General features: G+C 45.3%; 1 protein-coding gene across 3 annotated transcripts; it reads left to right on the plus strand.

Moving 5' to 3' along the window:
• The first annotated feature begins 30509 nt into the window (after nt 1-30509).
• RCAN1 (regulator of calcineurin 1) lies at nt 30510-116946 on the plus strand. Of its 3 annotated transcripts, none has more exons than XM_069472313.1 (4): nt 30510-30861; nt 110203-110376; nt 112171-112330; nt 115118-116946. In XM_069472313.1, the coding sequence occupies exons 1-4, from the start codon at nt 30619-30621 to the stop codon at nt 115288-115290; spliced, it is 750 nt and encodes a 249-aa protein (XP_069328414.1). In that variant the 5' UTR covers nt 30510-30618; the 3' UTR covers nt 115291-116946. The 3 variants fall into 3 exon arrangements, with proteins under 3 accessions (XP_069328414.1, XP_069328416.1, XP_069328415.1); XM_069472315.1 differs by lacking the exon at nt 30510-30861 and adding an exon at nt 31236-31404 and having other exon boundaries at nt 115118-116941; XM_069472314.1 differs by lacking the exon at nt 30510-30861 and adding an exon at nt 107467-107626.
• Nucleotides 116947-144179: the final 27233 nt, after the last annotated feature.

Here is a 144179-nt window from a genome sequence, read left to right on the forward strand (position 1 = left end):
TTGATAACTCTATTTTAATATAATCAACTTCCTTTGAGATCTTATGCATTTTTGATTTTTGCATTAAAAATGCTAATCAGAGAAGGGTTCACCAGACCCATAGCTCAGAAGAGGTTACAAATTCTTGAACTACAAGTTGTTTTTCAGTTGTATTTTAAATGAAATCTATATGTATATCTTGAGAGGAATGCAGATTACACAGGTATATTGATTGGTCAAAATAATATAGTTAGTGAACATAACCTAACTGTCTTAGAACTGGGGAACGGCTGAACGGTCTGTGGTGTGCCCGTGCAATGGGAGACTTCTCGGTAATAAAAAGGAAGCTACTGACACATGCAACAACATGGATGTATCTCAAGTGCATCAGGAAAAATGAAAGAAACCAGACTCAAAAGGCTACTTACTGTCTGATTCCATTTATAAGATACAATTTCCAAGTCAAAACCTTCATTGGTTGGCTGAGGGCTGAAAGTTTGGAACAAGGATTGCCAACAAAGGGGCACAGGGATTTTGGGGAGACAAGAAATTTTTGTATTTTAATACATATAAATTTTACCTGAAAATACTCTCAATGTAACTAACATGCCGTTTGCCTGAATATCCCTCATCTTCCAGCTCTCTCTAAAGATGTAAGTGGTCGGAAGATCCCTCCTGACAACAAGGGCAGCCCAGCACGTGTCCTGTTGCCTCTGCCCGGCCTCACCTGGTCCCCTCCGCTCTGACCACCTGTGCCTGCCCCACCCAGAACCCACCCTCCCTGCTGCTCTCTTCTCTCCGCCTCTTCTCAGCCTAAGTGAGCACAGCATCTTTTCCATGGTTTTCCTAACACATATTGGGCATAGTTAGGACATAATTCACAGTCCTGACAAACTAGGACACGCGGCTCCCTGGCACGGCAGATGTTTATGCAGCGTGTTGCATCTGCCCGGTGATGCGCAACGCCTTTGGGGTCGGTTACTTCAGAGCCGTGCAGGAAAACAGTAATACTCGAGTTGAATATTAGACATACACATTCTTAATGGCTCTAGGCCATTCCTGGCCGCAGGTATTTTCACTGATTATATCTTCTACTGTGACAGGGCTCCCACTGCCCCTCTCTACCTCTTCCCAAATCTCCCCTCTTGGCTTTCGCACTCTCAGCCCCCAAATTCCTCTTTATTTATTGCTTGAAGCAATTTAGCAACCCTCTGTTGACTTCATTCCTCACTCAACCTGCCTGTGCCGTGAGAGCCCTTGTTCCAAAACCAAAAAGGGTCTTTTGCTAATCGGTCCTCTCCCTGGTATGATCCTGCCATCTGCTCATGAACTCCAAGAGAGAGACAGTGACAGTGATAACTCATGGGTCACGAGTACTTAAGCAACAGTAACAGCTAATGGGTCATGAGCATGAAACATGCTGAGCTCTCCATGTAGATTCTCATTCCAGCCATTCAGACCCCTGTAAAGTAACTAAAATTACTATCCCCATTTTACGGATGAGCAGAGTGAGGCTCGGAGGTATCAAATAACTCTGGAAAGTGGCAGAGCCAGGAGCCCAACCCAGGTGTCTGGGACAGCAGGTGACCTGCAGAAACCCTACCTCAAGCCAACGTTGCCCTTGCCTTGACCGGAGCACCTAGCACAAATGTCAGCCAATGTTTGCTGTCTGCCTGCATGATTGAATTGTTTAAACAACCAAATGAACTCAACAGCTACCATTGCATTTGCAACTGTGTGAGCACAAATCGTCGGTGACGAGATCTGCAAAAGGTCGGTGCCAGCTTATGAACGCAGGCTCACGAACCACAGGCACATTCCTGTTCTTGGTTTCTCCTCAGCTCGTGACAACCTTGTTCAGGAGTTCGAAGTCATTTCCCCTGTGGACGTTAACACCCACACTTGACACCACCCCGGGCTACTTCTCTCTGACTCCAGACCTGTGAATAGAAACTGAAAATGTAAATGGAGAATCCAGCTATTAGTCTCCTATTCTGTGGCTAAATATGGAGAATTAGAAATGCTTCTCAGGCAGATTTAACTTTTCCATTTCAAATGAACCCTTGATAATCAGAGAAAGTGCCATGGTTTTATATAACTGACAATCCCCTTCTTTCCAGAGGATCGGCTGACGAGCTGTAAGGTAGGAACTTGAAGTGCATTGTTCTCAAGGAAACGAGGTCACAAACGGTGATCAGGTGCCCAGAGATGTTCACTCATGTGAGTCCTGGGAAGACAGGGCCGAATAGTAGAGGAATGAGAAAAAGAGTTTCATTCTTCTTTCTTGGACCCAAAATTAATCTATCAAATTTTTTACCAACTGAGTGAGTCTCTGGAATCTTCCCACCCACTTCTGCACTCTTCTCTGAGGGTGTAATGTTATTCTTGAGAATCCCAGGCTCGTGGTTTCCTCTTGGACTGACACGAGGATTCCCAGCCTGCCCAGTCGCCCTCCCTCATCATCCCAGTCACCCCCTCTCCCTCCTCAAATCAAACTCTTAGTGAGGGAAAGTTCTGTTACGTGTTTGGAAACTCTAACAGCAAACTCTTACATAGCGCCGACGGTTAAGCCAGGCATTGCTTTAAGCATGTAACTACATTAACTCATATGATTCTTATGATAACCCTTTCTGTGATACTAGAGATGAAAAGATGGGGAAAAGAGAGGTGAGCAATTTGCCCAAGGGCGCTCCGCTGGGAGCCAGCACAGCCCAGGACAGGACCTAGACAGGCTGGCTCCAGCCTGTGAACTTAACCCTATGAACCCAGCCCTTCCTGACATTGGAGACGCATGTGCCCTGTGCAGTGTGTGCGTGTATTTAGCAGATATGCACTGAGACCTGCCACTGTGCCGTCACTGTGCTGGCACTGGGGACACAGGGGTGACAAGGCCATATAGCCTATGTCTTCGTGGAGCCACAGTCCTGGGGGGCTTCAGACAGTTAGACAAGCAATTAAAACTGGGGGGAATTAAATGCTCTGGGTGTCCAGGAGTATGTAGGACGAGTGCCCCGCTGTGACCTGCGTCTGGGAAGGTGTGGAGAGAGGCTTGGTCGGCTCCGAGTACACCTGAAGGATGAATAGAGGCTTAGCTGGCCAAAAAGGGGCAGGAGGTGGCAGAGGCAAGAGCATGGGAAAAACAAAGCAAGAACTACACCAGGGAAAAAAGTCATCTGAGCATGGCTGGGTGCAGCGGGGCAGCTGGGGAAGGGCAGAGTGTCCCAGAGAGGTGGACAAGGACTGCACGGCGAAGGGCCCAAGAGCCCTGTCAGAAAGTCTCATCTTTGTCCAAAGACCATTGAGGCACTCCTCGGGGTGTCCACTGTGGGTGGTATTAACTGCTGTGTGTGCAGAACTTGCAGGAAATGAGCCAGGGCCATGAGGGTCGCCTGGATGGCACATGGGCCACCACTCTCCACTCGTCTAATGTAACTGCTTCCTGAAAAGTGCAGGGCTGCGCCTTGGAAGTCCAGGGCCTAACAGTTGTGCTGAGCTCAACATCAAAGAGTAATGGGGGTGGGAGTGGGGGCGTTCTGAAAAGGGCCCACCCAACTGTGGTGCTGTGACTTTCCACCAGCAGTTCTCAACCAGCAGCAGTTTGCCCACGTCTGGAGACATTTTTAGTTGTCACGGCGTGGGGTAGCATTATGGTATGCAGTGGTCTAGGCCAAGGATGCAACTCAGTATCCTGCAATGCCCAGAAAAGCCCCCGCAATAAAGAATTATGTGGCCCCAAACACCTACAGCGCCCATGCTGAGAGACCCTGCACTGAACAGACGCCCCAAAGACAGCAACTGGTGAACAATTCAGAACAGGCGTCCTGTGGGACAAAGGAGGAAGCACACGGCCCTCAGAAGTTGCTAAGGTCAAAAAGTAAAAGAAGTGAAACAATCTTTTCTTAAAAAAATCTCAAACAGAGAAATAAACAAAATGGAATGAAACAGCCTGTCCCCGTGCAGGCCTCCAGGTCTAGTCTGCAGAACCTCCTGGAGCAGGCGGGCGATGGGGTCACACGCTGCGCCAGCCCGTGGGGGCTGCGGGAGCCTCGGGGGCCTGATCTGATAAACGAGATAGTCCCTGTGTCCAGGATACAATGATCAGGTAGGATGTCGCCCAGATAGATGCCCAATAAACGTGAGTTCCTGCCCACCTCTGTCTCCCCACCCCACCCCCGCCCCATGTCTGGACCATGAGATGAAGGAATGTCTGAGAAGGTAAGTGTCCCATCCAACCTAGAGCCCCACTTCCCTGGAGCAGTGGTCCCCAAGGGGATGAGGGATGTGACACTCTAGAGGAAAGCAAATACCTGACACGTGCTGACACATCTTTTAACACTGACGTCCCTTAATACATTTTTTGTGTATGTTTCACAGCATAGGTGATACATGCGTGTGGTAACATTCTCTACTAATGTATAGAATTCATGAATAAAATATACACATAAATGTGTAGTTAAAATTTACTATATTTACCTGTATTGGGATATTAGGAGTATGTGCTCCAAAAATTTTTTTTTTTTTTTTTTTTTTGCTAATAGAGGTGCTTGACCAAGAGCTGTTGACTCTGGAATGTGGTGATTTGAGAGGACTGGATTTGGGGGAAAAGTTCTATTTATTCCAATCCTTTAAAAAATGTTTAGACCAAAGGTTTCTACTCTCCTAAAATGGAATGGAGACCTGGTTCCCCCCTTTGCTTAAGAACTGTTTTGGCTTCTGGCAAGTGTACAGTTGAAGCAATTGTGCGGCCATCACCAGGTGACTCCTAGCGTAGTCGTGGGCCTCCCTCCCCTTTGCTGGGAGGCTCCGCTCTGCCTGGCAGTGAGGGTGACATGGGCCAGGGTGGAAAGGAGCCTGCATTAAAGCTGCCATCGGGGCCAGGACTGGAAAGGAGAGCTCTGTCCCTGAAGCCTTTCTCCCCTTTCCTCTCCCACATTCCCGGGAGGCTACAGGGACTGGGCCAGAGCTGGCTGGCAACACAACTCGGGGAAATAACAGTACAAAATGAGTCATATTAACCTGAAGAAATGCCAGGAGAGTGAACAAGAAATTAACGCAAATGGCTACATGGGAGGGGTGAGGGTGGCAGGGACCCTTCTCTGTGAGTGCCTTTTTAGGAAGGTTTTGATTTTTGCATTCTGTGCCTTTATTACCAACTCCAAAATATTATTAAATTTTTTTTAAAAGAGGTTAGCCCTTCAGATTTCCAAATGTCTATCAGTTCTGAACTTTATTTGTAAACTCAGGATTTTCCTAATGACTTTTCTTCTTAATGAACCTGTAGCATCTTGATTAAAATGCCATAGTGGCTGTTTCATACACTTCTTGTTCTGTATTTAATATTTCACATGCTTCCTTGCAATTACACAGCTGACGTGCACCCAATTTCTTTAAAAAGGCTCAAACTTCCCTTCATATTTTTCTGAAGCCAACAATGGTCTGGTTTCAATGAACCTTGTTTTGTTCCAGAGCTCACCTGTGAAATGCGTTTATTCTACCAGGAACCTTTTGAATGAGTCAATCACCTGATCCCTCCCTGGGATCCATAGGCTCTGGGAGGTCAAAGCTCCTGTGTTCCTCCATTGCCACGGTCCCTTCCCGAGCCTGTTTAAGTGCTGGCCTGGCTCATTAGGAGGGTGGATTATATATCCAAGGCGTGCAAGCCCCCCTTTCAGGATGTATTCACCTGTGAAGGGGTTGTTGGCAAGTGATCAGCCCCTATGAATTTGAAACCTTGACTTGCTATCAAAATACCTAGATCATGAAGCCCAAATGCCCTGATTTTGGGGGTCAGCCCTTGCAATTTATGACGCACTTAATAGGCAGGCTGGTATGCTTCTACTGCGCTCAGATAAGTGGGATCAAAGTCCTCCCCGGGTTTCCAAGGGGCTGCCTTGGCCGGCTCTTTGGAGGTGATGTGAGGCAACCCGGATTCAGAACCCTGGCAATAAGCAAAGAGGGACCTTCACGCAGGAGGCAATTTCTGCCCTGTGCAGGAGGGGATCGTCCTTTTCTGCAGGATTTGAGGAACATGTAATGCCATCAGAGGACACTTTAGTACCACGATTCTTCCCCCTGGACACAGCATGAATTTTTTTCATTGCAATCATTTCAAAGTGCAATAGTTTTAATGATGCTGAAATAGCCAGCCATGAGGACACCTTGTAAGGTAGTTTAGTAGCCAGATTGGCTCGTTTTCACGCCCTGGTAAAGACTCTGTCTCGTGGACACGTTGAACAGAACTGGTAATAGGAACTAAAATCTGAGTCTGTCAATACAGTTTTTCTCTCGAGTGGGATGATATGCCAGTGAGTTATACATAAAGTTTCTGGTTTGACAGTGTGAGAGAAATAAATAAACAAACTGTGAATTGAATAGTGTTATACTATAAAGGGGGATTCGACATTACCAAGCAAAATTACATAAGATTTTGCCTTTCACTTAGCAATTCCACTTCTAGCAATCTTTCCCAAAGATATACTGGCAAAAATGCCAGGGAGATGTATGCACAAGGCTATGCACAGAAGCACTGTTTTGAAAAGCCAAAGTCAGGAAACAACCCAAATGTCCATCAACATTTGAACAAACCAGGGCACATGCGCACAGCGGAATGCAGAGATGAATGAGGAGTAGTTCCCTATGCCGCCACAGAATGGTTTCCAAGAGACAGTTTTAAGTGAAAATAGCAAGTGACAGAGAAGAGTAAAAGGGGTGGTGGGGGGGAGACACACACACAAGCACACGTTGTGTAGGACATGCAGGCCAGGGGCAGGGGTGAACAGAGGCCTCCGTAGCTCTGGTCCCCAGTGAATCCAGAGCAAGCAGCAGGGATGGTCTCTCTGAGCAGTGCTCTGGAGTTCCCTGAGAAGTTCCTCTTTTTCCTGGGCTGTTCCTACGTGCCCGAGTCCCTCAGTGGTGGTCTACTCTGACTGTCATCTCCAGGTTCTGACCTCAAAGGCAGCCATCTACCTATGTATATCATGGTGACATGATGTTCTCCTTCGAGTGTCATTAATACTCTTCCACCACAGAACCATGCTTCAGAGGAAAGGGTATGAACTATTAACCAGGCTTGTTTGCTGGGGTATTTCATGAGATCCTAAATGATGCTGGGAAAGGACTTGGAGGGTGAAAGAAATGAACGTAGGTACAACTCTTCTGTTACAACTTTTGAAACCTAAAATCGGCCTGAACCCCCTGACTTGCACCTGGAGAGTTCAATGTTCTCACTGACATCTCAGTAAAGTCCGGGTGGTGTGGGGGTAACATTCGTTCCCATGGTCATTGTGGTTGCCTCCTTGTCATGCAGCCGCACCAAAGCCAGGAGGTGTTGGAGGCTGGCCTCCGGCCTAGGGCTGAGTCTCGGTCCTCTCACCTGCTCATGGTGGTCCCAGCCCTCCACCCCCCAAGTCAGGGCTGGATTCAAGAACTCAAGCCTGAGTCGGTCTGCGGAGAGCATTCTTCCAGCCAGTGATGAGTCCAGTGACGGGCCACTGGGCTGATGGCCGAGCAAAGAGGTTTTGCTGGGAGAGCACTGGGAATATCCTTTCTTTGGAAAGAGCCACAAAAGGAAATGCCCTCTTGTTTCTCTAGATGTTGTTGTGCCTGGAGATGAGCGAAAATTGTCCCCATCTCATAAAAAGGCAGAGCCAAGGCAATCATGAGAAATGGGGCTGGAGTCGTTGGATTTAATCAGCTCTGAAGTTTGAGCTACCCAGAGACTTTCAGTTAGGTGAGTCCATACACGGGCCACTTGTTTGCACCTGTCCATGTTGGGCTTCCTTGTATTTCTGGCCCAAATCATCTAGACCCAGGGAACCTTGCTTCATATTCTTGTCCTCCCTGATGTCTTGAACTCACTCACATCTCACATTGGCAGCCCCTGTCCCCTGTCCTTGGCTGACCTGTGAAGAGCAGCAGCAGGTCAAGTTGCTGTGCTCCTGGGACTGTGGGTCTGGGTCCCGCCGTGCAGGTTACTGCAGTACTGTCAGCAAGAAGTCCAGAAGGAATGTTCCTGTCACTTGTTTTTTAGGAAGTCCTTCAGGTACATTTGCCGCTTCTCCCATACGTGGCCCGGGCCCCATCCCTTCTCTATGCCATCGGGACAGTGGTCACCTCGGCAGTGGGTGGGAGGATGTGAGCAGGGAGGGACACTGGAGCCCCCATGTTACCAGAAAGGTTCTATTTCTCAATGTGGGTGTTAGTTTTATTATTCATTGCTCTGGTACATATATATATATTTTATACTCTTGTATATCTACTGTGTACCTTACAATAAAAAAAGTTTAAGAGGCAGCTGGAGTATGAGGTCAGGAAAAAGTGACACGTGTTCTCCTTAAAGAAACCACAGCAAAACACTAGGGAGTCTCACTGCCCTGCCCACTCAGAGACATTTTACAACCCTCCTCTGCCTGCAGAAAAACCCAAAGCCTTCAGACTCGGGCCCCTGTTGTCCACCTGCCTTTCTAGACCTTCATCTTTCATTACTCGTTCTGAAAATCCTCCACTTACACTGCAGATCTCAGCCCAGAAGGGGTCCAAGGGTTCCCTCTCTCTCCATCCACCTTCAGCCGCTGTCTGAGCTCTGGTTGGGATGTCGTTGCACCATTTGCATTTCATTCACAGCCAACTATACCTACCCATTGGCTGTGGCACATGTGATGGGCAGCACCCAGCACCCAGAGCCAGGCAGGACCCACCCCTGGGGTCTCTCTCCCAGCTGGGAGACCAAGCCTGAGGCCGCAGGTTTGGGAGCCCCCTCAGGTTGCCGAGGGATCTGAACTCATCTGCACCAGCAGCCAAACAGCCATGGTTCAGGACAGTGGGGACAAGGGAGTGAGAACAGAGACAGATCCAGGGCCAGTGTGCCACCAGCAGGCTGTGGCTCTAGTGACCACCTCTAACTTGAAGGTCTTGCAGCTGAGACAGAAAGAATTTTGATTCTGTGGCTTTAATGCCAAGCTTAGCTCTGTAGGTCCTTGAAGTCAGCCCCAATTCAAGCCAAAGATTTGAGCCCTTTGGACATCGTGAGGAATGAAAATGTGACCAAATGCAGGGCGAGTGGGGACTTGAGTCTGCACACTGGAGGAAGGAAGCTGCCCAGAAAGGCATTGAGTGCGCAGGGAGGCTGGAATGGGCAGACAGGTGGCTGATGAGTTTGCGTTCCCGTCAGGGGGCCTTGCCCGCTGTGGCTGGGGACCGTGCTTTGCCGCGAGCCTGGCATCTGCTCTCGAGCCTCTCAGAGTGCAGTTTCATCCCTAATAGTTATCGGAGCAATGGACTTTTGTGACAGGTCCTGGGGCAGTCCGGGCCACCATCCAAGGCACTGCTTTTCTGCCATCCAGGTGCGTGGGAAGCCAATTAGCAATCAGCAGGCTGCTTGGAGAACATGGAGCCTGAGCACAGAGGCACTTACCACGCGTCGGAAGAGGAGTCTGAAAACACTGCGTTGGCCTCAGCAGCCCCCTGTGCCGAGACACTTGCACCTGTCACTTTCTGACCTTCTCCCTATTTTTCCCCTAGACTCCAGGCTGGTCACACTATCTTTCTTCAGCCGTCCTAAATATTCTTTTTTTTTTTTTTTTTTTGTTGAGACAGAGTCTCACTTTGTTGCCCAGGCTAGAGTGAGTGCCGTGGCGTCAGCCTAGCTCACAGCAACCTCAAACTCCTCGGCTTAAGCGATCCTACTGCCTCAGCCTCCTGAATAGCTGGGACTACAGGCATGCGCCACTATGCCCGGCTAATTTTTTCTGTATAGATTTTTAGTTGTCCATATAATGTCTTTCTATTTTTAGTAGAGACAGGGTCTCGCTCTTGCTCAGGCTGGTCTCGAACTCCTGACCTCGAGCGATCCACCCGCCTTGGCCTCCCAGAGTGCTAGGATTACAGGCGTGAGCCACCGCGCCCGGCCCAGCCATCCTAAATATTCTTGATGGAGCCACAGCTTTCTCTTCAGTTCAGCAGGTCTCCTGAGACTCTCTCGAGACCCGAGTTCACGTTGGTCTGGAGGGGGAAGCGATCCATCCCCTTAGAGACTTCTACAGACACTCGTCCCCACTGTGAGGTGACGATTTTACCCATGTAGCCCTCCCAGAGTGCATTGTCACCTGCAGCATCTGGGGCGTTTCTGGTGACCACTTTAGACAGACGTGCATGCAGAGTGCTGTCGGTGGCAGTGGCTCAGAAGAAAAACTGCCTCCAAAGCGAGAATGGGCAGGGCGGTGGAACCGATTGAATGTGAGTGAAAGACAAGCAAAAAGGAGGAATGGAAAGTGCTGGAGAATTTGAGCCCCGGCACACCAGGAGGTTGGTGATCTCCACTCACCAAAGTGGTGCTGGGAGATGCTGCTGTCGCCCTGAGGCAGGAGAAATTGATAAGTGTTAGAAAGGCGTGGGGGACAACCGTCATCTTTGCCATCCGGAATCAGGTCACCCTCTGGTAAGTCAGAGCCCTACATTTTCTCCAGTGATCTCACAGGGCCAATGAGGTGACCTTGAACAGTATGCTACATGCAATGAGCAGACACAGAAGGGCAAATACTGTATGATCTCACTTATATGCAGCACTTAGAATAGTCAAACTCACAGGGACAGAAAACAGAATAAGGTTACTACGGGCTGGGAGAGTGGCAGAGAGAGTTATTGTTTAATAGAAACAGACATTGGGGATAATGAAAAAGGTTTAATAAATCCTGCCTTAGACATTAGTTTCCTGATCTGGGGGATGGAAAAAAAACCTCTACTTTGTCAAAAGTTCAGATTTTCAAAGTTATGTCACAATATCAGGTTTGTCAACATCAATGCTATGATCACTATAGTGTTGGAAATATCGTGCTAGCCTCAAAAACCCTGGCAAATGGCCCTGTAACAAAACGCAGTGTTACGGGAGGTTATCCTTACCAATCGTTGGTAACCATAACCAGGGTCTCTTCCTTCTTGTACTCAGGGTTATTTGAGACTTATTGCAAACAAAACTGTGATATCTGGCCTGAGAACATCAAAGGGTGACAAAACTTCTAATCTTCATCAAGGGAACAATTAAGTCCACCTGGTGCAATGTGACTATTGTAACAGCTCTGGGTTGGTGCTGATGGGTTTGGAATGTTCCACTTCAGAATCCATTCCCTATGTCGCTGAACCTGCAGGTAGAGCCTGGTGAACTCTTCCAAGGTTCAGGGAGGGGTTGGTGCTATAGGCCTCTGGGAATTTCCCAGCTGTGTCTCTCAGAATGCAGGCTGCCAGCCACCAGATTCCACCAGGGTCACACTGTTCCCATTCAGCAGCTCCTGGGATTTGCAAAATCACAAAAACAACTTTGCAGCAACATTGCACCTGAACTCAGAGCAAATGCCACCAGGCCTCTCACTGAAACCTGAGGCCTCTGCCTGGCCCAGAGGGACACACAGGTACCCCGGGCTGCATTCTTACCCCTCATGCCTCTGACACAGCCATGCCTTATATTTCATTCCTACTTAGCCAACTTGCTCCCATGCAAGCCCCTGTCATCGTCTATCCTCTTAATGATCTCAGCCCCACACTGTTCTATCTTCCCTCTACTGCTTTATCCTACTCTTGCCTTTGGTCCACCATGTCGTCAGGAACCACACCACCTTGAAATCCACTCCCCTGGGCCATCCTTCCTTATCTTCCCTGGGCTCATACCCGATTCAAACACCAGCTGAGGCACTTACCACCTCAATGATCTTGAGTCACCATTCATTGTTTTCAGGTCCACATCTGTATGATGGGTTTGATGGTTTCATTCTTTTCAGGAAAGGTCCCTTTGCAGTTGCAAGAATGAGTCTAGCTGTTTGAAACAGAAGTTGATTTAATACAAGACTTATTTGCTTACAAAACCTCCAGGAAAGACTGAAGATGTGATACACTGGAGCTGACCTGCTCGGGGAGCCCTGGAATGAGGAAGTGGCACAGCCCCGGGTCCTCAGAATCGGTCTTTGTCTGCAGCGATGTAATACCTCAATTGCAAAGGGACCAGCGGCTGCCATGACGTCTGCCCCATGGCCCCCACACCTGCTAGATCTGCTCCAGAAAAAGTATAGGTGCCCCCTGACTGCTGCTCCCTTTGCACTTAATTCAGTTCCAGATTCAACTCTTTCATGGCTGCAACTGATCAGCAGTTTCCAAATCACGGTGGAGCCCTGTTTGCCAGGCAGGCTGGGAAATGCAGTTTCTATCTCCAGCCTCTGCAGAAAAGGAATTGCTGGTGGAAGAAGGTTGGAGCAAATGACTGAGCTCTGTCGTGCCTGCCACGCCACCTCATGGAGGGGCTGTGAGGAGTGCAGCCACCTCCTCTCACAGCCTCATTAGTGTATTCATTCATTTGTTTACTCTGCAAATGTTTATTGTCACTTATTGCACCAGGAGTTCAAGGATGAGCGAGGCACAGTCCCTGCCCTCATAGACTGCTTAGAGTCCATGCTGTGCACTAAATTGTCTCCCCATATTCATAGAGGCCTAATCCACCATGTGACCATATTTAGAGATATGGCTTCTAAGAGGTAAAGTTAAATGAGGGCATAAGGGTGGGATCCTAATTCAATGGGATCGGTGACCTTACAAGAAGAGGAAGAGACACCAGAGCTCCCCCTGGCTCTGGACACGCACGGTGGAAATGCCCTAGGATACCTCAAGGAGGCGGCCTTCTGCAGGCCAAGAAAAGAGCCCTCACCGGGGACCAAACCGTGCTGGCAAGAGCAGACTAAGACAGACTAGGAGGGTTCAGGCCAGTGAACAGGCAAGTCTCACACAGAGTGGGAAATGCCAGAGGACAAGGACCAAGGGCTTTGAGAACACACAAGAGGGACAACTGTGTCAGTCTTGGGGGGCTGAACAAGGCATTTGGGAATCTGAGGGAACAATATTTGCCAAGGTTCAGAGGGAAGAGAGACCCTGGCATGTTCCAGACATGGCAAGCAGTTCAACAGAGACCGGAATGCCCTATTTATAAGGCATTTGAGAAGTCTGAGGAGGGAGAGTGAGTGAACAGTGCATCATTTATGGGATGGAATCATTCAAAGGCCTCACAGGCGTACCCACAGGTGTACTCACCTATGGCTCTGGTAAGGGTGAGGACACGTACAACAGGAATAAAGAAAACAAAGGCAACCAAAGAGCGGTCAGAAAACTCCCAGGCACAGACTCCCACCATCCTTTCTCATTTGCACTTGGTCTTCAAGTCATTGTACAAACCATCAAATGTGTGCACGTTACCTCGATTGCAAGGGGGGTTGGCAAAAGTTTACAGCGGGGGCTCTTGGAGCCAGACTCGGCTGCATCGCTGGCTAAAGCAGACGTGTGCCATCAACCTGCACATCCCTAAACGGTGCAGACAAGCCAGCCCAGTGCCTCCGGGAGAACTGCAAACTTTAAACAGCACCTTACAAAGCACTGTCTGGCTCATCTCATCTTTGTCTCCTCCCGTAGTCACTGCCAGACAGGGTGACCCACCGCCCTGGTGTGCCTGGGACTGAGGTGTTACCAGAAGACAGGATTTTCAGTAAGAAAACCTGGAAAAATAGGGGAAACAGCCTTATCTCATGTGAGACGTAAGCATGCTCCGATCTAACGAGCCCTGTGAGCTGCACGTAGAGATGCTAGGGCGGGGGCGGGGGGGGGGCCATGAGAGCTGTGCAGTGAGCAACCCCCGCAAAGTCCTCGGTGAGAACGGAGGCCGCACGCTCGCCTCCTTACCCCTTAGGGTGGGCAACTCTCAAGCAGGATCACAAGTGTCCAAAGGGCCCCACCACGTTGAGCCACCGTCACATCCTGCCTCACTCCCCCACTCCCCCCCCCAGTGTTCCCTGAGGCTGCCTCCTTGCAGGAAATCCTTGACTTCAGGGTCACTCTGAGGCAACCCAGGCAAATGCGTGCTGCAGGGGACACTAGGCGCTACGTGGAGTTACGAAAGAGGATAAGTAGGGAAATGGCATCGTCGCATTTTTATTTTAGTAAGAATATAAACAAAAAGCCCTGCCTTCATGAAGCCTCCAACTGGGGTAGGAGGCTGTGCCAGGCAGGATAACGGCTCCCCAAAGATGTGCCAGCCGCAATTCCTGGAATTTGTGAATATGGGACATGCCAAAGGGGAATAAGATTCCAGGTAAATTAAGGCAGCTAATCAGCTAACTTTAAAATAAAGAGATAAATCTGGATCATCCAGGTAGAGCCAGTGTAATCGTAAGTGTCCTTAAGAGATGAAAACAGGAGGCAGCGGTGTTTCAGAGTCAGAGAAAGAGACAAGGAAAGCAGGTGTCGGAGTGACGTGATGGCTTTGAAGACGGAGGAGAGTCGCAAGTCAAAGAATACAGGAAGCTTCTAGAAGCTGGAAAAGGGAGGAAAATAGGTTCTGTCTCGGGAAAGGAACACAGCCTTGCCAACCCCTTGATTTTAGTGAGATCCAGTGAGAATCATTTTGGACTTTGAATTCCAGAATTGTAAATAAACAAATAAATCTATTGTTTTAAGCCACTAGGTTTGCAGTGATTTGTTACAGCAGCCATAGGAAACTAATATGGGAGAAAAGGCAAAAAACAAAATAATTTGAAAATATTCTGTAGTACTATAAATTAAAAATCTACTCTATAAAATGGTGATAAATGTTACGGAGAAAAATGAAGCAGCAAAGTGGGACAGGAGGAGGCGGGGTGGAGGGAGATGCAACGGACGCAGCTCATGGCTCCAAGTCCTGTTGCCAACATGCAGACGACCCATGGGACAGTGTAGCAGCACATTTGGGGATGTCCTCGATTCTCTCTTCCTTTGACTTCTCCGTCACAGCTCTCCATTTGATCCCACAGCCCAACACCTAGGGCATCTCTGGGACCATCATTTGGAGCTGGTGTTAAGTGTCGTGTTAACCTCCACTCAGGGTGATTGATTCCACGTGTGGCATGGGGCTAACAGCTGGGTTATACACATACGCACTTTCAATAGCCTCAGCATTTCCCAAGATGTTCTCGTGCACAACAAGAAATCTTTTATGCATTTGCTTGGAGTCCGCAAACTTTGATGGACACAGCCCATTCTCAGTTGGATACCTCTTTTCAATTTGCTTCAAGATCAAGCTATGAGGAAAGTTTCTCAGTGTGGAAGCCCTCAGGGGCAGCATGACTGCCGTCCACCTGTTCAACAGCAGAGAACCTGCTCACCTTCTGATGGGGAGAGCACGTTCAAATCTGTTACCAGGTGGGCACAGTGGTCCATGCCTGTAGTTGTAGCTATTGGGGAGGCTGAGGCAGAAGGATCGCTTGAGTTTAGGAGTTCAAGACCAGCGTGCGGCCGGGCGCGGTGGCTCACGCCTGTAATCCTAGCACTCTGGGAGGCCGAGGTGGGCGGATCGTTTGAGCTCAGGAGTTCGAGACCAGCCTGAGCAAGAGCGAGACCCCATCTCTACTAAAAATAGAAAGAAATGATATGGACAGCTAAAAATATATATAGAAAAAATTAGCCGGGCATGGTGGTGCATGCCTGTAGTCCCAGCTACTCGGGAGGCTGAGACAGGAGGATCGCTTGAGCTCAGGAGTTTGAGATTGCTGTGAGCTAGGCTGACGCCATGGCACTCACTCTAGCCTGGGCAACTGAGTGAGACTCTGTCTCAAAAAAAAAAAAAAAAAAAAAAAAAAAGACCAGCGTGGGCAACACAGTGAGGCCCTGTCTCTAAAAAAATAAAAATAAAAATTGTTACCAGCAGCTGAGGAGCTGCTTGGGTGGAACCTCAGTCCTCATCCTCCTGAGTCAATGCATTCAGCATTTGTGCGCAGATGACACCACCTGTTGTTTTCTTTTGGGGGGAATCCATTCTGGCTACCAACAAGATATTGGGGTAGCTGCAAACAGGCTGTAGATAAGCAGGCTTCCAACATATGGCCCTTTATTGGGGCTGAAACAGCTCAAAGGGGCCCAAACTCACAGACACCCTAAAGGGACAGAAAGGCCAGCACTGAACTCCTGTGTTTTCCCAGTGTGACATAATATACTAAATAAAGCGCGACTGTGGCTCACGGGGAAGGATGCAGTTCCTGCTGGGTTACTCTCTAAAGCAACGCAGGCACGGTGCTGTGGGCTGAATGGTGGTGCCCCAAAGTATGTTGAAGTACTAACTCCTGGCACCTGAGAAGGTGTCCTCATTTGGAAATACTGTCTTTGCAGATGTAATCAATTTAAATTGAGGTCCTACTGCACTAGGGTGGGTCCTAAATCCAAGGGCCGGTGTACTTATGGGGAGGGAGGTTTGGAGACAGAGACACAGAGAAGAGGAGAACCCATATGAAGACTAAGGCAGAGATTGGAGTGATGCGGCCACAGCCAAGGAACGCCAGGAGCCACCAAGAGCTGGAAGAGGCAAGGAAGGACACTCCTCAGAGCCTTCTGAGGGAGTGTGGTCCTGCTGATGCTTTGATTTCAGAGTCTGGCCTCCTGAACTACGAGACAGTAAATCTCCATCTTTCTAAGCCACCCAGTTGGCGGTACCTTATTACAGCAGCCCTAGGAAACTGATACGTGAGGTAATCCAGGTGTCCACAGCTCATTGGTGAGCAGCAGAGGCTGAAATCCTGCCTGTAGTTCCTTCAAAATCGGAATTTTCCTCTGTTGAGGCAAAGTGACCCAGCCACTTGTTAACCAGCTAAAACATTTCATCAGAGTCTGATGCCCAGTGGAAAATTTTCCTCTGTTGAGACAAAGTGACCTCGAACCAGCCACTCATTAACCAGATAAAATATTTCTTCAGAGACTGATGAATCTGCTGTCCACCATGCCCCGACTATCTCCTAGATTTTATAAAGGGATTTGGGCACAACCCCGATGTTAGTGATAGTATCAAGGAAAATGAATTGTGCAGAGTCTTAAGCCACGTTTTTTGAAAGTCTGTCTTCTACCACTAGGTGGTAGTGTTTCCACAGTTTGCGCTCCCTTACCTTGCACTTTGCCGGGAGTGGCCCCAGAGGACAAATGAGTTTTATTCTCTGCATATTTAAGGAGAGAAAAATTCTCACTATTGGCTGCTCTAAAAGTAAAATAATTATTTTGACATGTGTCCTCTAATATTATCCTGAAGAGGTACAATTTGCAACTAGTTTGGGCAGGTTTACTTCATTGCTTTAAATCAGGTGTTTTGTGGGTGGATTAAAAGACAATCTATTTAAATCAATAGACTAATTTTTAGAGCAGTTTCAGGTTTACATAAAAATTGAACAGAAAATACATTGATTTTCCAAATACTCCTTTGCCACCTCTATACAGTTTCCCCAATTGTGAACATCTTGCAGGGCAAGGTACACTTGTTACAATTGATGAGCCAATATTGATACACTGTTATTAATTAAAGTCCATAGTTTACATTAGGGTTCACTCTTTGTGTTGTACATTCTATGAGTTGTGACAAATGTTTAATGACATGTATCCATTATAGCAGTGGTTCCCAACTTTTTGACACCAGGGACCGGTTTCATAGAAGACAGTTTTTCCACAGGACCGGGTCGGGGGACGCATCACCGCCTCGACCCCACCTCAGACAGCAGGCGTCGGATTGTCATGCGGAGCACGCAACCTGTCTCCCTCGCATGCACAGTTTGCAGTGGGGTCCCGGCTCCTGTGAGGGTCTGACGTTGCCGCTGGTCTGAAGGGGCGGGGCTCGGGCAGCGATGCGGCTGTGGGTGCAGGGGGGACTTAGCTGGCTCGCCTGCCGCTGTGCAGCCCCGTTCCCGGGGGGCTGCAGTCGGGTGAGGTCCGCAGCCCGGGAGGTTGGGGACCGCTGCATTATAGTATCATATAGAGTAGTTTCATTCCCCTAAAAATCACCTGGGCCCACCTATTCTTCTCTTCCTCCCTCTCCCCACCATCAGTGGTTACTGATCTTGTCACCGTTGCCATTGTGTAGTTGAAATTATACACTATGTAGCCTTTACACAGATTGGCTTCTTTCACTGAGCAATGTGCATTTATGATTCCTCCTTGTCTTTTCATGGCTGGATAGCTCATTTCTTTTTGTCACTAAATAATATTCCATTGTATGGATGTAACACAATTCATTTATCCATTCATCTTGAAAGACATCTTGATTGCTTCCAAATTTTGGTAATTATGAATAAAGCTGGTGTAAACATTTTTGTGTGGACGTAACTTTTCCTTTCATTTGGGTAAATACCAAGGAATGCAATTGCTGGATAGTATGTTTATTAGGGAAATTTCATCCCAAGGGGTGGCTAATGGAAAGGAATACTTCTAACGTTTTCATCACAACACCATCTGCAGCACTGGGGCTCTAGCTGTTTTCTAAGGAAAGTCTTTCTTGTTCCTAACATAGAAGGGAGGTGGGCACAGGAATGCTGCAAAGTGACCTTCCATGGTAGAAAAAGAGGCCACCCCACTCTGCTCACTCGACTGACAGGGAAATGGACCTGCCTTCAACATGCCACATGAAGAGTCTACATTCAAAGTAGAAAATAACCTCCCACTCTCTCTTCTGGCCACAGCTAATAAACTCAGGTGGAATGCTTTTAGTAGAAGGAAAAACATTTATGTTTATAAAATAAAATGACAGTGTGCCCCCACATTGTAGGAGGGGGCTTGGTTTCTCAGGTGACTCGGAAGCACCCAAATAAGCCCTCAAGAGTATTTGCAGTGGGGAGACAGGAGGCTTTCGGGGCATAGCCTGTGTGTGGATTCAACCCACCCCAGACCCAGCTTACTAAAAGATATGAAACTCAAACAGCTAATGAACTAGTGTGGCTTTGGAGGGGGTGAGTATCTCCTCACAGATAAAATGTAGCTAAGAGAACCCAGAAGAGTTCCCCAGTGTTGGGCTAAGCAGGGGATTAGGGTTGAAATGATTACTTGAAGCTTGTGTATAGGGAATAACCTATACAAGTGCACCAGTTGATGCATGTGTGTGCAGGCAAATGCACACATGTGTGCATAGATGTGCACAGGCATACATGCATGCAGGCACATAAATGCATACACGTGCATACACATTCTCATGTACATGCTCATGTGCATACCTTCACACATGTATACATGCATACATATGTATACAGAGATGCATACTTATACACCTGCATGTGCAACACTAAACACACAAACACATATGTGTTACATGTGTCCATAGGTGCCTTGTGTTCCTATATACATGATACACATACACAAACATGCATGCCATGCATGTGCACACATGCACGTCATACACATATAAGCACACATACATATACATGTATATATACACACACAGACATTCACACATATATACATTCATACATATATACAGCAGACAGAATAGAGCAAAAACCCAGATGGCTCTTCCAATGAATGGAACAAACCATCTGGCAGAAACTAGGACTTTTCTTATTCACACAGACATCCCAAGTAAAGTCCTTTCCTTCAACCATTTTGGGGGTCCATGGGCTGACAGCTGGCTCACCCCTATACTGCAGTGGGACAGTTCCTTCACTTATCACCCCATCCCTCCTGCATAGAGCTGCCACTCACCTTGGGAAAACTGTCTTACTCAGCAGCAAAAGAAATGCATGCTAGCTGCTTAGTTCTTCTTAGGCAAATAAAGGCTACGAGAACAGTCATACAAGGAGAACAGCAAGCTAAAGAGAAAGACCAAGACAAATAAACAGATAAAACTGTTTTGGAGGCTACAGAGATAATTCAGTGGACACTCCCCAATATTTTTAATCAAATTAAAACTCCAGAGACATATAGATAATAAAGCAATACTTTAAGAACAGGAAATCTATGAAAAGAGAAGCTCTTAAAGATTAAATATATACTTGCTCAACTAATCGGCAGTGACAGGAAGTGGAAGAGTGGTAGCTTGGGAATGGAGGCAGGGGTGGGAGAGATTTCAAAGAAGGAGGAGGAAACTTTTGGGAGGAAGTATATGTTCACTCTCTCAAACCTCATCACATTGTGCAGTTCAAATATGTGTAGTTTGGTATATGTCAGTTACATCTCAATAAATTGGTTTAAAAAATATGCTTGCTCACCAAAATCATACAATAACTAGAAAATCCATGTGAATTTAAGGAAATTGATTAGAATGTAAAGCAAAGAGACCAACTTTGGAGTCTCTTTAGTACTCCCTAAGGCAGAGGAGAGGTGGATATCTCACTGGCACATTTAGTACTCATGGATGATTGCCTGAATACATACGATACAAGCATTATTGCAGAATTGTTTATTTATTCTGCAGGATAAATACAAATTTATTCCTGAATTAAGCCAGATTGAGGACTACACTGGCTGTTCCTGCATAGAATTGCTTTAATGCACCAACCAGTGCTTGGCAATGTGCACCCCCCACCCCGCCCCGCAACCAGCTAACATTGGTAGAAACTGAGAAGCAGCTTTAGAAAACTTGCTCTTCTGTTTATTGGAGGGATGTTATCAATCACCCATTCACTCCTTCATTCATCCCTTCATCCTTCTGCAGTCAGCTATCGGGTGCTTGGTGGTGGGAATGCCCGTGTAATTAATGCCTGCCCTCAAATCACACACAGACACAAATATCAAATGTCTGCTGTGTGCCTGGCATCATGCCAGGGACAAGGAGCCCGCCAGAGTTCCTGTTCCCTGGAGGCTCGCAGTTTGGTGGAGAAGAAAGACGATGAAGTGTTGTAATGAAGTAGGATTTGTATTTGAGAAACATAATAAAGAGGGCATTCTATAGGGGACCACAGACTTTGTTAGGGAATTTGATGATCCTACTTGGATGCCTGATGCTTAGAAAAGTTTCTGGTGATGAACTTGAGCATGGGATGGCGAAGGCTCCCAAGTCCTCAGCTCTGGTCCTGAGCGAAGGGTTGAGTCACGAAGCAGCTTAGGTGATCCACGTAAGAAATTATGCAGTCCTGAGCTAAGGAACTGGAGGTGGGAGTAGAGGAAAGGGGTAGACTCAGCCAATATGGTAAAGGGGACAGGACTTGGCAACTGGCTAGAGTGGGTCGGTAGGTGGGTAGGGGGTGTGTAAGATAGAGGGAGCAGTCTACAGGGCTCCTGGGTCCCCACCCCCACTCATGAGTGAGCAGATGCTGATACAAATGAGAACAGAGCAGAATGAGCAGGTTTGGTGGGAAAGATGACGGCTGTCATTTTGGCCTTTGGAATCTGATGTGTTCTTGGGAAACTTGCAGTGTTTCTGACCTGGGTGAAGCCCAGTAAGCTCCACAGACAGAAGTCACAGTCCAGGAGTCACAGAAAGATAGTCTGGGTGGAAGCAGCTGTCTTTGGTGGAGTCATGTCCATTCTATGTTTATTGGCTTTACTGGGTCAAGGTCTCCATGGTGGAAGGTGATGACCTACATTCAACAGGATGAGTGAAAAATACTAGGACTTCTGATTTATTGGACTTTGTCCAAATAAAGAAAGAGGAAAAGGAAAATAAAACAAAAGAAAAAAAATTATTCTCTTCTGCTTTGTTATGTGGGTTGACTCAGGTGCCCACTCTTGCTGCAGGAGTTGGACAAGAAGTTGACCTGGGAGTGCACTAGGCCTCCTGATGGGTACTGGGCTCCAGGTGGTGTGGGTTGACACAGCTCCACACACCTTTCTGCTTCCAGAATTTTGCTGTTATTGCAAATCCCAAATTTCCATGAAGAGGATTTGAGAATTTTAATATCTAGTTTTTAACAGAGCTAATCCTCCAGAAATAGACATGTGCCTTACAAAGACGCCTGCTGAGGAAAGGTAGGAAGGTATTTCTTTTTATTACTATTATTTATTTTTATTTTTTAGAGACAAGGTCTCACTCGGTCACCCAGCTGGAGTGCAGTGGCAAGATCATAGCTCACTGCAGCCTCAGTCTCCTGAGCTCAAGTGATCCTTCCGCTTCAGCCTCCCGAGTAGCTAAGACTGCAGGTGCACGCCACCATGCCAGGCTAATATTTTTAAAAAATTGTGTAGTGCTGAGATTGCACTATGTTGCTCAGGCTGGTCTTGAACTCCTGGCCTCAAATGATCCTCCTGCCTCAGCTTCTCAAGTGCTGGGATCATAGGCATGAGTCCCCATATCCAGCTGGAAGATATTTCTAAAGAAGCAAGCAGAGATGAATGACGAGAAAGGGACACAGGTGCACCTCTCCACTCTGGGTATGAGCAGCCGCCAGCCAGGTTATGAGGTTTGAGCCATGGCAGTAGTTTAAAATAAACAAATAAACTAACTTAAACCTGCTCCTGCAGGGTCCAGGTGACATTTAACAATGAGAAAGACAGTAACCACTTTCTCCCAGAAAACTGCACGGTAAGAATACTTTGAAAACAGAAGGTTGGAAGGATTTCTGTCATTAAATGATTTTATTGCCAAAAAACGATGTGCGACATCTATAAAAGGTCTCATATCTCACACTTTAAAACTTGGAAACAATTTTCTAAGCTGTTAAAAAGCTTCCAAGGGGTTCTGTGAGTTTTAAAATCCATTGGTGAAACATAAAAATGACAACTTCCACTTACTTTGTAAGAACTACTCATTGATACCAAGGAGCATGGACATTTGCGAACTGCAAGCACAGCACGTAACGCCACACGTGGTTTGCCAGGATTTTCCAAAAGGATGGAGCATGTTCAGTTACATTACTAAGACATTGTTAGTAATTGAGAATAACACAAGATTTTTTGGAAAACAAAATTCTTTTGATTCTAGATAAATAAAATATGTTTTCATTAATGCATTAAATAAATATTTATTGAAAGTTCCCTCTATACCCAGGACATTCTAGGCTGGACAGAGCAGTGATCAGGAGAAAGACCTTGCCCTCACTGAGCTTCCATCCTAGGGGAGGTAAGAATAAAAACTCAAGGCACTTTTAAATTTGTGTTTATGTCTCTTTTCTCATACTTTCAAAATTCCTGTTTCTATTTAAGTTTCATAACATGCATGGAATATATTATGAACGGAGGAGGGAGACAGATAATTCATAAATAAAGGTATTTTTAATTGTGCATCATATAATGTACACAATTTCATAATGTTATTACATATATTATCTGCCTATATTTCTACATTCATATATGCTGTATGAACATATATTTATATATATATTATATAGTATATAGTAGATACTATAGATTATAATTATGTTGCTGTAGGTATTATATTATACACATGACATGCAAACATATTTGTTTACATCTATTAACATGTATGCATATATTATAATTTTATGCAAATAGCATTGCATGCAAACATTTACATGTTATATATTTATGTGTTGTATGTGTATATTTACAAGTTATATACATATGTGATACTCATACTACATTCGTGTGTATATATAACCTTCCTATAGTTTTCTAGTCCATTTGCTTGCCCATTTCCCTAGATTACTTCACATTTTCTTCTCTTGCCTTAAACGCTCAATGTCGCCTTGCTCGTCCTCACGGCAGCTTCCTATTTCACTGGGATGATCTAAGCAACAACAGGGAGCTCTGCCCAGCCCTGCCCCCCATTACATCACCCACCCACCAGCACCCAGGTGGCGCTGCCTTCTCTCAGTGACGATGAGTGGATTCATTCTTCCACCTGGGCCCTCCTGTCCACTCACGCACCAGGTGCCCTCCATGCCCTTCTGCTCGGAGGTGGCTCCAGAAACTCCCTCCCACCTGGTCATCCAGCTTCCCTCTCTGCTGGATCACCCCATCTGCACACAGGCCCCGGCACCTTCTCCCCTCCATAAACAAAGCTCACCCTTCCCTCACTGCACTTTCCCAACATCTACGCTCCGTTTCTCTGTCCCCGCTATGACACAGCTTCTTGGGAGAGTTGCTGAGATCATCATCTCCAATTCTTCTTCTCCCGGTCAGGTTTTTACCTCCCACAATTTCTCCGGAATTTCTCTTACCAAGGTCAGTAATGACTTCCACACTTGGAAATCCAGACTCAGCTCCCCGTCCTCCTCAAAACTGACCTTTCAGCAGCCCTGGACACGGGAAGCCCTTTCTGGCCTTGGCTAGTGGTTCTCGGGCCTTTCTGCCCTCCCTCCCCAGGAGGCACTGCTGACTGATGTCTGAGCTCCACTGTGCCTGCAGTTCAGACCTCCCACTCTCCTCATCTATAGCCACACTCACTCCCTAGAAATCTCAATAGCCTGGTGGCTTCAGATGCCATCTAGCACCAAATCTGCCACATGCCTCACTCCAGCCTTCTCCTTTGAACTCAAGACCCTCTAGCCAGCTACCTTGTTGACAATGCCACTTGTACCTGTAAGGGGTCTCTCTAGCCTGAATTGCCTCAAGGTGAGCTAATGACAGCTGCCCCAACTTGCTCCTCTTGCAGTCCACCATATCCAGGTTAGCTCCTTCCCCATAGTGGCTCAGGCCAAAGCCTTGGAGTCAGTCTCGACACCTCTTTTTCTCTAAGTATGGAAGATAGAGTAATAGTTCTCCCAAAGATGTCCATATCCTCACCCCAGAACCTATAAATAAGTTACCTTTCACATATAGCAAAAGGGGCTTTGCAGATGGGATTAGATGAAGGCTCTGGAGATGGGGAGATGATTCTGGGTCATCCAGATGGACCCAGCATAATCACAAGAGTCCTCATCAGGGGAGGCGGGAGGGCCACAGTCAGGGGAGGTGTGACAGTGGAAGCAGAGGCCAATGGGTGACATGTGATGGTGAGCCAAGGATGCAGTAGATGCTAGACCCTCAACAAAGGCAAGGGAAGGGCCTCTCCTCAGTCTCCAAAGGGACACAGCTCTGCTGACCCATTTTGACTTGGGCCTTCTGGACATTTGTGTTGTTTTAGCTGCTAAGTCTGCGGGAATTTATTGCAGCATTCACAGGAAATTCATACACCAAGGAAATCCGCTCAGCTGAGCCTTCAACATATACAAAGAATCTTACCGCTTTCTTACCATCTCAGGTCTTCCATCCTAATCCAAGTTCCCACCATTTCTCACATGGATTATGGTAACAGCCTCCTGTCTGGTCTCTGGCTTCCACCCTAGTCCCCAGGCAGTGCACTGTGCACACAGCTCCTGAGTGGGTCTTCCCTACAGTCCTAAGAAAGTTTGATCATGTCAGTTACTTTCTGTTCAAACCCTCCACTAACTCCCTGTCCCAATGAGGGTGAAGGTCAAAGTCCTTGCTGTGCTCTGTGAAGCCCTGTATGATCTGACCCTATCGCATCCCTGACCTCAACACTACTCACTACCTTGATCACTCGCCCCAGCCCCAGAAGAAACCACTACAGCCCCTGCACTATTCCTTCAACAGGCTCAGCAGCTGCTGCCCCAGGGCCTTCACCCTTGCTGGGATGCTCTTTCCAGAAGTAGGCATTGCGCTCTCTCCTTTCCCCATGGTCTTCCCTGGTTGCCCTAGCTGAAATCTGCTCCCCACCCCACCCCTGCATTTCCAATCGCTCTTCTTTGCTTTATTTTTTGTTCCTTAATACTTACTACCATACACAGAATCAACACCTACGTGTTCTGTTTACCTATTTTATTTTTTGTCCATCTTTCCCCTCCCATCCGCGACCACCATTAGAAAGTACACTCCATGACGGCAGAGATTTTTGTCTGTTTTGTGTATTGTTATAGCTCCAGCACCTAGGCACTGCCCTGCACACAGCATCCCAAAGACAGTAGGGGTCCCCCAAGTCAAAGTCAGGATGAGATCAGGCCTGGACGAGGCTAGATTAGTGCTGTCACTTCAGCCCTACTCCTGGTGAGTACACAAGCACTAAGCCATCATTATGCAACATACCAGATGCTGTCAGATGTTATTAGCAACTAAGATGTGGCTCCTAGGCTATAGTGTGGAATCAAAGAAGGAACCCATCACAGCAGTAAAAAACAATCCCTGAGGAAGGACACAGGGAGAAGTACTAAGGCCGTCCTACCCCAACCTCTTAAAGGAAATCTCTCCTGTTGGAATAATGACATTTTGAACAATGAAAGCTCATTGAAAATGTGTGGGCATCTAACTTGCAGAGTGGGCACCCGTATGCTTATGTGCCCAGCCCCTATTTCTGATGGCCTTGAGATGGCCCAGAAAGACAGCCTGGCTTCTGGCCAACATCACGGTTCAGCTCCAAGGCCCTCCCAAAGGCCAGGCTGAACCCCTGCCTTTGGCTTCCCTGAGATGTTCTACATCCTTAATTCAAATTCTTTCCCATTTAAACTGGCTTCAGAGGTTTTGGTTACCTGCAACGAGAAGAATCCTAACTCACATAAAAGTCACACGAGTGTCAACACACTTAAAAGAGAACTTAGAGGAATGTCAAACTCAGTGAACTTCCTTTCCAAACTTGGAATGACAAAGTAACCAAATTCCAATATTTTACCCAAAACCAAATTTATAACTGGCTTTCTGAATTAAAAAGCATCAGATGACCATCAAAACTAGGAATTTTTAAGAGTTTGTTTTAAAAATGAACCTTGAGTAGAGAAAAAATGTTCCGTTCTCTAAAACAAACAAAACAAGAACAATAACATGATATTTTTATTCATTTTATAGGTGGTAACAAAATAGAAACTTTTGATTGAATTATTTAAGGGGTTTATTCATTTCAGCAGTCTTTGGAACTGTTCATTCTTTGTAAAAGCAAACACACACAGAAAGTCGGCAATTTGCCTTCTACCTTAAATAAATTTTTAAATGTCTATAATTTCTCAGAATGTGCAGAAATGCCTTTGGTTCAGTTAACAAGCTTCCAGCAAGTGCCTACTGCACGCAGCCCCCTTCAATTTCTGAACAAAATAGGAAGTAATTGAAAGTATCCTAGAGTCGAACTTTCCCACCTGCCAAATGAATAGGCTAGTGGTTTACCCACAGGCACATTTGCATAACTGGGCTGCAATTGATGTAAGAGACAGGTGCTGAGAACAAAAATAACCAAACGTGGCTTTCTGAGCACCTATTCTCCTTTTATATTTGGAAATTGCAATGGCTGACATGAAGGACGTGTAAGGAGAGGAAATGAATGGGCGGTGGTAGGATATAGAAATTAAAATGTGTGCCCCTTCCTCATTTTTTTTTTTAAGTACTGCTGTTCTTTAACTAAAATAGTATCTGAGGATCTGGATCAAATCAGCTCCTTTAAGCCAATGAGAAGGAAAGTCTCTCCAGTTCGACAGATGCCAAAGCAGGAGGCAGGAATAGATCTTAGGTTCTGTTGCCACAGTGGGTAAAAGAGACACCGTTAACAATCCCCAAGGAATTCTTGAGCACTTTGTACATGTTTTACGGTGGCACAGCTTTTCAAAAGATTGCCCCCAAGTTTAGTTGATTTCACCCTTAGAAATGTCTGCGATCTATTCAAGGAGTATGTTTTGCTTAGTTTCTGCCTGTGCTGTTGACAGCTCACAGATTCTCTTGTATTTTCCTCCTGGAGAGAGGCTGTTGATGGTGGTGTCAGTGTCAGTGAAAGTATAAGGCACAGCCGTCTGCCTTTTTTAAACTTAGAAGGCGTGGTGAAGGGGCAGTCACTATACAATTTTATTTGCTAAGTGGAAAGAGCAATGTGGCACTGTATTACCAAATATGTCACCTGCAGTAGGGCAAGAGTCCTAGGCACTCTGTTGTGGGCGGCATGATCATAATCCCATTTATGCAGAGCTTTCTGTCATTTTGCTCTGATATTTCGAGAGTTCGCTATCTCCCAAGCATCATGCCCAGTGCTGGCCCTGGTGTCTCAGAGTGTGCCCTGCACGGCTGTGCTGCGGAGGCCCAGTTCCCCTGCAGTTCCCCTGCAGAGGACCAGCATCTCTGCTCTTCGCTTTGAACCTCAAGCATCTCCACCTTCTGCTCTCAATCTCCTTACCTCTCTTTCTCCTTCTTGTCCCCTCCTCTCCTTTTCCTCTGCCTTATTTTCCCTCCTCTGTACTTTTTGCCACCACATTTCTTTGGTTCCTTCCCATGTTCCTGTTTCCTGCAGCCCCATGGGGCAGAGGCAGTGCTGGAATGAGATCCCAGTTGGGTCCTGCCTTGCCACTTGCTGCCTGTTTGCTTGTCATTCAATTCTATGAACCTCAGTCCTGAGAATCTGCAGTAATAACCCCTGTTAGTGAGGATGATGTGAGCTAGTTTACGTCTACACCTTATTACCTACTTAAGAAATACACAGAAGAAACCAGCATTATTTTGGAGGTCAAAAAGACAAGTAATAGGTCTGGTTGGTGAACTGAGAAACGTCACCCACTTTGCTGCCTGGGGGACAGGGAGGAGGGAGAGGAGAGACGTGGAATCTGCAGACACGGAGGGAACGTTTGACTTGGTGGTATCTGAGTAACGACCAGCTCCATTCCAGAGTCAATTACGGGTAACTTTTTGTCTTCACCACTTGCCAGCAGGTTGTACCTGCTGGCTCCTCTCTTAACACTGTGGAGAAAACCAGCTGTGAGGGTTTGCTCTGCCTGCATTCAGGTTTCTGTTTTGCTAGTGCTTTCTTTTCCCTTGAACGATGTGTCCATCAGGGCCACTTTGCATGCTGTAAGCGGCTTACAGTAAGCTGGCAATGAAAGAAAGAACCCAGAACAACACAGACCCACCCAGCAACGGGTTGGCTGGGCGTTGTTTTTCCAAAACTGGTGCCTCATGCCTTTGTTACCCTTTTCAGAGTGCCTGGCTGAGTTTACAGAGACCTTGCGACTCTGCAGTGTCATCCACTCTGCTGCATTTCATCCAACGTCTCTTCGCCTTTTTAAAAAATACCAGCCTTATTGAGATATAATTCGCCTACCATAAAATTCATCCTTTAAAGTACAATTCAGCGATTTCTAGTATATTCAAAATGTTGTGCAAACATCATCACAATTAAATTTTGAATGCTTTCTTCACTCCCAAAAGGAATCCTGTACCCTTTAGCAGTCACTCCGCATCCCCTCCTTTCACAGACACTAGCAACCACTAGTCTACTTTCTGTCTCTATAGATTTGTCTATTCTGTACATTTCAGGTAAATGGAATAATACGTGGCCTTTTGTGACTGACTGCTTTCTTCTTCTAGCAAGTTTTCAAAGTTCATCCATGTTGTGGCATGTATCAGCACTTCCTCCTTTTTGTGGCTGAATAATATTCCACTGGATAGATATATGTGTGGTTTATCCATTCATCAGTTGATGAACACTTGGGCTGTTTTCACTTTTTTGCTCTTATGAATAATGATGCTATGTGTACATATTTTTGTGTGGGCATACATTTTCATTTCTCTTGAAGAAGAATTAGTGGGTCATATGGTAACTGTACATTGAACTTTTTGAGGAACTACCAAATTGTTTTCCAAAGTGGCTGCACCATTTTACATTCCCACCAGCAATGTACTATGGTTCCAATTTCTCCACATTCTCACATCATATTCTATTTTATGAGTTATCTCTGCAGGTGTATTACTACTCCTGCTGGATTTAAGGTCCTTAAAAGCACAAACTGCCCTCAGATTGTCATAACAACCACCATAGAACCTTGCACATGGAAAGTTCTGAATAAATCTCAGCTATAGTTGGCTATAATTTTTATTATCATTAGTTGCACTTTCAAACTAGAGGGTAAATCTACTTTAGGAGAAAATACTAGTCTAATTTCACAACCTCCAAAGAATCTATCACATAAACAGGGTTATCATTTATTAAGTACTTACTTAATTCTTACCAGATATGACCTTGTTTTTTAGATGAGAAACCGAGATTCAGGTTTTTTGTCCAAGTAATTAATAGCAAAGCTGAAATTCAGACCTAAGTTTTCACTGTATCATACTGTCCTTCACAAAGAAGTCATTCTATTTTGCAGAGAGAGATATCTGCTCATTTGAAGTCCTCTGTTTTCCCTCTATAAACTCCCCAAAGGAAAGGACCAATGTCTTACTTTTGTTATCTCTGACTGTACATATTATGTAGTGGTAATTCAAAAAATTACTTGTTTATATGAATTTCGGACAATGGCATAATGACTAATAAGATAAAATATAAAAGTAAGGTATCGTTATCGTGGACTAGCTCAATCCTTAATTTGCGACTATATCTCATAATATACGGTAAGCATCTAACCATTTGCCAACGGCCACAGAACCATAGCCAGGACCAGATCTCGCTTAAATCCCCCAGAGTTGCCCCATGTGCCTCAAAACGTCACCTCATGGGAACCACAAAAGCGCTGCCTCTCCAGTTATCATCCCAAGGGCCCAAGGGCCCACGACCCAACCTGGCGCCCTTCAGCTGGGCACCAGCTGTCAGAAAAGCGGAACTGGCTTTAGAGGACTTTGCCCCTAACCAACATGGCCACTCTGAGGCTTCGGACTACGGGCGGCAGAGGGAGGATCACGTGAAGAGAATCCTGTTTCTTTATTGGCCTTTTCTCCTGGAAGGGCGGGGTACAATAACCCAACGAGGGCCGGCCTTAAAGGGACCACCGCTAGATCCACTGATGGTCGGCCCTGCGTGCTGGGTGGGCGGGGAGCCGAGCGGGGTTTCTGCCCCTCCCTCCCGGAGCGGAGGCGGGCGGGGCCAGCGCTCGGAGGCCGGGTCGCGGGGAGCTGTGTGGAGCGCCCGCCGCCGGCAGCCGAGCGATCGCGAGGAGGTTAACCGCGGAGCCGGCGGCCGCTGCGCGGGCTAAGGAGCGGGAGGCTCAGGCGCGCGATCCCGGCGCAGCCGGCGGGGGCGAACGGGGACGCGCGGGCGCGAGCGCGGGGATGGAGGACGGCGTGGCCGGGCCCCGGCTTGGGGCGGCGGCAGAGGCGGCCGAGGCGCTAGCTCGGCCCGGGGTGACGCTGCGGCCCTTCACGCCCCTCTCGGGGGCGGCAGAGGCGGACGAGGGCGGCGGCGACTGGAGCTTCATCGACTGCGAGATGGAGGAGGTGGACCTGCAGGACCTGCCCAGCGCCACCATCGCCTGCCACCTGGACCCGCGCGTGTTCGTGGACGGCCTGTGCCGGGTGAGGGCCGGGCCGGGCGGCCGTCGGGGCGGAGGGCGGACACTTGTTGCCCGTGGAGACGCGCGGGTCGCAGCTCCCGGGTCCGGGCCGCGGGCGGGGCGGGGAGGCGGGCGACGACTGGGGACGCCGCGACGCCCTGGGCCTCCGGGCTGCGCAGCCAAGCGGTGGCATGTGCCCGAAGGTCCCGTGTCCCAGAGCACCACCGGGACGCGCGCCGCTCACGATGGGTGTCCAGGGGCTCGACCTGGACCAGGGCTCGTAACCAGATCTCAGCGACGCCCCTGTCCCCCGGTGTCACTCGGGCGGGGGGCGACGAAGAACTAGACTATCCGGGGATGAATTAGCACCTGAAGCGGCTGGGGAGCTCGGACCATCCCTCTGGGCTTTCGCCATCGCCCTGAATTTACTCGCTAGAGGAGGGGGTCACCTCATTCATAGGGAGGAGGAAACAGACGTTGAGCGGCGACGTGACTCACTGTTCATAAATAGGGCGACGTTTCTGCATTCTCAATCTGCACTACTGGAAGAAAAGCCAATGTTTGGGTGAGGATCTGTGGTTGCTCATTACCCTGCAGTTGGCCAGTTTTGGTGGAATGGTGTTGGGGGGAAGGGGACCATCTTGTAGGCCTTTGGGATATTTAGTCAGGAATCTTGCTCCCTTGAAGGTGTGACATGCTACCATCGGGGATACTCAGTATGTATATATTTTTTCCGTCCCAAATCCACACAATTTAGACACTTTGGAGGGTGAAGGGGCAGGTATGAGTAATCAGTGATGATGGTGGGGAGGAGGAATTTATTTAAAATCTGTAATTATTGTGCAGAATAAAATTTGGACAATGTAGGCGTTGCAGAATGAAACCTGTTTTTGAGAGATGCCCCATTAGGAGAGCAGCTGTCAAAAAAAGCACTGCTTTCAGTGCTTGGCTCTGGGTCTACTTACACTGTCAAAGAACTGCAGTTGAAGGCTGCTGCCAATAGAACACCATTGTGGAACATAGAATGGTGTGCTTAAGTCTCATTTATTTATAATTTATATACCCATTTACTTTCAGAAAGGAATTACAATGACTGTATCTTTAGGTAAGCTTCCGGGCGTGCTTTCTAGAGCAACAATTGTCAGGAATTTAGGTCTTACAGCTCTTACTCTAAAACCTTTTCTTCTCCATGTAGGCTAAGTGCTAGCCAGCATTTCAGACCATTTTCCAAAGGTCCTATTGTCTGTCTTTCTGCTAGAGCAGGGTCAAGTCATGTAAAACTATACTTACTTGCTTGGGTATCTAGCAATTCATAGTTTTGTATTCTTTCCAGTGTTGGGGACAATCCCGAAATTGTGTTGTATGAAAATTTGCCCTCTTTGCTAGCTACTCATTTTAACAAATGTTTATTGAGACTCTGCTATGGGCCAGGCCTTGTTCCAGGCTCTGAAGCTACGTCAGTGAATAAAATAGCATTCTGCCTTCAGGGCTGACATTTTTGTTGGGGGAAAAACAAACAATAAACAAATAAATATCAAATATATCAGAAGGTGATGGGCTGTGGGAAGAAGTAAGACTTGGAGGGCTGCAGGAGGGACTGTGCAGATCTGGAAGGCGGGGGAGACTGCTGTTTTATATCAATGACCCGGGAAGGTCTTACTGATAAGGTAATATTTTGAGCGGAGACAATGGGCTAGCCCTGGGTCGGTGGGTCTTTCTTTCTTTCTTTCTTTGCTATTGATTGAATGCGTACGGTGTTCCAGGCACTGTTTTAGGCCCAGAGGATAGAGTGGTGAACATAACAAGCTCCTTGCTTCTAAGGAGCTTAGGTTATAATGGTTGAGGAGGAGACAGAAAATAGGAAAAAGCAAGGTAGCAAAGTTATTTCAGATTTTGATAAATGCAATGGAGAGAATAAAACAGGATAATGTGATAGAGAGTGACGGGGAGGGGGGCTGGGTGGGAGTGGTCAGGTCCCAACAGGGACACACACTGTGGGGTTCCAGAGGTTTTGTTGAAGAGCTGGTGACTTGGGGCAGGCCTAAGGGAATCAACAAAGGATGTCCAGGCCTGCAGCTGTGGGCAACAGCCAGAAGCTAGACGGGGGAGAGGAAGTCGCATATAGGGGACCCTACAGGAGGAGCCGCCTGGGGCTGCTGTAGACCTGTAGGTGTGGAGTTGAGATACTGGGCCTGGGAGAAGGTGGGGGAGAAATACCCAGGCCTCTGGTCTCATTGGCAGAGCTCAGCGGGCAGTCGGAAGGAGGCAGGGGAGCCCAAGCAGTGGAGTCCATAGGTAGAGTGAGCCTCCCAGGGCCCAGAGAGGGGTCTGGGGACTGTGTGGATGAAGAGGAGTCAGCGTGGAGCCACTTTAGGTGGAGTGGCCTGGGAAGGCTTCTGCAGAGCCTGGGCTGGGCCGGCAGGAGGAAGCTCCTTGGGGAGAGGTTTGTGTGGCTGGCATCCAGAGAGAAAGCAGATGCAAGAGTTCCAATGCGGGGTGGACTCAGTTTATTTAAAGGGCACAAAAGAGTTGGCCTGGCAGAGTGTTGACTGAGGGGGGGCAGTGTTAGGTGGGATGAGCAGCCGGGGAATGTGGGAATGGTACCATGGAGGGCCTGGGGGCTGGAGAATGGCGTGCAGAGGGAAGGTGGGTGGGCCAGAGAGGAAGCCAGGGGACCAGCTGGGAGGCCATTGCTATCATCCAGGGGGGGCGGGGAGGCAATGGGACTAGGACGGTGGTGCTGGAGAAAGGGACAGACTCACCTCTTCTCCATGTGGAGGATCAGGAGCTTCAAAATGGGGGCGGGGCAGGGATTGTGCAGTGGCTGCCCATTCCTAGGGTCCTGTAAGATGTACAGCAATAGGTGAAGACCCCAAAACCAGCTGGGCTAAGGGAGTCCCAGTCCCCGAAGGCAAATAGGTCCATGCAATAGGCAACATAAGAGCTAAAACCATGGCAGGTCGTTGGTAAGCCTTCCAGCAAGTAGATCATTCCTCATTTAGCTAAAGCCATCCCTCTGGGTGGGAGGATATGCCTTCTGAGGTTTCAACCTAACAGCCTTATTATTAAGTCTGGAGTGTCACCTTTGGGTGATATAATGAAAATGTGAGTCTACTGTATGTAGGTTGGGTATCCACCTTGAGTAGACAGATCATTAACTGCAGTTCTGACAAAAGCCCCTGTGGTCTGGCCATCCCCTCTCCTTAACCAATCTGTTGGAGGGACCCCTGGGAGTGATGGTGGAGGGAAAAGACTGGGTCAAGCTTCTTTACATATGTTCACATGATTCTGTAACCTTAGTCTTAAAGGAAAGAAAGAAATTTCCCTGAACCATTCATTCTTTTGAGAATTGACATTGGAAGCTGTTTTGTAATTAGAACAGCTTGGTCTGATATGTAAGATTTGTTTTTATTAGCTGGATCAGCATCAATGTTGTAAAGAATTTATAATGAATATCTTAATTAAATGTTTATCTAAAAAATGACAAACTGCATTATCATTAATTTAAAATAATATTAGAGAGATTCACGCTGTTACAAGTGAATGAAAACTTGTATTGAAATAATATTATTTTCTGTTTGCACAAATATTTGCTTAACATATTCCATTACGGTACTCTTTTTGTGAGCCTTTTTTCTTTTCTACTTAGAAAAGCAAAGTAGTGCTTCGAACCAGTAATTACATGTGCTTTGGACTGCTGGCAATGGTTAGTTGGTTCCCTAGAATAAGAGTTTATTCAGTCATCACCAGACTAACCAAGAATTTAGGAGTTCCCAAATAGTATTCTGTTAGTTTCCAAGCAGTAAATATAGTTGTATATAGTAATGGAAACTAAAACCCTTTTTTCAGTTTTCTGAAACATGAATGTATATTTGATTGATGGAGCTTTGCTCGAAGGCTAAGTCAAAATCATAGAAAAATTTACTCTCTTCTAGTGAATAAACCCACTTTTCTTTTAAAAAAAATGTTCACTTAAGATTTGTGATAGATGCTTTCATCATGACTTTCTTTTGATAGCAAAGTGTTCTGATCAGCCTCAGAGGAGTTTAAGTGACATCCTTCAATTCTTTATATCAGAGGAGTCCCCTGAGCAGTGCTTCCAACCTTAGTCATGCACTAGAATCTTTCAAAGGGATCTTTGAAAACTTCCCATGCCCCAGCCACTGCAGCCCGATTCCAGTCTCAGGGGCTGGGAATCGCCTGGAAAGCTCCCCGGGTGATTCTAATTGTGAGTTGAGGCTGAGAACCACCATCCTAGCTGGAAGGGGTTTTGCCTGACCAGGGGCATCGTTATATCCTGAAAGATAACTGAAAAATTGATAATCGGGTTCCAGTTCTAGCCAGATAACTTACCTTTCTGTGCCTTGATTCCTTCCAGTTTGAAGTGGGAGTCAGGCTCTTCATCTGGAGGCTTCTTTCTCCTCGAGCGTTGTTTGACCTTGTAGCCTGAAAGCAGGCTCACTGGCCGCCAGCCGGACACAGGAGATCAGAGCATTTTGCTGTAACACAGGGCTGCTCACTCCCTACCCAACGGGTAGATCATGGCCTCAGCCTCCCACACTTGTTTTTTGGGAGACAAGACATCATTCAACAGTAATTTGGTGATTGAAATGTTTTCAAGACCCAGGGTGGCACAGCTGATGTATTAATACATAGTTTCCGCTCCTAAGGTTGTATATACTTGGCTGCATTTCTGCCTGTTCCTATTCTAAGTCAGTCTGTCGTAGCATATTATAAAATGTGACATCGTAGCAGGAGAGTCACAGTTGCGTTCTATTACACTGGAAAATCCAGGCAGTTTTAGGCCGTTTTCACTTTTCACCCTGCTGTGAGGGTGAGGCATGCGGTTTTTCAGACTTAAATTATGAATAAAACTTTCCCTTAAATGATCTTCTCTCCAGTATGGTATGGTTAAATTTATTTGGGAATGTTCAGAATGTTGTATGTTAAAAAATTCTGCTTGTTACATATGTTCAGAGTTTATTTGAGAAGTTATTCACTATTTCTCTAATTTTAGAATTTCTGACTTTTAAAGAAATGTTTTTCACATCCGTAGGTTCTTTTAGTACCTCGTCACCACTCCCTCTGCTCTCTGACAAGTCTTTGGTTCCTTTTCAGCTCAATCCACCACCACCATACATTGCTCAAAGCAGTTTTTCTTCCGTAGCAATAGCATTAAGTGTTCCTGCCTGCAACTACAGACTTTTCCAGCCTCAGGACAATTACATAAGGGAACAAAGAAATAGGCTTTGTGCTAGAGCAGAACAGCTAAAGCAGAGGCTGTTGGTCCCAGTGTTCATATTTCAGGCTATATTCTTTGTCTTTGTTTCTTTCCTTTAAAAAAACATAATCTACTCTTTTTTGTAGGTATCACCGAGGGACCTGTTTGCCCAGGTCTGTGAACGCACAATTCCTGTTACGATAGTGGTAATTGTGCATACATCAGTGTGCGTGGTAGATAAACCCCTCGGTGTAAATATTCTGTGCAGAATCATTAGGACTCATTTCGAGGGCTGTGGGGGAGTGCCAGTCAATTGAAACACAGTTCAGTTGTGAGAGAGAATTTTTTCCTTTGTAAATACTAATCACTGTCAAAACGCAGGGATGCTGACAGTGAGACCATCAGTGACTCTGCTGTGTTCTCTGAGCATTAAGGGGCCATACCATGGCAATGGGAAGGAAAAATGGCTCTTCTGCCCTTCTTGGGAAAAACAGAAACATTTTCAAAATGTAACATCAGGAGAATACCAATTACCTTAACGCAAACTTTGACATTGGGGAAAGGATTGGCTTTATGTTGTGTAAATTTCAATCATTGTAGAAATCTTCTACTATATTTGATTTAGTTGGGGTAGGATGTTCTTATTTATTTCCACCTCTAAAGATTGAATTGGGTTTAATATGCTCATGGTCCCCAGTGGAGTCTGTACATGAAGAGGCAGTGAAGGGTGGTTAAGAGTATGGGTCTTAAGCCTTTCTTTGCCATTTACGCCGTGTTACTGGGAAGCTATTTTCCTGGCCTGTGCCTTAGTTTCTCTGCCTGTGAAATGGGCCCATTAATAGCACTTACACCTTATGATGCACATAAGATGCCTGTCAAAGTGATTAGGTCACAGTAAACATACAAGATAGGTTAGAGTAACTAACCCAACACTTAGTGGCTCAAAACAATACATGTTTATTATCTCACAGTTTCTGTGGGTCAGGAATCTGGGGACAGCTTAGCCTCATGCCTCTGCCTGGAAGTTTCCTCCAAGGCTGCAAGAAAGTGTCAGCTGTGGTCTCATCTGAAGGCTGGACTGAAGCAGAAGTATCTACTGCCAGGCTCACTCACGTGGCTGTGGCAGGATTGGATTTCTTGTGGTTTGTGGGACTGAGAACCTCAATTCTTTTGTGGCTGTTGGCTGGAGGCCTTCCTCAGTTTCTTGTCACGTGGGCCTCTCCATAGGGTGGCACAGAGCATGGCGGCTGACTTCCCTCTGAGCTGGCAAGACGGAATGGGATCCACAGTCTTGTTGTAACCTGGTCTCTTGCTGTGTTCTACTCATTGGGAGCCAGTGAATAAGTCAGATCACACTCAGCAACAGGGAGTTGCACGGGACATGAATCCCAGGAGGTGTGAGGCCCGAGGCCCATCTTACAGGCTATCTACCACTGTTAGGTATTTATTAGTACACATTTTTTTCCTTTGTAAACTTTTTGGACTTCTGTGAGCAGTTAAATGTTTAGAAATGTTCATTAAGATTTTTGTCTAAGTTGATTTTTTTCTTGTTAGCGTCAGCTCCATAAAATAATACAGTTTTTGCCTCCACGTTTTAACACGGAACACCCCATTGATAGGATTATAGCTAGGTCATTAAGTTTTTGAAGTATCAAAAGCTGTTACCCACTGCATTTCTGAAGGAAGAGCTTGGGAAACAGCGTTTTGTGTAACAACTTGGAAAGGCCCAGTACTTTTCCTTTCGTTGCTAATTTCAGCAGGTGCAGAATGAAATTCCCACGTGCATTCATAATTAACACCATAGAGAGAAGTACTTGAGGTTGGCCTGGATTCAAAATCAAAAGACAAAAATGTTATTTAATTCAGAAAGCTAATTTTGGATTTTTTTCCCTTGGCATAACAATAGCTTGTCTTACTTTACCGCTGTATTAATCTGCTCAGGCTGCGATAACAAAATACCAAAGACTAGGTGGCTGAAACAACAGAAATTTATCTCCTCACAGTCCTGGAGGCTGGGAGTCTGAGGTCAGGGTGGCAGCACGGTCAGGTTCTGGTGACACTGCCGTCCCCGCTTGCAGGCTGCTGCCTGTTGGCTGTGTCCCTCCTGGTTACTCAGTATGGAGAACGTTTTCAGGTGTCTCTTCTTGTAAGGACACTAATCCTGTTGGATTAGGGCCCCACCCTTATAGCCTCATTGAACCTAATTACTTCCTTAGGGGCCCCATCTCCAAATAAAGCCACGCAGGTGTTTAGGGGAGTGGTTCAGGCTTCAGCATTTGAATTTGGGGTAGACACAAACATTCAGTCTATAATAATCACCTTCATATTTTTTGTTAATCTTTGTGCTTTATTTTAACAATAATAAAAAGTTTCTATTCATTAACATGAAGTGCCTTATTTTGTATTATAAGTGCCCTATGTGTGTAATGCATATCACTTTACCTTTACAAGAACCTATATAATAGGTACTCTTGTCATACCCATTCTACAGAGGAGGAATCTGAGGCCAAATAACCCAACCCAGGCCACACAGCCAGTAAGTGTTGGTCCCAAGATTCAAAACCAGTTTCAGCTAACTCCAAAGCCCGTGCTACCCATCATCGTACAGTGCACCATTAATACACATGAATTTTTCATATACCTTTCACATCTCATTTAAATCCTAGGACAGCTCTTTGGAGAAAGTATTTTTACCCACAGGAAACTGAGGTTCACCCAAGTTACAACTCTTCATTATTCTTCCAGTCGTGTATTCATATTTAATGAACACCTGGTGTGACAGACACGGTGGCAGCCCTGGTGTGCAGGTAGAAGGCAGCGGCTGGACACTGGAGCCAAGTAGACTGGGATTTGAATCCTGGCACCATCACTTCACTCATTCATTCACTTCATTCATTCATTTATTCAACAAATATTTATTGGGTGCCAGCTGTGCTCTGAGCACTGTGCTGGTTGCAAGACCAGCTGTGGACCCCAGACTGGCAGTCAGCCTCCCCAGTGTAAGGAGGGCACAGCCCCAGACAGTCCTTGGCAAATGACAGACACCATCTCTCCCTGCGTGGAATTCATAGTCTAGCAGGGAAGACCCAAAATTAATTTTGTTGGTATTGTTTGTGTCATGTAAATGTAACTAAAGGGCTCAATAGACCAATAACTAGCTGTACGTCCTTGGGCAAATTATCCAACCTTTCCGGACCTCAGTTACTTCATCTGTAAGTTGGGCAGGTTGAGTTAGATAATTTCTGTGAGGCCGTTTCTGGCTCTCAGAACTGTAAAGCCTCGTTCTCTTCTGTCAGTGGGACACAGCCCATTTGCCCCTTGTTTCAAACACCCCTACTGGTTAAATCAGACTTTTCCAAGTAGGAATTTGCCCCCAAAGCATTTCTCCGGTGTAATTCCAGTTCCCTCCCACCCAGCTTCTCTGGCATCCCACCCATCCCCTGCCCGTCCTGCATTGGTCAGTGGGAGGCTTGTGGCCAGAGGAGATAAGTTTCAGTCATTCAAACCCTGTACCTTTAATTGATCTCAGAAATTTACATAGGACTGATCAGAGATGACCCCTGTGTCAGAGGGGGTTCAAATGACCCCAGCTCCTGGGAACCCTTCCCACCAGCCCTCTGGTTTCTACACCACTCATTCAATCGTGTGTCAAATAATCTCCTCCGCTGTCCCAGCCCCATCCAAATAAGAAGGACATCTAGAGTGGAAGACACAGGAACGGGGATGGCTGGTAACAGCGCATGGGGAAGGCTGTCCCGGGCTGCTGTTAGGGGGCTGCCCAAGAGCTGCTCCGGCTTGAGCAGGGGACAGGGACAGAACTGTGCTCGGAGAGCTAGACTGATGCTGTTCACAGAGCAGCAGTCGCCACCAGGGGGAAGTAACTTCATGTATGATCTGGGAGGTAGCCTGCTTTATTTCAGGCAAAGACTGAAAGTGCACTTTGAGAAGGGAGAAGTCGCGCCTTGTGCTGCAAAGAAGTTATTATAAAGACAGGTTTGTAATTGAAACTTTTAAGTGGAGCGACACCCCCCCCCACACACAGCAGAAAACCATGCAAGTGAGGAAGCCACTTTCCCAGCGGACCTTTTCCCTGCTGTGGGGCAAAGCTGAGACCTTTTCCCTGCTGTGGGGCAAAGCTGGGACCTTTTCCCTGCTGTGGGGCGACGCTGCCCTTCTTGGTCGGACTCTTACAAAGTAGGGGAGCCGTGCTTACTTAAAGGGGAAGCTTTTTAAAGCAAAGACCCTCTGCTCCAACTCTGCCTTGGTACAAGTTTGTAAAATTTTCTGCCACATACTCAGGTTTGTTGCAACTTATTTGGAATATGACTCAAATTATCAGTGTAAAGAAATACAAAGAGAGAACTCACTCCGATGAAAACGAACACTTTATTTCAGAAATAATGGGAATTTTCTGACTAAGCTTCAGATATTAGGTTACTAAGCAGATTACTTTGAAAAGGAAAAGCTTGTGCTGGCAGACAGGTCCCCAGACCTGTGTGGTGGGAATTGTTCTCTCTCCTGGGAGCGCCTGCCCTCAGATGATTCCGGAATTACCACCGCTCGGGTCATGTGGTGACAACGTTCTGGGCTGGAGCCAAGATGCTGGGAAACTCGTACAGATCTTGGCTTCCCTTGAGCTTCCTAACCTGTGGGTCTCAGATGGTCCAGGTCAGCAGTCTGTGAAACTCCTCTGCAGCCCCCCAAAAACAGCACTCATCAAAAAAACTTCACTGGGTTACAGTTCATGAACAGCCTGGAAACACTTGCAGGTGTTTGGAAAATATTCGTACTCTTTCTAGAATAGCTGGATCCAGGATGTAGCTTTCAAAGTAGATCCAGGGCGAGGTGGGGTGGGGGTGGAGAGCTTGGATGGTGGGGGTGGCAAGCTTGGATGGTGGGGGTGGCTTCCTGTATTCAGTGGCAGCACGGAGCATCAGTGGCTTGGACCAAAGCTGACCCAGCTGCCGCCTGGACAGCTGTGCCTGAGATTCTGAGCAGCTTTATCTTTGTATCTGTAAAGGAGGACTAGATGGTGCCTTTACCTTACTAGGATGCTGTGAGAATTAAATATAGCATGGTTATGTTTGTGATGGTATCTGAAGACAGGAGATACTCAGAAGATATTTATTAGGTCTTTATCAGGGATCTTATTTTAATGTCTATGAGCATATTGTTAGAAGTTTTATATTGGGTCACCATTTAATTTTTGCTTATTTGTTCATGTGCTTCCTGTTCATTTATTTTCTTTTCCTCCTTTATTTTCTTAACTGGCTGGCACCAGGGATTGCCTTGGCAGGATTACCTACCTGCAGGTTTCCTTGCTGCTGGTTATTAATCTTCCCAATTTTCATGGCTCAGCTGAAAGCACAGACATGTGTGAAGGTCTATACACCTGCGACTGTGATCCTTCTTATCTCTGAATGCTGAATGTGCCCACCCTTCTTTATGGACAAATAGCTACCTCAGTTTAGAGATGCACCTGTTGATACAACAACAGCGGTTAGGAGGGTGGGCCCGAAAGCCAGTCAGCCGGGATTCAAATCCCAGCTCTGCCAGCAACCAGGTCTGTAATCTTGGGCAAGTAACTTAACTTCTCTGTACTTAGGTCTCCTAGTTTGTAAAGCAGGATAGTAAAAGAACCTACTTCATGGGATTGTTGGGAGGAGGAAAGGACATAATACAAATAAAGGGCTTAGAATAATACCAGGCTCCCAGTAAGTGTTTAATATGAGTTAGTGATTTTATTAAAATGCAAAATTACAGTGTCTATGTTGCTAAATGCTGTTTATCCTGTGCCTGGAACAGTGCCTGCCACATAGTAGGCACTTAATAAATATTTGTGGAGCAGTAAAAGTAAAACACTACCACAAACATGAAAATATTGCTCTTTTAAGTCCATTAAATAGTAGGCCTTATTTTCCCAGGAGTAACGTAGACACTTTCAGAAATTGGATACATTATTTTAGACCAGTAGGGTTTGTGGCTTTAAAATTATTGCAGTGGTGTGTGTGTGCGCACACACGCATTTGTGCACACATTTGTGCACACATGTGCATGTGTGTGTGAAATGAGCAGACTTAGATTTGCCGAATATTCAGAATACAATAGGAAGGTACATACTGTGCCAACAGACCAGCGTGGCTTATTGTCACTTGTAAATGCTTAGAAAAAGCTGTAATTTCACGATAATATGTTGGGATTATTAAAATAGTATGTTGGGACTATTTATTAAAAGGGTTTTTTAACATGAAATGAGCTTTTCTATAAAATTAAAAACAACTTAAGAACCTAAATACCTTTTAGAAAATGAATCTCAAAAAACATAATGAATATGAAAAGCAGACAATCATTATTTTGATGACAGAAAATCCTGGGCTTCTTACCACAATTTAAAAAAATCTTGTAATTTAAAAATAAATGCTAAAACCTGATAGTGAGGTTCCTCCTCGCCCCCTTCCTGCTGTCTTCCTTTCTTCCTTTCCTCTGTCTCCTGCACTTCCCTCCCTCCCCTCCCTCCCTTCTCTCTCATTGTTCTTAGAATACCTTTTAGGGCACAAACAGATCTTTTCAAAAACACATTGTCATCTGCTAAATCTGCACCTACTACACCAGCCAGCCCTAGCACCCTGCTAGAAGGTGGCTGCTCACTCATTCTCTGCCGTATCTCACCTTAAAAGGATAAAATCAACTTGTGACCATTCTTATCTCTGAATGCTGCCTGGTTTCCATTAGATTGTGCTAGGGAAGATGACCTTTCTTAATGAAATGCATGCTGCCTGCTTAGTACACAGCACCCTGCCGTGCTGTTAATTAAATGAACCAATTTTTAAAAACTGGATTCTTAGCCCTGCAGCGGCATGCCACCCTGCAGTCTGTCCCCAGTGACAGTACTGAGCTGACTGTCACAGGGAGGTATGGGGGGTGGAGGGGATGAAGATTGGAGTGAGGGGCTTTAGCATAGTGTCATCTGGACTCATAGCTCTTGGGGCCAGCTCTCTGTGCTTTAGGTTCCGGACAACTCATCCTTTGTCTATCCTTCTAGCCAGAGAACACAGCCACTGCAAACTGACTTTAGCAAAAAGTTAGTCACCACTCGTGTTAGGTCTACACCGTGCTGGTTGTGAGACCATTTAATGGCATTAGGGAGAAATGTCTGAAGAACACGACTCATAATTAGTATCATTTGCTGAGCACCAACTATAGATTTTTACATGTATTTAGATTGCTCTATGATTTGAAGAGTAATTAATTATAAAAGTAATAGTTGGTCATAACAGTACAAATAAAAGCATTTGCTAAAAGTCCCTGGTCTGCTCTCAACCTTTTCCTTAGAGATAGCCCTATCAAGTTTCACGTGTTGCCTTTCACACACATGTATAGACATATGCGGAGTATATAAAGAGAGATAAATGCATTTAAATATGTACCATGTATGTAGGTTCACAATATTACATGTATTGTACTAAATATTATTATTTTGCTACTTGCCTTTTTAAAATGTTGTGGCGGTCTTTCTCATAGATCCAATGCATTTCATTTTTGACTGCCTGCTGTTTCATTATTAGAACATAACAGGATTCAGCCAGCCATTCCCATTGATTGTCATTTAGATTGTTTCCTGTTTTTCCCCCATTATAAACAGTGTTGCAAGCAGCATTCTTTTATATATATATTTGTTTACTTATGTAAATATGTTTGTAAGATACATTTTTAGAAGTGTAATTTCTGAGTCAGAGAGTGTGGTTATTTTACATTTTGATAGGAACTGTCAGTTTGCTCTCTAAAGTGTTTATACTAATTTATATCACCACCAGCATTGCATAAGAGTTCCTCTCTCCCCACATTCTTGCCAATACTGGAGATTATAAATCATTTTGGATCATTGCCAGGATCTTGGATGGCTGGAAAAATAGTATCTCCTTGTTTTAATTTGCTTTTCTTAATTACGAACGAGGTTGACCATCTTAATATATATGCTTATTTGTCATTTGTTGCTTTTTACCCCTCTGTAAACTGATTGTTTATATCTTTTGCTACTTTTCTGGTGAGTTTTTGGTCTCTACTTAGGAATGTGTAAGAGTTTTTTTGTTGTTTACTAAAGAAATCAGTACCTTGTCACATATATTACAGACATTTTATCCAGTTTGCCATTTGATCTTATAATGTTTTTACTCCATAGAAATTTTTATTCTTTTTATTTGGGATTCAAATGCAGAAGCTTTGCTCTCCTGTCCTCTGCATTTGTCTCATACCTAGGCCAAGACATACAGGAGTACACTTTTTCCTAGTGCTTGTACATTTTTGTTTTTGATGTTTACATTTAATTCATTGGATACTTTGGTATAAAGAGTGAGTGAGGTTTCTGGTTTCCTGTTTGCATGTTACCTGTGAGTCGTTCCAATGTTGTTTACTAAGCAGTCCTTCTTTCTTTGCAAATTTGAAATACCACCTAAATAGTAAAATATTCTTGTATCAGGACTCTTCTGTTGATCTTTTTGTCCATTTCTGAACCAGTTTCATACTATTTTCATGACTGCAGCTTTACATTTTATTTTTTTTTTTCTTTCATGCTTTTATTTCATTTTTTATTTCAGGATATTATGAGGGTACAAACATTTTGGTTACATTTTATGTCTTTGCCTCACCCAAGTGAGGATTAGAGGCTTGCCCTTCCCCTCTACAATGCTCACCGCATCCATTAGTTGTGAGTTTACTCCACCCAACCCTCTAATCCCTGGAGAATATTACTACCATGTGAGCACCATAGTGTTGATCAGTCAGTGCCAATTTGATGGCGAGTACATGTGGAGCCTGTTCTTCTGATCTTGTGATACCTCATTTCGGATAATGGGCTCAAGCTCTATCCAGGAAAATAGAAGAGGTGCTAGATCACTGTCATTTCTTATAATTGAGTAAGATTCCATTGTATACATATACCAAATTTTAATAATCCACTCATGAATCGACAGGCACTTGGGCTGTTTCCACATTTTTGCAATAGTGAATTGTGCTGCCATAAACATTCGGGTGCAGATGTCTTTATTATAGAATGTCTTTTGCTCTTTTGGGTAGATGCCTGATAGTGCTATTGCTGGATCGAATGGGATTTCTATTTTTAGCTCTTTGAGGTATCTCCAAATTCTTTTCCACAGAGGTTGCACTAATTTGCGGTCCCACCAGCAGTGTTAGAGTGTTCCCATCTCTGCACATCCTCACCAGCATTTGTTGTTTTGGGATTTTTTGATAGAGGCCAATCTGACTGGGGTTAGGTGATATCTCATTGTGGTTTTGATTTGCATTTCTCTAATGATTAGAGATGTTGAACATTTTTTGATAGGTTTGCTGGCCATTATTCTGTCTTCTTTTGAAAAGTTTCTGTTCATTTCCTTTGCCTATTTGTTGATAGGGTTGTTTGATTTTTTCTTGTAGATTTTTTTAAGTTCTAGGTAGATTCTTATTATCAGCCCTTTATCAGATGTGTAGAGAGCAAATATTTTCTCCCATTCTGTAGGCTGTCTATTTGCTCTAATGATAGTTTCCTCGGCTGTGCAAAAGCTTTTTAATTTGATCAGATCCCATTTATTTATTTTTGTTGCTGCTGTGATTGCTTTGGGGATCTTCTCCAAAAATTCTTTGCCTAGGCCAATGTCTGAAAGGGTCTTCCCAACATCTTCTTCTAGAATTCTTAAAGTTTCATGCCTTATAATTAAATCTGTTATCCATCTTGAATTTATTTTTGTGAGAGATGAGAGGTGGGGATCCAGTTTCAATCTTCTGCATGTAGCTATCCAGTTTTCCCAGCATCATTTATTGAAAAGAGATTCTTTTCCCCAGTATATATTTTTGTCTGTTTTGTCAAAGATTAGATTACCATATACGGATGGTTTCATCTTTGGATTCTCAGTCCTGTTCCAAAGGTCTATGTCTCTGTTCTTGTGCTGCAGCCTTATATTTTAGCCTGTTTAACAATTAATAAGACTAATTCTCCCCCATTATTCTTCTCTTTCAGTATTTATTTTCCTGGCCATGTCATTTGTTTATTCTTCACTGGGAACTTTGGAAACATTCTGTCACTTTTAAACTATCCTCTGTTCTCCTACAAGAAAGAAAACAAAAACAGAACAACCAAACCAGATCTCAAACTGGTATTTTGAGATTGCTTTGGGTTTATAGAATTACTTAGGGAGAATTGACATCTTTACATCTTAGGTTTCTGTAGAGTTGTTCTACTTATGTAAGCTATCTTTCATGCCAGTTCAGTATGGGGTTGAAATTTTCTTTGTTTAGATCCTATCTCTTTTTTTGTTAGTTTGTATTTATGTTTTAGATTCTTTAATATGAATATTTTTATGTAAACTTAAATATATTAAAATATAATATTTTTCCCATTATACTTAATTTTACTTTTATATAGAGGAAATTATTGTTTCTATGTATTAACTTTGTAACCAACCACTCATCCTAAAGCTTCTTACTATTTCTAATAGTTGATTCTTTTGCATTTTCCAGGTATAAAATTATATCCCTTGTAAATAACGATGATTTTGCCATCTTCTTTGTAACATTTGTGTTTTATTCTCTTGTCCAAATGGCACTTCAGCATTAAATTATAGAGGCAACAGTTGATGATCCTTGTCTTGTGGAAATGTGCTAGTGTTTGACCATTGACCAGAACCTGAGTGTGGCGATATGGTATTTTAATCCACCTTCAGGAATCTTTTTTTTTTTTTTTTGAGACAAGGTCTAGCTTTGTTGCCTGGGCTAGAATGCAGTGGCGCTGTCATAGCTCTCTACAACCTCTAACTCCTAGGCCCAAGCAATTCTCTTGCCTCATCCTCCTGAGTAGCTGGGGCTACATGCACATTCCACCACACCCAGCTAATTTTTAAATTTTTTGTAGAAATGGGGTCTTACTATGTTGTTCAGGCTGATCTCAAACTCCTGGCCTCAAGCAATCCTCCCACTTCAGACTCCTAAATTGCTGGGATTACAGGTGTGAGCCACTGTGCCTGGCCCACCTTCAGGTACCTTCCGTGAACCACATCTCCATCTGCACAGTCTCGATGCTGCCCAGTGGGACTCCCTAGATTTCTGTGCTGGAAATGTTCTGAGTCTGTGCTCTTTGGCACAGTAATCGCCAGCCACAAGCGCCACTGAGCATTTCAAATGTGGTGAATGTGACCGAGGAACCAGCTTTTCATTTTTCTTCATTTTAATTAATTTTAATTTAAATCACATGCTATTGAGCACGTGATTTAAAATGGAGCTAGGCTACTGAGGAACTGGCTTTCTAAGGGTAATTAATTTTCATTGAAATAGTCACGTGTGGCAGGGCAGCATGGGTTTCTCATGCATATCATGGAAGGCAGGATGTCAGTGCTAGAAAGGCCCTGGGGCCACTCTGGGTGCCCGGAGAGGGTGAGATGGGGCCCTCATCACACAGCAAGTTCATAACTAAGCTGAACGAGGAGCCCAGGCTTCTTGTGCTCAGTCTTGAGCTGTTCTCACACTGCCTGACCCCACCCTGCTCCCGTTTCCCTGCTGTAACTATTAGTATCATGATAACCACCGTCCCGGTGTGCGCAGACCAGGCAACAGCACCCATGTGCTCGCCTGAGCCTCACTGACCTCTCCACTGAGGCGGGTCGCCTGAGTGGTCCCGCAGCTACTGAGTTTTCAGCCGAGTTACTTCACTAGATGTGCCAAGGTTCTCGAGAGACAAAGGCGGGGGCAAAGTCCCCTGGCTGTTTAGCAGGGGCGAGAGCGCCCTCGGCTCTGCGTTTGTGTTCTAGCATCATCAGGAAATGTCACTGCCAGGCCTTTTTGGTCTGAGTGTACTTCCTAGCTGTTTTAACAAAAGATTTTCCACATCTGTGCTTCCAGCCCGGCGGCAGGGCCTGGCTGCTGGCCCTGTGACTGCGCCAAACCTTACAAGCCCTCGGCGCAGGCTGCGGTGGGGAAGTGGATGTCTCAGTCATGGGGAAGCACAGCCCTGCTCAGGAGCCACTCTGAGTTCTTCCTGCTGCAGCCAGGCCTTTCTCTCCTCCCCAGAGGGGTGTCACCCTGTGTCATCACTGGGACCCTGTGGCTCTGCTCAGCTTGCCTTTCCCATCAGTCATTCAAAGGAAGCAGGAAGAAACCTTCGCTCCAGCGGTGCATCCTGAAGGTCATTGTCGGAACTCAGAGGCTACAAATCCCGGACACCCGGGCGTCGCCCCAGCACTGCTGCTCCCTGGCCGCATGGCTTTGGGCGCCTTAGCTTGCCCAGCTGTAAGACTGGGGGGTCACAACAACCACCTCACAGAACTCCAGTGACAATGACATGAGTCCATAGATGGACCAAAGTGCCCAGAGAGGGTCTGGTGCACCCAGACACGCTCCACAGATGTCAACACTGAGGTGCCTGCTCTCCCTGCTCCAAGGGCAGGTGACCTCCAGGCTGGGTCCCCTTGGCATAGGCATACTTGGGGAGCATTGCCTGTGTGTGTGCAGACGGGCTACGTCCCCTCTCATGGCTGGACCACAGGCATATCCTAGCTCTACAGAGCAGTGGCCAGTTTATGTGACACAACAGGGTCCCCAGCTCCTTGGGGAAGCCTGCCCAGCCCTGGTGGCCTCTGTGGAGCTGTCCAGACAGCTTGTGAGGGGCACTGGGATCAGTGCCCCTCCTGTGGCTGGCGAAGGCAGCGAGTGTGTCAGAATCTGCTTGCCAGTGAAGAAGTCAGCCCCTCAGGTGGGACACAGGCCCTGCTCCTGGGAACCCGAGCAAATCCCACAGTGTCCCTTTCTCCCCTCGGGCTTCTGCGCTTGCTTATATAACAGCAGCCACCTACAGAGCCTGGGCTCCGGGACTCATTCCCCAGACACTGAAATTTGTGATGAATAGATGGGTTGTGTACACTCTTAGCAGAGAGTCAGTAATTTGCTAAAAGGTCAAACTCAGCTTGATCAGAACACAAAATTACTAGGATTCTATTCTCTCTCCAGGTGTTGTTCCATTTTTCCCCCCATGGTCATGGAAAAGCCTTGAAGAACTTCCTTAGAGCTTAAAAACTAGGTAATTTTTCCTCCCTTTCTGATGATTCTCTTTTCCTGCCTCCCAACACACCCCCAGAAGGGAAAAGGCTGTGATGAATTCTCCAACCATTTATTCTGCACCTACTATGTGCCAGTCACTAGAGCACCTGGTTTCCAGGTGTGTGCTTAAGTAGACGCTTCTGTAGTGTTTGTTCTGCACTGGTGTCAGGCACTGTTTGTTGTAAATGCTTAGAATGCATTTCATGCTCCCAGAAGCCCTGCGAAGGAGATACTGTTTTTGTCCCCATTTTATGGACGGAGTAACTGAGGCATCTGGAGGTGAAGTACCTGCTCAGGGTTGCACAGCTAAGTAGAGCAAGGGGGCAGGATTTGACCCAGGCTGTCTGGTTCCAGAGTCGAGGTGCTAACTACTGCCCTCCACTGCCCCTCCAGCCTGTCCCTGTGAGGCGTGCACTTGTTATTACTTCTGTTTTACAGCAAGGACACTGAGGCCTGGAGAGGTGGTGTGTAGGCCGTACCTGCCTGGGACTCAAGTGAGCACCTGCAGGTCTGACTGCAAACACTTCTTCCCTGAGCACCTGGCTGCCTGTTGGTCATTGTCGTCTCTGAGCACCCGGGACTGTGCCTCACCCCATGTTCCTCATATTATACCCCTTAATCGCAATGAACTGACTTTAGGGGACTCGGCACTCCCCTAAAGGGACACCTCTCCACCCCTCTTCCATGAAGCCTTCTCATTTCAGCTGTGTCTCCAACTACAGATTGTGAGAGCTTCCTATGTGCTTATTTACTAGTTCTGTTTCCACTTGTGAGTTGACTGTTCATATCCTTTGCCTGTTCTGCCCTCAGACTGTTTATTTTACGTAGGTCCATTTTCCAACTCAAGGTTCAAGACTGAAATTCCTCTAATATCATCAGTCAACATATAACGTTTTTGTTCCCTTTCTGTTTTGCAATAACTCTAAAAATAATTGCTTGCCTATAATGCTGAATACAATTTTACCCATCCCCCACCCCTCCAGCCCCAGAATAAAAAAACAAGTGTGAATTAGCAATTTTTTCTTACACATATTATCGAATTCTAGGTCTGTCTAAAGCAGCAGGCACTTGGGCATAGACCACTGCTCTAGACCAGCAGTCCCCGATCTTTTCAATACCAGGGACCATTTTCATGGAAGACAATTTTTCCACAGACCAGAGAGGAGGGGGATGGTTTCAGGATGACTCAAGCACATTACAGTTATTGTGCACTTTATTTCTATTATTTTACATTGTAATATATAATGAAATAATTATACAATTCACCATGGGTTGGGGACCCCTGCTCTAGACTGAACACCTGCCCCTTGAGGGCAGGGACTGCATCTGGTTCACTTTTGCAAATGTTTTTCCATTTGTTTATTTTCTGTTCTGAAAAATGTGCACACCCCTTCCCCATGCAGCAGTTGGCTCAGAGCCAGAGCCTCAGCCCCGCCTCGTGGCGCAGTGAGGTCCAGCTCCCCAGCCTGGGACTGGCTCTTGCTCTGCAGGGCAGGCCCAGGTGCCCGAGTCAGGCTGCCTGTCCCCTGCCCCACTGAGACAGGCCAAGTGGGCTCTGAATAAGAGCTCTTTGAGTTCTTAGTGAACGCAGAGGTGGCAGGTATGCCTGCCTCGCTTGTCATCCCTTCGTAACTTCCCCGGGAGGCAGGTTGGGTTCAGAATGGCACCTCTGCCCATGTCATATAGCCAAATCTTGCTCAGGAAGATTCAATTCTTTGATGATTTGTGATGATGTATTGAGAGGGTCAGTCAAGAATGAGCTTTGCACGTGATGAAAATAATTGTGCCTATTCCAGCAGTTACAGGCACTCTGTACTGTGGTGGTTGGGTGAAGGCACATGAAATTGCCATTATTTGAGCATTTTTGACCAAAAACTATGGGCACTTCACTATTGTGCCTCCCTCTGTGATCAGGTTTTTCATATGACACCATCTCATAATGAGCTTCTTCCTAATTACAGCAAGACTGAGAGCATCATGAGGCATACTAGCCCGTGGAGACTAGGGGTCACATTATATTAGAATCTAGGTGAGGGAAAATTCAGCTGATTCCAGAGTGAAGGCGGACAAATGGTCATTTCCAACGCCACGCAGCCTGGGCGTGTAGCCACTGTGCTCAGGGGCCGTCTCTGCACGGAAGCCGTCTCGAGTGCCCGGCGCCCAGGTCCCTGTCCTCTGTCCTTCCGTATCCATGTGCACTCAGGAGAACCGGCGCTATGTCCTTTCCCACATCCTCCTGGGGCTCCAATTAAGTCAAGCCAAGGACGTTTTCCTGCAGTTGTAGATAATTTGACATCTCCAAATTAATCACTAGAGGACACAGACATTGTATAGCAAAGTCTGGTCAGGGACTAGACAGGCTCAGCTAAGAAGTGTTTTTTCTTGTTATCGGGAAACACAGGAAACAGATGATCGGTTCTTTCACTTTTGAAGGGAACATAAATCAGTGTGGGTTTGTTGGGAAATGATTCTCTTCTTGTAGACGTGCAGTCCTGGTGGAGATGATGGCGGGCGTCTGGACAGCTTCAGGACAGGGGTTGGGTGAGAAAGGAGCCCCGGGATTTGTGTGGGTGTGTGATGGTACAGATCGCCCCATCACTTTCTGTCTCACCCTAGTGCTGGAAATGGGACTTTCTCCCCCTGCCGGAACCGCAATCCCCTCCTGACCAGTGTCGATATTCAGAACAGCAGCGGCCGGCACTGATCCTTGGGTTTTGTGAATCCTGATTTAGCCCAGTCAATCAGAGGACAGTGCCCCAGGGGGCGTGGGCACACGGTTGGGTTCCACCTCGGGGACTAACCAGAGCCCTGCAGCTTGTGGGAATGTGCCTGACCCCAGCAGGAGCACCGTGTGCTCACGTGGGGGGATTGGGGGGATTGGGGGGATGGGGGCGGTGCGGTCCTGATGCCCAGGTGCCCAGGCACTATGTGGACAGGGAGCTGCCCCGCTTCAAGCAGATCTTCTCTCCAGAATGAAGTTCAGACATTTGGGTGAATTTCTCAGGTTTTCTGGCTCTTCACCATCTTTCATTCACCTGTCTAAACCCAAACAGAAGAAAGTCTGATCAAGACAGATCTGAAATTCTGGCAGGGTGCCAGGAGGGGGCGCACTTCTTTATTACATTTGCTGGCCCGTCCCCTCCCCCAGCTTCATTAAGGTACAATGGACAGATTGAATTGTATCTATTTAAGCTGTGCCATGTGATTTGCTATGGATATACATCATGAAATGCTTGCCACAGTCAGGTTGGTTAACACATCCTGATGGCACTTTTTAGAGCTGGATCCCAGTCGTGTGGCCGTCGGCTCGGTGACCACTCACCCTGCAGTTGGGGCAGGGAAGGGAGGACGGGTCCAACAAGGTGATGTCTAAGTTCTGTGGACCCGGGTAAAATAATGGACATTTGGGTATTAACGTAACAACTGTAGGAGCCACTGTGTGATGATCTCGGAGCCTTTTGCCTAGATAAATTGATTAATTGAATTGGAATTCAATGGCAGTTTAAAAGACTTAAACTCTCTTTAGTATTAAAATAGTTGTACATAAAGCTCAGCTTTAATTTCCTTCCACTTTACCCTGATCCTCCAGGGTTTCCCATGTCCAGCCGAGTAGATCGTGTCCCTACGGTAGCTGGCCGCCCCCTCACTGTCCCTCTGTGGTGTTCTTTGATCGCATTGTGTTCCCATGTCCAGCCCCGGGCCTGCTCTTCCCTCCTCTGGGAATAGTTTTCGCCCAGGAAGCCATGGCTCACTACCTCACCCCCGTCAGGTTTTGGCCCAAATGTCACCTTCACAGGAGGCCAAACCCAGCCATCCTATTTCAGCTGTGACGCCGTCCCCTGCACTTTCTGTCCCCGGCCTCCTGCATTCTTCTCTGTGCCCCCTGTCCCCACCGAGCACACTGTGTGTTTTACTTATTACTCACTGTCTTCCTGCCACAGTGTGGACTGCATGCGGGAGGGGGTTTGTTTGGTTCACCACTATATCCCCAGCTCCCAGAACTGTGACTGGTACACAGTAGGTGCATAAATACATATTTAGCATATGCTGGGCAGCGTTCAGAAGTGAGGACTGGATCGGGGTTCTGTCTGATTCTGTGTCCTTCATAAGGAGAATAGCTTTTGTGTGTCCTGGCAGGTTTCTTCTTCAGAACACTACAGAGGCATCTCTGGGCACAGGTCATATGGGTTTTTATTCCGTAAACAAACCTTATCATGACCTCCTAGATCAAGACATAGACTATTGCTGTCCCAGAAATTTCTGGACCATCGAAATCAAGTCATTCTGATCACTCCAATACATAGCTATAATCCACTAGATAGACTTTATGTTTCAATAACGATACAGTTTCCTGTGTCCATGAGATTCCGAGATTCTCAAGTGGGAAACACGTCTTCTAGTCCTCTTGTCGCCTCCCTTCTGAGTCCCTGCACTCAGGGACCGTCAAGGATGTGATAGGTCAGCCCTTAGCCCCTGGCCGCAGTAGGAGGAAACGCTGGCTGAGAGCACAGCGTCCCGGATTGTAAGAGGTGCCGGCTAGGTGCTGGGTTTGGAGGAGGTTTATTAATGGGAAAAATGGATTTCAGGATATGTGGAGAAAAGACTCACTTAAAGAGATGCAATTCAGAATGTGTTTTTCCTGTAGGTTTCTGGTTCTTATTCCCTTCTAGATCAGAGTGCTGAAGTTAATATCCTGTGAGGTGTGCTCATTTTATATTCATTGATTCACACATTTGTTCCTTCGTTCAGCAAATATTTATTGAATTGTTCTGGCAATGTACCTAGACCCAGGGGAAAACGAAGCGATGTCTGTGGCCTCATGGAATGTTCATTTTCATGGGAGAGACAGATAATGGATTCTGAATGTATTGGTTATAGATTGTGATTACTGCTATGAATAAAGCGAATGGGGAGCTGAGATGAACAGTAACGGGGGCACCTGCTGGGTCCCTGAAGGATGTGAAGAGCCAGGTAAGGGCCAGGCAGAGGGAATGGTTGGTGCAGAGGCCTCTGGCAGAAAGAGCGTGTGTGTTCACACAGGCAGCCAGTGTGAGCAGAATGAGAGGGACAAAGAGGGAAGGGTGCGTATTGAACAGTGTTTGCTCGTCTTCTGTCTTAATCAGGGCTCTCCAGAGAAACAGAACCCACAGGATGTGCATGTCTCTAGAGAAAGGTTTATTTGAAGGAATTGGCTCTTGCAAGTCCAAAATTTGCTAGGTGGCTGGCAGGCTGGAGACCTGGAGAGGAGCCGATGTCATTCAAGTGGGAAGGAGTTTTGCTGCAGATTTCTTCTTGCTTGGGAGAGGCCAGCGTGTTTTTCTACTCAAGCCTTGGACTGATTGGATGAGGACAACCCACATTATGGAGGGGAATGTGCTTTACTCAAAGTTCACCGATTTAAATGTTAATCTCATCCCAAAACACCCTCACAGAAACATCCAGAATGACGTTTGACCATGTATCTAGGCACCATGGCCCAGTCAAGCTAACACATAAAATTAACCATCGCACATGTAATAGTGGTTAGTTCATTTTCATTGTTTTTGTTCTGTGGTGTGAATATATTACAGCATATTTGTGATTATACCATTCATGGCCATTGGCATGTCTTCCAGTTTAGGAGTATTATCTTCATGCTACTGTAACATTCTACATGTCTTTTAACATATACATATATTATTTACATTTCCTTGTTGTGTTGCAATATTCTTTTTCATAACTCTGGCTTTCTTTTACTATTATTTGCATTTCATAATTTTCAGATTTATGCTCAGGAGAGACATAGGGTGATAATTTTTCTTTTCAGTAATGCTCTCAGGTTTTAGGATCAAAGTTATGCTAAAATCATAAAACAAGTGGAAAGGCTTCCTCTTTTTGTTCAGTTGAAGAGTTTATATAAGAATGATATTACTTCTTACTTAAATGTTTGGAGGATTTCACTGATGAAAATATCTGGGCCTGGAGTTTTCTCTTGAGAATGTTCTTAATTAGAGAGTCAGTTTTTTAAATAGATATAGAACCAATTGACTTCCTCTTCTGTTATTTTTGTAAGTTGTATTTTTCTAAGAATTTGTCCATTTTATTTAAAATTTTAAATATATCAGCATATTCTTTTTAGAAGCTTTTTAATATCCATAGGACCTGTAGTTATGTCTCCTTTTTCAATCCTGGTAGTGACAGTATGTGGTCTTTTCTTTTTCTCCATCAGTCCTGTCAGAGGTTAATTAAATTTGTTAATCTTTTCAAAGACTCAACATATGACTTAATTTTTTCTATTTTTTATTTGTTTTCTATTTCAATGTTTTCTGCTTTTTTCCCTTTACTTTCCTGGGGTTTAATTTGCTATTCTGTTTTCTTGCTTTACTTTTTGAGATCAACATGTAAAAATCATTGATTTTTAGTCTTTTCCAATGTATTCACAGAAGGCTATAAATTTCCCTCTAAATATGGTTTTTGCTGCTTCTAACAAGTTTTGATGTCATGTCCTTTGTATCTTTCACTTCAAGATACTTTCTGATTTTCACTGTAACTTCTTTGATCTGTAGATTATTTAGAAGTGCTTTGCTTAGTTTACAAACACTTGGAGATTTTCTAGTTATCTTTTATGTTGTTGATTCCTAGCTTAATTCCACTATGTGATCAGAAAGCACTCTATCTCAGTCCTTTGATATGTTTTCAGACTTGCTTCCTGATTCAACAGTAAGTCAGTTTTGATAAGTGTTTCATGTGTACTTGAAAAAAATAATGCATTCTGCAGTTTTTAGATGCAGTCACTTAACAAATATGTACAGTCAATTACGTTAAACTTGTTGTTCATATTCATATCATCTATGGCCGTACTGAATTTTATCTGTTCTCTCAGTTGCTGGGAGAAGTGTGTTAAAATTTCTCACCACAATTTGATTTTGCTTATTTCTCCTTTCTATTCTGCAACTTTTGCTTTGTATAAATTTGAAGCTATATTATTAGGTACATATAAATTTAGAATTATTGTATCTCTCTGGTGAATTGACCCTTTATAATTATTAAATGTCCTTCTTTTTTGCTGGTAATGCTTCCTCAATTCTATTTGCATGACATGAGATAGCTATACCAGCTCTCTTCTGATTAGTATGTATGTAGCATATTTTCCCATTCTTCTACTTTTTGTCATCTTACTGTTTTCTGTCTGTTCCACTTGTTCGGTATTCCTTTTTTTTTCTTTCTTGCCTTCTTTTGAAAATAAATATGTATTTTGGGAATTATTTCCTTGTCCCCTTCTACTAACTTGTCTGTTAGACATTACTGTTCTTTTAGTGGTTATTCTAGAGATTATAATTTGCATCATTGACTTATTTTATTAAGGTCTAATATGAATTAAAAAGTAGAACTAATATCTTAGCATGTGCTGCTTCTGTAGCTAATGCATTATTCTGGGAATGCTTATACAATTGCTTCTTTGTATATCATTAGGTCTCCTACAGACTTCTTAGAGCTGGTGATGTTATAAATAATCACTCAGGTGAGTTCAAAGAGTGAAGATGAAATCTTAGATAATCTTTAGAAAGTATTCAACTTTTTTGAAATTCTGTTACTAATTCTCCTAGAAAAGGAGGGAATTTGTTTTAAACAAGAATAATTTATAAATTATTTTATAGTAAAGTACACAGCTTGTGTAAAATATTAAAAGATTGTCCTTTCAGCATAAAGAAGTGGTATCCATTAAATGCATATCAAAACACAACCCTTAGATAATTCTTGTTTTCAGTTCCTAATGCCACACATTTACGTGAAGCTGTTAAGGGCTGGTGGTTAGTGTGCATTTAATTTTGTTATTTGGATTCAGGATGCTCTGGTGAATCCTCTGATGAAGGTCAGACTTAGAAAGGAAAGTGTATGAGGTACAGGTTTACTTTCAAAAAGACTCTGTCACCAGGCAAGCAGGTGCGTGCTTCTGCAATGGTTTGATGAAGCCTGGCCTGTGAGCTCTTTTTAATTTGTAAGCATACAATCCAATGTTAACAGGGACGTATTACCTTCTCAGTATTTACCTCCTTTGGACTGATGTCCTCTGCTTCCTTTGTCCCTAGTTACACCATCTCATCCAGCAATATGATGAAAACCTTAATAGATGTTAAATATCAACAGGATTATGTTTCGTACTGGAATGTCATTTTCCACTGTAGTCAGCGATGGAAAAAGAGTGGTTCGTAAGAGAAAACCTTTTGCAAGATGGATGTATTTGAGGAGTTATTCACAACAATGAACTATAATTATGAAGTTTTATTTTTGCAAGGTACAATGTTTTTTTAGTTTAATTCAATTTTTTATTTATATATATATATGTTATTTCAGAATATTACAAGGGTACAAACATTTTGGTTACATAAATTGCTTGTGTACTGTTTGAGTCAAAGTTATATGTGTGTCCATCACCCAGATAGTGTACATTGTACCATTAGGTGTGAATTTACCCATCCTCTCCTCTTCCCATGGAAGGCTTATTTTTCATCATCATTTTGCTTTGAGGTTGTTTGGTGAATTCATTCTGAATGAGACATTTTGGGTATTTCTAGCACCACTGAGTTTCTGATTTCCCTCTGGATTCTTAATATCTTCCAAGGGCCAGGGAGGGATATTAATAGAGATCACTTGAAATAAGATGTGAGATTTTTCTGCCTCTAGAATACAGGCAAAAGATTAAAGTCAACAAATTGTCGCATGATGATAGCAGCAGGCTGGGGCCCTCCAGGTGACTCTTCCAAGCTGCCTTTGGCCAGCCCTGTGCTCAGGAGCCTACATGACGTAGGAGCAGCCATGCCCTTCAGCAGAAGGGTCTAAGGAAAGTTGTCCCAAGGTAATTGGGAAGAAACAGGAGTTTGTGGTTAGACTTTGTTATTATAATCAATCAGAACTTTGCGTGTCTGTATGTGTGTACGCATGTGCATGCGTGCGCACATGCAAAGTAGGGGGTATAGTTTGTTTTTGTGATGGTTAAACGTCAGGTCTCTACAGTGGCCGATCTGGTCATGGCATCTCTGTAAATTGTGGTGCCGTTTATCAACCTGTAGAGATTCAAAACAAAATAGTGGCATTTGTATTAGTCTGCTTGGGCTGCCGTAACAAAATACCACAGACTGCATGGCTTAAACGGCAGAAGTTTATTGTGTCACAGTTCTGGAGGCTGGAAGTCCAAGATCAAGGTGTCAGCAGCTTTGGTTTCCCCTGAGGCCTCTTTCCTTGGCGGACAGATGGCCACTTTTCCACTCTGTCCTCACGTGGTCGCTCCTCTGTGCGTGCACATGTCAGGTGTCCCTTTGTATGTCCAAATTTCCTCCTTCTATAGACACCAGCCAGATTGGATTAAGGTCCCAGCCTAATGACCTCATTTTAACTTATTATAATAATTACCTCTTTAATGTCGTATCTCCAAATACTGTACAGTCACACCTTGCGATGCTGATGGTTAGAGCTTCAACACATGGTGCGCTGGGGGTGGCAGAATAGGAACACTAGTCCACAGCACTGTTAGAGTAAACTGAGCTCTCTAAGGTACATTAAGAGTGTCTGCAGGAATTCATTACCTAGCACTGTTTTTCCTAAAAGAAGCAGCAGGTGACACTGCTCAGAATGGCCCCAGGCGCCACTACCCACCCCCCACCCACCCACCCCCCCCAGCCAGCCCAGCCGCAGGGTCCTCTGGTCTCTTCAGAAGATGCCCTGAGCTCACATACTTTCCATCCTCATTTCTCATCCCACCTAAGCTGTCCTCCTCTGCTGCCTGGGTCCCTGCAGAGCCCTCCTGGTTCCCGCCTCCCCTTGCCGTCCTGGAACTCTGAGTCTCCACGCAGCAGCCAGTAGAGTTTCTAAAATGTAAACCAAATCCGGCCCCTCCCTCGCTCGGAATCCCCCAGTGGCACCCGCAGGTTCAGAGCAAGCTCCGGAATGCTTGCCTGGGTTGGTGCAGTTGTCCATGAACACCCTGTCTGCCTGTCCTGACTCAGTTCTTCCAGGGCTCTCTTCTGTCACTGCTGGAGCCACCCTGATCTTGTGACTGCTGCTCCAGGGTGCCACATCCGGCCCCTCCCTCAAGGCTGGAATTCCTGGCGTGTTCTTCCCCAGACACTCCCTCTCGGCTCCTGGGTCTCGGCCCAGATGCCACCTCCTCGGGGAGGTCTTCCCGAGCCCCTCACTAAGCCACCGCGCATCCGTCTGTCCTTCCCGCCAGTCCTTGCAGTTGTCTTCAGAGCACTAGTCACTTCCTGACACTTGGGTACATCATCGTCCACTGTCCATCTTTGCTAGAATGTCTCTTCCATGAAAGCTTTTGTCTTGTTTACCGCTAAGGACCCTGCACCTGGAACAGCGCCTGCTTCATGAATGTGGATTAAATTGATAAATGAAATTCGGCTGCGCAAGTGAGTCTGTGGTGCCTAAGACTGCGGTGGGCAGACTGCCTTTGCCGACGAACATAGGCCCCTCTTGTGCAGAGCGGTCCCGGGGAGAAACCGGCACCATTTCCTACCTCGTACCCAGAACACACCTTGCCTGGGATAATGAGTGGACAAACCCCCTGCAAGGCTAAATGACCCCGTCTGCCTTATAGTAGATCCACCCTGTTGTCATTTTCATAACAAATTTAAAGCTGGGAGGTCACTGATGAGGCTGGTCCCCAATTCTACAACCTAAACAGAAAGACACTTGCTTTGCAGGAGCGCGGCAGAGCCAATGGGGCACACCTTCCGAGCCTGCCTCCCAGTCCACATTTAGGCCACTTCCTGAGCTTCCTTTTTTTTTTCCCAAGATTTTTTTCATTAACACTGTGTTGAAACTTTCATGCAAGGAATGGTTATTGGGGAGCTCAAACACTTTGGTTACTTAAACTTTCCAGCCTAGACGGCATTTCAGTGGTTCTTTCCCATAGAGACTAAGCAAGGCATCTCTGGGGCAACTCCGGGTCTCTCTCTAGAAGGGCCTAGAACTCTCAACTCACTGCTCAGCACTTGTATTTTTTCCTGGGTTCTTTTCCTAGTGCTTGTCTGAAGGACATTATTGAAGTTTTGGCCTAAACCTCTCCTCTTCCTCCTCCTTACCCGTCCCGGTGCACAAGCATCCTCTTTGTTGCTCTCCTGTCTGTGTTTTCTCTGGGTCGACAGCCTGCATGTGCGTGTGTACATGCAGGAGGGACAGCCAGGTGGTGGGAAGTTTGCAAGGCCAGGTGGGAGATGTGCAGGGCCCAGGTTTGGGTCCCCACTCTGTGCAACCTCCAGATGGTCATTTGATCTTTCTGGGCCAGGATTCCCTCTTCTACAGAGTGGGGTGAAGACTACACACCTCTTAGGGTCGTGGTGAGCCATGCACCAAGGTGAGGAGCCACAGGGAAAGCATCCAGGAGCGACACGGGCACTCCACAGGTGTTTACGCAGGCGGCCACCACACCAACTCATCTCCCAGCTTCAGCTCCACGGAGCCCATCCCGGGCCTAAGGTGCCAGCACTATTCCTTCAGCTGCTTCGGGGGGCAGCATCTCATTCCTGAAGCCCCAGGGACGTGACTGGATAGTAGCCGGTCAAGTGAGCCGCAGTGATATTTTAGCATGAGCCCGATCTGATTACCCTCTGCTCATTCAACCCGAGGCGAGCATGGATTCATACTTTCCATCCCGCCCGTGCCAGCCGGTTTCCATATCAGCCGGGGCCTCGGGAAAGTGGAGGGACAGGGACACACTGTCATTCTTTCCATTAGCACGGACTCTGCTCGCTGTCAGGCCCGAATGCCAGCAGGCTGAGCTAAAGGAAGTGGCAGCCGCTGACCAGGCTGTGTGGCCTCCGTTTCCAGCACCCTCCAGGGCAGATGCGACAGCTCTGGATGTTGGAAAGCCGGACTCGCCTTACCTGGGAAAGCAAAACTCACAGGGCCTCCTTCTTTCTTCCTGGGAATCCTCACGCAGGTTCTCTTTTATTTTAAACCATGGGAGTAATTGCGGCGCAGACACTTTGGGTCTGAAAGTAATACAGTGTGACACCCTGCCCTCTGTTCCCCGACGCCTGGTGTTAGTGGGAGAGAGTCGGATTGATGGCAAATTCCATGTGAGTTCTCCTCGGCAGCCCTGAGAAACAGGTTGGTGGTGGCTATTTCTGTTTTACACAGTGGAAAGGCAATTTAAAAGGAAAACAAAACAGAAGTCCTTCTGCTCAGGGTCATAACTGCAAACCAGTGGCCCAGCTCATGGCCCTGGACCCGCCAACCTGCCACCTCCCTCTTCTGAGGACAGGGACCTGACTAACACTCTGTTTCAGTGGTAGATTTGGACAGGTGTCTATTTCAGGGCCCCTGACTAATTCATTTCATTCTACTTTCTACAAAGCAGAAGAGTTATGCATCATCAAGCGTAAGTAATGCCTGAGTAACACAACTGCACTGCTAGGTTTTGAGACATGGTCATTGAGTGGGTCATGAATGTTTTTCAAATGCATGCATTGAATCATTGTTAGGGCTGGAAGAGAGTTTAGAAATTGTTTAATCCGGTGGTTCCCAAATCTGGCTGTTCATCAGAATCCCTGTAGAGCTTACTAAGAATTCACACGCCCTGGTCCTACCTCAGGCCTGGGCTGAAAGATCTGGGCTGCGCATCTTTAACATTGGACTCTGACCTCGGCCCTCTTTTCACATCTTATTCTCTATGTACTTCTAATAGTCGGTTTGCTGGCACATTCACGCCTCTTTGCAGGGCTCCCGGCCTGGCTGTCCAACTTCCCAGCAGACCTTCCACCTGGACATTCCACAGGCACTGCAAGCTGTGTCCAGAATCAGCCGTGGTCTCCGTTCCTGAACTTTCTATTCCTGTTTTGTCCTCTCTCACCCACTCAGTTGTTCATGCAAGAAACAGAAGGTATTGTTGACGCCTTCTCCCTCACCCCCCATGTATTCAGCCAGAAGTTTTGCAGATTTCACTTGGGAACATGCTTTCAGTGTGTTTCCACTTCCCCGTCCCACAATGATGGCCTTGATTCAGCCTCTCATGGCATTTCTTGCCCGGAGTGTGCCACAGCTCCTGCCTAGTGCTGTGTTTCTCTCTGGCACCTCCAGTGGCCCTCTAGTCTGCCTCTGGAATGATCTTTCTAAAAGCCATGTTATCGGCTCACTACCCTGCTTTTAAAACCTCTTCAGCACTTGTCCATTGTCTATAACATAAACTTCAAACTCCTTGCTTTGCAAATAAGGCCTTTTGTTTGGTTCCCAGCTCCCGATGCTCCCTAAGGTGACTTATCGATCCCGTGGTGCTGAGCCGCTTGGGGTTCCCAGAACACAGGGCACTATATGATGAAAACTGCTGTTGGCGCCTCCTGAGATACCCCAGGCCCCCTCGGCTGCGAGTTGACCCCTGCTGACCTTCAGGTGGCCTTTTCTCAGTAGAGGTTGACTCTCTTCCCAACTAACCTCTGATCCTCTGGAAAGAAGAAACTATTAATGCCTTAGCATCACCAGTTCCTAACACGGTTGTTGCCATGTTTATGTTATCAGTAGGTGTTTGGTGAATGAGTGAATGAGTTGACAAGTTGTTTAAAAACCAATCATGTAATTGAACCGAAGGAGAAAGTATAATCCACTAGGTCTTCTTTCTCCTGCTTATTTGTATTATGGGATTCATTTGACTGCAATAGATTTCCTATTGTAATTAGAGTCTCTGTAAACTCCACCCCATTTAAGCTTCAAAACACTCACGTATATTTACCAAGATGTTCAGACTTTTCCAGTATTGGTGCACTATCCCCAGCCTGCTGTAATTAGTTCCTTCTAAAGACTGCTTGCCGGCTGATTTTATTTTGTTTTTAATATTTATCATTCTTCCTCTTGTGCTCTTAGAGTTTATGAGCACACAAGACGGTCATAGACTGATATAAAGTAAAAGGAGAACGTCATTGATCCTGGAACCTTGGAGTTGGACTCGTGTCTGAGTGGGATGGGGTCCCAGGGCTCTCTTTTTCCTTGTCACAGGCTCCTCTGGAAGCCTCCCCATGGAGGGGCCCCAACTCTTACTGTTGGAAAGAACAGCTCAGCAGAGGACATGGCCCCCAGAGTGGGGTGGTGCAGGTGGGAACCTACAGAGCTCCAGGACTTGGCCATTGTACTTACCTGACACAGACAGTGCAAAATCCTGTCCTTGTATTGGAAAACAGAAGAAGAACTTGGAGGACAATTATGGAATCATAGAATTTTATCATTGGGTGGTGCCTTAGGGATCGTGTAAGGTAAACTACGTTGATGAGCTCTTGGACTTGAGCCAAAACTTGCCTCAAACTCTCCTGCATTGTGCATTTCTTCCCCAGCCTTCACATCTAGGGCGCAGCAGTTTTAGAGAATTCCACAGATCGCTGGCTCACTCACGCAGAGAAACCCACGCAGTGTGATGGAGAGAACCCAGCCCCTGCTGCTGGACAGGCCTGGTGGGGCCGACTCAAGGTCTTTGAGTTTGTTTCCTCATCGGTAGCATAGCGCCTACCTCAGAGTTGTCCCAAGGAGTAAATGAAATGATGTGCTTGACACCTTGTGGGGTCACCTAGTGGTCCCTCAGTGCACTGCTGTCTCACCTCTTCTGCGGTTCACTTAGAGGATTACTTGCACGAGTCCTTCCTGTTAGCAGAACTGTGTTTGGGAAGCCCTAATCGCAGACCTTTCTATGTTAGATGCCTTTAAAAAACACTGTACATATTCCTCTCTCTCATTCCCAGGCACAGATGCTTCGAGCTCTAGGTCTGGTCTCTCCTTTCACCTGGGCTCACCTTGAGGACAAGACCCTGCGGCCACAGTGCGCGGCATGTGCTGGAAGCTCAACAGATGGGAGGGAGGGGGGAGGAGGAGGCAGGAGATGCTGTCACTAGCACGCGGGTGTAGCCACTCCAGACAGGGAGGAGGTGTCCTGTGTTTGTTTTCCGTGGAGGCGCGTGCCGGGGTGGCGCTGGGCTGACAGAGAAGGGCCAGATGGCTCTACAGAGAGGCTCGTTCCGACCACACACTCTGAGAAACCTCAGGACCGGATTTGGCAAGGAGTGACGCAAGGAGTCTGCGTGAAAACTGGTTTGATGTAAATGGACCAATTTTAGCAGATGCCCTCAGACTTCGCAACTGCGAGTCTCCACCCTCACTTTCCTCTCATTTATTTCTTCTTGATTCTCATCTGCCCATAAAGCTCTGCCTCTGCCCGCCACTCTCACAGTTAGGTGGCTGACATCTATGTTGGATGCCGTAACCAGTGCCCGTATTTTATTCACACGTTGACTCTAAAAGCTGAAAGTCGGTAAGCTGGGTTTGTGCCGTCGCAGCCACAGTGCTGAGCTGGGCAGCTGGGTTAGGATCCCGCCTTCTGCGTGGGTCCCGCCTCTGACCCAGTGGATGCTGGAAGAGAATCACTTAGTATCAGAGGCAAACGGATACTCCGTTCTACACTCAAAATAACAGCTTAAAATCATATCATGTTATGCTTTACTCCTTATTCGGGTCTGACTTTCTTGAGCAGTATTTTTATTTTTATTAGAATTCCTGTTATCTTTTATTTATTTATTTTTTTTTTCATGTGCCATGTGCTTTATCAGGCCTTGAGTTTTTCCATCTTCTCAATTGTGGCAAACTTTGTATTAGTCACATTTCCCGTTCCGGACTGGCTCTTCTCCAGGTCTGAGGCTCAGCTGCCTCGTGGGGACTTTTCTTCACCTGACCCGGGGTGGGTCTCGTATGTCCTGCGGCCCAGGTCTGTCTCTTACGTGGTTTGTGCCTTGTTTTTTTTTTGCTAGACTAAATTCATGTTAACTCCCTGCCAGAAAAGAGAAAACGAGAAGTAAATTGTCTGATTTCTTGAAAATATCTTAAAATATTATGTGGCACGTCACCCTCACACTTGATTTTTAGTTTATCTGCATGTAGAAGTCTCCAGTGAAGATTGTTTTGTCAGAGCTTTTCAGGGAGCTCAGTGGCTTCTGGCATTTAGTTTGGCCACTGCAAAGGCCGATATCAGTCTGACGTGTGCTCCCACGTAAGGGGCTGGTTTGTTTTCCTCTGAAAACATCTCTCTTCCTCTTGATATTCGGAAATGCTTTGCGGCTACGTCTTCACATGGTTCTTAATTCATAGTAGGCTTCAACTGGTGAGTCCTTTCCAACAGAAGACTCTCTCCTTTAGACCTGGGAATTGTTTTTAGCATTCCTAAGTGCTTCCCTTTCATTTATTTCTGTTCTTTCTGGAACTCCTGGTATTGTTGGGCCTCCTAAATTGGTCCTCTGCATGTCTTGTCTTATATTTTCCACCTTTATATGTTTTTCTGACACCAATAATTTTGACAGTTTTCTACTCATTAGGAAAACAATGTACATGGAAATAGCGATAACCAAAATCACAGGCAGGAGTGGTTCCAGGATGAAGCAAGGCCTTGCAGGAGGGGGCAAGAGGAAGCGGAACTGCGGGAAGAAAGGAGGCATTAGGGTTGGGAGGAAAAGGATTGCTTCTCACTGACATAATAGGGAAGGAACCGAGGATGAGCCCAGATTCAGAAACACGTAGAACAGCGGAGAGCAGTGAGCTTAGGTTACTTGTCCTCGTTAGTCTTATAAAGCAGGAGTTGAGGTCGCCTACTTAGACCGAAGACTTGGGGTTACAAAAAGGGATGAGACGTGCTGGGGAAACAAATGGTGACTGGAAGTTTGGCCCAGAGCCTTGAAGACCCATCTGAAGTTAGCTCGGATGTATTTGTAGCAGGAGCACTTGGCCTGGTTTTGTAACATGCAGTCATGAGAGCCTGTGAGCAGGAGCAGGGTTGAAATTTGGCCAGGTGAGTGTGGTAACGGGACATCGATGAGGGAACTCAGCCGGCCAAACATTCCCATCAGCAATGGCTGATACGAGAGATCAGCTAGATAATCTTGACTTTATCCAGGTTTGTGACTTAGTCTCTCTGTCCTCACCGCCACACTGCCCGCCATCACCATTTCCATGCCCAAGTTTGTCTCAAGAAGAACTGAGGGGGAAAAAGGACGTTGGAAACTTCTGGTCCCCAAATTTGAGAGTCTCTGCTAAAAATCTGTCTTTTTGCATCAAGTCAGCTTTCAGACAACGTCCTTGGACCACAGGTAAAAAACCAGAGCCTCACCCAAGGGAATTATTGTCTTGCACACGGAATATCCAAATGGCATTTGCTGGGATCTAGGCATGGAGTCCAAAGAAGGCAAATTCACCCACTTTTATGAACTTTAGGATGTTGAAGCTGGAAGAAACCTTAGCGATCATGAAGCTCAGTGGTTTTAAAAGGGTTTCATTTTTTTATAGTTGTTGTTGTCCTAAATGAAGTATCTTTTTTAAGTGAATTCTTTCACTGATCTCCAGCACATAAAACAGAGCAAAGCAGGGCTGCCCCATTGTAAGGCAGGGGTCCGTCCTGGAGCCCACGATTAGCTCCCATCACCCCTGTGCCATCTCCACCAGCCCCTGGGATTGTCCCTTATTTTGAAGTTGATGAAACTGAGCCAGAAAGAGGGCACATGGGGTCAGAACCACACCCGCCCTCCCAAATTCCGTGCACTGTGATCCTCTCCCTGCCACCCGAGACGCAGCGGGGCCTGAACCCGAAAGGCCAGTGAGTAAATCCAGACCTCAGACATCCTGGCTCCCCCGTGGGGCAGAGGCAGCCATCTCAGGGGATTTTTTTTTTTTTTTTTTACCTTTAGCTCTTATGAAATCTCTGGGTCAGAAAGGAGTCAACTGCTTGTGTTCTGGTCCCACTGATGTGCACTTAAAAGAACATGGAGGTGAATTCCACAGATTTTCCATCCTACCATCCTTGGAAGAGCTGGATGCTTGGTTTCCCTAGTGATAAAAGAAGGCTCTTCTTGCAATAAAATGATCATTCTGAGCCTTTTCTTGGTCACCAATTATGTTAGTGATGATTAAATTAGGCCTTTGATAGTCATGCAAGTAAAAGCAGTTTGTTGTAATTTACCAAATTAAGTAAACTGTCTTTATGATTTTAAAGTCATTAAAAATTTTTATCTGTATTCTCTGTGTAGTTGTAATTTAAAACAAATTGATTGGCACTATTAGGGAAATTTGGTTTCTTTAATTAAAAGTACTTTCATGTTTGAACATCACATTTATTTTTAAGAAATAGATATAATTTTAATTTTTATAGACTATATTTAATCGATTTCTACGTGGTGATTTATTTTTATTTATTTATTTTTTGGTCAGGGTAATTTTGCAACTATCAGAAAACCAAATAATGTTTTGACATATTTAAACATGTTCCACTCATTTATAAAGCAATTTCCCTCTAAGAAGAGATCCTGTTTACTCTTCATCATCAGGATTAATTTTTCTGAGTCTTTGTTAAAGTAACTTGCTTGAGGCTGTGATTGGGGAAAGGATTTTTTAAAATATATGTTATACAAAGTCATGTAAGTGTCTATAAAAAGAAGCCTATTCTAGCACTGTGCTAAAAGCAATTTGCAGCTCTTCTTTTAAATTGTATTTGGAGCAAGTTCACTAAGTACATGAGAAAATTAAATGTGGGTTATGGTCACATTCTATTTTGGGTCTATAATAGTGTTACTAGGTTGATCATGCACTTCATGTATCATATTTTGGTTTCAAGTGTTCAGAAAAAAAGCTTACCATCATCAAAAGACAGAGATGTTTCATCAGAAAAAGATGTTACATTGCGACATGCAGAGAGTTTTGAGCCCTGCAGTGTGGATGTGTGGACACCATGCCCCACGTATTTTAGTGGCGGGTCTCTAATTCAAGACGTCAGTCGCGTTGCTTTATAATCCTAACTCATATTGCCTAAGAGGTTGACATCTACATCCTCTTCTTAAGATGTTTTTCCCATATTTACCAGGCCTCTTGCGCCACTGGTACTCAGTGAAAGTGATTTTCAGAAGCAAATCACTCTAGTCTTTTGGAGAATTCTTGTGTCGAAAAAGCTTTCTTTCTCTCTTCTTATTTTTCCCTTACCGGATTCATTCTCTCTTATTTTCTCCAGATCATATTTTACCTATAACAGATTTTTTTAACTCTGCATCTTTAGAAAGGAAAGGGCCTTTTTCACTATCTAGAAGTTTCTAGATTTGCTGGTTTTTTTTTGTTTGTTTGTTTGTTTGTTTTGTTTTTTTAAATATCTGTGGGCACCAGCGTTATTGAGAACTCAATTTATCCAGGGGCCTTAAGGTCTTTCAGCTGCTCAGCGGGCCTGGGCATAGGTTCACCCCCCGCGCAGCCTCTATCCTTTCAATTCCCCCCCGCCATGTGCCCCGTCCTGGGAGTTCTGCCACAGTGGTTTCCCGCACTCGGGCTTCAAGGGCTGACTCCAGGGTGAGGACCGGGACCAGGACCTTGCCCTCGAGGTGGCGGGAAGGACCTCCACCTTGCTGCCTGAGCTCGGGGTGTTCCTTCCCATGGCATAATAAGTCATAAGCGGGTTTCTTATCTAGGATATGGTAACACGTAAAGAATTACCACAGAATAAAGGTAACATTCACTTATTAGTATGTGTATTAAATTATTTTAAAATAAAGGAAATAAGGTTCTTATTTAAGGCCCAGTCTTTCAGGATTTATGGCAACGCCTACATAGCAATTCTTCCAACTTCAAAAATGAGTTTTAATCCAAAAAAATCTCTCTGCGCACCTGCCATGTAGTGCTTGGCAGGCATTTTCCCACAGAGACAATGTTTTAGTGATTCTCAAGCCAGTGCACAGAAACCTATGCAGCTCGTAATAAGACTAAGTAATACTGTTTAGAGGCTACTCTAAAAATTCCTCAGGAAAGATCTAACAGAAAGGAGGAACACTGAAGAAAAAAGGGATGAAATAAAATGTGACTTAGTGGCCCTGGGCACTCTTGGTGGTACTGGAAAGCAAGCTGGCACGCACCCTGTCCTGTTGGCTCTGCCCCCAGACACTCACGAGTGCGGTTACTAGAGAAACAAGGCTCCTTTCTGCTTAGAGACCCTTCACGTACAATGAACATGTAATCCCTCCAGTGGATGCAAGGAAAGCCATCGGAGGACTTCGTGCCACTGTAAATGACAAGGAACTAAGGTGGTGGCAACACACATTTGCTCCGGGCACTGCTACCATCCCTCAACAGCAGATACACTTTTTAGGCTCCCAGTTACAACCTCACTTCATTGTGAAGTTGGAAAACTGAATTCCCAAAGTTAACTGAAGAGTTAAAACACATTTGAGGGCAAGTTCTGACAGCTCATCAAATTATATTTAGCAAGGCCCTTTGACGGACTTGAGGGGGGACCCGCATCAAATGTAGAGCACCTTCAGTTCACCTTCCTAACGTGAGCACAAAAACGTGTCTCGCTTTCAAGGCTGGGTTCTGGTTGAGTAGGGGTGAGTAGGCAGCCGCAGCGCTGAAGCTCGGGGACAGCTTTCTGCACGCACGTCGAGCTTCCTTCTGGTGGGACCACCGTGTGCTTGCAGAGCTGGAGCGGAGGCCCTGAGCGGGAGACACATGTCCCTGTGGAAGCTGCCTTAAGTGCACTGCCACACAGATCCGCCAACACCCTCACTGTCCTCAGAGCTGAGCCGCCTCCGTGCAGTTAGCCATCCAGCGGAATTTGGTCCTTACTGTGAGACTGACCGATCAAATGCATGACAGACGTAGGAAAATATCCGTTTCCCTCCAGTTATCTCCTGTCCACATAGCAGAATGAACTCGGGAAGATAAATGACAAACTTTTCCTCTTCTGTTACTAGTTCATTGCATTAGCAACAGCAGTGACAAGTAGGAAATTCTAGTGAAGCCCATGTTGCTAGAGACTTCTTAGGTGTAGGCTAAACCTTGACATTTTCCCAGTCGGTAACTAGACTGAAGTTCTAAATTTCAGAATACATTTGAGATTACTCTGAGTGGGTATAGTTATTGTTTTCTAACAGGAGGATGCCTCTTGGAGATCATGTTCTCAACCTTATAAGTGTTTAGTGTTTCTTTTTAGTGGGAATTATCTGCACTTTTCTTACTTTGAAGCATTTGGTTTACGTCTACACGAAAATTTCAGATTGCAGAAACACAAAGAACCATGTTGGGATTTGTGGGGAGGGTGTGGGTGGCAGGCAGAGCAGTGCCATTTATGAGACTCATATCAGCAAAGAACGTTGACATGAGTCTGCCTGGCGTGGTTCTGGCCTGCCCTCTGCCCCTTCTTAAGGAGGCATCACATTCCAGTGGGGAACTCCAGGGGACTTCAGAATCCTAAATTTGAACTTGGCCTTCCAGGTCACTGTGACTGTATTTTTTTTTTCAAGATAGAAGATATTTTATTTATAATTTGTTATTTTGAAGTATAGCCTTTGGCATTTAGACACATGGCACGTTGGTTGCACTGCTTCATAAAGGGCAGCTTGCTGCAAACCCAAGTACTGTACTAGTGAGCGGATCTAGAGACCCGGGGTTGGGAAAAGACTTTAGAAGTCACATGCCTGGAAGCCCTCAGTGCTGCCTTGCCTGGTCAGCCCCATGCCCCATGCCACGTGGTTGCCTGGCCTCTGCCTACTCCTAGGAGAGGACAGCTTCCTCTGTCCCCAGACAACCCACTTCATCTTTACATGGCTCTGAAATAGTGCCCCCTTCCCCTAAGCCAGAAATATCCCCATTTCCACTGCAGTGTCATTTAGTACCTTCCAGGAGTACATCCCAGAGAGATGGCAGGTTCAGCAAGAGGTGGAAAGCGCCCCTGCGTGAGTGTAGTGACCAGCCCTTGCTGCACAGGAGACAGGGTGTGACAATACTATCATGTGCCCTCCACACATGCAGTGATAGCAGTCGCTCTGTCAACACACACGGTGCTGTGCACATGCACACACACAATGGTGAGCAAAGACCAGATGTGAGCCCGCCCTTACGGAACTTCAGTCAGGTGTCATTGGCAAAGAGACACCGTGACGCCCTTCAAATCAAAAGGTATATCGTAACTCTTTGTAGCTAGTATTTATTAAATGTGAGTGACAAATTTTGCAGAGAGCACATAGAAGGAATGCCATTGAATTCATCTAATACTGTCTTTCTAAAATGATAAAAAATAAAGATGTTGGTGAGGAAGAGGTTCTAGAGCTGCTGAGTGGTACCATTTCTTGTGCAGGCACCATTTTCTAATCCGTTGAACAATAGGCTCTATGTTGTGGCACACAAACACACTGCTGTAAGCAATCAGTAAGGCCTGCCTTCCCCCAGTTCGGGCTGTGTTACTGTGTGACGTGACTGTTTGCCACCTGCTGGGCCCTCACCATCCCAACCAGTGCGCCAGCGAGCAGCGGTCCCCATTTGGGGGTGCAGGATGGGGGTAAGAGGCATCGCCACCGAGCGCGAGCTGGAGCAAGCTGCTTTCTGCAGACCACCCAGCCCCTGGGAGCCCAGCGCTTCTCAAACTGTCTATGAGGACCACCTGATTTTTGTTTCAATTTCCAACCTCTTGCCAGCTGATAAACGTAATATAATAAAAATGAATTGCTAGATGCATGAAGTAGAACAAAAAGACCTACGAAGTATAATTCTTAGCTTTTGCTTACTCGCTCCAACAGACATACAATTCTTCTGATAAATTGCTTTTAAAGTGTCTAAAGGCTTACTCTCCATTTCTGGTTTCCCTCCTGGCAGACTGGCCCACACCCACAGATCACACTTTGGGCAGCATTATCCTCAATGACAAGTAGAGGTCAAGCCCGGAATTTTATTAAATAAAATATAAATATGTGTATTTATAGTTATGAGGTTTTCATAAACTTTTCAGAAAAAAAGAAAATCGGTGGCCGTCATATTCAGTTTGCATTGCTTCAGATTTACTTGAAATCCTTCCCAGGGAACACAGCCCACATTTTACCTGGCTGTCACGCTCCACTGTGTTTATATTCTGCTCCTATTCACTGGCCGGTCCCCCTCCCGTCCTTGGCTGTCTGTCTAAGCCCTCCTCTTCTCCCTCCCCTCTGTGCCCAGAGTGGTCCCCGCAGGTCACAGACTAGCCTCTTCCTTCCAGCTGGCTTACAATTCTTACAGGACAATGTCCAAGTACCTCCACCACCGGATCTGGCCCCTGCTCACCTCCCGGCTTCATTTCTTATTCATTTCCTGCCCTGTGATCTTCCTGCCCCACCCCCTGTGCTTTAGCCATGCCGAGCTCCATGAAGTTCTAGAAGGTTCTGGAAGCCTCTTCACTTCCCTGCCCTTGGCGCTGATAAACCAGCACTCAGCACTCAGTGAACGGTAGCTGTTTGTTCTTACGGAGAACAAGCTCCCCATTTTGCTTCATTTCCCCAGATGTTTTTCTATCGTAAACAGCACTGACTTAAACATCTTTATGCAATTTATCTTTTTTAATATAGGAATTAATTTCCCCAAGTGGAATTATAGAGTCCAGGACTGTGGACCCTTTATAAATGTCGTTGCTTATTGCCAAATGGTTTTCCAGAAAGGTTGAGCCACTTTTCAGTGTCAGCGTCAATAAATCCTGAATTTTGACTCAAAAATATTATGTCACTATTGGCCCCAAGTTAAGTTTTATGCTAGAGGCTACAGTGTGTTCTTATATTTCTGGTAGCTAACATAAATGAATTGGCTTTCTGCTTTAGATGTTAGTTCTTTAAAGGCAAGGATAGTGTCTCCCAACATTCTCCTACCCCAATAACAGTGGACACACAATCAGTACATGATGACAATAACGTGGGTGACGCTGAGCCTGGTGGGAGGTGAGTAGCAGTTAGGATAAAAGGTTTGTTTATGGAGGAATCCCCTTCCTGTGTGCCAAACAAAGGTGGAAATGAAAAGTCACAAAAATAGCCAACAAACCAAATAAGATATGTCCAGGGCCCGCTGGTGACAGCAGGTTGACGTGGATGTACCATGAATAGGGTCTTTGATTATTGTGGGTAAAAGTATTCTGCCATGTGCCTTTATTATAAGAGTGCTAGGCACCGAGGCATTTTACACTTACCTCATTGAGTCCTGTAACAGCTGTACGAGCCAGGTCCCTCGGTGTTATTATCCCGTTTTATGGATGAGAAAACTAAAGCACATGGAGATTCAATAACTTGCCCAAGGAGGTGACGACAGAGTGAAGCTGGGATTCGATCTTGGGTGGCCCAGAGCCCTGACACTATCCCGTGGCAACGCAGTGCTTAACTTTTGCATTTGCCCTACTTGATATAGAAGTGTCCTTTTGAAAGTATCCTCGATGTCTCAGGTAAATAAACCACCTTGGGAGGAAGGACCGAGGTGGCACCGCCCACCCCACACCCCTCCACTTCTCCCACATCACTCAAGGCCCTTGGCACCCACCCCCACCTCGGCACTTGTCACCTGTCTTTCTCCAGGTGCCACCGCATGTCTGGCTCCCCTAGGAAATAGGCTTTCTTGGGAACGCCTGGCACATAGTAGGCACAGGATCAGCGATTACCGAATGAAGCACAATCTTCAGAGGAAATCATGGAATACAGAATATTTGAGTTTCCAGGAGCATAAGAAAGTGCCTAAAGATGTCACTGCAGTGTAAATCAGCACACCATGAAATCTTCATTGATTTTTAGCCAAAACATGGCCAGAAGAGGTTGCCCTTGAGGCAAGTGGAACGAGATAATTGTTTTATATGGCTTCATAGTGGAGTTCGCAGAGCATTCGGTCAGTGCTTGTTCTGCACAACCTCACAGAAAGCACGAGGCAGAGCTGGGCGGGCCCGGTCGGTTAATGCAGTCACATTTAGGGAAACGTCAGTGAGTGCGGCAGCAGTGTACCGCAGTGATAAACGGCCCGGAATTTTCTGGTGAGTCCCTGAATTGGGATAAGATCTTGAGCCCTGCAACAAGCCAAATCCCTGGATCCTACGTGCCTATGGAAAACGCGGTGGCCGGGGCCAGGCCAGCGTGCGTCAGCCGTTCTGAACAGTCGGGCCATTGTGGCCCCAAACTGGGGCAATGTGCACGGAATATTCCTGCGTTAACATTCCGGTTTTATTGGCATTGACGCTGCGTATGGATTCATGTTTAGCTTCTCTTCTTTTCATAAACAGATTACTGACGTAGCTAACTTTTATGTAAAATAATCCATTGAGAGATAAACGCTTTCCAGAAAGTGCCAGTTCCTGCAGTTCTGTTTTCAAGTACTCAAACCAGCCAAGCAAAACTAGCTATAGTATTTTTAACTCTTGGAGGAAGATATAACTATTTCAAATGCATTTTTGTTTGTATAGAGAGCACTAGAACAGTATTGAAAATAAATGGGATATGCAGGCAGATCACTGTTTGCGGCATCAAAGACAGTCCAGCCATGGCTTACAAATACACTTTGGGGATCATTTTTCTTTGTATTAAAAATAAAAGTTGTAAAGTAACCACTTGCCCCAAACAAGTTTCCTGGTGCTGGAGAAAACTGCACAGACTGGGAACTTTTATCCTGTGTGTTTTCTCTGATCATGATTTCAACACAGCATTAGTTTGTAAGTAACGTAGTCAGAATGGCTTCAGTGGACATGGCTGGTTTTTGTCTCTTTATTTGATCACTAATTCCCCATTTAGCTTCCCCCGGGCTCTCACTGTGCTTCCTAAACAGATGGATCATTCTTGTGATGTCTTTGTGAAATCATGTCGATATTTCCAGTTTTTAACACATGATTTTCTTTTTGTTGTCACTTCAACCAAATTTTCTTCTGGTACATTCTAAATTATTATATTAAGTATTAAAATTATTAAAGAATTGCAAAATAAGTTTCCATTATAAAGCCCTATTTTCATCATTTAGAACTTGACAACAATCCTCTTTTGTAAAGATATTTTCCAGTAAACGAATGTCCCACAAAAATCAACAACCTTGAAATAAATATCAAATGAACATTCATTGTTTGCTTCTGTTCTTTTTCCTCAATTTTTATTCTTATTCTCTGTTACTTCTTTGTTCTAAATGTAAAAGATGGAGAAATGATAAAGGAAGATCCTGCTTTTAAATCCTTAACAGACGTCTAGGTTTGTAACTGTATGTGGAGCCATCCACAGAAGGAGCTTTAATATCAGCTTTCTCACAGAATCTTCTAGCTTCTCCCAGGATGGGTTCCTCCTTCCCGGCGCTTTCGTGGGCTGCCTGCCCCGGTGCTAGTCTATGCATGTGACCTGTAACACCCTCATACTAAACCAGGCTTGTTAAAGTCTTAACTCTTGCAGCCTCTATCACTAGCTTAGGCAGATTCTGGGTTTATGTTAGAGTGCTCAAAACATGCCTAGGACCTGACTTCTTGAATTAAAAGATAAAATTCGGGAAAAAAGGTTTTTTTTTAATGGTCTGAGCCCTCTCTGAATTCGGAGCCTGAGACCTGCATGAGCTCACCAATGTTCAATAATGTTTACTGACTCACCCCAGGAACCTGAGGGCGTATCAGTATTCCTGGACTGTGCCTTTTGGGGGACTGACTCAAAGATTTCAAGAAGGAATATTTGACTACAGCCATCCTGGATAACAGTCAGGGGGCATGAATGTGAATGTTGATATTGCAGGTTATCAGGTACAAGACCTCGGGCAATCAGTGAACTCACCAAGCCTCCCTTCTGCAAAGATAAGGATACCGATGCCTTCCTCATATCCCCTCAGGAGTTTAGGGAAGCTCCAATGAGTTGATATAGTAAAAGGACCTTTAAAACTGCAAAGTGTAGGTTGAATGTCATTTAGAATAATTACCAGTCAGAGCCTGCATAATCAACTGGAAACTGTGAGCTATGTTCAGAAGAACATCAAGATCCTCTGTGGGACCCAATTCCGGATATTTTGCCTGACTCAATCCACTGGAACAAAGGCATATTTTAGAGCCTGGCATTTAAATCGTTAGGCTTATTAGACCATTTCCAGCAGGGCATTTGTGTACCTTACAAATGAGTTCTTTATCTTCTTCCTTGCCTGTAAAAGTTAGAGAAATGCTCTGATGGTCACCTACGTAATTGGATTCATCGAGGAGCTCTGCGTTAAGTCACACGTTTCTGAACTCGTTCTTGAGCGTATAAGCCGTTGCCTGGAATGGTGTTCTGCTGTAACTCCATCACGGATCCTATTAAACTTTCTGACACTACCTAATTTGTCAAGCAAGTTTTATTTTTTCCCTAATCCTGGCCTTGTTCCAAATTTTCCAGCTATTCCTGGAATAAGTCGACCACATCCATCCATCTTTGCAATCGCACAATTTTCAGTGACCTTCACAGGAATTCCATGTAGCTAGAACGACAGCAATTTATGATTTTTTACATTATGATTAATTGGAAGCCTATTTTTAGTATTCAGATGGAATGTTTTTATAGTGCTCCATTAGCATAGATATTAATACACTGGAGCATTGACATCTCTGCCTTGCTTTCCCACACTTTATTCACTTATAGAAGCTGAATTATATTACCCATTATTTTATGTTCTTTCGGTCATATTCTTGTTTATGCCCTGGATTTCACTGGAGCTGAAAGAGCCTTTACTATTGATTTTGCAACAGACAAGACTGAGCTCCAGGGAGGCAAAATGTTCTGCCCAGTGCAGCATAACTTTTCATGGCCAAAGCCGGGGCTAGAAACCAGGACTTCAGACTCCTAGACCAGTGTCCTTTCCAAGATGCCATGGATCCTTTGGAAGCAAGAGTAAAACCTCGACAATTCAAAGTCCTTAGGGAATAAATGCATTAAGTCATTTCAGATAACCAGGTTTTCTATAGAGCTGAAGGATATATACCCTTTTGGTTGTTAGAAATTTAACGTTTAACCATTTTGAGATCAGTGTTTAAAATGGGCAATCCAACTCTGCCCTCTGAAATAGAGAGGAAAGCTTTGTTCTTGATAATTATCTTTCTTGGTAATTCTTAGCAATGCCTGTTCTTGATCATTCTAGCTCGTCAGCCATTCCAAGTCGCAGTCACGGTGCTTTGCCACAGGGGAAGGTGGTGTACGGGGCCTGCTTCCCTAGGAGAGGTGTCTGGCCTAGAAAACTTTTCCTTCTTTGCCTTTCTCGTGCATGTTCCCTTGTTAGTTTGTTAGTGCTGGGCTCCTGCACAGGGCGACACGGTGCCCTGCCTGCAAAGCGGTTCAGTGGCAAGTCTGAAGCAGCCTTCTCCCTGGGAGTTCTGTCACCGTTCCGAATATCTCTTCCAGCGTGGCCAAATGTCTTGTGAATCGTCAGCAGCATTAAAAGCATTATGCTTTTTCCATAATGCATGGGTCCACAGGCACCTCCACGACAGCCTGCACTTGTCAACATAGTTTGTCACAGGGTTGATGGATCATTCTTCACTATTTTAGGAATTTGTGTTAGGCTGGGTACAATTTCACTGTAGCTTCGCTTCAAATTCTGATTCCAAGTCAGCCATCCAAGAGAATTAAGCACAACATGTTGCCTTAGTGCTTCATGTACAACAAAGCCACAGTACCTGTCTCCTAGAGTGGCTGGAGGGCCACGTGGGAGACCGTGTGCTGAGTGCTCACACCAGTCCCTGGTAGGTGGTGAGCAGGCGATTCATGGTAGCTGCTACTTCTCGTCATCTGTCTGCATTGTCATCATCATCACTGGTTGCTGCTAAACCTACCAACGTCATCTTCTTTTGCGAAAAGTGGACACCACCTTTCTCATCTTTCAAATACATTAAATGTGAAAGTCGTTTTTTAGTGTTTTTAAAAATCACCTCAAATTTTAAAAAGCCACCACATGATACTTGCGAATGTATCTTCATATGTCATTTGGTTTAGCATCTTCCCCAGGCTTGGCAGAGGCACACTGTGACGGTGAAGGCTGCCTGCTGGGATTGCAGTGTTGGGCTGGACTCGCTCTAGCCCTCGCCTTGGACCCCTGCCCTGCCTTGAGCAAGCGCATGACTGGTCTGCTCCAGTCTCCACAGACGAAACAGACACGTGCAGGCTGCCGCCTCCACACCTCGTTGGGTGATTATGGGAAGTATGAGTTAGAGTTTCTGCAGTAGGTGCTAGAATGAGCCATACAAGTGGGAGGTGTCTGAGTGGCATATCTGGTCGAATGGATATGACCTTTAGCACAGATTTTAAGGTACCATAAACAGTCCAAATACTATCAACGACAGAGCAGGGAGAGCTCCCGTCTCAGCATGGCCCCTACACGTTTCAGGCAATGTGACTGGGCACAGCTGAGCTCCTTGTGCTTCTGTTTCGTCATAAGAAACACCAGCTTCAATAATACTTGGTCTTCCCCTGAAAGGTGCACTGAGACGTTTCTCTGCTCACATTTTCCTCGTCTCTCGAAAATTGTTCTCAATATGTCATTACTGACTATATTACAATGATTGCAAAAATAAACTGTTTCCAAGAGAGTTCTGTTTTATACTTTTCGTGTTGTCAGAGTATGAGACTTTTCATCAGAGACCTCACTTGCTAGAAAAATTGTTAAAAATTAAATTATGTATTTTCAACATGTGTGAATTACCCATTTTATTATGAAAGCCATCTTATACCATGTCTATTTATAATAGAATTAGTGGGTAGTATTGACCTTATTTTAAGCCCCTTATTAGGTCTTTGCTGCTTTTTTTCTTTGCCTTGTATTTTTTTCAAAAATAACTTTTTATTATGGAAATTTTCAAGTATACACAAAAGCACAGGGGATATTCTAATGAACCCCACATACCTATCTCCTCACGCAGCCCCAGCAATTATCCATGCATGGAACGCCCCTTCCCGCCCTCACACATTCCTCCTCTCCAGACAGCTGTCATTTCATTTGTGTGCATCTCTAAGAGAAAAGGACACTTTTCTTAATGAAAATGAAATAAATAAAAAAAAATACTCTCTTAATGTCATCAAATATCCATTCTTCATTCAGATTTCCCCAATGTGCTCATGAATATCATTTTATAATTAGCTTGCTTGACGAGGAATCTAAATAAGATGCATTTCATTGCATCTGTTCCATCCAGCTCTTCTGTCTCTTAATATCTGGGTTCTCCATCCTTGGTCGTTTGTATTTGTAGGAACTGCTTCATTTGTCTGGTGGCCCCTCCCACAATCTGGAAAGAGCGGTTGCATCCTGTTAGCATCGTTTCACACCTCTCCGTATCCCACTGTTCATGTAAACTCGTAGGTCTGGGAGCTTGCTCAAACATCAGAGTTTTTCGTTTGTTTTGTTTTTGTTTGGACAAGGCTACCCCACATGAGATGTCCTGTACTGACTATTGCTGCACTTCAAGAGGCGAGTCGTGACTGTCGTCTCTCCTTTTGTGACGTGAGGAGCGCACCATCCCTGGGTCCAGGTGTGGTCAGTCTGACCCAGCTCTACGCTTTCCCATCAGCCTTCTCCTGCTACTGGTTGTAGCGTCACTGCTGCCTCCAGCCGCAGCATGAGGGTTTCCGCACCTGAAACCAAACTTGCAGCACCCAACACACACCTCAGTTTGCAAGAAAGATTTCTAAAAAAAAATATTTGCTAGTAGGCAGTTAGAAATACTGAGCGAGTCTAATAAAATGATGATTTTTAGATGAAATTGATTGCCTAATTCCAAATGTGTTCACATTTTTTACGGGTAGAAAAATAAAAATAATTCTAAGTCTCAACGAAAGAAAATGAGTATGAGAAAGAATTAGTAAAGACTTAGCTTTACTTACTCTCTTCCCCTATGCTCCAACTAATGATTTGAATTGCGCATTGTTTCCAAGAGTCTTTTTTTTTTTTTTAGTCATAAGTAATTTTAAAGCATTTGTCTTCTTTAAAACACCAGCAAATCAAGGCAACGTAGAGTACTCCATGTTCCTTTTGATGATAATGTAAAAAAATCGGTGATTAAGTACTGAAACGTCCCTTTGAATAAGGCATGATGACACGCCGCCTTACAGAGCAGGGGCGTGTGTGCTGCTACTCAGCCCCTTTGCACCCCAATCATGTTTCTTCCTGATTTCAGACTTCTCTTTGTTCTGAGAAGAGTTTTGCTTTATAGCTTATTTGTTTTGTTCCAAGTAGATCCGAGTCTGGAACTGAACTCGGGAGGTTTTGATCCTGAGCCCAGCACGGTGCCGCAGGCTCGTCCCCTGGGACGTATGGTGTCCTTCAGAACCAGAGACATTGGCTCCTCTTAGGAATGTGTAGCCAAAGGTTTATTTGGGATTTAGAGTTCAGATTTTAACATTGTACCTAAGTTTCTGGGCTTTATGTATCATTCCACTTTTTATGTGGAATAACCTTCATCAGAATCATGTCAGGAAATGAAAAAAGTAGGATATGGTTATGAGTCAGCTATGGAAAACTACAGCATGGAATGAATTAGTCAGAAGAAGGGTTTCAGTGGCCAGCATGAGCCGTGTGCTATCAGGAAGTGGCGTGACTTTCCATGATTTTATGTGCTGTAAATCATGTGGCATAATGATCCAGACACCTGGAGTCTCTCTCTTTTTTTTTTTTTTTTTTTTTTTGCAATTACAATTTTTGAGATAGAATTGAAAAGCACCAATGGAGCGAAAGCGCCGAAGCCCTTTCAGTAGTGGCTCATCCCTCCCTCCGGACGGCTCCAGTGGTTTCCTCCCCCACTCTGAGCTCCACTGGGATGGGGTCCATCGTCTGAAGCTCCTGTTGTGGCTGCTGGGTCAAGTTTCAGAAGCAGTTGGCTTTGGCAGAGTTGCTGCTACAAAGGAGAGGCATCTGTCTGCTTGTTTCTAATATTTTTTCTCATACCTCTGGTCTGGCTGCTTCCAAACCCATGCCATTTATGGTGTGGAAGAGCGTTGCTTCTCCCTGTGTTATGCAGTGTTTTAGAAAGGTAGTCTGAAACTCAGAATAAGGCAGTTGCATTCCAGTCTTTTATCATCCTGTTAAAGAGAAAAGAAAAACTTGTGCAAACAGAGTGGATGAAAAGCTTGAGTCATGTGAAGTCCATAAAACTACATCTCTAGAGGAAAATGCCAAAAATACAGTCAACCACTAAAATTGCACATGGAGGGAAATAAGCGTATTGCTTTATTGGTGATGTAAGTCAGTTAAAATATAATCAAGTCAGTCTCCTCACTATCTTTTATGATCGATAGGGACACACATAGGCGTCAACAATTACAGCTTGGTATGCGTGGTATATGTGTGCATAATTTTTTTTAACAAGCATATCTAACGCAATTAAGAATGGAGCCTGCATGAGAGTAACTGCAGACCTATTGAACGCCAGTGAATTCCAGTTGATTCTGCTGCCCTTGGCAACCTGGTAAACATTTTCTCTGGGAGAAATGCCGTAAACCAGGTTTGCCCTGTTTGCCTTTTGTGGCAGTCTGTCAAACTCCCTATGGAGAGTTACTGGTCCAGAAGTTAACCCAGGACCTTTTAATGTTCTCATCACATAGTGTCACTTCACAGTCAGATGGTAATAATCGGCACGTCCTGCCTCCACCTCTATCCCAGACTAGTGCTTCTCGAACCTTTCTGCGCACAGGAGTCACCTGGGGATCTTGTTAAAATGCTGATTCCCCCTCAGTAGATCTCGGGTGGGGCCCAAGATTCTACTTCTCTAACAAGCTCGTAGGTGATGCCAGTGCTGCCGGACACTCTGTAATGAGCTACATCTGTAGAGCTAGCAAGACGCCAAAGCCTAAAGGGTGTCATGGCCTAACACTAATACAGAGCCCTTCTGTGTCCAAGACCTTAAACCTCTTCACATCACATTCACACCCTATGCCCAGCAGGACTGAGGAACACCCCAGGGTGAAGAGGAACACGACAGGGACATGGCATGAGTCCTCACCCTACTGGCCTTCCCACCTATGTCTTGAGCCTCCTTCATCCTCTGAGCATGCGGCCATCTGTCCCAGACTCTGCCAAAGCTTGTAAAGATCTGGTAATTTCTTCCTTTCTCCATTGACTGGACTTTCTTAGTAAGGAAGGTTTCTAGAACTATTGGTCATCTAAGTCTCCTCCTGGGACCCGTGAGCCCTACTCTTAAGTCTTCATTCTAAGATTTTTTTTTTTTTTAACACAGCCCACTTGTCTTCATTCTCCAACATGTGGGGAAAGGGTTCTGGAAGTTCAGAGAGGCAAGAAGGGATCTCAACATTAGTGGCAAAAAGGGAAATGCTAGAAGCTCAGTGAACAAAGGTAGAGGAGGTCCAAGAATTCTTCAAGACTTGAAAGAATCAAGAAAGAATGTTCACCAGGGGAGTGTCCCAGCATGGAAACTTCGGCAGCTGTAATTCAGAATCACCAATTGTCAGAAGGTGGGTTTGGGACCAGCTGAAGACATCGTTAAGCCTGAGGGACACAGCTGCTCTCTGCCTCCTCCTGTTTTCCCCTGATTGCCCCAGTGAAAATAGGTTAATCTTTAATTGGTTAATTTAATACCATGGAATTTTCAAATAAACCAGCAAATCGACCTCATCATTTTAAAATCCTAGGAAATATGATTCAGGGTTTGTCATTATTTTTTCCAAGGAAGAAAAACAATTATAGATATTTTCTGCAAGGGTAAATTTCTGTGACTTTTCCAGTTAGAAGCCAGACGGCACACCTTCTCACACACCATTACACACCGTTTGAAAAGGAACAGTGTTCAGGGTTTAAGATTAAAAATAGCTACTATTGGCATGCATACATTTTTGATATTTTCTCCTTATGTAATGGGTGCCTTTGAAAGCCTTTCTACTGTTTTTCTTGGGTCTTCAGTTAAAAAAAAAAAAGAGTTCCATTCCAAATGCTTGCCAAGAATGTGGCATTTGAAAAGGCGAGTTTAATCATTTTCATAGAATCACTTGTCTTACTTTATCAACATCAGTGAGTTATGTGGTTTTGCACATGTGGATGAGTTGCAGCTCGGTGCTGGAGGGCGGCAGGGTATGAATTCCATCAGACATGCAATAAAGCTCTGCACGCACCCCTGAATGCGTCTAAAGGTAGCTGGGCATGCCTCAGCGGGGTACACTGGAGCTGTCGTTCCATTCCTGCCTAACCATTTTCTTTTAGAAACTTTTCCTTGAAAACATTCAAGCAAACTGTAGACAGGAACCTGTGCTCCTGCAGAAACCTTATGTGACATTTTATATTGTTACCTACGCTTCAGTTGGAAGTTGTGTTCATCTGCTTGGGCTGCCATAACAAATGCCATAGACTAGATGGACCAGGAGGCTGGAAGTCCAAGATCAAGGTGATAGCAGTGCTACTTTCTTCTGAGGCCTCTCTCCTTAGCTTGTTGATGACACTTTGTCTGTCTTCACATGGTCTTTCCGCTGTCTGGTGTCCCTTTGTGTGTCCAAATCTCCTCCTCCTACAGTGACACCAGGCAGATTGGATTAGGGCTCACCCTAATAGCCTCAGTTTAACTTAATCGCCTCTTTAAAGGCTTTACCTCCACGTACAGTCACTGTCTGAGGGACCAAGGGTTGGGGTTCCAGCGTAGGGATTTTGGGGAGGGATGAAATTCAACTCATAACAAAGTTCATAGAAACTTGAATTTGCAGAACGCTTTCTCAGACTCAGTTATTTGCTGCTCTTCCATTGCTTTTTGAGAATGGTTCTGTCTCCATCTTAGTGGGGAGATGGCAGATCTGGTATTTTATTGTGGAAGTAAATTGGAGCAATAATAACGTAATTCTCTAAATGATGCTTTAGGCCATTGAAGAGGGTTTTGCTGTGTGAGAAGATTTCTTTAGAAACACATCCAGGACATTCTGCAGAGAATAGGGTGGACCTTTGCCACTCAGGATTCTTGGCTGTGCTTCTCCTGTTCTTACCTGTCCCACCTCCCCGTCCACGTGCTGCCCCGCAGCTGCCCCCTCCAGCAGGAACATCAGAATTACATCCAGGTCTATGTTCAGTAGCTCCTGGAGTCCATGTGGGTGGTCAGGTCTGCCCTGTGGAGCTACTGACTCCTCGGGGAACCATGGTGGAGTCATCTCTGGGCCCCAGCAGCAGCAGCGGGCAGAGTCAGAGCCTGTAGGATTCATTGAATTAATGAATGAATGGGAGGGTGGATGAACCAATGAATGAACTGATAACACTGGCAAACCACTTCCCACCTACCTCCACTCGGAAGTCTCCCAGAATGTCAGCCATGAGGTGCTGACCTCCTCCTGGTCTGCATCATCATCCTTCACCTTAGGGACAGCCCCTCAGAGAGAGCTGCCGTAGGTGCCACCACTGAAGTTAAACCTGGTTTTGCTTTACGTACACTGGAAACAAGGCAGGTATCGTGCAGTCCTGTTTTAACCTGGACTGGACGGTCACCAGCCCCACCCTCACTGTGAGAGGGTATTAATTTTCTACGTTTCCCTCCCTATTTTGTCATTTTGGGGATCCTACGTACTCACCACTAATGCTGATTTTGAGCAACCACAGTGATTCATCTGCTATGTGCATTTTCAAATTCAAAAACAGATTAGAACGTCACTCAAACCACCAACAGGTTAGAAAATGAGCATTGCTGTAAAAGAAGAAAAAATAATAATTATATAAAGTCATAGGTTAAGCCTCCAAAAGTGCCTGCATGGCAAATTTTACGTTTTTGAACGCAGGCTGCCACAAGCGTGGCTCGTGGCTTTCTCACTCCCTTCCTTCTCCCAGTGCCTTCGAGGGCCACAGAGGACGTGAGTCCGAACACGCAGCACCCGGAGCGCACAGGCATGCCTTCCTTTCATCACACAGATGGAAACGACACAGGCGTGAGCAACTGAAGCCAGCGAGGGAGAACTTCAGACATGAGATTATCCGGTCATCGCTCAGCACCCAGCAAACAAAATCACGTAGTCCCTGACCTGGGTGTTGGACCACAACAAGCCAGTTTCTTGGCCGTGCAATTTACCAAAATCATCAAACCTACACAAAATAAGTGCAAAGAGGAAAAGTATGCATTTTTCTTGTGATTGCTTTATTCTCTAGGATAGTCCTTTGCTTGATTTTATGGTATGAGCTTAGAAGAAATATAGTTTTATTTAGATGGCACTAAGACATAATTTAACATTCTCCTGCCAGCATATTTTGCACTGAACGTTAGTAGGTTTACTGACAGATGTAGAAGTTAATAATGGCTTCTTAAATTATCATGAATAATGTTTTTCAATTAAAACTATATTTATTATGATGTTAAGCAATATATCAATTTTGTCACACTATTAAAAACAAAGATTTTACAAGTACTATAATGATATATAGAGCATGCTCAATAAACCTGTTTTAAAAAGTATTATACTTATATTTCAAAAATTTGAATATCGCAGAGAATTTAAATTCTAAGTATGTATTGCCTTAACATTTTTACTGTTTTTACCCTTTTGAAAACTCTACTTTCCCAGCTTTCCCAGTTTAAACCTGAAAACTCAGCTTTCCCAGTTTAAGAGTACATTACAGGGCTTTCACAGAAATCAGATATGTCACTTTATTATTAATAGGAGAACTGATTTGATTATTGATATGTTAATTACAAAATTATTCAACACCCAGTACAGATCAACCTATGCAAAACAAATTTCATATATAGCTTTGAAAGCAAAAAGTCCACTGTTGGGAAAACACATTGAATGTCTTAATTCAGTGCTTCCCAAAAAGCGGTAAAAGGCAAGTTGTTAAGAACACAGGCTTAGGATCCATAGACACTGGTTCAAAATCCTGGTTCTAAAGCTGAGTGATGGTGGATATCTCCATCGCTCAGGCTGCTATAAAAAAATATCATAGAGTTGATGCATTGAACAATAGAAATTCATTTCTTGCTGTTGTGGAGGCTGGGAAGTCTGAGATCAGGGTGCCAGCATGGTTGGTTCTTGGTCGGGGCTCTCCTCCTGGCTTGCAGACTGTCTCCTCTTGCTGTGTCCTCACATGGTGTCAAAAAGGGAACAAATCATTTGGCCTCTTTTTATAAGGGCACTAATCCCATCATAAGGACCCTACCCTCATGATTGCACCTCACCCTAATTATCTCCCAAAGGCCCCACCTCCAAATATCATCTGTCTCTATCTGTTTTCTGTTGCTATAATAAAATACCACAGACTGGGTAATTTATAAAGAAAAGAGATTTAGTTGGCTTACGGTTCTGGGAGCTGAGAAGTCCAAGAGCGTGGTGCCGGCATTGGGCCTGGGTCATCCCATGCTGGAAGGCAAGGACAGACGTGAGCTTCCAAGACAGAGAGAAGAAATCAGGCTGAACTCATTGTTTTAGTCAGCAACCCCCTCCCTCTATAACTCACCCTGTCCTGCCATAATGGCATTAACCCCTTCCTGAGGGCTCTGCCTAATCGCCTCGTGAAGGCCCCGCCTCTGTCACAGTGGCAATTATGTTTCTAACACACGGACTTTTAAGGGACACATTCAAACCATAGCACCGTCACACTGGAGGTATAGACAGAATTCAACCCGTAGCGGTGGGCAAGGTACTTAATTGATCTCATTCTCCTGGCTTCTTCATGACAGCTTTTTACTTTTTCTGTTGGGACTACTTTTTCTAAATTACACATCTTCTAGGGTGTGTTTGCGTACATGGCAGGGAGCAGGTGAGGGCGAGGGGTAGACGTCCGTGGAAAGAGCAGCAGGTCTAAGCGAGAACCCTGCTGCAGTGAGAGGCCTTCTCTTGGCCCTGCTGAAAACAGCCCCTTTCTCTGAGGCATGTGATGGAGTCCTCAGTGGCCCCTGGGCAATGCGGCCCAAATCCTTCACTGATTGCTCCACAACTTGACCCTGGGGGTGCCGGCTGCACCCTGGTAGGAGTTTGTCTGTAGCCCTTTGTGTTCCAAAGAAAATACCACCCACAGAATTCACTGTCTTGCTCACCATGGACCTTTCAAAAGTATAGACCCCAAAATAGGGTCGGGGAAATATTTATTCATGTACATATGTCTCTGTTATCCAGAAAGCCATTTTTAAGAAGTCATGCTCTCATGACTAATTGTTTTCTCCACTTTTAAAAATTTTCCAGATAGGACACAGTAATGGGTCAAGCTACTTATACCTTTCCTGTTTCCCCTTTTAATGGGAAAAACACACTGTCTTTCCATATCTCAAATGGAATTGAACGTTTCTTGTAAAATATACATCTCAGGGAAAAACCCATTGCTATTCTAGACCAGCTTCCTCCTATTCTTCAGTTCCTGGTACGGTTGGTGTTGTTTGTACCTCTGACTTCTACTTTCTGAGTTGGAGAGTTATAATTATTTGCTTACTGGTATTTGCGTGTGCATTGTTTGTCTTCCCATTACAAAGATAGTTTTGCTTTTAAGCTACAATGATTTTTCTTGTTCACGTTGTGCTATCTTCTTTGCATCAGCTTCTAAAATAAGTAGGAGTTACACGTCTATTGACAATCTATTAACAGCATTATTGGAATTTTTCAAATAATGTAATTGTACCAGTAAATGATTTAAGTTAGAGCCTATGAGTTTGAAACAAAGAAAACAGTTTCTACATTTTAAAAAAAGAACCTAATGATAACGAAGAAACTGCCAACAAATACTATGAAGTCAGCATTTTAATGTCATTTTCTCTCAGAGCCGGAGTATAGTAAGTTCTCGGCCTGCTGGCAAGAAATGTTGGTGGGAAGGGAGTGTTACTAGGTGGAGATTTTTTAATGGAAAGAAGTAAATTTTGCCCGATGTGATTTCTAGTCATTTTCTAAATTACTGAAATGTTTGTTTTTATCCGTTTTATTTCAGTAAATCACTTTCTTTTAGCATTCTTTAGAGGGTCAAAGAGAATGGTGTATCTCTGAGGAATTTCATTTTATTTAAAATTGACCGAGCTTTCAACATTCCTATCTGTGTTTGTCAACCCAGCAGTTGAGACGTGGACGATGTCAGTGTCTCCTTAGGACCTCATTGACAGGAGCTCTAGATTAAAAGAGCTCATTCTTTCCTGTTGAGCAAGAAATTAAATGAATGCATTTGGTGTGTGGAGTTATTCTCAGGATGTTAGAACAACCTGCTAAATTTTAGATTCCAGAGTTATTATTCTCCAAGGGTGGTACCGCTACTCCTCCCAGGGGCGTTTGAAAATCCCTGGGAGGCTCTTGGGCTGCAGCAAGAACTGGGGGAGAGAGCTGCTGGCATTTGGGGGAGGAGGAACCAACAACAGGGGTAATAAACAGTCCAGAACGCAAGGGACAGGGCCGCACCAGGAGAAATTGTTTCCTTCAAATGTCATCAGTGTGGCTGTTGAGAAACATTGAGAGAAATTCCAGGCTTGCAGAATATCAGAACCCAAAGGATCTCCGTGTCTGGCCCCTCGTCCGGGAGGGCACACGGAGTATGCACGTCTATGTTGTCAGTGTTTTCCTTTCTCTCATGCCCCACGTTGCAGCAGTTTTCATCAGAAACCACAAGGAGCCCAAGACATACTTCCTCATTTCTGAAATGACTTTCTTAGGCTCAAATCAGTCTCTGTGGGGACCAACATTCATGTACCCCAGTAGCAAAACCTTTTGTTAGAAAATGTCATGCTGGTATTCAGATTGTCCTCCGGCCAGGTTCTGGAAGTGTGGGTGACATGTGCCACCGACTGGTCAAAACTGCCCATTGTGCAATGCTGTCATCTGCCCACAAGAGCAGGAAGCAAACTTGAGGTGACACTGAAACGAGGGCAGTGCGGTGAGCCTGCCTTTGTGGCTTGGCTCTGCCGTTGCCTTTTGGCTTAGTCTCCCTGTGGGAACACATCCCTCCAAGAAGGCCCGTCCAGCCTGCACCCCGATTGCAGGCACGGGGCTCAGGACAGGTAGTCCCAGCGGCTCTCACTCCAGCTGACGGTGGGGAGCGGATGATGTAACAAGCTTTGCAAACACAAAGGCACACATCACATGGCTCCTCCTGTCTAACTGCTGCCTGGCCTTCCAGCATAGATCTTGAAGTTCCCATCATGCGGCCTTTAGAGGCTTTCCTGCCCACAGGTGCTCTTGCCAGCTCTTCTGCGTGTGTCCCTCATCCTGCTGTTTGCTGAGACTTACAGGCTCGTCCCATGTACATAGGAGACCTTAACTCTAATCGGAAGTAGGCGCTGCCTGGCCCAGTGGCTGGGTCTCACTGAGTTTATCTCTCAGGGGACCAACAGGCTCCTCAGATAAGGAAGAGGCTCAGTAAATGCTTGTTGAAAGGAATGCTAAGTAACCTAAATCCAAAAATCAGACTCCACCCCTCCCCGTCTTTAAAAGATTAGGGTTTTTTTTTCCCCTCCAATTTTGTAAATTGTGGTTAAATACACAAAATATAAAATTTACCATCTTAACCATTTTTAAGTGAGTTCAGTGGTCTGGTACCAATTATCTTTCTTTTCTAAATATCTCTTTTTCGGTCAATATTTTGAGTTCACAGAGAGCTTGATCGTTCTTTCACTCAGTCATTCAGCCAACAGACAGTCACGGAGCCAGGCGCCCAGCACTGAGCTAGATGTGAAAATACAGGTGGTCATTTTCCAGCCCTCGGGAGTCCCAGTAGGGAAGCTGGATGTTAAAAAGATGAACAACAGAAAGAGAGCTGGAGTGGCTGTACTATTATCAGACAAAGCAGGTGTTAGGACAAAAATTTTTCCTAGAGATAAAAGAAGATATTATATGATGAAGAAATGGCCATTTCATCAAGATGATACAGCAATTATAAATACAGATGCACCTAAAAACAGAGCCCCAAAATACATAAAGCAAAAACTGTCAGAAAATTTTTGGGTGAAATGGACAAACTGAGAAACCCATAACCAGCCAAAACTAACTCAAAATAGCTAGAAAACCTGAATAGGCCTATTAAAAGTAAAGATATTGAGTTAATAATAAAAATTCTAACAAAGAAACCCCTAAAACTAAATGTCTTCACTGGTGAATGTTATCAAAAATGTAATAATTAGCACTGATTAAAAAAAAAAAAAAAGATGAACCTTGGACCCCTTCCAGTCGTCATCTGTGCCAGGAAGGAAAGGAGTGCCTAATAGAGGACTGAAATGCGTCGGGGGTCCAGGGGCAAGTTGTCTGAGGATGTTCAGATTGTTGTTAACGTAGGAATGAGACAGGACAAGATGTGGGAGATGCTCCAGGCAGAGGAAACGGCTTAGACCAAGGCCCCAGGACAGGAAGACAGGCCCATGGAGCATCAACGAAGCAGGACAGTGTGGCCAGAGCTGAACACAGGCGAGGTGGGACCTGAATGAGAGGTAGCAGGGGCTAGCTTGAATCAAGGTGCTGGATTTTTCCCTCAAAGCAGACGGAAGCCACAGAAGGGCTTACCATTGCCTCACACCCTCTTTGCGAATGTCTGAGAAAAGAAGACGTGGCTGCTTATTTTCCAAGGCTCACCTTCCAGAATGATCCCAAGACACAGCTCCTCCTTTGGCGCCTGGTCCCGTGGGGACTGCTCCCAGCCACCGTTCCTGGAAGCCCAGGGAAAAGCCTCCACGTCCCCTCCACCACTCAGCCACCCTGAGGTCCTCAGAGCCATTAGAGGAAGGGCGGGGATGATTCAGGAATGAACTGGAGAGATGGAAAGAAGGGTAGAGGGAAGAAGTGGGAAGGAATTTTTAAAAGAATCAGAAAAAAAGCTAGAAGAAATGAGAGGTTCAAAGGAGGCAATGGAGGAGAGGGAAAGGGAGAAGGGAGTTACAGCCCACCCTGCCCAAGCTCCTACTGGTTTCAGTCCTGGGCCAGGCCGAGCCCTTGCCGGGATGGGAGCTCTCATCAAATCATCTCCACCACCCTGCAAGGGAGGTCCTGAGGCTCTGGCCAGTCTCACCCGCTGCAGCCTCTTAGAATGTGGGGCGTGGGCCCAACGTCCCTGACCCCGCTGGAGTCAGACTTTTCTTCTGCAGCTAAGTCATCCTCTGTATTAGCAGAAGCTGCCCTTGACCATTAGGGAGAAGGGAAAAGGGAATTTTGCACGGTCCTCTTGTCTGATGTTTGTAGAAGTTCCAGTGGTTAGTCTGATCTTAACATCCAAAAAGGCAGGTCTGAAAGATTTTTTCTTTCATGCTTTTAAAAACTTTAAATATGCAGCAAAGGAGCCGGAAGATCGTGGGGATAAAGAATGCGTAACACGGCAGCAGCTCCCGTCTGCCCAGCACTTGCGCCTGTGCCGAGCACGGTGCTGGCGGCCGCTACCCACTCCAGCGGGACTCCAACTGGAGCACACATCACAGCCACCCAGAGGGCTTGTTAAAACAGTTTCTGATTCAGGAAACACGTATTCGTTTTCTGTTGCAGTATAACAAATTACCACAAATCTAGTGGCTTACAACAACGCCCATTTTTTAGCTGACAGGTCTGTAGGTTAGAAGACCAGGCACACATGACTGGCTTTTCTGCTCAAGGTTTACAAAGCTGACACTGGGTTCTCAGCTGGGCCAAGTTCCTGTCTGGAGGGTCTAGGGGAGAACCTCCTCCTGGCACATTCAGGTCCCCATTTCCTTGCCAGGGACTACTCCAGCTCCTTGAGGCCACTCACACTCCTTGCCGTGGGGCCCTCTCCATATTCAGAATCTGCAACAGAGAATGTCTCTCTTACATCCAACCTCTGACTTCAAAAAACTCCTGGTCCTTTTTAAGGGCTCACCCTGCATAATCTCCCTGCGTAACAACCTAATCGTGGGAAGTGAAATTCATCACTGTCAGAGTCTCAGGGGTATGCAAAGTCTTATGCAAGGAACAAGATCTTAGAATTCTGCTTCCCGCAGAGGCGGGACAAGAATTCTAACAGTGCCCAGGTAATCAGATGCTCTTCTCTGGGAACCAGAGTCTGAGAAGCACCTACCTATGCTAATTCTACAGCCACCTTTGACTTAGGTTTTTTCCACTTTACAAATGAGGAAACCGAAGCTCAGAGTATTAAGTCTAGAGGCAATATTCACAACAGATAGCAGCTAGTGCCCAGTGGGCACTGACCAGTGAGAATGGATGTCGCGGCACTCGGGACAGATTCTGTCTGTACAGACCACCAGGGCCACCCTGGCCAGCACCGGCTGGCCAAGCACCCCCAGCACGTAAGGGCTGCAGCCAGTGCTCACACCCAGGTCCATCCGACACCCGGCCCTGGGCTTTGGCCACTCCACATGCTAAGATGAAAAAGAAAATGTCACACACACCCTCAAAGCTAAGTCAGGAGCAAAAGAAAGAAAGAGACAGCAGTTTATCGATTCCAAAATGCAACTTCTTTTGAATATTCCATCTGCTCGATGTTCTGTGCAGCTACCTCTCTCTGGGTTAAATCTGCATTAGTTTCCTATTCTTATGTAACAGATTACCAAAATAATTTAGTGGCTGAAAACAATAAAGATTTATTACCTTACAGTTCTGGAGATCGAAGTCCAAAGTCAGTCTCGGTGGGCTGTAGTCAAGGCGTCAGCTGGGCTGTGTCCTTCCAGGGCACAGTCCTCCCCGGCCTTTTCCCAGGTTGCAGAGCTACCACACCCTTGGCGCATGCATGGCCTCCCATCTCTCCAGGCTCTGCTGCCCTCACCCCGTCTCTCTCTCGTCTCTGACTCTGACCCTCCTGTACCCCACTTACAAGCACCTTAGTTCTTATACTGAGCCCACGCTGATACTCCATCACCTCCCAATCCCCAAATCCTCAGCTTGATCACCCCTGCAGAGTCCCTTGTGCCATGGGAACATATTCAAGGCTCCAGGGATTTGGATGTGGTCATCTCTGAGGGGCTGTTACTCAGCCCAGTTCGCAGTCTGAGGCTCGTAACAGCAGACACTTCCTGTGTGCCCAGCCCTGTGTAGACATTAGGTCAGTTAGTGTCACAACCATGCATGAGGTGTGTTCTGAGATCATCCCTTTACAGAGGGAGAACCTGAAGCACGTGGAAGTTGAGAGTCTTGCCCAAGGTCACCCAGCTGAAAAATGGAACCCCACGGTTCAAACCCAGGTGGTCTGGCTCCAGAGTCCACACTGTCAGCACTCTGTTCTGCGCCTCTCACAGATGTCCGGGTAAAAGTCAGACCACTGTGTATGTAGATGGCAAGAAGCCAAACCCACCACCTCCCCTTCCCCTTACTCCCATTCTTCCTGTTAAGGACCCTCCTCTCCTTCTGGGCTCTCACGTGCAGAAGCAGTTAATCACTTTGACCTTGCCTTCCAGGTCTAATTAGTTACAACCCTTGCCACGTCTGCCCATCTCTGAAATGCTGTTCTAGTTACTATTGCTGCAAAACAAGCCACCCAAAACTTAGTGGCTTAAAATGGCAGCAGTCATCTATCAAGGAATCTGTAACTTGTGCTGACATGGTTCTTCTCTCCTCTGCGTGGCATCACTGGGTTTGCTTGGCCTGGGAATGGAGGGTCCACTCCCAAGGTGTCACACTCACATGGCCAGCAAGTTGTGCTGGCTGTCACTTGGGAGCACAGCCTGGGCTTTGTGCCGGGGACCTCAGTTCCTCTCCATGTAGGCTGCTTGGGCTTCCTAACAGCATGGAGACTGAGTCCAGGAGGAAGTGTCCCAAGAGAGCAAGGAAGAATGCATGGCTTTTTATGACCTAGCCTTGGAAGTCACATGCTGTCTTTCCCACCATATAGTATTGGTTGAGGCCCTCACAAAGGCCCTCTGCGTTCAAGGGCAGGGGACGTACATTCTACTTCCTGACAGGGGAATGGCTAGGCTCTACAAGGGCATGTGGGATAGCAGCCAGTGTTGCAGCCATCTTCAGAGAATTCAATCTGCCATGATTGTATTATCATCGCTGCCTGCAACATCCCACCACACCACCCACGGCGTCCTCCCCACCCCATACCCATTTAAGGGTACGTTATTCTCTAAGCCCATATTTGGGAGTATGGTCTAACAGAAGAGTTTGTCTAATATATTTATTTATTTTAATGTTCTTACCAAAATGTAAAAAATGTGTTGCAGGAATTGTTTTTATTTTAAAAACAAAATATGCAAAGGCAGGATTTCCCAGGACATCAGTTAACAGATACTAGCACTTAGCCAATGCCATGCATAAATGCAGACAAGCAAAGAAATTTGTTCAAAATGGATACAGTGTGTATGTCCTGTAATAAAAGCAGCTCCTTATTTGATGTTGTATGATAGTGAATGAAGAAACTGTTAACTTTCCTAATACCTTTTTTTTTTTTTTTTTTTTAGGTAGTCATAAGAAAATGCAGGGATATATCCTTTTCCTACTCATTTAAAATCTAACCCTATTCTTGAGTCCTTTATCTGCAGGACTTGTTGCAACTGGACTAATTGGAGGTTGAGATGGGATTGTGACATACTAGACTAGCCTTTTCTGATCACCACCCTCTACTATCCTGAGCTCTGAGTGTCTGCAGCACACAAGAGAGATCATTTATATTACCTCACCCCTAGAGTTGCAGTCATGTCTCCCAGGCTTGAATGTTAAGCCCATTCAGGGGCAGGAACTACGTCTTAGGCTTTTGGAGCCTCTAGTAGAGTACTGAGCGCCTGGTATTGGCTTAGTGAGTATTTCTTGATTGGTTTGAATGTGAGCTTTTTGAAGGAATAACCGTACTGCTCTCCTCTCTGTGTCTCCCGTGAAGTCAGGTACTTAGCCGCATGCATTTATTTATGGAGAGTTTTAAGTGTTCCAGGGTCTGTGGCATGGTCTGCCCTTAGTTTAGTGGAGGAAATCAATCAAAATGTGATAAATGCTAAGAACTAGAGGTTCCTGGTGTTACAAGAATATATAATAGGAGTAATCTGACCCAGTCCTGTGGTTCGAGAAGGCCCATGGCAGATCCTTCATAAATGGTGGTTGGATGAAGAGAGAAATGAGTGATTTTCCTTTAGGCCTGGAAGTCTGTTTTTAACCCCAATCAGCCCACACAAGACTCTGTGCAGTGTAGGTGCTAGAACAATAGGTGTTTCCTCTCCAGGTAGGCAACACCCAGCCCCAGAAGAGCCCACCTGTGCGGGGAATTTTCCCCTGTAACTGACTTGCTGCCTTGAATTCCCCTTAGCGCTGCATTCCTTTGGGGTTGAGACTTTGATCTCCAGAATTTGCTGATTAGATACAAATCTCTGGAAGGCCTTATATGTTAAACAGTTGCTATCATTAATTCAGTAATGGGAAAACATTTATTAGATAACATTCCAGTCTTGTTAGAAGGGAGATTCAGAGGAAGGGGCCCTCCCAGGAGAAAGGGGAGGGCCTGGATGTGATTCAGGGACAGCAAGAAGAATGGAGAAAATAGTGCAGACAAGGAAGGAGTAGATTTAGGGACAAGGCAATGACGAGAAAGAATTCAGTAGTTTTGCTCAGAGAACGCATGGTGCTGGGATCATTTGCAATGCCCGGCTGAGAGGTTTCCCAGAAAATGCCAGATACTCCCTGCTGGCCACACTTCGGGGCCTGCACAATGTGCTTTGTGGGCTTTGCTCACACTGGTGCAGAATTGGGCTCAGCTACACAGCAGGACACAACCAGATGACTGTTCTCATGGCACCCACACAGCCCTGACCCCACTGAGAACGGCTCAGCCAGCACAACCGATGAGTCGGGTGTTTCTCTAGATAAAGACAGGAGAGGCCACCAAAGAAAAGCAAAATCAATATTTTCTAGTGAAATCCCTGTTTTTAGAGGTATTTAGGTAAAAAAGGGATTCTTTCAATACCTGGCATTCCAAAATATTAATGGGTTAAAAATGACAGTTATGGGATTGTGCATAATATAGTGCAAACAAATTAAAAGCCATGATACCAAATCCCTATGCAAAAAAGAGGCAGGCAGGTTTTCCCTCCAGCTACGCTTTAACTTTACATGGTGTGTCTGTTAACTGCACTTACCCTGACCACAGAGGTACAACATTGGGGGGGGGGGGACAAAAACTTTTTTGTTGTTATAAAAGTAATAAAGGTTCACTGTGGAAATTCTGGTAAATCCAAATAAGCAAAAAGTAAAACACTGCAATCTTCTTTAATACTATAGCACACATTCTTTCTTTTCACCAAATTAGAGTCACAGCAGTAAACATTGCTTTGTAACCTGCTTTTTCCTCTTAACAGCAAGTCTTGAATGTCTTTTTACATCATTAAATAGCTTTCACCTCCTGAACTGTGAGTGCTTCTACAGTCTACCAAATAGATTTAACATATTTATTATCTGGTCATTTATCATGATATTTTATTTGCATAAAAATATATTATTTGCATGACATTTTGTTTGCCTTGTGGGAACATATTTGCATCTAAATCTTTGCCCACTGTCATGAGGGTTTCCTTAGAATAAAATCCTAGCAGTGAAATTATTGGGTCAATATTCAGGGTTTTGGTTGATGTGTTGTATGCTGAAAGTTTAAACTGTTGAGTTTACTACTCGTTTTACCCAGGTTCCTTTTGAAGCTCCTTACATGGACAGATGAGCTATGATTTGGAGTGGGATCAGTAGGATTTTCATGGTGTCCAGGTTAAAGGCTGTCAGATTTCTGAGAGATTCCACATGATGAACTTAGGGTACAAGTCTTTGGAGCCTTCGAATTCCTTGAACCTGGGTCTCACTGTTGGTTGGTTAATTGGTTGGCGCATTGGTCACAGTGACACGCCCCAGGTCCCTTCAGGAAAAAAGAATTTATCCCCCAGCCACAGTCAGCCCCACTGGGTATTGCCTCGGCCGAGCAGAGCCACCTCTCCCAGGTTCTGGCCCTTCTTGGGGTGGCCCCTATCCCAGAACTGACCATGTGGGGGTATCGAGGCTCAGCCCTCCTGCTCCAGGGAGGGGCAGCTTCCACTAGGCATCGTAGCTCACTCTCCCTCTGCCAAGTCCCACCTCCCCCATCCTCTTCTCCCTAATAACCTCCCGCATAAGAACCTCCGTCTCAGCGTCTGGAAGCAGCCGGTGACGGCTGGGTGCCTGGGGGGTTCGGTTGGTTGGGGGTTAACCACTGTATGTGCCACATAATTTCACCTCTACAGACAGCAGTAGTGCCACTGTGACTTCCCTCAGGACAGAAGAGCCCAAGATGGCTCAGACTAACAGGGAGGGTTTCTTAAAAGGATGACATCAGGCATAATGTTCCTAACAGTTATTTTCAACATAAGAAACAAACAGTATCGTAGATTTTTACAAGAGCAGTTTAAAATGCTATCCTTTCTAAAATGGTCTTTTAAAAAGCTACCTAAACACCTCACCCTGAAAACACCTGCCTCTCAGGCTACTTTTAGGTCATCTTGCTGTGTCTTCTGTTGCTGGCGGTGACAAAACCTTTCCTGCCTTCATTGATCGTAAGCTAATTCTCTAGAGATGTGTAAGTGAATTATGGTTTGGATTCTCAGGCATGCTGTCTACCACCCTGGTATGGCCCAGGCATGTCTCGGTAATAAGTGCTAAAGAAACCGTATAAAGCATGGTTTATATATATATATGAGCAGAATCTAGGTCACCTCTATAGCTATGTCTCCACCGTTCCCTGGCATTTACAGCATGTGAGAAGTAGGAGAGAACATTTTGCAAATGCCCAGGGAGGCACCCATGGGGACGTTTGTGCCCGTGAAGGGGCCAGGCAAAAAAAAAAAAAAAAAATGCACGTGTGTACGTGTGTGTGTGTGTGTGTGTGTGTGTAAAGAACTGTGGTGTGGGAGTGAGGGCCACACTCTCTAAATGTATAATTTGGTGTAGATTATTTGTGGTAGAACAGTTGAGCCATGGGTCTGGGGTAGCTGTGACCCCAGCACCTGTGACCCCAGCGCCTCGCACAGAGCCTGGCACGAGCAGGTGACTAATCTGTTTTTGATGAGTTCCTGAATTAAGGTAGAGGCCAAAACTGCAGATGCCTTTGGGTGGTAATCGGCGGAGGGGCCGCTGGTATTTAGAGAACACGGGTCTGGACCCTGGGCCCGGTGTTGCCATGTCCCCATTCCCCCCCCAAAAAGTCAGAAATTCTATTTCTATGTGAAACCTCTTAATTTTTAAATATTGACAAATTGTTTTAGTGCTGGAGGGCTCCCCGTTCACCGCCAGTGAACTAACCGGCCCATGCTAGGCCTGGCGGAAAGGGGACAGACAGCTCTTACGTGTGAGTCACTTGACGTGAACTCCCAGATTTTCCTGATGAATAAAATTGGCACAATTGTTCTCTTTTTTGCTGGTGAGTGATGATATCCAAGTCGCCGTGTTCGTTCTGTATTTATAGTTTGTTGAGTGTGTTTTGAGCCGTTGCGTTGCCCTCATGAGCAGGACAGGACACGCTTCCTCATGCAACTTACCAGCCAGCTTTCCAGTCATCAGCAAGGCACGCCATGGGAGTGTAAGGCGGCACAAGCGATGGCCCCGCTGGTGCTTCTCAGCCACAGACGAGGAAACAGGGCGTGTGGATGGTAATGGAAATAGTAGGTAAGAGTCCATGACACGCTTTTCTCCCAGCAATTGGCAAAAAAAAAAATAACTACTTCCAAGCTGCCTCCTGAGTTTTAAAACTGGGTGTGGATATGGACTCTGCTTAGCGAAGTCATTGAGAACTGTGTTTTCTATTCGGTATAGAAAGATTTCAATCTTGCCTGTTTTTTCCCTTTCCTCCATGACCGACTGATAGTACGGTTTGATCTGCTTAAGTGCAGCCAGTGCCTTCCAGGCATGGGTGTGGTGTGTGCCTGGTCCCCAGCACTGCCGGGCTCCCTGGGAGAACCTCCCAGAATGAGATCCGCACCTCCTGGCCAGGGGGAAGTCGTGTCAGTTCTTCCGAGAGGAGTTTGAAATACTGCAAGAGAAGGAACGAGGCTTTGCAGGTGGTATTAACACCAGGGGGTCGAACTCATACTTTGAATGCAAAGGATTGACTTGTTGAGGTTGAACCAACCGATTAGCGCTGGAATGAGGGGTGACCAGCCGCTGGTGATCCGTGGCCCAGGAGTGGACCACGGCTAGCCCACTCCTGGGCGACAGTCCTTGCCCAGGTTTCTGCCACCACAGTATTTGTGCCCCTGGCTGAGAACAGCATCAAAGCAGAAGTTAAAATCGGTAATTAAAGCAAGGTGGATCTGGAAAGAAACGTACTAACGAGAGCAAATAAGGAATGATTAATTAGGATGGCTTTGGCCCCAGTAATCTCTAGGTAAATGTTACTTTCCTTAATCCTCATCTGCTGGTCTCCAAGTCATTAAGTATAGTTTTGATTTGCCTATGGCTATTTTTTCATCTAAAACATTGCAAGCATGGCTTTTCCAAGAAGTTACAGAAGGTGGTTAACTGTGTGTACCAAGGAAAGATTGAGGTAATAAGGAAACAAGTTAATGGGATTCCGGCGCACAAGGAATTTAACAAACAAGATGAAATCTGGTATGAGCTGTGACCTCTATCTTAAGGTATAAATTTGTACACACTCTTCCTCTCGACTTTTCCCCCGGTAGATTGATGACTTTTCTTTTTTCCGTTTTCTTTCTTTCTTTTTTGTTTTTGTTTTGTTTTTAGATGATTGCAATTTTTCTTTATTTTCACCTTAAGCTCTAACAGATCATGATTGCCATTCTGTTAAAAGATGTGTTCAGCATTTTCACCTTTGAAACAATATGAATTTAGGGCACCATTGCATTCATCATTTTGGGCACTGGCATAAATAAGCCACCCACATTTTTTTCTTTAAGGAATTGAAAGTTCTGTATTATCCCAGAAATACAAATTATTGGTAAATTCTCTTATACAAATTTAATCAACGTATCAAATGATATTTCAGGCTTTTGTATTTTTTTTTCTCAAAGCATTAGGTATCTGCCATCCTTTCTTTTGTTTTCCTGTGGAAGAGTAATGCTTATTAAACTTAAAAGTGTTTTTTTTAAAGAATATTTTCTTATTTCACATTTTGAATTCTTGGTTGTCATTGTCTGTAGTTGGAGAACCAATGCCTCCCTTTTTTCCTAGGGCATTCTAGTTAAAACCTTTAAAACCCTTCAGAAAAAAAGGTTATCTGCTTTGCTTTACATTTTCTTTGAATTGGTGGCCCTTCCCTGTGGCCAAGCAGATTTTTCCAGTAATAAAGCAATACTAAAGCAATAAATTCCTGAGCCCATTCCCTGATTACCCTAAAAGTGAACAAAAATAGAAATTCCTTTAAAGAAGGAATGCTTCAAAAAGAAGAATATTTTTTTCTGTTCTCTTTCTTACACACGCTCGTCATGAAGAACCCTAAAGAAAATTGCAAACTTAATCACACTACTGCTTAGACAAATGGTCTCCAAATGTTTTTGATCATGAACCTCCTTGGTAAAAGGTTTTATAGTACATCTGCCAGTAAAGCGTTTTATTTGTAAATTCTGTACAAATTCTGCTATGTATGGTACACCTTATAAAACATGCCCTAAAAATAAGCATTTAAAAAAGACAAGGTAAACGTATGTTCACTTGAATTTGTTCTTCCTTCATGGCAAAGGATTGTGCTGGAGACCACTGCAGGGGACCCATGAGAAGAACACAGCCCTCTGTAGCCTCCCATGTCGTGGGTCCTCAGGGTCTCCAGGTGATGGTGTAGTCCAGTGCTTGGACATCCCGAGAGGCCCCGCACAGCAAGGACATGGAAAGTACATCTGAGAATGTGACTGAGCAAGCATGTGGCCCCTGGGCACAGCACTTTCCTTGAGGCCTAGGAGCAAGTGCCTTCACCAACACTCTTGGCCTTGGCTCAAACCGAAGACAAACGGTGCCCTTCAGCCGGTAACACCAACAGCCACGGCCCTTAGGTGCCCTGGTAAATTCTGGCTCTTGGCCAGCATCAGATGGGCCCTCCCTGGTGCAGTTCTCTGAATATCTGTGAGCATTTGTCTGCATCTCCAGGGAGCTGCACAAGGAGCACCATCGTTCTCATGAAGCTTTCACTGTAGTAGGAAGGCTGCCAAGTGAGAACATTTAGTGGGGAGGGGCTTTTTAATCCTGGAGGAGTGGCCTTTGTGATAGGCTTTGAAGGATGCATAGGAGTTCTGCAGGCAGAGATGAGACGGGGGAGGAGGCAGCTGAGGGAACTGCAGAAAGTGGGCACAGCAGAGGGTGTCCCAAGGGGAGCCATGGACATCTGGCCAGAGCAGAAGGTCTCACTGCCCTGTTTGCTCTAACTTCCTCCCTGCTCCTTTGCTGCATTCTGGACATGGGCACCGGAGTGGTTCTGCTATATGGAAATCATGTCATGACAGCCCACACTCCTCCTCCACTCAACATGCTCTGAAGACCCCCCACCTCAATAGAAGACGAGCCAGGGTCCTTCCAGTGCTAAAGCTCTCTCTTGTCCTCGTTCCCAGCAACTTTCTTCACGTTCCTCCTGGGCAGCCAGCCAGAGCTTCCTAGCTGGCCTGCAGTGTTCCAGGATACTCCTGCCACAGGGCCTTTGCATCTGCTGTTCCCCAGCACTTCCCACCTCCTTCAGGTCCTCACACGTTCACTTGTCACCTTCTCAAGGATGCCTTTCCTGGCCAGGCTTGCTTCCCACATCCCCTTCCCAGCTTTTCCTATCCCTCCTGCTTTACCCCACACCCATCACTGTCTCAGCATGCCATATACTGTACCCGTTTATCTTGTTTATTATCTTTTCTCCCCCTCTAGAATGTAGGCTCCAAGAAGGCAGGGAGCTTTGTCTGTTTTGTCCATCTTTGAATCCCTAAGACCTGGGATAGTGTTTGGGCAAATGAATGAATGAATGGATGAATGAGTGAATGAGTATGGACCAGATGGCTCGTCTTCAACCTCAGGAGCAGTGGGAAGTCACTGACGTTTTGTGTGTATGTGTTTTTTAATAGCGTGTTACCTGTTATTTATTTAAAACGGAGGAAATAAGAAAATATAATCATATGCTTTTATTTGCATAGAGAAATACCAAAATAATAAAAAATAAGTTTAAAAAAATGTGGTTACCCATAGCAGGCAGAGTGGGAATGGAGTAGACAGGGACAGGATGAGGTTTCTCAATGGATCCTACTGACTTTTATGTTATTTTGATCATGTGAACTTGTTACCAAGCTTTTAAAAATATCTGTTTAAATAAGACTCATGATTTGCCGGTGCCACGTGGCATCTGTCATCCCAGCAACTCAGGAGGCTGAGGTGGGAGGATCCCGTGAGCCCAGGAATTCAAGGCCAGCCCGGGCAACACAGCGAGACCCTGTCTCCACTGAATAAATAAACGAGACTGATGAGGTGGGCGGGTTGGAATTTGCAATGGAAGAGGTAAGATCCAGGCAAACTATCCAAAATTATAATCTTCCCGATGGTGGGGTTTACACTTCGTTTGTCTATTCTTTTCCTTAGTATCTATAATCATACTTGTCATGTATAATAGAAGGCTACTAATTAAATATTTGCTGGCCAAATGAACAAATGAATGAATATGCGAATGACATGACATGAGATGATATATGTCCTCAAATGTTTGACTCTTGTGTCAAAAAGAAATCAGCCTGGTTGTTGGTTGTATATGATCAAACTAGAACCAATGAATGACAGTTACAGGGAGAAAGAAATCAGTCTGTTCCTTCAACAGGCATCTTTGAGAGACGGTTTTGTGGCAGGCACGGAGGCTAGCAAGTGGCCTAACACAGGGGCTAAGCTTTCAAGGGCTGACGGGTTAGACTCAGGCATCAGGTGCGAGGACAGTCACAGCGCACAGACACTGAAACGAGCACGATGCCACGGACAGATGAGGACGTTTGGGGAGAGCCAAACTAACCTTGGGTGAGGGTGTCTGAGTGGGTTTGGGGTGACAAGGATTCCTTGCTTGGCCAAACTTTAGACAGGCTTCTGAACCTTCTCCTAGGCCCACCTGTGCACTTCCTTGTAAAATCCGGTTTTAGCAAAAGAGTCCTACTAAATCAGCTTAGCAAGAACCCTGCACCCCCGAGATCTGATCACCCTCGATATCTGATCAGGTTCCTCATTCGCCACCACCACCCCCCCTCCGGGTGACGTCTGATCGTGCTGGCCTGTGTTCTGCAAGACTCCTGCTGGGTGGTTTAGCCAGAGTCCTCCTTCCCCCCGATGTTTCCTCTTAGTAATTTTCCATCACTGACCACCCCCTGCTCCTTGGGTATAAGTCCCCACTTGCCCGTGCTGCTTTTGGAGTTAAGCCCCCAATCTCTCTCCCCCACTGCAAGACCCCATCGCGGTGGTCCCTATACCTGTCGCAGTGGTCCTGAATAAAGTCTTCCTTGCCTGCCTTTAACAAGCATCACTGAATAATTTTTCTCTTTAGTAGGGTGGTCACGGTTGGCTTCCTGGAAAACGACATACCTGAGCTCAATCTTCAAATAAAAAAAAAAAGAAGGAAAAGAAGGGGGAGGAAAGATGGATAATCCAGGGAGGTGGAGGCAAGAGCAGCGACTCTGGGGAGGAGGGGAGATTGTGTTGTCGGGGGCGTAAAGGTGAGAGCAGCACTGGCAGGACACGGGACAGCCTTGAACTCGGCGGGAGGAAGGTGTTCCCAGCAGGCTGCCCGAACAAGACGGGGACTGCTTATCACTGAAGTTGCTATGGTAGGAGAGGAATGTGATCGCACTCGGTCAGCTTCAGGGAGTTTTATGTGTGGGAATTGCACACTGTGTTGGAGCACTAAGAAATCAGCCACAGTGAGTTCATTTAGAAAGGTATCGCCGTTGTGGGGGGCCGCCTGGAGTGGTGTGCAAAGTGAAGGGTGCTACCAAGAACCTACAGAACTTTCCACTGACTGCAGGGCACACAGGGAGGAGGACATCCAAGACGCCCTGGACCACGCAGAGAGATGGGGAAATAAGCTACGATATCAAAGCACACTGGACCAAGCGTGGACTCTACAAACAAAAGACCAGGATGAGTTCTGGTTCTTTCAAACACAGAGTGCCACTCTGAACCTCAGTATCATTATTAGTGAAATGGGAAACAGAAAGGCAACGGGCACCCTTCAGCCACCGGCTGTGTTGCAGGCACTGTGCTAGGCCCTTTGCCTCCCGCTGTCCAATCCTCACCACAACTCTGGATTTGATATTAATCCATTTGACAAGAATACTCTCCTCAGTTTGTAACACCTTGTAGACTGTGACGTGGCAAAGATGAGGAAGAGAGCAAGCCCTTGTGGTTTTAGTTTGGGGATTTTAAAAAATTTTTTATATAGTAACTTAGGTTTGGGAGAACAATGTGCCACATTATATAGGGAAGGGCTATAAATATTAAGTAGCAATAAAGCTACTCCAGTATCTCAGAAGTGAAAACCTGAAATGAAATGTCAGTTTCATCAGCCTTCAGGACAAATGCGCTGACACCATTATTAGCTCAATGGAGTGTGTTGTCATTTGCCTTCAGGAGAGATCTGTTGCAAATTGCCTTGTTCTCTGCTCTGGGTTGGTTTGCACGGTTTGCACGTCTAAGTCAGAACTCGGTTTCCCTCTTCAGCCCATTCATTGTGTAGAAAGTTTCACAGGTGGCACATTCTTGGTGCAGTTGGCAACTCCTTGGGGTTTGTGACGGACGTGCTGAGGTCATCTGAACTATGCTTCAGGAATGCTGTAATGAGAAGGATGGAATTCATCATAAACGTTAATTTTCCCCCACCGAAAATAGAAACTTCTTAATGAAAATATGCTCTAGCTGCTCGGAGCCCGAGAGGCAAATGCAAGTTATAGAGATTCGTTTATGACTTTTATGGTGGGAATGGAAGAAATGCAAAACATCTAAAGCTTTGAGTCAACGAAAGCATTTCATTTCTTTTTTTAACTTCTGCTTTCAGTTTTACTGTGTTGAGTGCAATTTTTAGTATGCTTTTCAAGAGCTCTCATGGGACACTGCTGTGGGCACTTCTTTCTTCAAATCACTTCCATCGACTGGCGAACAACAGTCAAGAATGTACTTGTCTCCCAAACCACAAGGAAGATACAAGTAGGAAAGTCAACTTTTCAAAGCCTTGCTTCGGGTCAATGTTTATTCTCAGTGGGGAAAGTCAGTATTGGCAAAGTAAATTCTTTTGCATAGGACCTTTAGAAAGCCAAGTTCATGTACACTAGAACTGCAGTCTAAGAATAGACATTCTTAACAAGAATTACCAGATTAGCAGATGAGGGGAATTGGGATGAGCATAAAGCAATCTTACCTCTGGGTTTGGGGACAGGTGTCCCAGGAGACCCGGTGCTCTGTCCCATTGGCCAGTGGGGTGTCTGAGCACCACTGAGGATCGGTGCTACTCGGCATGACACGTTTTGAAAACTCGAGTCCGCTCCACACCTCTTGCTTTGTAGCCGAGGAAGCCCAAGGTGGCAGATCCTAGGTGACCTCCCTTCTGGGCCAGGGCTCTGGGGCATTTTGCAACCCCGGTGATTTTTTGCCAGGAAGCCTCCGTTCCAGTCTCCTACAAAATCACAGCCACCACTTTGATCTGCTCCTATTCCTGATCTAAAAATGGAAGTGCTCAAGCTCACTAAATTCGATTCAGATGGAGCTGATCAGTTTAAAGGCAGGTCCCAAATTACACGTTTTGTTGGGCTTTGAGGGCAGCCCTGGTGAAAGATCTGTCTGAGCAAAGACAGTTGAATACTCTTCAAATACCTCACTGTTCTTCTTTTTTTTTTTTTAAATCCATATAATGAAATCAAAATTGTAAATTTGGGTGAGCCCATGCTGTTGTCTCAGATGAACAGAAATGTTCCAGACTTGCCCACAAAAATGCACTGGAGCTTTATGTCATGATTTAAAAAAAGAATCAGACAGTAAAATTAGCCTCTGTTGCCTCCTGTGATCACCTTTAATGCAATTGCCCAGGTGGACGCCAGGAGAAAGAGAAAGGAGGCAAAGGTTTGGAGAGGATGGAGGGAGCTTCAGAGAGGTCCCCAGCCCATATGGAGGACTGAAATGCAGTGCTGTCCCCTACGTCCCACCACTACCACAGTCTGCACGTGCCCAGGACACAGGACCCAGAGCTGAGACTCCCTGCACTGAAAATGCAGTGCCCCCAACTACATGCTCTCCATCTCGGAGCACCATCCAGTAGGACCACTCCCCCCTGGTGTTTGATGCATACCACGCTGTTCAGTGTTCTAAACTCTGTTAGAATATATGCATCTATGTATCTTGGGTCGGGAGTTGTGGGTAATTTGGCAAAGCAAACAACTATAACTGGTTTCTTACATAACTCTACAGTTGGCAGCAAGGGACCATGCATCGAAATTAAGCAACACTCGCTCATCCAGGAAGACTTTGCTTTTCCTTTTTTGGAAAGATAAATGCTCTGCTTTGTTTTTTCCTGTTGCATATATTCTTTTTAATTATTGGCTGACTTGAACGATTCTTTGAAGTTAACTTTTGAATGTGAATGGTAGGGCTCCATTTAACTTTTAGAAGCTTAAGAGCTGTCCCTGTGTGCCCCTAAACTAGAATAACTCCAATAACTTGAGTGCCTTTAGGCGATAATGAAATTGAAGAGAGTGGGAAGTACCTAGGATTCCAGTGCAGTAGGGATCTGAGCTGGTTAAGTGCTTAGAATTTTCTGGAGTTGCAACGCCTTGGAAGCACTGGAGTCAGTCCTATATCACAGTGTACCTCTTCAGACCAGGCATCTTACCTGCGTCTTAGCTTTCAATTGTAGTGCACATTCTTTCTATTCCTTCTTCCTTTCCTATTTTTTTTTTTTAAAACGTTTGGTCTATGAGTCTCTAAGCAGGACCTCTTGATGTTTCTTTTCTCAATTTCTAAGACTAGATTTTCTAAAGCGTCTTTGTATCTTTGCCTGAATTCAGTAGCCCTTAGAAAATGATCAAAGTGTTGCATATTCCCAGTTCTCAAATTACCGTAATAAAGTTTTCAAATGAAACTCCCAGGATTGCTTTAGGATCTTTTCTCACCATCCCACTGTGGAATACAAAGTGGGAATTGGGACATTCATCCAATAAAGTTCAACTGGGGAGAAAAAAAAAAACAACCTACATTTCAAAACGAATCCCACTTTTTTTCTTTAAAAACAGTTTATTGACCAAGACAGATTTCAAAATGTTTTCTCTACTGCCCCAATATTGAAACTTTGATTGAGGTTTTCAGGAAATTACAAGGATCAAGCAACTCACCAAGACTTTGGTTTCCAGGTCTCCCAAAGCCTTAAACTTCCCTGGAGGCTAATTGCTGTTTATTGCCCCAGACCTTCGTCCTTTTTCTTCTGTAACATTTTCCATCTTAAGAAGGGCCGTCCCATTCAGCCGGGGAGCGTGTTGTCTGAGTGGCTGAATGGAATTACTACCAGTGGAAACTATGCTGCAAGAGGGTTGATAAAGCAGCTGGGAAGCAAACCTCAGCTGTTTTTTCCATTCTCCCCAAGCAAAGTTAATTAGCATAGGGAAAATGACTAAGGTGTTGACGTCACCTCTTTCCAGTAGAAACTTACACTTTGTCCCTGTCTGCCTGCAAGCATGCAGGACTTGACTCAGGAATTTGCTGTCCAAACAGGATGCTCTGGAAGCTGTGCTTTTTTTTTTTTTTTCCCAGGGGGCTGGCCCTTGGTGCTTTATAAGTGCTGGCTCAAGAAAGAACTTCCAGCCTCTTGGAAAGGAATCTCACTTGGGACTTGACTGCGCCGCTCTCTAGTGCTTTTGCTGTAAGAAAGCAAGATGCATTTTAGAAACTTTAACTACAGTTTTAGCTCCCTGATTGCCTGTGTGGCAAACAGTGATATCTTCAGCGAAAGTGAAACCAGGGTAAGGCTTCTTAATATAACGTGATTTTTGAGAGCTTTCAAAGCATTATGCTAATGAGGACGACTGTTAACTGAAATACTTGGGGGTATGTGGCTCTCTAGTGGGTTTGGGGGTTTTGAAATAAATCCAAAGCATTTGGAGCTTTGAGAATTAAAAGCTGTTGCCTGAGGAATTCACTGTGAAGAAATTTTTAAAGATCTCAACATTAGAAAACATCCAGGTTCCTGGACCAACTAACTAGTAAGGCGGCGTTTGGCATTGTGTGTTTTTCACTCTGTGTATGTTGTAAGGAAGCTCTTCAGAGGGAGGTCGCTTCTGACAGTGAATAAAACATTTTACTTTTACAGGTAGAGTTCAGAATAATTTGAGTTCAGCTCAGGAAATAAATATTGTAGAGATATTTATATGTTTGAAGGAATTATAAGGGCCTGTCCTTAAGCTTTCAGATTTCTCTAGCTAGGGAAAATGCAGCCATAGCAAATAATAAAACTGGATAAATTAAGTGTGGGATCAATACGCCTCCTGGGCAGCAGCTCTCAGTGATAGTGATTAATATAATTAGTAATTTTAATCACTATACTTTTCTCTTTCATTTGATTACAATGTAAGATTTTTCATCTGTAGCTACCCAGTCATTGATCTTTAATAATATCATATATGAATGAATCCTGTATGTTCTATTTGGGGGTGGTGTTTGTGTCATCTACTTTATACCCAAAGCCATACTGGGACATGTGAAGGTTTTTTTTTTTTTTTTTAATCAAATTTAACTCCATATTGTATATGATGCTTGTGGGCTTGGACCGTAGTTTTTGATTGTAGAACATTCTCTATTTTTAAAATACTACAATGTCAGTGTATTAAATATTAACCTTACATGAGTCAAATCATTATTTTTTAATTACATAGAGATGCAATCCAATAACTAGATATCAGTTATTAGGACAAATAAGATTATTTTATAAGAGAATGGCATAATATTAATCTAGGTTTAAAAGATAATGTGAGTTCTCTTTTGCTTTGATCCCGAGCCCTGATCTGTATTCTAAAAATATTCGACAAAGTCATCTCTCCCAAATTCTGAATCATAACTTCAAAACTACACAGTTGGTCACGGTGCCTATTGATGAGCTCATGTGAAATTCCAAATTTGCACAGCCAACCTTACGCCAGCAACGTGCCCGTGCTGGAGAGAGGCAGGGAAAAAAGCCAGAGGTGGCCAGAGCAAACGTGCCGCCAGGCCTCCGCGGAGCCGCCCCTGGGAAAGTCACAGACATGTTCGTAAACTGAAGACGAGCCAGGGAGTGCAAGGAGAGCAGGGCTGTGGGTTGTTGCACGTCCTCCTTAACGACCTGCCTGGTGGAGACAGACTGCCTCATTCCTACCCACAGCCTGCGTGGCGCAGGCATCACTGCCTGTGCCTTCCTGAGCTTTCTAGCAGTGAATATTCCGGAAGATGGTCTCCGAATCCTCACTCCCTCTGTAGAAACACTGCGCTTGCCATGGGTTTTCCAGGGTACCTGGTGGGCTCTGGCTGCTCTTCTGTGCAGAGGGACGGTGGCTCGGGTCCCAGGCTCTGGGTCACCCCTTCTTCTCGGCCAGCCCTTTTGCGTTTCACATGGGGTCCCGCCCCCGTCCTAAGAGTTTTGTCTGGTAAAAAGACTCAGAAAACAGGGCGAATAGAAGCCCATGCAGTCTTCCTTGATGCTTCGTCCAGCTAGCTCCCTCTCTGGGAGGAATCCTGAGAATTGCCCTGGGCTCCTGCTCCCCACCCCAACCCCAGGACCCTGCCCAGGGGCTGCTCCGAGCCTTTCCCAAGAGGCTGATGAGCCGTTTCCTGAACCTGAACTTGTAATCCCCCAACTTGGGCTTTTCATTGTAAGAACGCCTGACATTTCCTTATTTTCACTACCCCTTGTAGCACTAGAGCAAGGTGTGCACCTATATTAAAGTCAGCACGCAGAAAAGGGTCCATCTGCGATACATTAATTTTTAAAACACTGTCATTTTAGAGAGTTAAAAAATAACAGACTGAGATAAAAACAATAGCGAGAATTCTTAAAAACTACTTCTTTTAAGAAATGCAAGACTTTTATTAATTTCATAAAAGTTTTTTTTGTTTGTTTGTTTGTTTGTTTTCAAATTAGCTGCAATGCTTTTAAGCCCTAAAGAAATATTTGGTGAACACAGCATTGCCCTGAGCTAAGTGGCGGGATTGGAGTTGGCTCACTAGGAAAGGTCATAGGACATAAGAATTGTACCTCTTTGGAAAATGCTCATTCTACTTTAGAAAGAATGTTTCTGTTACCATAAGAAGTGTTTGTATTGGTGGTTGTTCTGTGATTAAATGAATTTAGTAAATCATCCCTTCTTACCTTCTGGTAAAGTTACCTGTACTAGGACTAAAAGGACATTATCCTCTAGGAGGGGAACGGCTTTTCCCTATGGAAGAAGTTAGGAATTCTTGGAATGATTGACAATTCACTTCCTCAATAAGAAATGTAATGATGTCATTGTAGTTAAAGGTCATATGCAGGTAAATGTTAACCTCTTTTGTTTTTATTTTTATTTTTCAGGCCAAATTTGAGGCCCTCTTTAGGACATATGACAAGGACATCACCTTTCAGTATTTTAAGAGCTTCAAAAGAGTCAGAATAAACTTCAGCAACCCCTTATCTGCCGCAGATGCCCGACTCCAGCTGCACAAGACCGAGTTTCTGGGAAAGGAAATGAAGTTATATTTCGCTCAGGTGAGTCAGGTTCATTGCTATACACGCTTCTCCCTTCTGCCTCCCGCCCTGTTTTAAAGTAGCTTATACCTTAAGTTGTACATTGATTGGAAACGCCAAGAATTCATCTTGAGAAAGGCAAAATTCATACTCTGAATTTTCCGTGTCTCAGCTATTTTCAGAAGACACCAAGGTGTATTTGAAAGCAACTTCAGAAATAGCCCCTGATGCTCTGGGGTTGATAACGATGGGATCAGAAATGCTTTTCCTGTTTATTCGGGAAGCTTGTGGGGCACAGCAGTGTGGGCTACTCAAGCCCCTAAGATTTGTGCAGCTGGTGTCCATGATTTTTCTCTAGGGTTGGGGCTAAAACCCACTCCAGTCTGAGCAGACCAGAGTGGTTCCTGCTCCTGCAGGTTCCCAGGGCATTCAGTAGAGGAGTCTGCAAATGTCTATGCAGATTGCACAAGGCTGCCAGGCCTGGCTTGAAAGGAAAATGTGGGTTAACCAGACTGGTAGCAGGTGCTAAGAAACCCTCCTGTTAGCAGAGGTCCTGGCCCCAAGGCCCCATGGTGGGAGGAGAGAGCCGTGAGTGGATGTGCTTTTTCGCCTGCCCACCACCCTTCCATCCCTCCTCGGGGACATTAGGACAGGTGACCCACCTTCCAGGCAGCTCCCAAAGTTCCATTTGATGTCCTAACAGAGGCTGACAGATTGTCAGCGGAGGGAAAAGGAGCTTCTAGAATGCTGCTCCCCAGGTAAAGCAAGTCCCCAATCAGGCTCTGAGTCCCCTCCCCTTGCCAGGGTAGGACGGACCCTGTCCAGGGCTTCCTGACAGTGGGATAAAGCTCATCTGACTCCATGGCAGGGGGCCAGAATGCTTCTTCTTCCTCAAAGTGACCAAGGCAAACTTGCTGGGCCCTTCGAGTGTCAATTAAAATGTGGGGTGCCCCCCCACCATCCTGCCTTGGGAGGCGCGGGGCTGGGCTTTGACCTTGGGTCCCTGGGCTTCCTCTGGGAGTACACGCCTTTGTGCACTGGATGAGGTTTTATGGAAATAATTACTTAGCACTTCCACGATCCTTTCTGATTGTTAGAATAATGCATATTCATTGTGAAAATTTAAGGGGAATGGAGTATCAAAGTGCAAAGAAAACCTAAACTGGTAAGCTTTCGGTGCAAAGTCTTTCCGGACAGCCCTCTAATCACTGATAAAATGTTTACGATCAAACTAGGATCATAGGCTATTGTTCCTTATTATCATTGCTTTAAACCTCCTGGAAGGTGGATTTTTTTCCTCCCTCACATTTGGCATCTCGTGGGGAGCCCCTCAGGGCGGGAAGTGCAGGTGTCCTGCTGGGTGGGGGAGCCTGGGAGCCTGGTGGGTGGGACCCTGGCTCCTTGACCCTGAAGAGCTGCACCATCTTCAGCATATGCCTTTGTGGTGTGAGGAGCTGGGAAAAACCGATTCTAAGATCCCTTCTGACCTCGATAACAGTGGCTTTATTTTTTCCATGTATACTAAAAGCATCTCTGGTGATGTTCTGGCAGTCTGGGTCGAGCCTAATTACTTGCAGTCCCCGTGCCTGTGAGTCCCACAGCCCTGGGAGGGACGGCATCATGTTTGCACCATAACCAGAGTTCAGATACCTCTTTGCCTTCCCCTTACAGCTGTGTTCCTAGTCATCCTGAACCACACCTGTTCTGGTGCCTGGACGTTGATCCACCTGTCCCCTGTCAGCTGCCATTGGGTGCTGTTGTCTTGCCGCAGTTCTTCCCTCCCAACCAGTGACCTGTGTTTGTCTCTGTCCTCAGACCTTACACATAGGAAGCTCACACCTGGCCCCGCCAAATCCAGACAAGCAGTTTCTGATCTCTCCTCCCGCTTCTCCGCCGGTTGGTTGGAAACAAGTGGAAGATGCTACTCCAGTCATAAACTATGATCTTTTATATGCTATCTCCAAGCTAGGGCCAGGTAAGCAGCGCCCTCAGGTGGGGAGGAAGGTGGGGAGAGATGGGGTGCTCACCTGCATAGGGGAGCAGCATCCCCAGGGCCCCTTTTGGCCCTCCTGTGAGCCCATGCAATTGTGTTTTGTGAACTGCCTCCTTGCATTCTTCTGTGTCCCTGTCACTCATGCTGGGAGCATGCCTGCCTGCCTCTCAGGACTGCCTGCAGCATCACAGACCGTGGCTGGTCACAGGGCCCCTGCTCTGTGGCCCCAGCAGGGTCACCCAGCAGGGTGTCACAGGAAGCCCTCCCAGCACCCACGGAGCACAGCCTGCATGGGTGGCTGGAGCCTGGCCCCAGGTCCTATCACTCCTAGTGGGGATGAATGATTGGACTTTGGAAAGGGCAAACAGAACCCCCCTTTGGAAATTTCGTTTTTAGTCAAAGTAATTTCACCTTTTTAATGGTGAAGGAGAACCAGAGACCACAGTGAGGAAGGAGCCCCAGTCATGCGTGCCCGACCTTGCAGCCCCACAGGGTGCTCCCCTATGGAGCTGGCCCAAGAAAGAGGAGGTTCCTGTCCTCTGAAGGGGCACAGGTGCCTCAGGCTCCTTGTCCATAACAGGGGCCTCACCCCGTGGAACTGTGAGCAGTAGATCACCCTAGGGCAAAAGCACTTCACACAGCACCTGTCCCACAGCCAATGCTCAACACATGTTTTTTGGAAACAATAAAATGGTGGTTCCTGTCCTGTCTGCTAGGGTTTGGCGAGGAGGCAGGAGTGAGGGAGGCTCCTGGGGCGAAGAGGTGTGAGCCCCTCCTGCCCTGTCGATGGGGCAAGTCACATTAACGCTGAGCCCGTCAGGCCTCGGCTCTCCGTGCCCAGCAATCTGATGTCCCTTTGGGCTGAGGGCTTTATTTTCTGGGACCATCAGCAGTTTCATACTGAAAAGATTACATTTCTGCAAACATCGCCCAAATGGAAATTCCCTGTGTGATACAAAGTGAGACTCGAGTTACCTACTGCTAATCGTGGCGTGAAGGTCAAGATAGAGAATGACCAGCTGGAGGAAGCCTGTGGCCCCCAGGGCAGCTCCGGGCCAGGGGCATGAGCAAAGCTGAGGGCAGGGACGTTACAGGGGCAGGAAACGGATCTCCACCTGGGGAGAGGCGTCAGGCTCTTCCAGAGGCAAGAGCTGCTGTTAATAAAAATTCTTCACACTCCAAAATCTACCACTCCCTTTCCAGAAGGCTCGTTGGAGAAGGCTTTATAGAAAATAGACATCATAAAATCAGTTTGCCCCTGGTTCACTTGACAATGAGCTTGAGTAATATTTCATATTTTGGCTGTGCTTTTCAGCCAACAGGATTGCAGAGATTTTTACAAAAATCTCCTAAAGGCTGAGCTTTCTAGATTTGGGTTGATTGGTAGGTAGATAAGGGTTTGTGAAGAGGCTCTTAACCACTGGTGTTCAAGATCTCTCTGGCCTCCCTTACCTGAAGTCCCTCTCTGAGAGAGCAGAGGCACCTTCAGCTTTTCAAATGCAATTACACTAACATTCCAGTCTCCCTAGTGTGGGATTGAGATAAAGCTACCACCTTCTTTGTGAGTAAAAGTTCCTTTGGGGTTTAGGGGAGTAAGTAGCCAGGTAGCCAAGGCTGGAAGCCCTGCTGAGCTGCTCTTTCCAGTTGGAAATCAGCCAGGCACATGGTGTGGGGTGAGGGGCCTTCTTGCCCACCCACAGCAGCAGAGAAATCCTGGGTACCAAGCCCTGGAGGAAAACTCACCCCAGGCCTGGGGTGGAGCAAGCAAAGCAAACCTCTCGCCCCTGTTAGTTTCTGCAGCTCTCAGCATTCCAGCAGTGAAATTCAGCCTCCATTCTTGAACATAATTCTAGGTAACACTTAGAGGGCAAGTGTCTGGGAGCCAGGAACTAAGTGCTCCACAAGGTGGATGCCATTGCTGTCCTGTTTTATAGAGGAGGAGACTTGCATGCAGAGTGGCAGAATAAAGTTCCCATGAGCCCCAGGTACTAAGGGTTGGGCTTAAGGGCCATGTGTTGGCCACTGCCACATTGCCTCCTGTGAGCACCAAGGTACAGGCTCCTCCTGTGGCCAGGCTGGCACCCTAAGGGGATGCCCCAGCTCCTTCGTTCAGCATTGCCAGGCTCTTCAGCTGCAGAACGTTCACCCCACCCCTGCTAGACCAGAGCGGCCTGACCTTGACTGAACGTGGTGGGAGCCAGGCTGACATGGAACAGCAGGGCATTCCTGGTTCTGGGGGCTGCTGGTGGTTGTAAGAAAAAGGATGCCATGGTCAGAAATGGTTTTGGAGCACCTGGTTCAGTGTGCCCACCCCAAGTGTGCGTCGGGGCTTCCGGGCAGCTCGTGTTCCCTGGTGTGCACGGTGACCCGGCGGGAGCCTCAGGGTGTCTGTTTCCAAATGTGTTTATTCCTGTGACATCTTTTTACTGAACTGGTGTTTCTCACACCACACTTGGGGAAATGCTGGCAGAGGGGGAGTCCTCTGGGAGTTTAGGATGCCTGGGAGACATGATAAGTGTAACCATAAAAGTACGTTCCTTCCATACCTTCCATACGCCTGGACCCAAGTGTTTGACTGGAAGCAGAGTCAGACACGATGGGAATATATCTGTTTCGGAATGAGCCAGCAGAGAAACACAACTCCAGAACTCTCCAGCTGTGTCTCCCCGCTCCGCTGAGTGTTCGCAACCCTCAGTGCTCTCCATATATGTTTGCTTTCGACTTCCCAGGGCTTGTCCAAGTTACCCCCAAACTCTTTCCTTTCCCCAGGGGAAAAGTATGAGTTGCACGCAGCGACCGACACCACACCTAGCGTGGTGGTCCATGTGTGTGAGAGCGATGAAGAGAAGGAGGAAGAGGAGGAGGTGGAGAGGATGAAGAGACCCAAGCCAAAAATTATCCAGACCAGGAGGCCGGAGTACACGCCTATCCACCTGAGCTGAGCCGGCACGCGGACCAGGGAGCATTCCGAATCGTACTCGCGGGAAGGAATCTTTTACTGTGGAAGTGGCCGGTCACGACTTTGGAGGTGGCAGCCGTGATCGCGTGGCAGAAATTCCAGTTCATGTTGCTCAGAAGAGAATCAAGGCTTTGTTTCCTTGTTCTAATGCTGCACATCAGTCAATGTTCATGGCCCTCGGGAATGTCTTGGGCCAATCACTGAGTTTGTGTTGATCGCACAAGGACATTTGGGACCGTCTTGAGAAAACCGATAACGATAGTGTTTTGTACTTGTTCTTTTCTGGTAAGTTCTGTTTTTGCCAAGGGCAGGTTGATCAGTGGGTCCAGGGAGACCTTTCCGTGTCTGACCAGCCTACGGGGTCGACTCTCTACTGGTGGGAAGAGGCGCCATGCAAAGCTGCCTAGTGCAGAAAGGCTGTGGAAACAACAACAATGCAATGTGGAAAATGTAGTGTTTCATTTCTTCCCTCATGTTCTAATGTTTGTGCATGTATATTACTGATTTTGGAGACTAACCTTTGTTCGTATATAAAGTTACACCCTGTTGTTTGACATCTTTTGGGAAGCTAGGAAAGCATCTGGAAAACATGTCACCTTTCCATCCAGATTGTCAACTCTCTTTGCAACAGCACCCACACGTGGAACTCCACCTGAAACACATCCATTCAGCACCCTATCCAGTGCAACATGTAATTTGTGCTTTTGCAAAAAAAAAAAAAAGTTGATCTGAAGTTCCTACGTAGAGTTTAGCTTATGCAATTCAGAGAATAGCAGTTTCACTGCCAACTTTTAGTGAGTGAGAAATTTTAGTTTAGGTGTTTGGGGTTGGACATTGGTTTCCGTTATTTCTTTCCTGTGGTGGTTTATATACACGAATCATAGCCAAAAACCTTCTGGGGAACTGTTGGTTGAGATAGTTGATTTTTTTACCCCACTATGACATCAAGATAAACTTGTAAATAAAGCTGATAACATATATTCATACCTGTTGTACACTTGGGTGAAAAATACGGCAGTGGAAGAATAGTGTAAGATGTATTAACCTACCTGTGAATCATATGTCGTAGAACACGCTGTTCACATGTTTAACAGGACTTGAATTCAAAGCATGTAAAGTGGGTAGTAGCTCTGTGGTGATATGAGAGGGATGCAGTGCCTTTCCCCATTAATTCCTGATGGAATTGTTACCCTAGGTTAACATTTGTAATTTTTTTCTAGTTGTAATGTGTATGTCTTCTGGTAAATAGGTATCATATTTTGGCCTTACAATACCATAAGAAAGTTTGTCATTTTGAAATACCTAATGCCAAGTAACAATGCATGCTTTGGAAATTTGAAAGATGGTTTTCTTTGAGAAGCAAGTATGTTTGCATTAAATTCTTTGATTGTTCATATCAAGAAATGGATTGAATGTTCTCAAAACCCTGTTTACAGTGCTTGGTAAGGGGGAGCCAGTAAGGGAGAGACCATTGCATAGCTGTTCAAGTGTTTCTAGTTAAGTGCTTTTAAACTGGAGAGGCTAACCTCAAAATATTTTTTTTAACTGCATTCTATAATAAATCAGCACAATATGCTCTTTACGGAAAAGTTATTTGTTCATCATTTTACCCCTAGGGTTAATCTGTTACCCTTTTGAATTCTGCAGGCTCAGGAAGACACGTTCCTTTGTCAGTTTGAGCTTAGAAACTCCTAATTCTGTGCTGTGGTTCACAGAAGGCAGGTCCACCACACTAACAATATATCACTTAGAACAGGGGAAAATGGATAAAACCAAAACCAGAAGGTCGAGTATTTCCTTTGTACAGGTAGATCATACTACGATGAAAGCCCCATTCACCACCACCTCCACTAAACAAGAGTGTTTTCGATAATTTGAGAAGTTTTCCTTTCTGTTAGAAAAGACGTCCACGGAAGATACTAAGTTATAAAGTCCAGTTATGTTCAGAATATTGGTCTCTGAGCCTTCTGTTTGAATCTCTGGCAGCCTTTTCCCTGGGACTCTTAAATGGTGGTGACCTTCCTGGGCCAGCCCACAAAGGCCTAAATAATCCAGCAGTTATTTGCTGAAATCTGACCAATGACATTCATCTCAATCAGGATTAACATTAGGCATTTCTCCATGAAAATTCATATACTACGTTTTTTCCCCATTTATGAGAAGCACCATCCTGTGATTTCCCAAGAGCATTTATGTATTTTAAAGCCATAAGTGTCTGAGGTTTAAGCCTGATGGAAAATCCACACTTCACTCAAGCTGGTCAATTCTGATTACTGAGCAGATTCACGCACTGAGCACCTAGGAATAGGAGGGAAATATTTCCAATAGAGTCGGGGGCTGAGGCTGTCATTTATCATCATTTCGAATAACCAGGAGTACTGGACTGAGGTGTGTGCTAGCCCAGGATCCTAGTCCATAAATAACCCCGGATGCTGTCAGTTAGCTCAGATTCCCAGCAGCTTCTCTTACATAACTCTCGGGGGGAAGTCAGAGGTCTCACTGCTGGTGAAGCCAACACAACCTTAGAGTCAAAAATACAAGTCAATGGACATCCTTACTCAGGACAGAAGATGTCTTTTGAGTAGTTCTGTGGCAGCCTTAGCTGAAATTCTGGAACCAATAGTGCACGAAGTTACTGGTTTCCAGACTGATGGATTTGAAAGGCACCACATCATGGACGTGCCCTGGACTCAGACATTGCTTTGTCTGAGAGAGGCTCAGTGAAATGCAAAACGACACACACAAAAGAGGTGGAATCCTGAAGGGCACACTCTTCACCATCGATTAAAAGTATTTCTGAAATAGATTTTGATAGACCATATTACTGATCTGATGGTAAGTAGTTCGGGGCCACCCAAGCAAAGAAAATCAGCCCCTCAAAATGAACGCTGAGTCAAAGTGAAAGGACGTCCACGAACAGAGCAATTCGGCCAGCTGTTTAAGTCGGGTTAGAAATGTTGATTTGAAGTCAGCAAGCATTTAGGATTTTACATTTCCAGAATATTGTGTGAATGAGAGCCCACTGGAGATGTGGGTTTTCAAAGAGCTTTCATTTTAGGTGAAATGTACAGAGAAAACTCACTACAAAGTAGATAGATTTTCTCAAATATTAAATTACAGAAGAGTAAGTGCCTGTATGGGCATGTTATGACCAAAAGTGAACGGGCAGCTGGAGTATGTCAGACTTTACAGCCCTTGCGGAACCCTGCGGAATGTTCGCCTCAATGTAATAAATAGGTGCATATCCAGTAGCGTTCATCAAAAGGTCAACAATTCAGATGGAAACTGCATAAATAATTTACCTTAAAATTATCGGGGAAGAAGGTAGACTACGAATGACAAATATTCCTTCCTCCCTGCTTCTCTGAAGTGGGACATGGAGGGGATCTTTTTTAAGTACGCTGCCCCCTTGGCAATCTTTAATCCTCATCTGAAATTCTCACTCTGCGACTCACCAAAAGTTACACGGCAATCAGGTACATAGAGCGTCTTCTCACATACCTCATTTTCTTCGGCAGGCCTTCCCTGCTGTTCGTGAAAGGTCGTTTCAATCATGGCTGTGTATATGAAAGACAGAAGGAAATTACTCGCAAGTGATTGGGATGGGCTGCCTGCATTCAGGGTTCTGATGAGGGACTTAGCCGGGCTGCACAGCACCTGAGTACCCTGCGGATGCGATGGCTGTGGCTCAGTCCCTCCCTCAAGCCAGGCCCCTCCCGGCTGACACCTGCACTCTGGCCAGGTGGAAATTTCAGCGTCTCTAACTCATCACCTTCTCTCTTCCCTATGTGCCATTTCGCATGTTCCCACCGCCTGGAAAATCATCTCACTGCCCCATCCCGGCTTCCCCCACAGCCATGTGCACCCCATGATAGCAGGCCCATGTCTGTCTGGGTCACCAGCAGCGACCTCTGTGCCCAGCCTGCGGCACTCAATGTGCATGGCTGCGATGATGACCTGGCTCTTTAACATTTGTTCTTCCAGTCTCCCTCAGTAACGTCCCCTCCCCAGCTACTCCTACTGGCCCCATTCTTCCCTGTTGTCATATGTATTGCCTTTCTAGCATAATTGTTACATTATTTGTCTTTCCTATTAAAACGTAAGTTGTGTGGAAGTGGGATTCCTGGTAATGGTGGCTCGTGGTGGCCATCCAAGCGATTGGATGGGTGGGTGGATGGGCGGGTGGGATGGTGGAGGCAGAGGCGTGAGCAGACACCGAGAAGGAAGAGGAAAACAAGGAGGCCCGTTCACTCTCCCTAGGCAGAGAGCCAGGCAGCGGCCCGGTGCTTCCATCCAACAAATTGTCAGGCTGCTGGTGCAACAGGAATGAAGGAGAGAAAGAAAAGAGCCATGATTGTGTTGGGGTGGGGTAATCAATGAGAAAAAAACAAAAAACCTTTGTTTTAAATACTTTCTTCTCAATAGGGGGTGATTGGCTAGAGGGTGTGCCTGGGAAGGGTCAGGAAAGAACGTTTCAGGGTGATGGAAACGTCCTGTATCTGATTGAGCAGCACAGGAATAGTCCAATGAGGATGCAGTGGTAGTAGCACAGGTGTATACATTTGTCAAAAACTCATCAAACTGCTCACAATGGGTGCGTTGTGTTGTGTGTAAAGCATGCCTCGGTAAAGTTGATTTGATTAAAAAAATCAGGATAAAGAAAAAAAACATTAAATCTTGGCCAATAGGAAAAAGTTGGGGGATATCATCACATCCTTTCAAAAACATTTTTCAAGTGTATAATGCTTTGATAACATTCTCAAAAAACAGTATTATACAGCAAAGCAAAGCAGCATCTCAAATTAGAGTGTGAACATTTTGATTAACATTTTCTGAAAGACATTGATACGTCTGTGATGATTTGTTAAATTTAAAAATCCACTTGGATCCTATTTACTTCCTTAAAGTTTAATATATGGCTAACTTCTTCTATGTTCAGAACCGACACAGTGCTGCTTTAAGAGCAATACACGTATGTACTGTCCTCCCTCCACACCAAGTGTTTGCATCTGTGGATTCAACCAACCACAGATTGAAAATATTATATTCAAAAATAAAAAATAATGCAATAAAAAATAACACAAATTTTAAAAATAATACAGTATAACAAGCACTTTCATAGCATTTACGTTGTATTAGGTATTATAATTACTCTAGAAATGATTTAAGTCATCACCTATGGTTGAACAATACAATAGGTTATCTGCAAGTACTGTGCCGTTTTCTATAAGGGACCTGAGCGTATGTGGATTTTGGTCTCCTCAGGGGGTCCTGGAGCCAATCCCCATGGATACCAAGAATGACTATATCTAAAATACTGAAAGAAGCATGGATGGTGATTTTTAGGCCTTTGCTTGGGCCCTGAGTACTAGAAACTACTGAATTTCTTCTCAGGAAGGGAATTACACCATAGACCAACATTGCAGGCACCCAGAGCATGAGATGGGCCCTGTGCCCAGCCTGGTCATGCCACATGGGCTAAGCAGTGGGTAAGGGCACTTACCCCGTGGGTAAGCCATGCGGCAAGGGCACCTTGAGGGGCATGCTTTGCTCTAAGCTCAGCCCAGGTGTGTTCGAAGCCCACTCACAACTTAGTCCAGCTGCAGAAGCTCGTGGAGAAGGGGAGTGTGGTGTAGAAGGGGGACAGTGATGCAGGGTGGGGGCAGCGCTGACCCAGCAGGTCCAACCTCACCCCACTGTGCAGGGTGTCAGGTGTCCAGGCCTCACCTGCAGGCGCCTGTGAGCCGGCTGTCACGCGGGAGGGGCCTAGGACACCACTGCCTTATTGTTTCGTGCTGGTATAACAGAATACTCCATGCTGGGTAATTTATAATGAATCGAAATGTTTTGGGCTCGTGGCTTTGGAGACTGGGAAGTCCAAGATCGAGGGGCCACATCTGCAGAGCGAGGGCCCTTCCGACTGCATCATAACATGGTGGAAGCATCACATGATCAGGGGAGAGAGAGAGAGAGAGAGAACTCACAGCCTCAGCCTTTTATTATCTGCATTGGTCCCTCATGAGGCTGGAGCCCTCCTGACCTTAGCAGCTCGAGTTAGAACCCACTTCTCAACACTGTTGCATTGGGAATTAACTTTCCAATGCATGCTTTTGGGGGACACATTAAAATCATAGCAACCCCCAGGCAGACAAGCCCCTCAGCCTGTCCTGAAGGGCGTAGGACAGTGTGGCCTGGAGCCCACCCCAGGAAGCTGTGCTCGGGAGGAAGTAACTTAGATGCATAATCAAAAAAAGTTTGGACAAGTTTCTAAGACCACCTGAAGGGCAGAACCTGCAATGGTGTGAGCCCCACAGGTGCGGGAGGAGGCCTGCGGGAACAAGAAAGCGGGGAGAGGAAGGGGCCGCCCCTGACCATGATGCCCACTCTCCAGGCCTCTGCCACCCACCCGGGCAGGGCCTGCCTCCTCCCAGCGCCAGGGTCCTGACAGCCCGGAGAGGGCTGGAGATCAAGGGAGGTGAGTGGCACCGCCAGTGGCCGCCCACCAGCCAAGGGCAGCAGCGCCCCCTCCTGCCCACATCGAACTGAGCCTGCCCAGAGAGAGCCTAGGAGAGGAAGGAGGCAGAGGATGGGGTAGGAAGTGACCCTGGGGGGAAGCTGAGGTCATAAGAAGGATGGCAGGGGAGGCTTCACCTGGAAAGATTTTTGAGCAAGTCTTGGAGGAAGTGAGGGAGAGAGTCTTGAGTGTCTCTGGTATCTGGAAAAGAGTTCTGGGCGGAGGGAAAAGAAGAGAGGCCACCAGGCAGACAAATGCCCAGCATGTCTGGGCACAGGGAGGAGGCCGAGTGGCTGGAGGAGGAGACAGAGGGGCGGGTGGAAGGTGACCTGGCGGGGCACGCAGGGCCGAGTGGGAGAAGGTGAGGGGCTCTGCAGGTGGGCGTCCCTGGCCTGAAGAGATAAGATAGTTCCTTTATCACTGGGCACCAGAGCTTCCGTGGGCTCAGCTGAAGTCCTGCAGGAGGCCATGCCCCCAGGCCGGAGGGGACAGGACTGGTAGGAATGAAGCTGTGATTTGACCCCGGGGGTTGTGGGGACAGAACACCGAGAGGGCCCCCAACATTCCCACCCCCATGCCCAGGTGAACAGGCCCTGAGTAACCCCCTTGATGTAGCAGGACCTCTGTGATGGGCTAGCACTCCCGGGATCACGTTCAGTGGCAAAAGGGGTTTCACAGATGTAAGTAAGACCCCTACTCAGTTGACTTTGAGCTCCTCAGAAGGAAGATTATCCTGAGGGCCTGACCTGATCAGGCGGCCCTTAGAGGACACCTGAGGCGGCAGCAGATGCTCCCCTGCCAGCCTGGACAGCGAGGGGCCATGTGGCCAGGCCGTGATGGCGGCCTCTAGGAGCTGAGGACAGGTGCCAGCCAGCAGCCAGCTAGGAAAAGGTAACCTCAGTCCTGCAACCGCAAGGAAATGGATTCTGCTGACAGCTACTGAATTTGAAGGAGCCTCAGACGAGACAACAGCTCTGGCTGCCACCTTGATTTCAGTCTGGTGAGACCCAGCAGCCCATACCTGCACTTCACAACCAAGGAAACTGTGAGCTGACAAATCTATGTTGTATAAAACTTGTGAACAATTAGCTAAGCAGCAATAGAAAACTAATGCGGAAGTGAAATCTCAAAGGGGAAGAGTGGCCTCTAATCGGGGCCAAGGTCACAGGGACACAAGGCCAGCCAGAGACTGGCAGTTCTGGGGCAGGTGTGTGCCCCTGGGAGCCCTTGGCCCGAATGGCCCTGAGCTCTCTTCAAATGACCCCTGGGCTTTATGTTTTAGGCCATGTTGATTTAAACATGGGATTTTTGTCTCCTTTTTAATGAATGTACTTAGGAAGATATTTTAGTAATCTCTTTCCTAAGCAATTTTGCAAAAAGATACACCTATGAATTGGGGTGAGTTTTTTGTTTGTTTGTTAGTTGAATTTTTTTTAAAGGGTAGGATACTCTTTGATTATTGTAAAATATCCAAAAGAAAGTTACTATGATTTTAAATATAAGTCTTTCCATGATTATTTGAACTAGTGGCAGAGTGGACGCACAGACAGTACCACATACAGACTGCTGAAACATTGCAGTATTTCATTAAATACTCGTTTAAAAATGTATTGAGCATCCAGATGTGCAGGGAGCTGCTCACAGAGCTAGAGACAAGGTGATGAAAAGAGCTGGCGCAGTGCCCAGGCTCGTGGGGATTAGGAGGTAGACAGCAAACGTATAAATAAATAATATCAGGTAGTGTAGATTCCGTGAAGAAGGTAAACAAGATACATCTGTTTCCCATGGCTGCTGTAACAAATTACCACAAACTTGGTGTTGTTAAACAACATGAGTTCATTACCTTACAGTTCTGGAGGTCAGGAGTCTAAAATCGAGGTGGCAGCAGGCTGTGTTCCCTATGGAGGCTCTAGGGGAATTCGTTTCCCTGCCCTTCTCAGCTCCTAGAGGATGCCAGCATTCCTTGGCTCGTGGCCCCTTCCTTGTGTTGCCCCAACCCTTGCTCCTGTAATCTGTGTTAATCGCCCCGTGCTCTCCCTGTTGGAGAGGAAGGGATTCCTGCCCCAGGGTTCTGGGGAAGCTGAACACAACACACAACTCCGGACAGATGAGACCCACAGCTGTTTATTAGTCAGTCACATGTACTCCCAGCCCTGGGAGGGGACACCACACGCCATGCAGGCCACACGGGTGCTGCACTCAGGAACAGAAAGAACTACCAGAGGCTGTGGGAGTGAAGTGCAGGCGCGAGGTGACGTGATCAGGGCTAGGCTGGAAGGAGTGGAGATGCTAAGCAGTCAGACTCAAAACACACTCGAGAGGAGGGTGATGACCCTGGACACCTTGTGTGTGCATCAGGACTGGGGTGAAGGGTGGAACTAATTTGTAAAAATAAAGTAACCAGGAATGACTGCTGGGATCTTGGCTTAAACATCTGGATGAATGATAATGCCATTAACTGAAATGCAGGAGACTGGCAGAGAAACAGGTTTGGAGGGTTTCTTCGTTGCCTACTGCTGTGTAACAAATTACCCCCCAATTTAGTGGCTTACAATAGTACACATTTATTATTTATTATCTCACAGTTTCTGTGGGTCAGGATTTGGGGCACGGTTCACCTGGGAGTCCCCCATGAGACTGCCATCAAGACGTTGCCCTGGGTCTCTCACAAGGCTGAACTGAAGGGGCTGACCAGGGCCACAGTCACCTCAAGGCTCCAGTGAGGCAGATTCCTCTGTTCGCTGGATGGCACCCTCCCTTCCCCGTCTCCGTGAGAAGAACCAGAGAGAGAATATGGGCAAGGTGCATGTGACAGTCTTTCATGACCCAATCATGGAAGTAACTTCCATCACTTGTTCGATCACATGTTCGACTCCTTCTCAGTAAGTCCCAGGTCCAGCCCACAGTCAAGGGGAGGAGATGGCACAGGGATATGATAGCAGGAGGCAGCTCACAGGGGCCACGTCAGTAGCTGCCTGTCCTACCGGGGTCTGGCTTGGGGCATGCTAAGTTGGCGACACCTTCTAGACACCCAAGGGGAGGTAAAGTAGGCAGGTAGATATGTGTGTCCGAAGTTCCAAGTTCTGAGCTTGAGAAACAAATTTGGGGGCATCAGCATGCAGGTAGGGTTAAAGCTACTTGATTTTAGAATGTTTTCCCAACACCCAGGCACACGGCTCCCAATGGGCTGACCTTGGCTCTCTCCATGTCTGTTTCTGCTCCGTCCTTCCAACGGGGCTGGTAGCCCACTCGTAGAGGGATGCAGAGGATGAAGGCACGTCTGGCAAGCTTCCTTCCCAACCTACAGCTGTGGATGATTTTCTTTGCTTCTTCTGTGATAATGATGTCCCTCACCTCTCAGTGAGGTGTGAGGGGCTTTCTGTGGTTTCATGAATTTCTTTCAGAGCTTGGAGAGCCATGGGCTCCTATAAAACATAATCAGCAGTCTCATTTTCAAAAATGCTGTATGAATTGGGTAAGGTGTCTTGAAATTCAGATAAACTACAAAGACTTCTCTCTCCTTGAAGTTCCTTCTTAGGTCTTCTCCAAGGGGCACTTGTGCCCGGTAGAAACACCCACAGACCACCTACCACAAACCTATAGCTTCCGTTCATTGTGTCAGGCACTTGGCCAAACCCACCATGTACCTTCTGTCCCATTAAATCTGCACAACAACCTCTATAAGATAGGCATTCTTGCCCATGTTGTACATTTGGGGGAACTGAGGCACAGAATGCAAAGTAACTTGCTCAAGGTCACACGGCCAGGAAGCAATTGAGATGAAATTTCAACCCGTGTTTGTCTGACTCCAGAGCTCTTGCTGTAACCACCACACCACACAGCCTCTTGGGCACTGAGGGTTGTGGCCACCAGTGCTCAAAGATTCCTCCCAGGGAGCCATACCTGACGGCATGGGTGACCCGGTGATGTCCACTCCCACATTGAGTCTTGATTGGCTCTGAGACTCGATTTAGCCCACAGAACATGGTGGAGGTGACGCTGGGCCCGCTCTGGGCCTGAGGCAGCACCTGTTTCTGTACCCCTGGCAGCCAGTTGTAAGGAATCCAACCTCCTTCTGGGGAGAGGCCTCTGCTCAGAGAGAACTGGGGGATGAGAGCCCTCCGTGGAGAGAAAGCCACGAGGAGGGGCACCAAGAGACCAGACAAGTGAGTGAAGAAGCCATCTTGGAATGTTCTAGCAAAATCAAGCCCCAGCTGACTACTTCATAGATCAGAGGAACTGTTAGCAAAAGCCAGTCAATCCACAGAGCGGTATGAGAGAAAACCATGGTGGTTGTTTTAAGCCACTGAGTTTTGGGGTGATTTGCTATCTTAGTAGATAATTAAAACACCAATTTAAATCTTTTCTCAGCTAATTTTTGTGCAAGTGAAGCACAACACTCCAGCCTATAGTGTTGCAGTCAGAAAAATCACCTAATTCTACGTGCAAGGACACCTGGGGGAACATATGAATAAGAAAGAATGAAGAGAGACCTCAGCTGTATTATTACATGTTACGTCATTTCTATTCACTTCTGTGGATGGATATTTTTATAAAACTGTCCAATGACTGCTTCCTCACTTTTTGCGTATTTTCCATTTTAAAAAAATCACATCTCTGTCATAATGATCAATTATTCTGAAGCCTTTCAAGAGAGAGTCGCCTCATAGATGTTCTTCCAGAAACAGCAACAGCATGAGTTAAACAGATCAGCTAACCTGGCCCTGAGGTCACAGGTTAAGCTGCTTGTGTGCCTCGGAAGAAGGATGGTGTGCTGTCCCAGGCAGTGGTGTCGTCGTGCTCAGACCTTGTTCTAAGACCATTGTCAAAGCCCGAGTAGATGTCTTCGGGCTCTTTCAGAAGGAGGCCATGGCTGCTGAGTCACGGGGACCCTCTCGCCACTCACCTTGTTTATCATGTGGTGGTGTTTTAAGGCGAAGACATTGTAGTAAGCCGAGCATGACCTGCTCAAGTGTCATCTCTTTTCTCTAGGTCCTCTCCTATGCTAGGGAGATTTGGGGTACCCTATCCTTAAGCCATCATATAATTCCCTAAGAAAGATATTCGTGGTCAGCACACATGCAGATGTGTCGTTATTTGTCACCATTAGAGACGTGCTTTAATTCTTGTGGACAAACATCCTTATGAGCTTATTGGTCTCGGGCCCTTTTCACTTCACACTCTTGCACTCTGCCCTCTCTCAGCAACTCCAGGATTGCGTGTCCAGCTGAGCACATGTCCTCTGCTGCTTCCTGGTGTCAGTGATGGGTACCCCTGTCCACAACACAGTGACTCAAGCTAGGGCCGTGGAAGGTGTCCTCTGTGTCCCCGTCCCCCACTTCAATCACTCTCAAGTCCTGGTCATTCTCTCTTCTGATGCCCCCTGTGCTCCATGCCTAGAGCCCCTTTCTTAATTCAGCCTCTCATCATTTCTCACTTCATTATGAGCAAGGCCTCCCCAATCTGTTCTCCGTACCACCGTCAGAGCAAGCTTTCGAAAGCTTTAAGTCTTCAGATAGGTGTCCGATCATCTTCACCTGCAATGCCTTCCTCCGACTCCCCAGCTTTGAGTCTTTCTCCAGGACCCTTCTCGAGCAGCATGTCCTTTGGGAAGACTTGCCTAACGCTCTCCAGTCCCCCCAAGCAGAACTACGTGTCCCTGCTCTGGACTCCTGCAAAGCCACTGCACTGCCCAGCACGACTGCCACACCGAACTGGACGGTGATGGTTGGCTTTCCTACCCATCTGGCCAGCCATTTGCCAATGGGCTCAACTTATTTGCCTCTGATTTCTCAGCACCTAACAGAAGGCTTGGAATGAAACAGTCATTCAATAAATATTTATTGGATGAATTGCTTACAACCCAACTCAATTCTTTTTTTCTTTAACCCTTTGTAGAGATGGATCTCCCCAAACACTGCTGAGCAGTGTTTGTGTGGGTAGTGGAACCTAGAGCAAAGCATATTTCACAGGGGTGGCTTCTCAGTGGAGACAATGGGTCCAAACATGGGGACCTGGGCCTGGCTTGCTCTGGCACTGCCAGGATAGGCCGGTCCTCACCCTCCACACCCCCCAGCTGTGTTCACAGTGTGATCTGCCCAATCTCTCAGGCCAGTCGGGTCAAGTTAGAGCAAGAAATCACTGAGTGACAAGAAAATGTTTCAAAGACATGATCAGTCTAGACACCCAGTAATTTTCTGAAAGGTTGTTCCCTTAGGGTCTGTAGGGCCCAGCTTGAAGAGCTAGGACAGAGGGGACATTTGTGAGTTACCGACCTGCAGGATGGAACGGCTGCAGCCACATAATTCTGAATGCACAATGGCAATTCATTCTTGAGGAATTCTCTGTAGGGACCCAAGAACAAACTAATCTCCTGATGTAAAGCATTTAACATACAAGTGCTTCTACAAATCACCAAAGAGAGTACATGGTGAAATAATTTTTAAATAATCTATTAAAAATATACTGTAGTTAAAAGCCTTTTTTTCAGAGTCCATTTTCTTGATGCATCATTCAAGCCATTCAATACCACAGAAAGTTCCAGCAATTTGGAGGTGGAAACTTTGCTTGTCCTGGGAGGTAGGAGTGACTGTAGAAGACACCCTGACCCAGGTCCTTTTCAGGATCTAGTCTGGCCTCTCTTGAGCTACAGTAACTAGGGAGACATTTACAGTCACTTTCTCTCACTTTATTCCAGGTGAAGAAGTCTGCGTGGACCACTTAGGACACATGAGCGAAGCAAGCGCAGGAGAGAGTGGCACGTGGGGATTATGCTGAGCATTAGAGGATATTTGTTTGCAACCCCCATGTCAGCTGGTCCTGCTCACCAAAGCAGGATTAGAGGATTGGGAGAGGGAGGGGCTGAAGGTTAAGTTGATCACCAGTGGCCAGTGATTTAACCAATCATGCCCACACAATGAGGCTTCCATAAAAACCCCAAAGGACTGAGTTTGGGAAGCTTCTAGACAGCTGAACCCGAGAGGTTTCCTGGTGGGTGGTGGGCCCAGAGAGGGCATGGGAGCTCCACACTCGTGCCCTCTTGCCTTGCCCTAAGCATCTCTTCCATCGGGCTGATTATGTCTGCCTTTGTAATGTCCTTTGTAATAATAGGTAAGCATCGGTGAAGTTTTTCCCTAAGGCCTGTGAACTGCTCCAACAAATAAATTAGGCCAAGGAGGGGGTTGTAGGAACTCCAATTTGTAGCTGAAGCACAGGCCACAACCTGGGGCTTGCAACTGGTGTCTGAGGTGCGGAACAGTCTTATGGGCCTGAGCCCTCACCCAGTGGGATCTGACGCTGTGTCCAGGTAGATAGTGTTAGAATTGAGTTTAACTGAAGTGGAGGACAGGAAGCCGGTGTCTGCTGTAGAATCGCTTGGCTGGCGTGTGTGTGAAAAACCTCCACACGTCTGGTGTTAGAAGTGTTGTGTTGAGTGGTGAGTGAGAGCAGGAAAAGCACTTTGGGATTGTCCTGTCTCTGATAGTAGTCATGATGAGATTCCCATGGGAAGCTCAGAAACTCTCAAGTTGTGCTTTTTAAGGGAAACTGCTGTGACTTTAAAAAGAGTGTTGTGACCTCTGTGTCTTTACCAGCCTCGGCCTGGCCTGAGCCTGTCTTTGTACTTCACATGTGCCAGCAGAGAACAATGACAGTGGGTCCTCTGAGCACTCTTGTTGACTGATGGAGAGACCAAAAGGTCAAGTCCTCAGGTGGAGTTAGGCGAGTGAGTGTGGGGTGAGGGGTGGGGATAAGTTTTCCTAACCACAGCACAAGGTGAGCTTGGTCCAGGTAGGCACAAGAGGGAATTATTAGGAATGACAACAAGAACTCTAAAATAAATCCACACCCATATAAAGAACAAGTCATGAAAACGCCAATCTAAGTTTTGGTCTTTATTCCTGGTAGGTGCAGAAAGATGAGAAACCAGCAGGCTGGGTGACTTTGGCAAATGGGCAAATCACCTTCAGACCAGTTTCCTCATCTGTTGACTTCATTCATTCATTCATTCATTCTCTGAACAGTCACTGTGTACCAGGCAGGTGCCTGACACAGTGCTAAATGTTAGGAATAGAGAGAAACCAAAGTCCTTATAATCCAGCCAGGATCGAATGTGATAGGAATCAAAAGAAAGGATTGGGTCTTTCTACCTGAGAGGGTCCAAGAAAGCCTCCATTAGCAAGGAGGTGCTGATGTTGACTCCTGACAGATGGAAAGCTCTCTGCCACATAGACCAAAAAAGGAAACGTGCTTTAGACAGCTGGTATAACAGCAAAAGCATGTAGAAATGGAACGTTCATCCCTGTCTCCAGTTCCCATGACATCAACATTCCTGCTCTAAGGGATGGGACTTCCAGGTCTACACCCACTGGCTGGTGGTAACACCAAGTTCAGAGCCCACCTTGGAATCTGGTGATGCCCCAGGGCTCTTAGATGTTCAGGGTTATTGTGGAGCACATTGTGGAGTCCAGGGTGTAGGTGGCGTGAACCATGACTGGAGATTAGCAGATGTCATCTTTAACCTGCAGAAGTCATGGGCATTCCAGCTGTAGAATGGGGGCCTCCTAGGGCTGAGATCATAGTTTAGGGTGGGTTCTCCTGTCTGGACTGGTCCCTAGGCACTGGCATGGGGCCCACGTACTTAGAGCTTTCTTTTGTCTACCAACCCAATTCCCTCAGGCTTTGCTGGTTCTTTAATACACCCATACACTAACCCACCTGCTGCCTCTTGGACCCAGACCATAAACCTTCTCACCCACTTCCTTCCTGCCCTCAGGGTCCTGAAACTCTGTTGTAGGCCCTGAAACCAATAGGGATGATCTCATCCCCTTTCTTAGACAATTGAGTATCTACCTCTAGGAAAATACAAGGGTTGAGACCTAGGGATGGAAATGTCTTCCCAGACCAGTGGGTCCCTGTCCCCACTTCCATGTTTGAAACCCCTTCCCCATTCCCGTTGGAGCTATACGCAGTATTCCTCAAGTTTTACTTGGGGAATTGCTCTCCTCTTCTTCCTGGAGCTGACTACTTCTGTGTTTAAGAATGTGGAGGCCCTTTTTCTATCAGTTTTCCTTTGGGCAGTAACTTAGGACAGTGGATAACCTTGACTTGCCTGGTCCTACTCTCTGCTTAATATGTACATGAGTAGAGTCTATGATCCCCCTCCCATGAGATTGGAAATGGTTCCAGTGGTCAGTTCTTCTACATTTACTGGGAAGTTCAACTTGCACAGCAGGGCAGCTTCATACCTGGCATTGATCCCATCTTCCCTGAAGCCAGAAACGGCAGCAGCAGCCAGAACAAGTCCTGGAGCTTTGGGCCAAGAGCGGCTGAGTCTTAAGTGATGTCCCCAAAGTTTTACCTTGCTCATTCACCCCAAGCAGAAGTTGGCAGGAAACTGCAGCACCTGGCCAGATATCAAGAGATAGGAGGTTGTCAGGTGTTCATCCATGGGAGACTGGTTGAATGGATAATGGTATAGTCACATAATGAAGTGCTCTATAGCCATAAAAAAGAAGAATAAGGAATTTCCCCCATTAACTGCTATGGAATGATATCCAAGATATATTGTTAGTAGAAAAAGCAAGATACAGACAGGGTATATATAGTGCTATTTACATGAAAGATAAAGATAAGAATATATACGTATATCTGTATGCATATATATGTTTGCTTATTTATTTTAAAGAAACACTGGAAAGATAAGCCAGAAACCCATAAAATGATTAAGCATATAGATAAGAATGGTATAGAGGGATAGGGCTGGAAGCAAGAATTCTCCGTACTTTCAAAAATAGTTTTGACTTTTGAACCATGCAAATGTTTTACACGTGCAAAAAACAAAATGAAATTTAAAAGATGAGAAAAATCCAGATTAAAACTGTATACCAAAAAAAACTGATAGATCAAATTAATAACACAATACCATGGCAGAAAGAATTATTTCAAGATACTGTCAAACACTATATTTGGGCTGTACATCCTTAGCAGGATACTCTCTGTGAACAAAAGTATTACAAATAAACTTTACACTTACTGGGTTTGTTGTTAGTATTAAAGTTTGAGCATTAAACCAGATTGCAAAGTTATTATTATCATTTTGAGACTGCTATATGAATGTTGTTGGATAAAACAAGAAAATACTACACGTGTGTATATATATATATTTTTTTGATGTTTTTAGGAACCATAATTTTCTTTGAAGGGGACAAGAGATACAACTATTAAATAAAATAAGATTAAACTAAAAACTCAGTAATGCTAAATTTAAGTTAGAAATATCAGCGTGAATTCATAGGTACATGTACACATGCATGTGGACGATTAATATCTCTTTCAGTGAAAGAGCATAGAAGTTATAACATTTTAATAGCAATGAGCATACTTCATGCCCTGAACTTGGTGTCTAAGTACAATTCCCCAGGAAAAGGAACCAAGGATCCTCACTGAAATGGCTAATTCCAAGTCCAAAGCCAATAAAGTAGAAGTTGAGCCTAAGATACCTTATTGTACCAGAAAATAAGAAAGCACTCAAAGACTACTGGGATCATGTCAAAGGGACACCAGAGGCCGCTTGAAGGGGCTCCCACTGGCCAAACTGAGACAATTTGAGTATTGAAAATAATCATGATGGTAATTGACATTGAGTTACAAAGCCATCCGTGAGTCTACAGTGATACTCAAAAAAACGCAAACAAACAAAAAACCAGAGAGAAGAGGAAACTCTTCTTTACAGAAGACTTCCTCTAATAAATATAGAAGAAATGATTTACCTTATTGCAATCCCTGAAGGGGAAATAAATTCAGGCAAGAACCACGAGTGGATGCCAAACCTTTTGGGTAAAAGGTTGTTGAGGAACAGCATATCAAAGTATAATTCAACAGATTACACTATTTGTTAATTTCAAGGAGGAAAATGCACATTTACTGTGAGAAATGCTGTGATTATCACCTCCATTAAGTAGATCGAAGTGAGCAGCACCAGCAGGAGACAGCCTGTTGTTGTGTCCCCCCGCCCCATGTGATCCAACAGGATGTTCACAGCATCATCTGTGAAGGATTCTTAACCTGGGTCCAGTCCAGCCTCTACACCCACATCCAGTTTCAGAAAATACAGAGGAGAGAAGAACAAGTCAACAAGATTGCCAGGAAGCTAGGATGTGAGATGTTCCACAAGATAATTGAGCCAAATTCCAGAAAGTCATCAAAAATTCAAAACAAAACAAAACAAAACAAAACACCTCTACAAGAGTCAGCTAATGGAGGACCTCAAATAATATTACAAAGGAGACTCTGATCTCTAATCTCCTTATTAGTTGAACCTGGTCCTGCATGTGCCCCTAGACCAGCTTTTATCATGTTTCACAGCCCCTCTTGGTCCCAGTGTAACAGATGGAAGGGCCTGAAGAAAAAAAAAAATATTTTCTGTCTCTTTAAAACTTCCCCCACTCTTTTTGGAAACTGCAGCCTTGCCTGAATCCCTGAGGCAGGTTAAGTCCTTTGTTAGAAGAGATGACTAACTCAGCCATCCCAGGTGGTGCCAGCTGCCCTGCCAGCCCCCCAGATGGGCAGCTAGCAGCTGGCGGAGTTCATAGGCTTTGTCTTGGGCAAAGATGGGAGGCTAGAATAGTTAACCACGATAGCCTAGAACTGAGGGGCCCTCCCTTTAAAAGCTCTGTATTTCTGCTTATGTTCAGGAAATTTGGATTTTTGAGATGAGAAGGTCTACCATTTTTCCTCCTTTGCCAGCAAAGTAATAAAACTTCTCTTTCCTTCTCCCCAAACCACTTGTCCTCGTTCTTCCGATTCGGCCTTGTGGACAAGTGCCGAACTTTCAGTAAAACCAGTGACAGGAATCTCCATCCTCTCCACGCTTCTCATCAAGCACTTTGGTGTTCTCCTGATGGGTGGAAACGCCTCAACAGAGACCGTTCGCTCTGCTGTAGGGGTGCTTTTAGATTGTGGCAGCAGCTTCTTTGCATATAAATTAAAAACTCAGACAAGCGCCTATCTGTAATCAGTCTACACTCCTCTCTCCAAAACTGAGTACACCAGAATGCGCCAGTCTGAGAAAGAAAAAACACCTTTTATCTGAGGAAGGCAAACCCCTTTAAATGCCTCTGGGCCAGAGAGGCACTTAAACCGTAACAGCAGTCATGTCTCACTCCCCCTTGAGCTAAATAATTAGCTATGTGGGTTGTAGACTAACTAACGCCAACCAATGAGAATTCCTGAGGAACAACTTTTGTAATTTCTCCCTCTACAATTTGCCCTTTCTTTTCCTTTAAGAACTTGAGCTTCTCCTTTGTTCTCTGAAGGACTCACCAAGGTAACTTGGAAATGTGTGCTGAGCTGCAGTCCTCAACCTTAGTCTAAATAAACGCTCTATGTTAATTTTGCCTCAGTTTCTCCCTTTTAGGCTGACATTTCCTTCTCTAGAGAGTTGATACTCACCCTCCTGACAGGTGTCCAGTGACTCCCTAGTACTCAGAAGTGGCTGTGGGTCTCTCTGGCACACACCCTCCACAGGGGCGTGGGGTGTTGCTGGGCTGTGCCAGGACTTGCCACTGTTGAGGAAATAATTTAAAATAAAATCTGCCAATCCAGAAAACCCATCCAAAAATATAGGAAAGAACAAAACACAGTCTTATAATTATATAAGCATTAAATCAGATTGCAACACCCATCAAAGGCAATCCACGAAAGAGATTACAATGACAGAAAAATGTTATCACCCTCTTATGTAGCCGGGAGATACAGTCTATCACATACATGTTAATTGCATTCATCCACAGGAAAAAGAAAACTTTCAAGTATCCTTACAATAAGCAGGAAGCTACAACTTAGAGCCAGGCTCCCAAGCTAAATTCCCACAGGGACAGGAGACCGGGAACCACCTACCTTGATGTTCACATAGCAAAAGAGGCCCCCAAGAAAGACATTCCTGAGAATCAAAAGTGGCAAGGGCTTATCTAGCTTTTAAAAAGATTTACATACATCCCAAAGAAACAGAGAAAGGATTCTAAAGGAAATACTCTAAGAAAAGGCAGAGTGGGACTTCTCTTTCCCTTTTGGCACCAGGGAAAATCCTATTTCTTTTTATTTGTATTTACTCTTACACTACCCAGGAAATTAAGGAGCCATTGAGAATCCACTGGGGGGCAGGGCTGCCAGAGAAGGGTCCCCCCACCCAGAGCAAGAAGACCTCCTACAGCCCAGATGCTGGCTCTACCTTTCCCTGTCCCCTGCTCCTCCACCTCCTGAGCTACTGGCCAGCCCTGGAGCTGCTGTCTCATGAGGTCTCACAAGTGTAGCGGAAGAAAGAAAATCTTTTCCTCTACCCAGCTTAGGTTCTCCAGCTGGGGCCCTATAAATGAGACTGGCAAAAGACAGATTCACAAGAGAAAAGCAAATTTGTTTACATGTGCACTGCCCAGGTACACACAGAAGCATTCAGAGATGAGGAATTCAAAGTGGTGATTAGAATTTGGGCTTAGATACCATCTTAGGCTAAAACAAAAGCACAGGGGCTGTGGCTTCTGGGTTGGGGAGGCAAGTTATGGGAGGCTGACCAGGAAAAGTGTGGTAAACAAGAGTTCTTTAGTAAGGTTTGTTTTGCAGACTTAGGTCTGTGCCATCTTCATTGGTGAGTAGTTAAGAACTTCTTCCTGGGAGAAGGAGACACATCAACAATCCTTTACGAAAGGAAAAGTGAGGACCTGTTTTTAGAGCATTTCCTGCATCTGCTGGTTCTCAATAGCCTTCAGCTCAAAATAATCCATGTCAACTGAAGAATCACAAGGTTATAAATTCGTGTGAACTAAAATAATATCTTAAGCCCCTCAGCCAACTGAACGGACTCCCTCTTGGCCAAGGGAGCCCCAGAAAAATCTTCAAGCTGAGTTGCCGGCCATGAGGAGAGGAGTGGTCAAACACACCTAGTTATGCTCCCTCTCTTCTGGAGTTATTCTTTGTAACAGTGAGATACTAAATCATTACAGGCCTAAGGCCATGTAAGGCAAAGGTTAAACCACATCTGCAGGTCATCAGTTTACTTAACAGAGCACTTGAGTCTCAGTATATGTGCAGTGGCCTATCTGTGATTAACAGACACCTTTATCTTAAAACATTCCAGACCTTTAGACAAACTTCATTTCTTTAACCAATTGCAAATCAAAGAATCTTTAAACCCACCTATAACCTGTTAACACCACTTCAAGATGTCCTGCCTTTTCAGGCCAGACCAATGTATGCCTTCCATGTATTGGTTTATGATTTTATGTGTAATTCCTGTCTCCCTAAAATGTATAAAACCAAACTGTAACCCAACCATGGTGGGACCACTTGATCAAGGTTTCTTGAACATGGCTCTCTGGACCATGGTCACATATATTCGTCTCTGAATAAACCTTTTTAAATTATTTTACAGAGTTTGGGTTCTTTTTCATTGACATTTGGAAAGGAGGGCTTTATTTTTTATAAAGGGTTGCAGCCTGCAGGCTGGCCATTCCACAGGCTGGGAAGTGTAGCCTCTGGCAGATGCTGGAAGCAAACACTGAGGGAGGGAAGGATGAGACAGAAATTTATGCTGAACAAGTTGGCCAAGTATACATATTTAACAACCTATAGGAGAACCTATGAATAATACACGAAGCAGCTGCACACGCATGTTTAATAAGCAAACATGTATGTTATACACATCTCATGTTCATGTTGAGGCAGAGACTTAACATTTAAATGTATTACCGTTAGACTGTACATGTCAAAAGGTGAAGCAGAGGACATGAAAGCATTCAGCGTGCAGTGTTGTAGACTGGCCAGAACCACTCCACGGTCGGTGGTCTCTTATCAGGAAGGAATGCTGGTCAGTTACTCTGTCAAAACCTGTCCCATCATGGCCAGGAGCTCAGTTTCTTAAGGTTTCTCTGGGGTGCCCTCAGCTGAGAGGAGCTCTATCCAGTTGGTTGGAGGGCTTAGGATTTTATTTTTATTTCTCACCCATATGGCATATGCCAGAGGCATATTTTGGGGTGGTGTATTCTGGTACACCTCACAAACAACCTCCCAGACCCAGGTTCCCACATTTTCCTTTCCCTATCTTTACCCCCTCTGAAGCCTGCTGTATGCCACCATGAGGCCAGGCCTTGGAAACACAATAGACTTTCTTGTTTTTGATACTTAAATTCAAAAGACTGATTATCAACTATGGGGAGCGGAAGGAAAAATATGTCAAGCCTCAAGGCAAGTTCCTACATTTCTCTTCAGTTCTGAGATTAGAATACCACTCACTCTCTCACAGAAGTGCAGGGATCTGCAAATAGTTCAAGAAGCAGTCACTAGGTCCTGGGAAACAAAACTAAAAATCCAGATACCTGGGACCCAGCCCAGATTAATTAAACCAGGAACACTGGAAAGTTTTTAAAGCTCCCAGGACTCTAAAGTATAGCCAAAGTTGAGATTCACCCCTGGGAGACAGAACGGGGGAAGGTCTTTTATGTATTACTAGGAAGTCGGGACTGGAGGCTTCCAGCAAAGGGAAGTCTTTGAACCTTTGTAGGGGAGAGTGGTAATACCATTTGGAATTTTGAAAGCTTCTCTGGTGGCCATGGAGGATGGATAGGAGAGGAGCAAAGGGAAGAGATGGGTTAGGAGATTGTTAAATTAGCCCAGGGGAGCACCATCCAGGCTTGGGCTAAGAAGGGGGCTGGAGGAATTGGAAGAAGAGAATGAAGTCTGAAAAAAGATTAAGAAAAAGACTTGACCTCACCATCACTCAAGCTTATCCATTTCCACTTTTCTTGCTCTTCGCTTTCTGCTGTCTTCAAGGTAGTTCCCAGAAGAACTGGAGTTAGTGTTCACACCAAGCAGTGAGTTGGTGTCTCCGCATGCAGGGACAGAGACATCTGTCTACAACACTCCTCAGAGATGACCACAAGTGCTAAGTGATTCTAATAGGGCTATGTTAGGGTAGAGAGATTCTGGGTAACTTTTATCTATTCTCAATTTTGTAAATTTTTGTCACATAGTTACATTACTAAGGTAAAGAAAAACCAAATTATGATAATAAATAATAATAAAAAGTATCATTGAATAATTTCTTCTCTTGGTTAACATTCCTGTGGCTGATTGGAAGTTCCTGGATTGGGATAACTGAGGATTAGACTCAGGGATTGTTTTCTTCCATTTTCTTCACCCTGTTCCTAACAGCCTTTGAAGGAGAAGGACACATCCCCCAATCTACTGGATAATAGAGGTTCCTGAAATTGGAGCATCAGGTGTGAGATTTTGGAGCCGCAAGTGCCTGGGCTTGGGTTTCAGGTCAATTGCAGTCTCAGATGCTGCTATCTAACCAATCATGGAGTTCAATGTTAGGCCGGCAATTGCTTCTTCCAAATAGGAGACACCATTTGCTGGTTAGTCCTTGACTATGATGTGCTGTGACCCTAGAGGGAATGAAAATTTCTTCTCTTCCTAACTCACCCTGTTAGTTCCTGTTTCCACCATTGCCTGAAGCCAGAGGAAAATGTTTCTCCTGTCTGAGAATTCAGCAAGAATGATGGTGGCGTCTCTTTTTCATCTGGAAATGCTTTACCTGTGTTGGCATCCTCATCTTCTCAGATGTTTCAACAACACTTGCTGTAGTTAAGCACCCCCTCCTTTTTGAGACTTTATTTTCCTGACTTCCAGGGTGATATTCCCTCCTGGCTTTCCTCCTGCTCTCTCTAGCTGTTCCTTCTCAGTTTCCTTTCTGCTTTATTCACCTGAGAGATCAGATATACAAACGGACAATGGCCATATCATATATAAGTAGAACTATGCCTCATGACTTCCCAGGTAACCAACCCCCTTATCTACAACAAACATCCCAGGAAGCCAACCTGCTGTAAGTCAGACTTGTAGGAAGCCAGACTGCTATCTCTGGTGACGGTCCAGGAGGCTAAACAATAACATCTGTAATAATTGGCCCAAAATAGTCAGGATGTGATTAATAACTGACAGCTTCCCTAATTTTTGTCCCCCTTTCCAAATCAGGACCAACCAGAGAAACCCAAATATGCCTCCCTAACCAAGAACGTGGTATGCCCTCCTTCAGGTTAGGCTACCTATCATTTCTCCATCCCAACAGCCTCCAACCAGGGCATACCTGGAGCCTTCCCTCCTTTCCGCTATAAAGCCTTCCCACACCTCTGCCTTTGAGTCTTTGCCAAAACACAAGTGACGGTGACCGACTCCCTTGCTACAGCCAGCTCCAAATAAATAGCTTTTGTTGTTCTCATTTGGTTGGCCTTCATGTATTTATTTCCCTGCTTCTCTATGAAGCTCTAAACATCTGATGACTTGCTTCTCAGACCTCTCTTTTCTTCACTACCCTTTCTCCAGGGTGCAGGCTCCCACCAAGTCCCATGGCATTAAGCGTCATCAATACACTGATGACACCCAGGTGTATATTTCCAAACTGACTCCTCTTTTAGCCCCAGATTCAACATACAACTGACCACATCTAGACTTGAACTTTGAAAGGCATCTCACCCATCACTCATTCAAAAGACAAACTTCCTGATTTAGCCTTCCTTGGTCTACATAACGCTCCCACCACGCTCCGTATCTCAGCTAATGGTGCCAACCTCCACACAGCTGCTCAAGTCAACCCTGGCTCTCTTTCATTCACTTCTCACTTCTTGGACTCTGCCACATTATTCAGAGCCATTCAGCGACTTCTGGTAGCTCTGCCTCAAAATGCTTCTCAGATCTGTTTCTTTCTGTGTGTCTCTCTCTGTCCTATAACCAGCCTAGTTCAAGCCCCATCATATCTTCTGACCTGGACCACGTGAGTGCTCAGTGTGCAGTACACAGGGAATGACTGAGCTGGTGGTTGGTTTCTCAATGACCTCCAGTGTCTGGCTCTTCCCAGTGGTTCCAAACAGTCTTGTCAGCAAATGCAATTTGTCTTCCAGGAAACTTTGAGATTACATGCCATGAAAGACATGAGGTTAACAAGGCGCTGGTGAAATGCAAAGGTCATTAGCCTTCAAGTTAGAACTGCTCTTGCTGAAAAAGAAACCAATAGTTTCCATTCTACCAAGGATCTATGGATCCACCCATCCTCAGCAACACAGAGGACAAGTGTTGATGGCACAATACTTGCTCATGCTCCTAGGCTGTTATTGTTCTTACAGGATTAGTTACATGTTCTTACAGAGCATGCACTCTCTTTCTCTCTGTGTGTGTACATATATTCACATATATATATATAATATTTCAAAATCAGAAACTAATAATAGGGAATAATATCATAATTACCATGTAACTGAACTCACTGTATCACAACTTAACATTTTGCAGCATGTTCTTCAGATTTTTTAATACACGCAAAACAGTATTAAGGAGAACCTTCTCCTTAATTCCATTTGCCTTCCTCTCTTTGCAAAGGTAACTGCTGTCATGAATTTGATACTTATACTCTCAAGCGTGTTTTTAACTTAGGCTTCATTTTATAAATCCATAAGCAAGAATATAATTTGTTTTGCAAAGCATAAGTTTTAAAAATTAGTATATTTTAGATTTTGTTTTGCAAATGACTTTTCTAACATTCAACATTGCTTTTTAGGTTTATCCGTGTGGATACTCACAGTTCGGATTTTTTTGTTTGTTTGTTTTCTTTCCATTATTGAAGTTTATTGAATTGTACAGAAAAGTACACAAATTATGAGTGTCAGTTTAAGTTAACATAAATGTAACTACCAACTGGATCAAGAGCTAGAATGTTCATTGCACCCAAAAACCCCCTCACATGACATCATCCAGTCACCCTCTGTCCAACTTCCCCAAAGGAAATACTTTCCTAACCTCTCCCACCATACGATTTGTCTAAAAATTCTGTATGAAAGGAATCAGAGCTTGGAGACTGCATCTGGCTTCCTTTGCTCAACTTTATATTCAAGAGATTCATCTTTTTTTGGTGTGTAGTTGTAAGTAGTTTGTTCATTTAAAAAAATTTAATAGATTTTATTTTCTATGACAGCTTTAGATTTTCAGAAAAATTCAGATTGTTCAGAGAGTTCCATACTCACATCCAGTTTCCCATATTATTCATATCTTACATTTGTTACCAACGACACATTATTAACAAAAGTTCATAATTTATTTATATTTTCTTGTCCTTTCATTCTGTTCCAGAATTCTACATTATATTTAGTTGTCGTGTCTCTTTAGGCTACTCTTGTCTGTGGCAGTTTCTCAGACTTTCCTTATTTTGAAAGTCTGCCCAGGTATTTCATAGGATGTTCCACTATTGGAATTTGATGTTCTTTTCATAATAAAACTGAGGTTGTAGGTTATTGAGAGGAAGACCACAGAAGCAAAGTGCTATTTTCATCACATGGTATCAAGCACCATACTGTCAACATAGTTTATGAATGTTGACAGTGGTCTGGGTCACCTGCCTGAGTAGTTCTTGTGAGGTCTCTCCACTGAAAAGACACTCTTTTTCTCCCCTTTTCTATATTGTTCACGATGGAAGGAGTCATTATGCACAGCCCACACTTAAGGAGTGGGGAGTTTTACTTCTTCTCCTTGAAGGCAGAGTATCTACATAAATTATTTGGACTTCTTCTGCATGGGAGTTTGTCTCTTCTTCCTCATTTATTAATTTATTCAATCATTTATTTATATCAATGTGGACTCATGGATATTTCCTTTATGCTGGGTTTATGATCTAATACTACTTTGCTTTGTTGTTCAAATGGTTCCAGCGTTGGCCACTGAGAACTCTTCCAGTTGGTGTCTATGCTCCTTTGAGATACTCCCAACAGTGTTTTGTTTTCTTTTATTTTGGGCTCTTTCTTACTTTCCTGCATTACCAGATTCTCTAGTCTCATCTGTATATTTCTTACCCCAGTCCTAGAATCAGCCACTTCTTCAAGGAGCCCTGGTTCCTTTAATTGGAGAATAGTTTTAGAAACCAATATCTGGATACTATGCATGTTTGTTATTATTGACATGTCATTTCTTTTAGGCCCTCTCAGAGACAGAGCAAAAAATATACTTGTTTATACTAAATTGTGTATATACATGTATCTATAAACACTTCTATAGGTAAACACCAGTATCTGTATTAAGCTAAACATGAGTTCATACTGATACCTCCAACTCAAATCCATCACTACATGGATCATTCTAGCTTCCTCCTCCTGCTCATCTATAAACTCCCACTCCAATGGTGAGAAACTGGCTCTTACCATCTGCCATCCATCATGCAATTGGTCCATTCCAGTATACACACACAGCAATACCAGAATTGTTAACCAGCACCCCCATGGGAAACAATTTTATTAACTAGAGTACACTGCTCACATGCAGTTCCTTTTGTCTTTAATTTTATAGACCTCACTTATTTCCAAAGATATTTAGGTCAGCATCTCCTCCCTTTCTCCACCCAGCCTCTTCAGTGAGGTTGTTTCATACATTTATAATACAGTTAGATTCTCTTCTCACGGTCTGTATTTCTTCCTGGGATCCCTCAACCACTTAAATTGTTTTTTAAAAATTTGCATTTATTAACGTTCACTTGTTGCATGGATTTTGACAAATATATAATGCCGTATCCACCATTATAATAATTTTACTGCCCTAAAAATGACCCTGTGTTTTCCCTATTCATCCTCTATCCTCCCCCTTAACCCTGGCATTTGCTGATCATTTTACAGTCTCTACAGCTTGCATTTTCTGGACTGTCATATAATTGAGATCATATAATGTTTTATATGATTTATGTAGCCTTTTTAGACTGCTTTCTTTCACTTAGCCATATGCATTTAGGATTCCTCCATGTCTTTTCATAGCTTGATACTCATTTATTTTTATTGCTGAATAGTGTTCCATTATATGGATGTACCATGGTTTGTTTACCATTCAGCAATTGAAGGTGATCTTGGTTGCTTCAGTTTTTTGGCAATTATGAAAAAATCTGTTATAAATGTTTACATGCAGATTTTTATGTGAACATAAGTTTTCAAATCAGTTGGGTAAGCATCTAGGAGCACAACTGATGGATTCTGTAGTAAGACTATATTTAGTTTTATAAGAGGCAGCCAAACTGTCTTTCAAAGTGGATGTTTGCGTTTTGCATTCCTGTCAACAGTGAATGAGAGTTCCTATTTTTCTGCATTTTTGTCAGCATTTGGTATCGTTAGGTTTTTGGATTTTAACCATTCTAAGAGGTGTGTAATGGTATCTTGCTGTTGATTTAGTTTGGAATTCCCTAATGACAAATTATCTATATAGCTATCTATTTATTTATTTAGAGATGGAGTCTTGCTCTGTTGCCCAGGCTGGAGTGCAGTGACAATTCACAGATGGCAATCATAGTGCACTGTAGTCTCAAACTCCTGGTCTCAAGTGATGTTCCTGCCTCCGCCTCCCAAGTACCTGAGACTACTGCACCAGGTCCTAATGACAAATTATGGTGGGCATCTTTTAAAACACTTATTTGCCATTTTATATACCTTTTTCAGTGATGTGTCTGTTCAGATCTTTAGCCCATTTTTAAATTGCATTACTTATTTTCTTATTGTTTTAAGAGTTCTTTGTATGTTTTGGATGCAAGTCTTGTACCAGATATATGTTTTGCAAATATTTTCTCCCAGTCTATGGCTTGTCCTTTGATTGTCTTAACAGTATTTTTCATAGAACAGAAGATTTAATTTTAATAAAGTATAATTTATAGTTTTTTCCTTTCATGGATCATGCTTGTTAGCATCATATTTAAAAATTCATCACCAAACCCAATGTCACATAGATTTTCTCCCTTTTTTCCTCTAGAAGTCTTAAAGTTTTGCATTTTATATTTAGATCTACGATCCATTTGAGTTAATTTTTGTGAAAGGCATAAGCTGTGTCTAGATTCATTTTTTGTATATGACTACCCAATTATTCCAGCAGCATTTGTTGAAAAGGATGGTTTCTTATTAATTGAATTGTCTTTGCTTCTTCATCAAAGTTGACTACAGTATATGTGTGTGGGTCCATTTCTGGCCTCTCTGTTCTGTTCCATTGACCTAAGCGTCTATTCTTCCGCCAGTGCTATGCTGTCTTGCTTGCTGGAACTGTATATTAAGTCTTGAGGTTGATAGTGTCAGTCCTCTAACTTTGTTCTTCAGTATTGTGTTGACTATTTTGTGTTTTTTGATTTTACTTATAACTTTAGAATCAGCTTGTTGTTATGCACAAAATAGTTGGTTGGGATTTCAGGGGATTGTGCTGAATCCATAGATCAATTTACAAGGAATTGTCATTTGAACAATATTGAGTCTTCCAATCTATGAAAATAGAATATCTCTCCATTTATTTTTATCTTTTTAGAT

This window comes from Eulemur rufifrons, chromosome 7 (assembly GCF_041146395.1).
Source record: "Eulemur rufifrons isolate Redbay chromosome 7, OSU_ERuf_1, whole genome shotgun sequence".
Classification (NCBI taxonomy): domain Eukaryota; kingdom Metazoa; phylum Chordata; class Mammalia; order Primates; family Lemuridae; genus Eulemur; species Eulemur rufifrons.

Bases quoted from the DNA above. Each gene is read 5' to 3' on its own strand.
- RCAN1 (XM_069472313.1), top strand. From the start codon at position 30,619: ATGGAGGACGGCGTGGCCGGGCCCCGGCTTGGGGCGGCGGCAGAGGCG. The intron at 30,862-110,202 runs GTGAGGGCCGGG...TTTATTTTTCAG, and splicing joins TCGTGGACGGCCTGTGCCGG to GCCAAATTTGAGGCCCTCTT. The intron at 112,331-115,117 runs GTAAGCAGCGCC...TCCTTTCCCCAG, and splicing joins TATCTCCAAGCTAGGGCCAG to GGGAAAAGTATGAGTTGCAC.